The sequence below is a fragment of the Pelodiscus sinensis genome, chromosome 1 (genome assembly GCF_052426305.1).
Source record: "Pelodiscus sinensis isolate ZL-2025 chromosome 1, ASM5242630v1, whole genome shotgun sequence".
Taxonomy (NCBI): domain Eukaryota; kingdom Metazoa; phylum Chordata; order Testudines; family Trionychidae; genus Pelodiscus; species Pelodiscus sinensis.
This window is the reverse complement of record NC_143052.1, coordinates 256895090-257039268: the sequence shown is the minus strand read 5'-3', so window position 1 is coordinate 257039268 and position 144179 is coordinate 256895090. Positions and strand designations below refer to the sequence as shown.

At 43.5% G+C, this 144179-nt stretch overlaps 3 protein-coding genes and 1 non-coding gene across 8 annotated transcripts; 1 reads left to right on the top strand and 3 right to left on the bottom strand.

The window, feature by feature from the left end:
- Positions 1-306: 306 nt before the first annotated feature.
- DCT (dopachrome tautomerase) lies at positions 307-41026 on the bottom strand. Its single transcript, XM_075918823.2, has 8 exons — positions 40478-41026; positions 28547-28846; positions 26120-26220; positions 24067-24233; positions 16758-16937; positions 15833-15968; positions 4524-4725; positions 307-3379 (listed from the first exon to the last, which is right to left on the bottom strand). Exons 1-8 carry the CDS (start codon positions 40788-40790, stop codon positions 3198-3200), a joined length of 1581 nt encoding a protein of 526 aa, XP_075774938.2. The 5' UTR covers positions 40791-41026; the 3' UTR covers positions 307-3197.
- A 26146-nt stretch (positions 41027-67172) lies between these two features.
- Positions 67173-67245, bottom strand: TRNAF-GAA (transfer RNA phenylalanine (anticodon GAA)). Its single transcript has one exon. It is a non-coding gene; the product is annotated as a tRNA-Phe (tRNA).
- Positions 67246-73137: 5892 nt separating this feature from the next.
- Positions 73138-103578, bottom strand: TGDS (TDP-glucose 4,6-dehydratase). Of its 3 annotated transcripts, XR_012900576.2 has the most exons (13): positions 103180-103578; positions 98452-98518; positions 96795-96863; positions 91872-91962; positions 87578-87720; positions 86161-86259; positions 83248-83307; positions 81320-81363; positions 80813-80978; positions 79847-79905; positions 77993-78043; positions 74719-74816; positions 74216-74256 (listed from the first exon to the last, which is right to left on the bottom strand). XR_012900576.2 is itself a non-coding variant. In XM_075918821.2 (12 exons), exons 1-12 carry the CDS (start codon positions 103266-103268, stop codon positions 74150-74152), a joined length of 1092 nt encoding a protein of 363 aa, XP_075774936.1. In that variant the 5' UTR covers positions 103269-103572; the 3' UTR covers positions 73138-74149. The 3 variants fall into 3 exon arrangements, 2 of the variants coding, with proteins under 2 accessions (XP_075774936.1, XP_075774937.1); XM_075918821.2 differs by lacking the exon at positions 77993-78043 and having other exon boundaries at positions 73138-74256; positions 103180-103572; XM_075918822.2 differs by lacking the exons at positions 77993-78043; positions 87578-87720 and having other exon boundaries at positions 73138-74256; positions 91876-91962; positions 103180-103574.
- A 155-nt stretch (positions 103579-103733) lies between these two features.
- On the top strand, positions 103734-138224 carry GPR180 (G protein-coupled receptor 180). Of its 3 annotated transcripts, none has more exons than XM_075918818.2 (9): positions 103734-103898; positions 107650-107808; positions 115825-116025; positions 121502-121649; positions 121865-121914; positions 131429-131586; positions 133157-133348; positions 133698-133775; positions 136840-138224. In XM_075918818.2, exons 1-9 carry the CDS (start codon positions 103757-103759, stop codon positions 136996-136998), a joined length of 1287 nt encoding a protein of 428 aa, XP_075774933.1. In that variant the 5' UTR covers positions 103734-103756; the 3' UTR covers positions 136999-138224. The 3 variants fall into 3 exon arrangements, with proteins under 3 accessions (XP_075774933.1, XP_075774932.1, XP_075774935.1); XM_075918817.2 differs by having other exon boundaries at positions 121469-121649; XM_075918820.2 differs by lacking the exon at positions 133157-133348 and having other exon boundaries at positions 121469-121649.
- Positions 138225-144179: the final 5955 nt, after the last annotated feature.

Genomic DNA, 144179 nt, shown 5'->3' with positions numbered 1-144179 from the left:
GCTGTGTATATAGATCATTGCCAGATCGGGTGTGTGTGTACATAAAACACATTGACCAGCCCATTCACACTTAAGCTGTGCCCCAGAATGTTCCTGTGATAGGCTAGATAGTCTCTTTGCCATATTTCAGAGGCACCACACTAGGGCTATGTCTAGACTGGCATGATTTTCCACAAATGCTTTTAACAGAAAAGTTTTCCGTTAAAAGCATTTGCAGAAAAGAGTGTCTAGATTGCACTTTTTGCGGAAAAGCGTCCGTGCCAATCTAGATGCGCTTTTGCGCAAAAAAGCCCCGATCGCCATTTTTGTGATCGGGGCTTTTTTGCGCAAAACAAATCTGAGCTGTCTACACTGGCCCTTTTGCGCAAAAGGACTTTTGCCCGAATGGGAGCAGCATAGTATTTCCGCAAGAACACTGACAATCTTATATGAGATCGTCAGTGTTCTTGTGGAAATTCAAGTGGCCAGTGTAGACAGCTGGCAAGTTTTTTTGCAAAAGCAGCTGCTTTTGCGGAAAAACTTGCCAGTCTAGACACAGCCTAGAAGTAGCCAGATTCCAAACTGAATTTTTGATGTTAGGTTTTCTGTTGGTGGCTTATGTACAGCACCAGCCAGAATTCAACCCCAAGTATTGAACAGGAAGAAGACAGAAAAAAGTACTTCACCCCAAAAAATGCTTTCGCTGACATGGAAGAAATGTTGTTCTTCATGTTCTCCACTCCTGGGTATTTAGTTTCCACAAAAAGTAGGTTGATTGGTTGCTGGAGTTTTATGTTCACTATTTTTTTGGAGTCCACAGCAGCTAGATTTGTTACTCACATATTTGTGCTAGTACTGATGATTGCATATGGTGTGGAATCCATACTTCAACCCCATTCCATACACCAGGAATTTAAAACCAAAGCAGGAAGAGGTCCTTACAGAGAAATGGAGTGTAAATCTAAGCTACAAGTGGATGATTCACAACTCTCATTTTAGCATCAGTGTACCTTTGCCCTGTTTGTGAAGGTAATTGTACCTCGTGTTAAATGATGAAGAGACAAGTAAGAAATAATCTACTCACAACTTGGTAATTTTTTACTACAGACACTCCTGTGCATTAGAACTTTCAATAAAAATTGGATGAATGCTGTATATACTTATTAAGAAAAGTGTAATAGTAAGCATGAGGTACAGAGCATGGAGAGCTATTGGAGAGCCAAAGAGATATACTTTAAAATATGATTCATTGCATGTAGCAACATATATTTAATGTACCATATACAACATTCCTACATCCTCAAAGCCAGGATTTTCAGAACAAGCTTTGCATCAAGCACAAATTACAATAGGGCCATATGTATGCAAGGAAAACTAAGTGTTTAACAAGATTTCCATACCTCTTCCGTGATGTAGTATGCTTTAAAGTTACAGTTATATCAATATATACTAAATATTTATTCCAATAGTGAAAACAGAGATTAATTCTTCTAGAAATCAACACGTGTGTAGCCTCTGTCTACTGGAATTGGCCTTAAAGGTTTTGTTGAGGACATTTGGGAAGGACCACATGGGGTTCTCCGTATCTATGATTTCATTTCTGCCCTCCATATGCAAATACACATTCACACTTCCTTCTCTGGTACTCAACACACTGCCATCTCCGCACAATTACCAGCACTCCTCAACAACTTCGGCTGTGTCTAACACTACACACACACACACACACCCATCTTTGCTCAGCATAGTCTGAGAAGTTGCCATGTGGAGAATGGCAAGTGCAGAATTCAGTCTCTGCCACAGGCTCCTGATACTGAACTTTCATAGGAGTGTCTGCTTAGGTAAAAATGAATTCCTGCTCATTATTTTTAACTGGACATGGGGAATTTGAATTAGGGAGTTTCCTGGTGCTTATTTAGTTCCTATGCAAAGTTAGTTAAGGGCTTATTCTGTGGCTTATACTGTCCCCACATGTTCCTTACAATATTGCATCCAGTCCCACCCCCAGAAGAGCATCTGCAGAAGCATACATGAAATATTTGAGTCCTTTTTTTTAAAGCAACATCACTTACATGCAATCTTGTTTTGTGCCTGTATACAGGGCCAGCCCTCCCATGAGGCGAACTGAGGCGGCTGCCTCAGGTGCCAGACTGTGGGGGGGTGCCACTAGGACCCAGAGTGTAGAAAACTGTGTCTGCTGCTGGTGCATATGTATTCTCTCTGCTCTAGAAGCACAGCGATGGTGGAGTGCTGTGCTGGAGGAAGGACACAAGAGACCTTTCAAAGTTTTGGCCCAAGCGAGGGAGCATTGGGACATCATTTGAGCTCCCCGCCTCAGGTGCCAAAATGTTGTGAGCTGGCCCTGCCGGTATATACTGAAATCTACCATCCAAAGATATATAGTCAATTAAATTCTGCCTATCACAGGACTATTCGTTCAGAAACACATTTAGGAAACAAAATTGCATTTGTCTTTCTCACAAGATGTTTTTATTTTCTCTGTCCATAGGATTCTCAGATGATGTGATCCAAAGCTGAGTCAAACTGCAATCTCCAGCAACAGGAGAACTCTGGCCTGTCTTAGGCTGTGCATGTGTGTGCATAAACGCACACGTGTAAAGCAAAGTACCTCATGTGTTGTGTCAAAATGTGTCATGATACTGTTGATCCCACATAACAGGAAAAGGCCATTGAGACTGAAGACAATGTAGCTAGTTGTTTAGCAAAGGGCTACATCTACACTGGCATGATTTTCCGAAAATGCTTTTAACGGAAAAGTTTTCCGTTAAAAGCATGTTCGGAAAAGCACGTCTAGATTGGCAGGATGCTTTTCTGCAAAAGCATCGTGGCCAATTTAGACGCGCCATTTTCGCGATCGGGGCTTTTTTGCGGAAAACAGTACTGTGCTGTCTACACTGGCCCTTTTGCGCAAAAGTCTTTCGGAAAAAGCCTTTTGCCCAAACGGGAGCAGCATAGTATTTCCGCAAGAACACTGACAATCTTACATGAGATCGTCAGTGTTCTTGCGGAAATTCAAGTGGCCAGTGTAGACAGCTGGCAAGTTTTTCCGCAAAATCAAATGATTTTGCAGAAAAACTTGCCAGTCTAGACACAGCCAAGGAGTGTGTGTCAAGTTATTAGTTCAGCACTTGGCTAAGAGCTGAACAACTAATCAGGTTAGTTTCCTACAAGTCAATCTGATGAAGCAATGTACAGCACTAGGCCTCTTCTGTATAATTTTTTTTGCTGAACTTTGCATTTATCAACGGTTCAAAACCTTTTCTGTATCTTCTGTGCTGAAAGAGTGCAAGCAGCATAATTAGTACAACTAAAGCTATCAGTGCTCCTCCAATCGTGGATCCAACCATAATAGTCCAAGCACGAGTTTCTTCAAGTGACTCTGTAAATACAGAAACAGTATCTGAGTTATAGATCGGGAATAACTTTGTTACTAAAATCACAAAGGAGGAGGAGCAAATATTAGACTCGGCTTTAACATACATGGGACTATTATTATCACTTTAGCACCCAATGTCCCTAGTCAGGATCAGGGCTCCCTTGTGTAGGCAGTGTGCAGCCATACAGTAAAACACAATCCTGGCTGCAAGAGTTTATAATCTAACTTAATATCAGACTCAAGACACAAGTGTAACAAATGAAGGGAATGAGAAAGGAAGGGCAATGGAAAAAGGGACAGAGTTTAAAAGCCTACCTATGCACAATTTGTAAGTTTCAAGGACAGGATTTTATTTATTTAGGCAGCTGTAAGAAATAAGGAAAAATGACGGATCTCAGCAGTGCTCCCTAGAGTGAAGTGCTAGACCATGCATGGTACATTCTTGACATTCAGCCCATGTCAACCCCACAGGACAGAACATCTGTACTTGGTCTTTTCACTTTCCCTTATTTGGGGTAAAATATTCAAAAGCATCTCAGTTACTAAGAAGCCTGAGAGTATGTCTACACAGCAAAAAGAGATCTGCAGCATCCTCTCAGAACCTGGGTCAAATGACTCAGCCTTGAACGGCTGTGCTGTGGGGTTAAAACTAGCAGGACAGACATTGGCCTTGGGCTGGAGTCCAGCCTCAAAGACCTTCACAACTCCCCAGGATTCAGAATCTGGGCTTCAGCCTAAGCCCAAAGAGCTACCCTGCTAGTTGTATCCTGGTGGGAGCCTGACCCATGCTCTGAAACCTTCTGCTATTGTTTGGGGGGGAGGGGTTGAGGGAAGTTTGAGGTGGGTTTTCACAACACTGACATGCCTAAGTGGCTTTTGAAAATGGGCATTTAGGTTTCTAAGTCTCTTAAGCATTTTTGAAAATGTTACGCCGTATATTGTTGGCGTCAGTTACTGCCATCTTCTCCCGCTGCTGACTTTCAGGGAAACTTGGGCACCTTGGTTCTCTAAGCCCTTTTAGAAAAATGTGATATGGGTGCTTATGAAAATGTTGCTCTGAATACGCAGATATCAAAAGACCTTTATATGAAAACTTGAGTGGCCCAGTCTCTTCCTCTGCAATTCCTTTAGCATGTCTGTTACTTACCTGGTAGGTCAATGGCATAATTGTAGCCGAGCTGTTCTGCAGCTAAGAAGAGTTGAGCATTGGTCACAGGTGGGAAGAAAGGGACCATGTTGTACATCCTGTTGTGCCCAATAGGGGCCAGCTCCAAAGGCCAGGCATTGTCAGAGGGGTTAAATTGTTTCATCCACTCATCAAAGATGGCATCAGTAAAAGTGTGAAGGACCTGTCAGTTCAATTACACACGCACATAAGCACCTTTCTGGTTCCAACAGCATCCAACATTTTTTTTTTAAATCACCAAGATTGGATCAGTTTAGAAGTAGGGAATGCCAGTAAATACACAAACCGGCTGAGTCTACACTGGCCAGTTATTCCAGAAAATCAGCCGCTTTTCTGGAATAACTTGCCAGCTGTCTATACTGGCCACTTGAATTTCCGGAAAAGCACTGACGATCTCACATAAAATCATCAGTGCTTTTCCGGAAAAACTATGCTGCGCCCGTTCGCGCAAAAGTCTTTTTCCGAAAAACTGTTCCGGAAAAGGGCTAGTGTAGACAGCAGAGATTTCTTTTCCGCAAAAAAGCACCGATCGCGAAAATGATGATCTGGGCTTTTTTGCGGAAAAGTGCATCTAGATTGGCATGGACGCTTTTCCGCAAAAAGTGCTTTTCCGGAAAAGCATCCTGCCAATCTAGATGCGCTTTTTCCGAAAATACTTTTAACGGAAAACTTTTCCATTAAAAGCATTTCCGGAAAATCATGCCAGTGTAGATGTAGCCACCATGTGTGTGGGCGCTGTTCCACTGAGAAGTGCTGAACTCCCTAGCAGTTGGATTGTCCCCCTCCAGTCTGCCCTGCACTTAGCTGCACTGCCTCAAGAGCCCAGCAAGGCCCGAGCTCTCACTCACCAACTGTCGCAATCCACAGGGGAAGGAACATTGGTGGTTCCTTCTCCCCAGGCACTTATGTTCCCCAAGGTGATGGGTCAACTCAGTTGTGGACCAGTGTACCGAGGGAGCAGAGCCTTGGTTTTGCTGGCTCCCTGCCCTTGCCAGCCCATGCCCTGCCCACCTGTGCTGGCTGTGGAGTAGCAACCTGGTGGTGACTGTTCACTCTATATTATGTAATCTGCAATGCAAACTCATGCAAGAGAGAAGGGGATGCACAGCCTCTTATCCCCTCTATAGGCTCATAAATCAGTTTAAAATTGAGCCCTAATCTAAGGCAAGACCAAAAAGAAATGAGGCCCAGGCTTTCCAGCCTATTGTGTCAGCTTTCACTGGTAAGGGCAGGGAAGCTAAGCTGATCTAGTTTACATGCCATGGATCCAATTAAGGTATTAAGGCCAGGGTGTAAGCTGAACTAGAATGGGGGCTGTTTTATTATACACAGGGGTAGAACTTGCTACATTCCTCCTGACCCTTGCAGTGTGAGTTACACCAAACCAGACATTCTTAGAGTACACTGGAAAGTGTGATTCTCAGCTCCCACAGATGTATCCATGCTAGCTCTGCCCTCTTGGGTGACAGGTATTGTAGGCAGGGGAAGGCATTGCCTTCCCAAACTCCTTCACATAGCCCCTCCCATACTCCACCTGAGTCCAGGCCCCTCCTGCTGGCTGTTCCCATGGTAGAGGATGGGGCAGGCAGGCTGAAGGTTGCTCTGTGCTGCCTGTCTTCTCAGCACTGGAAACATTCTTGCCACCCAGCACTGGGGCTGGTAGGTTGGCTGCCGGAATGGGGACCTCAAGGTTAGGGGTTGACCCAAAGTGGCTGGGGCTGCACCTCCCAGCTCTCCTCACTCATGCCGTAGGGCTGGGGGAGGCTGCAGCCATGCTGTCCAGCTATCCAGAGCCAGGCAAACTGTAGCCATTCTGTCTGGCTCACCAGAGCTCCAGGACCAAGGAAGACTGGGGTCGCTACCACAGAGGAGGGGCCAGCATCTGCTGCAATGGGAATGGGGTTGGGCTCCAATGAACATGGAAGGAGCAGTGTCTTCGGGCCAGGGGATGAGCCAGCGGTTCACCCGCCATCCATGTCTGTATTTATCTGCAGTGGCACTGGCAGCTGCTCGGCCTAGCCACTCTGGCCACGTCTAGACTACATTTACATTTCGAAATTTTTTTTTCCAAAAAAAGGTTTATGCAGTTTTTCAAAAAAAGGGTGTTTTTTTCTGAAAAAAACGCATCCAGACTACTTTCACTTTCGAAAGACCCGCTTTTGAAAAAGCGATCAGAAGAAGATATGCAAATTCCCACAGAATTTGCATATCCTCTTTCGAAATTAAACGTAGTCTAGATGTGCCCTCTGAGTGTAATCTCACTCTGCCTTCTGCATATATATTCAGGCAACTACCACGCACTACCAGCTATGTTGCCACAAGCACACTGCTACTTTTAGGCACTAACTCAAGCAGCACTAACATGGGTATGGCAACACAAACTGAGTCACACCTTTCAACTCCAATGTAGACATATTTTTAGGCTTTCTGAGACTCATATTCTGAGGACCAAACTATGCACAATGTGTAAGGAGCAGAGAGTTCCAGTTAAACCTCGGTAAGTGGATATGAGTAAAAAAAAAACAAGTGAAGGAGAGTCTATATAAAGTCTAACTGGGTGTAACTTACATGTTTTAGGGGGTCACTGAGGACATATCAGCTTATTCTTTTTCTTGACTTAAACGCATTTCTGAACTTGACTATAGGAGTCCTGACTCCTTTTGCTTTTGTTTTCAGGAATCAGTTTTCCAGATAGCATTAATAACCCTCCCAGAACTCTGATGCAGCAAAGAAACAGAAACAAATTATTCTGCACTTTTAAAAAAATTCTCAGGAAACAGAATGGCCTGATGAACTGGAAAAGAGCTAAGGTAGTCTTTTAGCAGGCCTGGGCATGTTGCAGGAAGGATTGGGCTGGAAAAGGCAGGGACTAGGTAGACAAGAAGAAGTACTGGTAAGTGGTATGCCAAGTGCCAAGTTAGAAGCACTTCAGCCATGATACAAAAGATTTGATAGTTGCCAAGGAAGTGTTGCTCAGAGCTTGTTTAATTTGAGCTATTTTCTCCACATTGCAATTTTTGAAATGCACAGTTTTCCTTCTCTCAAAGGTAAAGTAAGCCGGTGTGCCTCCGCTGTGGTGCGCTGGTAAGAGACTACCTGGCTGGGGGTGGGATTCTGAATACTACTGGTATAATGACAAAAATGGCTTGCATTGCTACACCCTAGGCAGTGTGGCCATAGCACACCCACATTCCGGGCCCGGTGCTTGGGTTGAAGTGTGGCTGGAATTGGGTAGTGTGATCCCTGCCACTCTGGCTAACCCTGGGAATCCAGCGGCCAGGCACTACAATCCCTACTGCCCTGGTCAGTCCCAGGGATCCAGCAGCCAGGCAGTGCAGTGGCCACACTCCTTGCCCCAAGCTCCCCCAATTCCCCCATAATCCTCTGCCCTGAACACCCCCACCCTTTGCCCCGACTCCTGCACCCCCATCCTGATTCTGCACCCCCACATACCCCTCTGACCTAAGTCTCTCACACCCCTCAGCCCCCCTGACCTGAGCTCCCCCACATCCATACACACCCCAACCCTTCTGCCCTGACCCCCCTGTATTCCATCCACACTTCAGTTTCTTACAGGTACTGTTCTATCGCAACCCGCCCCAGCCCTGAGCTCTCCCCACCCCAACGGAGGGTTGTGATAGCACAGTACCTGTAAGACATTTAAGGTATTTGTACTCCTGCCTTCACCTTTCCTGTTTCCCCTCCTCACTAATTTTCTGTTTGAGTGCTCAGCACATTTATCAATCAGACCACTTATCTAGGTGCCTACAAATCTCACTCTCAAAAAGCTTGATTTAGGAATAAGGAGTTTGGGTGAAAAATGGACTCGGCCTTTCAAATGCAAATATTTCTTCAGAAAGTATATTTTAAGTCAGGCACCAGAGGGAGCCCATACACTCCAAATCTGCTTAGAACAAACTTTACAAACACGTATACATCTCCCAATCTTTTTCAATATAACAAAAATTCTCAGTGTCCTTTAGCTGAGCTAGCTGTAGAGAACTACTTTATCTTTGGCTATTCCAGCACAGCTAGTACTAGGACTGCCAGATGGTTTCAGAAAAAATACAGAAAAAAAAAGACTCCAAAAGTTGTTAAACAAAAAAAACCAACCCCCCCAAAAAACAGCACGGCCCTTTAAGAAACGTGTGGTGAAGCTTTGTGGCCCTAACAGGCTGCCGGCAGCCACCTGCCATCTTGCCTCCCTGCGCGGGGCCGGACAGCTCCCTTGCGGAACCAGGTAAGCACTAGAGTTGCCAGGCTTGCCTCCATATTGAGCTGGACAGCTCAGGATTTTTGCCTCCTGACCAGGAAAAAATAAGAAAGTACTGGACATTTTAGGTGTCCGGTATTTTCTGAATTCTTTTACCGGACAGGAAGCAAAAATACCGAACTGTCCAGTTCAATACCAGACACCTGGCACTCCTACTGGTAACAGTAGCAAAACTCTTTGGGCTGGAGCTGCTAAAGGACGTAGGTGTTCAAGAATTAGGCCCCACTAAAATTCATAAAGGCCTGATGCCTCTCTCCCCAAAGTCTGCAAGTACCTATAATTTTTGTAATTTAAGTTCCCTATCAGGCTCAGTGCAAACACACTGCAGCTTCACACCAGGCATGCACACAGTTGGTCTACTAGATTAGGGCACCTTCCCACTGAACTTTTAGCCCAGGGCTGAGGTGTCAGTCTGGATATTCCTCCTTCACCTGATTTGTAGGGGTTGCCAACTTTCTAATTGCACAGAACCAAACACCCTTGCCTTGATTCCTGCCCTGCCCCCTCCCTGAAGCCCTGCCTCTCGCTCACTCCAGCCCAACCCCCATCATTCCTTCTCCCTCCCTCCCTCACTTTCCCTGGGCTGGGACAAAGGGTTGGGTGCAGGAGGCGGGGCAAGCTCTGGGAGGGAATTTGAGTATGGGAGGGGAGCTCAGGTCTGGGTTACATAGTTGGGATGTGCAAGGGGTAGGAACTCCAGGAGGGGGCTTAGGGCTGGGGCATGGGGCTGGGGTTAAGGTGCAGGTTCCGAGCTGGGCATGAAGGATTTGGAGTTCGAGAGGGGGCTCAAACTGGGGCAGAGGATTGGGGGGGTGAAAGAAGCAGAGCCATCCTTTGAATAGGGTGAATCTGGGCAACTGCTCTGGGCCCTGTGCTTTGGGGGACCCTAGAGACAGGTGTAACTAGCCCGCAAGATCTGTCCCCAAGATATAGGTGAGGGAACTAGGGATATGAGAGTATTGCAGCACCCAAGGGCTCCCAGCTGCCACCTCTGTGCACAAGGTCCCAGCTTTCACCGCCCATGCATGAGATCCTAGCTGCTACCCTGCACCTAGGGCCCCAGAGGTTGGCCCCACACCCATGTCTCTGAGGCTGCCCCAGGCCCAGGCATTTGCCTCTAGCCTTAGCTGGGAGCTCCTGCTTCTCTTTCTCCTCTTCTCACCTCTGCTCCTTGCTAAAATGGTGTAGTCACCTAATGTCAAGAAAGGGTTTGCAGCTGAGAATGCTAATCAGATGGAGGAATCATCCTACACCCAAGATTGAACTCAAGGAGAGCTGCCAGCAACTGGCACCCTAGGAGGAATGCGTGATTGGCGCCCCCGCCTCCATAGCCCTCAATGGTGTGATGTCATCATAGGCAACTGCTGAGGTTGCCTACATACACGGACCACCCCAGGAGTTGCCTATCTCTGAGAGAAGGCAGGGCTTAGCTCCTCCCACTATGTGAGGAGCCACTTTCCCTTCAGGTGTCACCATGTAACCGCTGAAATTTTCAGCCATTACACGATTTCTTAAATGCATTTTAACATCTGAGTCCGCAGATCCACGGGGCTCTATTCCCAAGAGCCACAATGACCAACAGAGAGGAATGTGGTCCTGTCATGCTTGGAAGCCAGGACCCTGTGCCAGCAGCTCCTCCTGGCAATGTGGCCACCCCAGACAGAAGACATTGCGTCTGGCACAGGAGCTGGTGGCAGTGCAGCTGTGTTGCGCGGAGGGCACTGGCTCCTGTGTGTGACAGGACCACACTCCTTTCCATGTAGGGTTGCCAGATGACCCAACACAGGCTAAAAATTTTTGTCAAGCAAAAAAAGAAGCACGGGATAATAAGTACTGCCTCTCCCAGCCCCCACTAGGCTTCTGATGCGCCAAGAGCGGCGATTGCGGCCCTGCCTCCCAACCTGGGAGTCCCAACTGGCAGGCTGGGCCACGATCGGCACTGAGAGCCTGTGATTGCACAGAAGCCTGGTGGGGGCAGGAGAGTCCCAGCCACTCTCCCTACCCCCGCCAGGCTTCTGCACAGTCATAGGCTCATAGCGCCAATCATGGCCCTGCCTTCCAGCCGCTTCCCCTGCCCATGCCAGGCTTCCATCCGGTGCGCAGCCGGAAAAATCAGAGAATACCAGACATTGCACATGTCCGGTATTCTCTGATTTTTTTTTTACCAAACAAAGAGCACAAATACCGGACTGTCTGGTAGAATACTGGACACCTGGCAACCCTATGCTGCAGTGGCTCTTGGGAGTAGAGTCCTGCAACTAAGTGGATTCTGATGTCTATCTGCAGATAACCACATCCATGGGTAGACATTTCTATCTGCACAGGGTTCTACTTACAGAGTTGCAAGTTACAGGTTGCTCACAGATTTAGGACAGTGAAGAGTGGTACATTTTCCAATAAGTGGGCCCCAGGAAACTGCAGGCCTTTATTGTTTAAGTTTTCATGGTGGGTTGGATTAAGCAAGATGGGCTGGGAAGCAGTTTATTGATTTTGTGTATTTTTAAATATCTGAAAAAGTGCTTAGAGTCTTGAGATGGTATGAAATACAAAAAAGACGAAAAATACCATTTGAACTGTGGTAAGGCCCAAAATGTAGTCAGTATAGTAGGATTTCCAAACACGGAGGAGCGTAATCCCTGCTGAAAAGAATATCCTTGCTGCTTTTTACTCTTCACCATGTAACAAGCAGTGTAAGGGTACAGGTGGCATTCAGATACCATAATAAGGTTCAACCATTTCTAAACAAATCTCCCTGATAACTAATTAAGTGATGCCATAATAAATAGGATGGCGCCCCTGATTTTGCTTCTCCTCATGATCTCTGATCTTGCACTTGGCTCCGAGAGAGCAAGTGACCTCACATGTAGCTCCCCTGAGGTCATTCAGAATTGCAATATCAGGGTCTAACTCTTGTATATATACACCATTCTCTTCCATCTTCTTATTGCATAAAGCAAAGTACCCCAACTTAGATTCCTTCCCATGAATCTGATCACATTTACATCATGCCGCATCATCTCTGAATTTGGTGCAGTTTGCCAGAATTGTGCTTGTTTGTGCTACAAAGCATCTGCTAGAAAAAGCTGTAGCTAAATCAATTTCAGACAATTGTCCAATACAAACACAGAAAGGCAAATTCATTATTGGGGTATCTATTATCTTCAATATCCATATGAAGGGCATTTCTACACTAGGAAATAATTCCAAAATAACTAAAATTGACATCATAACTCCCAATTTAACAAAATCGAAATAGCGTGTCCCCCACTACATGGGAGCATCGAAATTAGTCAGAATTATTTCGAAACAGCACGTCCACATTAATTGGAACCTGTCTCAGACTTAGAGCTCTGAGAAGCTCTTTTGGGCGGGCACCAGGAAGGCAGAGACTTCCTGTCACTACTTGGTCAGGCGAGCTGTGACGCCTGCTTTCAGGGGTTTCTCTCTACAGCCGCGTCTCACATGCCACTCCCCCACTGCCTCCTCCCTCACAGTGTGCTCTGGTTGTCCTCGCGGATGCCAGAGCACTGGCATCATGGAGCCAGAGCTGCTGCAAAGCAGTGCCAGGCTCCCAGGCCTCATGCTGTGCCTCATGGCGCAATTGGTCCAGACCACCCACATACTGCTCCAGGCACCTAGCAGGGGTATTGGCAGAAAGCCAGGAAAGCCAATGGGAAAGAGGGTTCTAATTTGAATTGTATATAGATACCTAGCTGCTTCTTTCTTTTGGGGAAGTTCTAAGTTAAGGGCTGGAGGGATCAGTGTGCAATAATCAAACTACCATGCCTGCAAGGAATTTGGAGCATGGAAGTGGACTGGACGATGAAGGGATCATGAGTAAATAAGGGGAAAATGTATATTTAGTTGCGATCAGGATATGTTTCTTTGTTTTGTTTGTTTGGCTTAAATGTCTCTATGTGAATTCCATGTATTTTTCCTCCCCCACTCACCATATTTAAGCTACAGACCAAAGAGATTGTTTCTTTGTGTTTTGATCTGTTCTTTTCTCAGTTGCTCTGTAACACCTAGCAACCAAGTATGCTTTATCAAGTATATCTTTTTGTTTTTGTTAATAAAATCACCTTTCTTAAGGGGATGATTTGATTCTTGTGTCCTGGAAGGTAATAGAATCATAGAATACTAGGACTGGAAGGGACCTCGAGAGGTCATCGAGTCCAGTCCCCTGCCCTCATGGCAGGACCAAATACTCTCTAGACCATCCCTGGGAGACATTTTTCTAACCTACTCTTGAATATCTCCAGAGATGGGGAATCCACAACTTCCCTGGGCAATTTATTCCAGTGTTTGACTACCCTGACAGTTAGGAACTTTTTCCTAATGTCCAATCTAAACCTCCCTTGCTGCAGTTTAAGCCCCTTTGCTTCTTGATCTATCCTCAGAGGCCAAGATGAACAAGTTTTCTCCCTCCTCCTTATGACACCCTTTTAGATATCTGAAAATTGCTATCATGTCCTCCCTCAATCTTCTCTTTTCTAAACTAAACAAACCCAATTCCTTCAGCCTTCCCTCATAGGTCATGTTCTCTAGACCTTTAGTCATTCTTGTTGCTCTTCTCTGGACCCTCTCCAATTTCTCCACATCTTTCTTGAAATGTGGTGCCCAGAACTGGACACAATGCTTCAATTGAGGCCTAACCAGTGCAGAGTAGAGCGGAAGAATGACTTCTCATGTCTTGCTCACAACACACCTGTTAATACATCCCAGAATCATGTTTGCTTTCTTTGCAACAGCATCACACTGCTGACTCATATTTAACTTGTGGTCCACTATAACCCCTAGATTCCTTTCTCTCGTACTCCTTCCCAGACCGTCGCTTCCCATTCTGTATGTGTGAAACTGATTGTTCCTTCCTAAGTGGAGCACTTTGCATTTGTCTTTATTAAACTTCATCCTATTTATCTCAGACCATTTCTCCAATTTGTCCAGGTCATTTTGAATTATGAATAGAGGGTCTGTGTGTATGTTTGCCTAGGCTGAGAGGTCAGCTATAAAAGACACAGTGGTTTTTTGGTGGTTTTTTTTTTCTTTTTCAAGCTCTCTTCTGGCAAAAGAGCTTGGGGTACCCCTGGGAAAGAAATTCAAGAATTTCTTCTTGTTTTTTCAGGGTTTAAATCACTTAATGGTGGCAGCCTATTTTCCATGCATCTCTGATTCTGGGGAGGGTGGGTTTTGTTTTTGGTTTTTTTTGTAAGCAGAGCCTGTAGAGGCAAGGTATTTAAGGTATTTTGTGGGCCCCCACCTTCTGCACTCAAGAGCGCTAGAGTGAGGAACAGCCCTGGCACAAGGTATGGCCAGAGCAATCAGAACTACAGCTGTGGGAAGCCTCTGGAGGCCAATTATTTTGAATTAGCAGCAGCAAAGCATCCACAATAATGCTATTTTGAAATTAGTGTTATTCCCTGAGGAAAACAGGAGTACAGATTTTGAAATAAGCAGCCTATTTCAGATAATGGACTTGGTAGTGTGGATGCTCCATTTATTATTTCGAACAAAGGGGGGTTATTTTGAAATAACTCCCTGGTGTAGACCAGGTCCAAAAGACTTTGATATTCAAACTGCCTAGTGAAAAAGTAAAACATTGTTTTACAAAAGTAATACAAGAAAATAATGGTATCATGAAATATTTATCCTGTTTCAATTTTTTTTAATTGTGTGTTTCTTTTATTTCATAACATAGCTACCCAGTAGCAATCTCCTTTCAGCCTGTATGTGAACTAGCAATCACTGCCAACCCTCATTGATTACAAATCTAAATTGTTTTCAAAGGGGGTTAAAGAGTAAGAAGCGAACATCACTGAGGAATATCAAAGCTAGCTTACAATAAAGGCCATAGAAGAAAAGAATTCTGGTGAAATTTCTTTACACGATAATTATGGTTTACTCTACCAAAGGCAACCAGTTCTAGAAACATGTAAAAATAAATAGGTTTTCAATGAATTTGACAAGCATCTGTGTGGAGACCGAAACTGTAACAAGCTCAGCTACTGAAATTACACTTGCTCACTGCTTTATTTTATCTGCTTTATTTTTAGAGTTCTGTGTTCGGAATTGTGATAATAGGTCTACAAATTTACCCTAATTGTACATTTAGCTATAAAATGTGAGTACATATTCATAAGATGTCACCATAACCTGTAACAGTGTTGATGGGACAAGATGCAAAAGTGAGACAGAAAGATTGATTACATCAAAAAGACCTACTGATATAATTCAAGGATGGTGTAAAGACCGTGCTTGGTAAACAAGTGAAGTGTGAGATCAAAAATCAATAAACCAACCATGGTGTGTCAGAAACTAGACCTAACTGGTAGACAAAATAATGAGGGATGGGCTAATCTAGCCACCATTTTCTTTGCAGGTCCTTAAAGAAATAGAGTTAAGAGAGAAAACTTTTGTATTGGAACAAAGCTTCCCCATCATGGTTGTCATCCCCACCATCTCCTGGGACACTTAGCCATTGTCCTCCTGATCCTGAAAGAAGTCCAGGCCAGGCAGGGGGATCTAGATGACACTGCCACCCATGCTAGCTCCAACAGAATCCCAAACAACAACAGAAACAGAACATCTCCAGCTCATTTAATCTAACTTCTCTTTACTAACTAGCCCCAAAAGAACCATTATTATAATCTTTGATACCATCTAAGAGACACTCACAGAGATTTTTCCTTCTCAAAACTCTCTCTAGATAACATACGAGGAAACAAGGGATATTGTTAACATACAAGGGTTATTTAATACTTTATATTTCAAAGGCTATCACTGTTATCCTACTTTTCTGCATCTTTAATAAAAGCTTAGAAGGATTTCTAAGGATGTATTTGCTATTAGTGTGAAGCCGGCTGGCATCTCTGTCAAACCCTGGGCCTTGTTGGACTGCTAGTGACTGAGTTATTGAATACCATTGGCCCATATAGTCTATTTAAGTGAATATAACAGAGGCATATTCAATTGCAATCAGATTAGAAAAGTGACATACCACAAAAATGGGATCATTGGCTGCAGCATGAGAGGAAGTGCCAGTTCCATTCAGGAAAGAGTGAGCCAAGTTATGCAGGCTCACCACTGGGGAGACAAAAGTTCTATCCGCTTTCTCAAACCCTTCTAGACAATTCCTGTGTATGGGATAAGAGAAGATTTAAGTATCCACCTATTGACCAGCACTCCCCCAAATCTTACTATACATTTTAGAAATGTGCATCTCTCTGACAGACTGACTGTGTGCCCATCCATCCATCCATCCATCCATCTATGAGTTCATTTGTTCAAGAACTCCTCCTAAATGGTAAGAGCTAGGACCACTACATTTGGTATGCAGCTTCCTCCTATCCTAACTTAAACCGAGGTCAAGGTTTGGTTGTGCCAGGATAATGGAATGTTCCTGGAATTCTATTGTTTCTCATAAAATGGAAAGGGAGGGGACAGGTAGGAGGGACAATTATACTGTAGAATGACCACGGGGTGGGGCGGGGTGGGGGGCCAGGGCTCAGAGATGGGAACTGGGACAGCAATAACCCCATTGGGCCAGCAGGGGATAGGAATAGAGAAAATGGAACAGCTATCTACTATATATTTCAGAGTTTGTCTGTCTGTTTGTCTGCATGTCCCCCAGGTGGAGAACATGCACCCCTCCTCCAGCTGTGCCCACTGCAGTGGCCATGGACAGGTGCATCTCACCTGGCCCTAAATTGCTGTAGTGAAAGAGGGCTGGGGTCATCCTCTCTACCCGGGACAGCCTGCATTCTGAACCTCCCATCTGCAGTCCCACCCCATCACAATGATTTAAACAAAGAAAAACAAAACTTATTTGAGTTAAGGACCCAAGGAACACTGGGTACATTTTCTCCTGTACATATCAAAGGCTAGCCTTGATTAGAACAAGTGATAGGAGATGGAGCACAAACCTGAAGCTGAAATTAGAATTCCGGAAAAAAGGAGGATTATCAAAGTCTCGAAGTGAAAGGCAGTTCTGGATGTCTTCCATGGTTGGCAGCTGTTCACTAGACTTCCCTTGTGGGTTCCTCCGTAGCATGCCTTCATTAGTCCCATTACACAGTGTAACCAGACGGTTGTAATCATCCAAGCTTAGATTAAAATCAAAGTTGTATTGAAGTGTTAGAACAGGATGTTTGAAGGTAACAATCAATAGATACTATCCATTCAGTCCCCGCCAAAACCACTGAGATTGCTCACATCCCTGATTTAAGCACACGTGAAAGTGTTTGCAACGTCAGAGCCTCAGCTGGCTGCAGAGATTGTGTACTGGAAAAGCACATGGTTGTACTGCTAATCTGAGCTAGAATCATAAATCAGCTTTTAAGTGAATCAGCTACAACTTGAACAAGCTCCAACTTTCACATTTCTGCCTTGAAGAATCTCATGAAGGAGATTGATATGGATGTTAGCACATGGGTGCCACATCTTTCAACAGGCTATTCAGAATGTGGCTAATTTAATGTCAGTGGTTCCACTAATTCACTGTCAATTATGTTTCCTTAGCTGGGATGTAGCATAGCTGCCCAACCAAAAATAATTACTGCTGGGTCATGTCACAGTAGCTCCTCCTGCACTCACACCTGCTATTTGGCAGGGCCGGAGAGCATGGTTCGGCACAAACCAGTCTTTACTGCTGCCTCCCGGCACTTTGAGGGTGCATCTACACTGCACTGTAGGTCAAAATAAGATACACAATTTCAGCTACACAAATTGTGTATTTTATTTCAAATGGCTTATTTTGAAATTTGGCGCTGTCTACTCAGTGCTTATTTTGAAATAAACTGCTATTCCAAAACGTCCCTTACTCCTTGTGGAATAATGTTTCCATGGTCATTGGAATAGCAAGCCTGTTATATTTCGAAATAACAGGCACGCTCAAAAGACGTGGAATAGGCCTGAGTTGGGAAGGAAATTATGCACCCGTTAGAATCATAGAATAATAGGACTGGAAGGGACCTCAAGAGGTCATCGAGTCCAGCCCCCCGCCCTCAAGGCAGGACCAAGCTCCACCTACACCATCCCTGACAGATATCTATCTAACCTGTTCTTAAATATCTCCAGAGAGGGAGATTCCACCACCTCCCTTGGCAATTTATTCCAATATTTGACCACCCTGACAGTTAGGAATTTTTTCCTAATATCCAATCTAAACCTCCTCTGCTGCACTTTAAGCCCATTACTCCTTGTCCTGTCCTCAGAAACCAAGAGGAACAAATTTTCTCCTTCCTCCTTGTGACACCCTTTTAGATATTTGAAAACCGCTATCATGTCCCCCCTTAATCTTCTTTTTTCCAAACTAAACAAGCCCAGTTCATGAAGCCTGGCTTCATAGGTCATGTTCTCTAGACCTTTAATCATTCTTGTCGCTCTTCTCTGTACCCTTTCCAATTTCTCCACATCTTTCTTGAAATGTGGCGCCCAGAACTGGACACAGTACTCCAGCTGAGGCCTAACTAGTGCAGAGTAGAGCGGCAGAATGACTTCACGAGTTTTGCTTACAACACACCTGTTGATACAACCTAGAATCATATTTGCTTTTTTTGCAACAGCATCACACTGTTGACTCATATTCAACTTGTGGTCCACTATGACCCCTAGATCCCTTTCCACCATGCTCCTTCCTAGACAGTCGCTTCCCATCTTGTATGTATGGAACTGATTGTTCCTTCCTAAGTGGAGCACTTTGCATTTCTCTTTATTAAACCTCATCCTGTTTACCTCTGACCATTTCTCTAACTTGCTAAGGTCATTTTGAATTATGTCCCTATCCTCCAAAGAAGTCGCAACCCCACCCAGTTTGGTATCATCTGCAAACTTAATAAGCGTACTACCGTTCTTTCTTTGTTCACTGTTTCATCCCAAGCTCAGGACAGTATTTGTGCTTGTTTTGCCTGCACTTTACCCCAGCTGGTGGCCTCATTAATGTCCCACTGAATATTAGGATACTCCCATGGAAGGCAATGGCAAAAATCCTATTCATTCCAAAGGCAATAGGATTCTGCCTGGGTGGATATCTGCACCCATCACAAAGCCTCAGACACGTTTTCTAAAATTGCAATGGACTCCAGGCAGAGGCAGAGATCTGTCCACATAAAGTCAGGTGCAGGACTGGGTCTTTTGCTAGTATATGACAAAGAATTCTCATAAAAAATTAGAACTATATTACAAGCTGCTACATGGGTGTGTGTTTAAGATTTAGAGGTCTATGCTATTGTATTCTTTGAGGCACGTGTGACCATATAATTAAAGACCATATTATACACAGGGCAATGCAACAGTCACACGTTTAACCTGAGCTTTCTCATTTCCTGTCATGTGACATTTTATTGTACAGCTGTATCATTAAGTGTATGTAAGTTTTGCTTCTTAATTTCCTTGTTTTTGTCCCAAGGAATAAAAAGGAAAATCCAGAGTTTTTAAATTTCAGGCTGTGTTCCCTGTAAACTGTGCACTTGTGCAGCTGCTCAGGAGAGATTCCAGGGCTGCCCAGCTGACTAGCAGAGCGCCCACACCAGGCAGCATGTGTTTCCCCTGGTGGTGCCCATTCACACATGCCATGGTGCACATAACAAAATTTATTGTGCACAGGAATGGAAAAAAATCTGCCCAAGAGGGAAAAGATTAGCGAGAATACTGGTGCCAGTAGATGAGTTTACAAGACTATCTCCCCTTACAGAGTTCACAGACTTGCCATAAGGAGGCTCTGTCTTCCACTGCTATATGGATGTTGAAGTTACAGCAGGACTTTCTTATGGCTTGATTTTCAGTTGCTGAGATATGTAATCAGAACATAAGAATAGCCATACTGGGACAGTCCAGTATCCTATCTACCGACAGTGGCCAATGCCAGGTGCCCCAGAGGGAGTGAACAGAACAGGTAATTATCAAGTGATCCCTCCCCTGTCACCCATTCCCAACCCCTGACAAACAGAGACTAGGGACACCATTCCTACCCATCCTGGCTAATAGCCATTGATGGATCTAACCTCCATGAATTTATCAATTCCCTTCTGGAAACCTGTTTAAGTCCTGATCTTCACAACATCCTTTAGCAAGGAGTCCCGCAGGCTAACTATGCACAGTTTGAAGAAAAGCTTCCTTTTGTTTGTTTTAAACCTGCTACCTGGTTAATTTCATTTGGTGAGCCCTTGCTCTTATGTTATGGGAACAAGTAAATAACTCTTCCTCATTTACCTTCACCATACCAGTTGTGATTTTATAGCCCTCTATCATATCCCCCACTTATTCTCCTCTTTTCTAAGCTGAAAAGTCCAAGTCTTTTTAATCTCTCTTCCCATGGCACCCATTCCAATCCCCTAATCATTTTTGTTGCCCTTTTCTGAACCTTTTCCACTGCCAATACATGTTTGTCTGCAAATTATCTTTGTCTGCCAATATGTCTGTAAATTTCATCGTTTGAGTTGAAATTTTTCATGTTTGCCTCAAGACAGAAGTGTTTTTTTGGAAATCTGAGCACATGTCTATTCAGTCACTTTGCATTTTTTCTTGCACTATTCAAAAACAGCCAAAACTTTCAGACTGGCCAGTCTTCCCTGAGTCTTTGTGAAGAATTTTAAATAAAGAAGACCCTGTCTCTTTTAAGGAAATTCCCAGCAGCCTAACTATATGGGTTAAGTTACACAAGTGTAAACCCCTAATGCAGAAGCAGGGCACTGTGCGAAGCAAGGCTTACGAGAGGAGTGGGCAAGATCTAGCCTGCCATGCCGTTTAATCCAGCCTGTGGCCTATCCTGCCACGACCCCGACCCTAGGCCAATCGGGAGGCAAAGGAGTGCGCAAAGTCTCCCCCTCCAGCCAGGGGTGCATGGCACCAGCGGGAACCACCAACTATTTAAAATGGCTGGAAGTTTCACCTAGGCATCACATGCTCCAGCTGGGTAGGGGTGAGAGACTTCATGTGCTCCCCAGGCCAATCAGGGCCTGAGGGTGGGAAAGCACATGAAGTCTCTTCGCCCCGCCAGGGGCATATGACACCAGAGGGAAACACCAGCTGTTCAGAATGGCCGGGGGTTCCCTATGGGCACCATGCATCTCTGGCAGAGTGGGGCAGGGGCAAGAGATCTCTTGTGCTACTCAGCGGCTCCTCCAATGTCCAGGGACAAGTGGCCACAGCAGCGGCTCCTCCAGCCTCCAGGACTGGCCCAGGACTGCGTGGCCATGGCAGTGGCTTTCTTGGGGCCAGCCTGAGAATGTGTGGCTATGGCAGCAGCTCCTCTTGTGGCCAGGGCCGGCCCACAACTGTGTTGCCGCAGCAGTGACTCCTATGGCGCCTGGGGCCACACCCAGGACAGCTGGGATATCATCACATGACCGTGGCCCCAGCTTCAGGCCTGGGGAAGGGCTGTAGCTAGGTTAGGGCTGCGTGGTCGCTGGGGCAGGCTGTGAGTGGCTGCTGGACCTGGAGCTGCGGTGTGACATGGGAGTGTTGGGAGCTGCTCTGGTGGTGGCTGCGGCTGCGGAAGGAGCTCAAGCTGCTGTTCTTCTACCATCATCATCAACAGAGCAGCGCTGGAGACAGAGGTTTGTGTGCGGCTTAAAGTATCAAACTACGAGCCCGAAATCGGAGAACTCAGCAAGGGAAAGCCAGGCCAAGGATCACACTAAATGGTAAGATCTGCATCTTAATTTATTTATTAGTGAAACTGCTAAAATGTAAGTAATACTACAGTAAAACTCCATTGGTCTGGCATCTGATGGTCCGGCACTCCTGATGGTCTGGCACTATCAGGAACCCGGAAGTGCTCCGGACAGCCGGACCATTAGAGCTGCTCTGCCCCCGGCTTCCCCGATTCAGCCGCTGCTGAAACTGACCAGCGGCTGAATCGGGGAAGCCGGGGGCAGAGCAGCTGGAGTGCTGCCGTTAGGTCCCATAGCACTGCCCCTCGGGGCTGCGGGACCAACCCGGCAACACCCCAGCTGTTCCCAATTCAGCCGCTGCTGAAACTGACCAGCGGCTGACTCCGGGAAGCCTGGGGCAGAGCAGCTCTGCCATGGGCTTCCCAGAGTCAGCCGCTGGTCAGTTTCAGCGGTGGCTGACTTAGGGACGCCTGGGGCAGAGCAGTCGGGGTGCTGCCGAGTTGGTCCGGTATTGCCGCCCCTTGGTCCTGTGGGACCAACCCGGAGGCACCACATCTACTCTGCCGCAGGTGTTCCGATTCAGCCGCTGCTGAAACTGACCAGCAGTGGCTGAATCAGGACGCCTGGGGTAGAGCCAGACTATCGGAAGGGGGGGCTATGAGGGGTCTGGGGTGGCATCCCCCCCACACCACCCTAGACCCCTCATAGCCTCCCCTTCCGATAGTCCGGCATATCTGATAATCTGGCACCTCCTGGGTCCTAAAGATCCCATATTATCGGAAGTTTACTGTATTAAGTATCAATGGCACGCAGACCCATAAATAGAAGTGAATAAGTTAAATCTCGGCTTAAATTTAAAGCCACTTCTAAAAGATTTCCGACCCCTGATCTGATCTGACCTCCTGCAGATTTCAGGCCACAGAACCTGCAATAGATCTCTGGATAAGCAACTAATATCCTCCAATCGTGTTTTAAAAACTTCAGGTTACAGAGAATTCACCATTTACACTAGTTCAAAACTGCAAGCAACCCTTGCCCTATGACAGATGTGACTTGAAGCACAAGAATCATATGAACAGATGCAAAGAATCCAGAAGATTCTAATTTAATTTAAAATTAAAGTGCATTTTCACAAACTACAGACATAAAAAAGCAAAAATCCCTCTCCTGTAACAATGCTGGGAAAAGAGTTTAGAAATGTCAGTAACCAAAAGGAAAACCAACTATTCTTCATGTTACAAAGAGATGTGGGAGGCAGTTATATGATATATAGAAAGAGGCCAAGATTTTGTTTTTAAATCAGTGCCTAAAGTTAGCCTATGGAATAGATATTTAGATATTCATATGAGAGGCCTGATATCTAAAAGTGTTAACCCAGGGTGCCAGGGAAAGGGCATAGTCCTTTCATTTTTTTGCCATCGGCCTCACCCCTGTCCTTCCTTTTCCCCAAGAGGCCCAGACAGCTGTGGGGAGAGGTCGACATTCTACCTGACTAGGGTGGAGGACCTAAGATTGGTCCCCCTTATCCCCACTGCTCAGGCACCCTGCCCAGGGCAGATGGAGCGTTCATAGCTCCCCGCAGTTGTCCAGGCTACTTTCACCATGGCCCAGCTGTGACTCAAGACCCTGCTTCCTGATCAGGCCAGAAGCTGGAGTTCGGTAAGAGTCATAAGGGAAGCTGTAGGCAGGGGGAAGAGCCTGCACTCCCCAGCCTAGCTCAGGCTTTCAGCATGGCCATGGGACAGGATTTCAGGGGGAAATGAAGGAGACGGGAGTAGGACCACAGAGTGGGCGGAACCTTGTGGCAATGCCACTTTTAGGAAGAATCTGTCACAGCTCTGCTGAGCAGCTCCCAGGACCTTCATGCCACACCAGGCTTGGATGAAGTGTGCTAACCATGTGTTATATTTTGCTGTGTTATTGAAATGTCCGTTTGTCATCCTAAGGTCCCAATCCCGAATGTGAATCCTCAGTTGAATCCTGGCACTTACCCAAAGCCCCATTGACTTCAACTGGAAAATGCCCAAGTATAGTCAGTCACAAGCTCAGGGCCTTATTTTGCAAGAAACCCATTCAATCTCATTTAAAAATAAATCTCTTTCTAAATCTGAGCTGACATCCTGGCTTCATTGAAGTCAATGCAAAAAGTTCCACTGGTTGCAATAGGGCTAGGATTTCACCTTTGTATTTTCCAATTCTACTGAAGAGGAACTGATTTTCTAATCTAATGTGAGCTTACTATTAAACACACTGAAAAATTCCGACTGACAAAATTTTCAAGGGCTCTTGGGTAGCAAAATGAGCTACCATACTAGCTTAGCCCCTCGAAATGGCAAACACGTCTAAAACCTCAGTCAGTCTTAAAATTACTATCTTTAAGTAAAGACATGTATCAATTTAAAAATAAATCAGACTAAAAAATGCATGAGGAAAATATCTCTCAGGAAATCTTGACTGACACCTGCCTTTAGCCCATCCAATAAGTTTCACCATTTTCAGAAGGAAATCTGCGTTCTTTTTCTCACCATTTGTACAAGTTGCTAAAGCAATTCATGCTGTTAGTAGCTAATGAAAACAAATGTTAGTTCGAACACTGGTTTCCCCCTGTGCATTTTATTACCTATTGCAGACTATTTCCCAGCGTGAGAACCTGGAATTCTGACTTATTAGGCTTGGATCTTCTGGTCTTGATGCTCCAAAAAGCTGATCTGTACACACATCACACACATTTTTACCTGTGGCAAAATTCCAATAGGGCAATGCAAAGGATTCATTGCCAATCAGTCTCTATAATGAAAAAAGAAACATATTAGGAAGAAATCACCCTATCAGAAAGAGAGAGAGAAAAATTATGTCTAGATTGCAGAGTTTTTCCGAGATACCAGAGGTTCTTTCAGCATCCCTGTATTCCTCTCGATGAGAGGAATAACGGATGTTTCAAAAGAGGAGGGTTTTCTGAAATTTGGCCCCGTGTAGACAGGCCAAATTTCGGAAAAGCCTCTTCCGAAAAAAAAGCAGAAAAAGATACGCAAATTGCATTTTGCAATTTGCGTATCTTTTTCCAAAATAATTCCTGCAGTCTAGACATAGCCAGAGAGAGAAAGAAAGGGTATGTCTACACTACCCCGCTAGTTCGAACTAGCGGGGGTAATGTAGTCATCCACAGTTGCAAATGAAGCCTGGGATTTGAATTTCCCGGGCTTCATTTGCACGAAGCCGGCCGGCGCCATTTTTAAATGCCGGCAGTTCGAACCCCGTGCCACGTGTAGCCACGCGGCACGGAGTAGCTAGTTCGGATTAGGCTTCCTCGTGGAACGAGGAGTACAGCTATTTCGGATTAGGAAGCCTAATCCGAACTAGCTACTCCGTGCCACGTGTAGCCACGCGGCACGGGGTTCGAACTGCCGGCATTTAAAAATGGCGCCGGCCGGCTTCATGCAAATGAAGCCCGGGAAATTCAAATCCCGGGCTTCATTTGCAACTGCGGATGACTACACTACCCCCGCTAGTTCGAACTAGCGGGGTAGTGTAGACATACCTAAAGAGAGAGAGATTACTAATATCTGGCATGTCTATATTTTGATATTTAAAACCCAACTGCCATTTTCTCAGAATATTGTTTCAACTTCCTTCAGGCTATTAGGTCACTGATTCAAATCCAAGCAAGGCTAATAGTCATCTTAACGAAGCACTATACGATTTGATGGACTCATATGTTAAGTGGATCCTACTTTGGATTTGGACTGAAAATGAAGATGGCCCAAAAATGGTGATTCTGACATTCTTGGGAGTCAATAGAGACCAAGTATCAGAGGGGTAGCCGTGTTAGTCTGAATCTGCAAAAGCGACGAGGAGTCCTGTGGCACCTTATAGACTAACTGAAGTGTAGGAGCATAAGCTTTCGTGGGCAAAGACCCACTTCGTCAGATGCATGTAGTGGAAATTTCCAGAGGCAGGAATAAATATGCAGGCCAGGATCAACTGCTGAGCTACAGTTCATCTTTAAGTTTGACACAATCAACTCTGGATTAAACAAAGACTGTGAATGGCTTGCTAACTACAAAAGCAGCTTCTGTTCCCTTGGAATTCACACCTCCAGATCAGCTGCTAGAAGTGGGCCTCATCCTCCTTGATTGGATCACCTCATCATCTCCAGCCTGATCCTGGCCTGCATATTTATTCCTGCCTCTGGAAATTTCCACTACATGCATCTGACGAAGTGGGTCTTTGCCCACGAAAGCTTATGCTCCTACACTTCAGTTAGTCTATAAGGTGCCACAGGACTCCTCGTCGCCTTTAATAGAGACCAAGGGCTCAGAGTGAGCCAGCATGTGAGAAATAATCTGAGTAAACATACAGCTTATGTCAACCTTCTCTCTGCTAGACTCTTCAGACCTCTTGTGTAATACTTGTTGATTATTTTATTTTTTAATGGGAGGGGATAGAAAACCAAAGTCATCTCACCAATAAGCATTTCCTGAACACTCAATTCACTTTGAAAAGAATGAACAATCATTCTTGAGATTTCATTGTGTAGGGATTGACTCTATCTCAGATGTTCAGTTATTCCAGGGAATTCAGAGTTGGCACAACAGAGATTCCAAGTAATATGAGCAGTAGTAAGAGCAATGTGAGCATTTCTGAAATATGCCAGGATTGGGTATGTTGCTTACCTGGAGATCTCTTTCCAGCAGCAGCAAATGGTACCTATGCCAAGTAACAAAGGCAGGTCCTTGGTGGGAGAAATCTATAGCAGTGAATGGGCGGCCAGGTCCTATAAACAGGAAGGCACAGTAGAACTACAGCATCCAGTTGAAGTTAGACAAAAAATACTTTATATAACCTGCACTGTGAATTTAAAGCTTTGTTAAACTGAGCTCATGCTGGAGTGCTATCCATTAGTTAATTCGAACTAAGCTAATTCGAACTAACGCGTCTAGAACTAAAAACTAGTTCGAATTAGCGTTTTGCTAATTCGAACTAGCAAGTCCACATTGAGTGGACTCTGAACAGGGCTTAAGGATGGCCGTAAGCAGTGCCGGCAGGGCATAAGAGGAGGATTTAGAGCGTGGAGATGCTGTCTCAGGCTAGCCAAGGGCTGCGCTTAAAGGGTCCCGACCCCCACCCCGGACACACAGTTCTAAGGGGTGCCCCACTTGCAAAGAAGTTCTGGCTTGGAGTGCCCAGAGTACCCACACTGGGCACATCACACCACTCGGCCATCAGCCCGGCTGCACTTGCCGCAGGCTGCCATCTGGGGAGAGGGGGTAATTGGGGGGCTGCAGGAGAGCTTCCACCCCCAGAAGCCCGCAGAGCCAGCCCAGTCCTCCCCATCGGGGGCTCGTACCCCATTCCTCCCTCACCTCCTTCCACTTACCCTTCCCTAGCCCCCCTTCTTATTGATGTACAAAATAAAGATAACGTTTCTTCCAACATTGACTCTGTCTTTATTGAACAAAACTGGGGGGAGACTGGGAAAAGGAGGTGGGAGAGGGGAAGAGAAAGGCTGGGAGAAGGGAGGGCAACTAACATGATCAGGGGTTGGGAACAGGTCCCAGATGAAGAAAGGCTACAGAGACTGGGACTGTTCAGCTTAGAAAAGAGGAGACGGAGGGGGGACAGGATAGAGGTCTCTAAAAGCAGGGGTTGGGTGGAGACGGTGCATTCAGAAAAGTTCTTCCTGAGTTCCCATAAAGAAGGACTAGAGGACACCAAAGGAAAGGAATGGGTAGCAGGCTTGAAACTAGTAAGAGAAAGTTGTTGTTCTTGACAAAGCAAATAGTTAACCTGCGCAACTCCTTGCTGCAGGAGGCTGTGAAGGCTACAACTAGAACAGAGTTGAAAGGGAAGTGAGATCAAGTCATGGAGGTTGGGTCCATGGAGTGGTCTTAGCCAGGGGGTAAGAGTGGTGTCCCTGCCCAAAGTTTGTGGAAGGCTGGAGAGGGATGGCACGAGACAAATGGCTTGGTCACTGTCTTCGGTCCATCCCCTCCAGGGTTCCTAGGGTTGGCCGCTGTCAGCAGACAGGCTACTGGGCTAGATGGACCTTTGGTCTGACCCAGGACGGCCATTGTAAGCTCAGGGCTCAGGGTCGGGGGTCTCAGTGGACCCCCTTGATTTTCATGCACACCTGCTCCTGGGTGGCTAGGCTGGCAGCTCTCCTGCCCTAGACGGCCACTTTCCTGTGCCTAGTGCGGAGATCGTGGACAAGGTCCACGATCTCCGCACTAGCCCAGGAAGGTGCCCGCCTCTTGCGGTCCAGGGCAAGCTCCCGGGAGCCACCAGCCTGGTCCCGGCAAGAGGGGGTGGGCTGGGGGACATCGGGTGGGTGGCTCTGTGCTGTGCCAGGTGCAGGGTCTGCTGGCTGGGTGCTGGCAGGCTTGCACCTGGCACGGGCACCGTAGCCAGCCCGTGCCCCTTTAAGGGGTCCGGGGCCGGGAGGGGGGCATAGAGTTTCCCTGGTGTTGGCCAGAGTGGCCACCAGGGAAACCTGGGGAGGGCTAGCCTCCCACTAGTTCGAATTAAGGGGCTACACAGCCCTTAATTCGAACTAGCTAGTTCGAACTAGGCTTAATCCTTGTAAAATGAGGTTTACCTAGTTCGAACTAAGCGCTCCGCTAGTTCGATTCAAATTCGAACTAGCGGAGCGCTAGTGTAGCGCCTATGAAAGTTAGTTCGAACTAACGGACGTTAGTTCGAACTAACTTTGTAGTGTAGACATACCCTGAGATAGTTTCAATTTCATTCTGCCATTGCTGTCAAGGTGTCTCTGAGAAAGTGCTGTGCACCAAGGCAGACAGCAAAGGAATGATCTGGGGGAAAAGGTAAATAATTCACATATAAAAGGTACAAGGGTCAAATTTTCAAAAATGCTCAAAACCCAGTAGCCTCCTGCTTAGTCATCTAACAATATGGGCAGAGTTCTCAGAAGATCTCAGCTTCCAATTCAGGTATCTAAAGGCAGTGAACACATTTTCAAAATATTTAACATGCAGTGGCTTCAAATGAAGAAAATGGCTTGATGTTTTTCAACTTACTTATCCTTGTTCAATTATTACATTTTGACCATTCTAGATGCCTTAGTAAAAGAAAGTACTGACCTAGTAGGGTATCCCTGACTGAGTAGTAGTGAAGCCACACAAAGTAGTTATAAATACTACAGTTTGCAACTTGTGGTTCCGTTCCATTGAGCCCAAGGAGACTCAGCCAGTGCTGTGTAGCAATCACATAGTCTGGGTGCGTGGTATTCTTGGCACGGTCTAAAGCATCTAAGAACTGCGCTCTCTCTGCTGCAGTCAAGGCATGGATATTTTTTCGGACAAGAAGTGGTTTTCTTTCATCACAGTTGAGGCCAGTCCAGCCAAACTTGCAGTCACCACAGTTATAGCCAGCAAAGTTTCCTGTGTTAAGAGAGAGAGTGCGGATTTAGGAAATTGTGTCTCTATTAATTAGTACACAAAAGAACAGACTGAAATGCAAAGGAACTGAGTTTGCTAGTTTGTCTTTTCCCTAGAGATTTCTATTCTGCAGCTGAGAATATTGGCAGCTTTGCCAGTTGCTTAACTGAAATGATGGCATACTTCCTAGATTCGTACAAGGCAGGTTATCAAGACAGGCCTACAGGATACTAAGAACTCTGGGCCTCATACAGCATAGCATTTAAATATGACCATAGTCTCGAACTAATGGGATTACTCACCTGCCTAGGTAAAGCAGATAATACAGTGTTTTGCTAGCCTGGGCCCAGATTACTCAGTATTGTACAGGACTGATCCCAAAGATGTCTGACAAGGACTGCTGCTCTTCAAGTGTATTTTAAAAATAACAAAATTCAGGGCTGCTGGTGATGCACTGAAGTATCATTAAATGGTGCAGTGATACTATATAAAAGTGTGAAAAACTGTACTATGTTGGCGGGTCTCTCTTTACCCCACTGCCTTATGGCTAAAACAGACAGGGCATCCTTCTCCTGACAAGTGCTCTCGGCTCAGGTTTCCACAGTGTTTTGAAGAGCTCTGGAATGCATGGTATAGGCCAGGGAAGCACAGTAATCCCATATGGCTCTGTTTTAGCACTGACACATAGAACAAAGCCAAACAGCCTTATCACACAAAGTGCATTTTATTCTACCATCACTTCATAAGGGCATTTAGGAGTGCCACTGGGCCATGCTGTCAGACACTAAGCTTTATTAAATACTTCTGGAATTACTTAGATAATAGGATTTCAATCTTGTTCTCTTTTTCCAGCCTGGTTATCAATTATATTTCCACCGGTTAATGTCAAAATAATTATTTTCACCAAACGAACTAGCTCATCTACTTTTCTTTGAAAAGTGCAATGGTAAAATAATGTGATTGAGCGTTACTGTTTTGTACGCTGGGGTAGCAATTCAGCTCATATTCAAAACACAGAAATGAAATGCAGAAAATTGAAAAAAGGCAAAGTGTAATGAATGCTGCTAACTTCTTATTGCTTTGCAGTGATTCTGAAGTACTTCATATCCAACCACTATCATGACTTGTGCCAGAAACTCCTGCAATAGCTTCATAATAATCCCTCCTAGAGGGTAAACAATCATATACCAGTTTCTGCTGTCACTTATTTCAGCTTTACTCTTGTGTGGCTGAGATCAGAATCTAGCCCACTGGCTCCAAATACAAAACCTTTCTAATCTGCATTCAATAATTCAATTGAAATATTGCCCATAAGTGTAATTAGTGTCAGTTGCCAATTTACAAGGGTCACGTACTAATGCAGCCGTTCTTAACTCATGCTTGCAAAGTGCTTTGTCCAATTCAAAATACACAGCTTATTCAAATAAGAATAGGGAGGAAATGTCTCAAGAATTGTGATCACTACTTTTCATTGTAAGAATTTGCAAAAAGCTGAGTTGCACATTAGATATAGTAAGAGCATTTAAATGAGCTGGAAAAGGCATGCAACAGATTCAGAGATTACAACTGAAAAGAACTAATGTGTGTATGTTATCTTTCAGTAAGGCTTATGCCAAAATGTGCTTTGCATCCACTTTAAAGAGTGGCTATTTTCGCATCTACCAGAATATTAAGTCAATTCTTTATAGAGAGCAAGGTTGTGAAAGCGGCTTTTCAGCGGGTTCTTTGACCACAATTCTCTTTGGAAAGAGAGGAATTGGGTTTCACTGATCACAGTTTACCATAGTAGCACATTAAGCAAAGAAGAACTAGAGCTTAGATCTATAAAGAAAAGTGTAATTAAATAAAGAGGACGATTCAATAAAAAACAAGACTTACCCGGCATTGCCCAGTTCCTTCAGGGTGGGAGGTTGATGGCGTGAGGTGTGCTGAAGTCAGGGCAGGGCCTTGGGAATGTGGGGCAGAGCTCAGGGAAGGAGACTGGGGGCATGGGAGGGTGGAGGAGTCAGAGCAGGGGAGTGAGGAGGGACTGAGGGCAGGGAGTGGGGGTGGCCGCTGGCTTCGCCCCAGGGGAGGCGCAGGGCAGCAGGGACTGTGCACCCCACCTGCGTGCTTGTTCCTGGGGGCCAGCTGGGGCTCCCACTCTCCCCTGGCCTGATAGGGGCCTTTCTCCCTCCCCCTCAACCCATCCTGGCTAGGCCCATGGGGGCTCTCTCCCTCCCCACTGACCTCTCCCATGGGAGGAGGGTTAGCAGGAGATGCCTCCTGGGCAAGGTGCCCCACTTACCTGATCTGCTCGCTGGCAAGCAAAATGGCAGAGCCCCAACCCTGCTGGCCACTCTCCTGGTGGCATGGCTGCCCCTAGTGGCAATTTTGCAGAATAGTTCTTCCCTTCGGGCTTGCTGCCCCCAGTGGACACTCTCATATTGTCTCCCTGGGAACAGCAGCCCCTCTCTTTGCATGTTATGGAAAACTCCTTTTCCCAGGGATTCCAGTTGCCCTGGCACAACCAAACCCTGACCGTGCTTTAAGTTAGGTAAAAGGAAGATGCATATCAAATTTGGTGGTTTTAGCTCTTACGGTTTAGGAGGAGTTCTTGAACAAATGGACTCACAGACACACAAACAGACACATTCTTATATATATATATGTTTCTCAAAAGTGCTCAGCACCCAAAATTGTTTTCTTCCAAAGGAATTCAGCTCCCCAATCAGCAACAAAAAGAAATGGCTAAATTTCCAAAAGTGACCACAGTGGGAGCTATTGGGAACTCAGCAATTAGTAAAATCAAACGATTTATCTGGATACTGTGTAAATGGGGTGTACACTGTACAGTGCTCTAAAATGTTGTATTCTAATTGCTCCATGTAGCCCTCACAGACACACGCTTAAAGGTCCCTATCCCATATTGCTGTAGTTCCCTTTGAAACAGCACCACATTAATATGCAATAAGATTTTTTTAGTCTGAATCATTTGGAGGTTCTACACGAAACAGATAGAGCATAATACTTTACAGAGCTCTATGATTTACACTACCACTATTGCTTACAAATTGTCACTAATGATGTGCTATGCCTAATCTTCTACAATTTCAATCTCGGACACTCAGCAACTGGACCAATTTGCAGAATGAAAGAAAAGCATACACGCCAATAGCCAATAGTTACTATGCAGAAATTATTAAAACCAATCCAACTCCCTTAGTCAGCACAGACCTTTTGACATTCACCTGGAAGAGCCCTACATTCAGTATCAATGTGGTTGCATCAGAATAAAGTCCAGATGACTTCTCTTAAAGTCATTATCCAAATGCTGCTCCTGTTTTGGTGTTTGATCACTGCTACATTTTCAGAATGGAAACTGTAAAGAGGAGAAGGAGTATGAAGGAACACAGCACAAAAGAAGAAAAATCAGTGGAGAGTAATGAATCCACAGAGAAAAGCTGGTTGTAAAGCTGTGAGGAACTAAAACTGCAAAGAAAGAACACAGGACTACACAATGTCAGGATCAAATCAGCTGGCTTAGAACCCAAACCTTCAAACACGTACTCATGAGCTTAATTTTACTTCCATAAGAAGTCCAATATCAATTGGATTTGACTTCACTTGGGTTATTCATAAGAGCACTGTTAAGCATATGAGTGTTTGCAGGATTGGGGACTTGATTCCTTAAACTCTAAAGCAGGGGAGTCCAAACTTTTTTCAAAGAGGTGAAAGTGAAAGAGAGGTGAGTTCACTTGATGAAGTGAACATGCGTGAGGGCCGGCCATTTTGCCTGACATTCTTTGAACCATTAAAATTAAATGCAAATTAACTATTTTATGCAAAGTTTATTGCAAACGGCATACTTTTCATTTCGTCACATGGATGACAAATCTAAACAGGTGTTAAATCACTCTGCCTTTCATATCTGAAGGCCAGATGAAAAAAATCCAGGAAGCTGAAATATATGTCAGGAACATTGTAAAGTACATTACATATTATTGGTAATAAAGGTTGTCTGTCAACTTTTAAGTTCAAAAAATATGAACAGGAACATAACACCAAGTATACATGTTGTGTCCAAATATATTTATAACTGATTTAGACCAACTGACATTAACTGAGATTTTACAATGTATTCATCTCAATACATATGGATTCGTTGGGGGCCTTAAAAGATAGATATTGCCAAATTACCTGTGGGGCCGTATTAAACCGGAACACGGGCCGCAATTGGCCCGCGGGCCGGACTTTGGACATGCCTGCTCTAAAGCATCAGGTTTTAACACTTTAATACTTAAACTTTAGAACTAAAGGTTTCAATCAACTTAGACATTCTACCATAAGTCGGGGGCCATAGTTAGTAAGTGTGAACAATAGGGAGCTTTTTAAGGGGTGTATAATTGCTTATATAGACAAAACCTCTAATATTTGGACATCTGATCACCCTAACCACAGCAGAAAAATCATTATACAGAGAGCTTTTGTATGACATATTAGAAAACAAAATCTTCTCTGTTCTGCAAGCACATTTAAAATCTCATGGTATTTGCAATAAGAGTACAGATTGGTAAAGCTGTTCTTGGACAGAATTCTCTCTCGCATGGACTCATACACACATTGAATATAATTATGTTGTGCACCAGTGCATCCATCCAGGAAAGGCTGCTGGTACAAAAAAGTATTTAAACATTTGCTTAAATTAAAGCATGTGTGTAAGTGATTTCCCAAATCAGGATCCAGATAGCTATCTGTGATACTTGCATTTAATTTGAGAAGCATTTGGAGATCCTTCAAAATAAAAAGCAAGACAGTAATGTAATTTATTATCATTATTATTATTTTATTTGTAAGATGTTTTGAAAAATGCAATGCTGGGTCGCGACTGTCATAGTATCTTATATTAGGGTTGGAAGAGACCTCAGGAGGTCATCTAGTCCAACATCCTGCTCAAATCAGGACCAATCCCAATTAAATCATTCCAGGCAGGGCTTTGTCAAACCTGGCCTAAAAATGTCTAGGGATGGAGATTCCACCACCTCCCTAGGTAACCCATTCCAGTGCTTCACCACCCGCCTAGTGACACCATTTTTCCTGATATCCAACCTAGATTTCCCCCACTGCAACTTGCAACCATTGCTCCTTGTTCTTCCATCCATCAATACTGAGAATATCCTGGCTCCATTCCTTTTTGAAACCCCCTTCAGGTAGTTGAAGGCTGCTATCAAATCCCCCCTCGCTCTTCTCTTCTGCAAACTAAAGCCTCTCCTCATAAGTCATGCACTCCAGCTCTCTAATCATTTTTGGTGCCGTTTGCTGGACTTTCTCCATTGCATCCACATCCTTTCTGTAATGGGGCCTCAGAATTAGACACAATAGTCCAGATGTGGCCTCACCAGTGTCAAATAGAGAGGAATAATCACTTTCCTCAATCTGCTGCCAGTGTTCCTACTAATGCTGCCCAATATGTCATTAGCCTTCTTGGTTACATGGGCACACTGTTGATTCATACCCTGCTTCTCATCTATTGTAACCCACAGGTCCTTTCCTGCAGAACTGCTGCTCACCCAGTGGGTCCCCAGCTTGTAGCAGTGCTTGGGATTCTTCTGTCCTAAGTTTAGAACTCTGCTCATCAGATTTCTTTTGGCCCCATCCTCCAATTTGTCTAGGTCACTGTAGATCCCATTCCTACACTACATAAACTCTTCCCCCAGCTTAGTGTCATCCATGAACTTGCTGAGGGTGCAATCCATCCCATCATCCAGCTTATTAATGAAAATAATGAACAATACCAACCCCAGGCACACCACTTGATATCAACTGCCAGCTAGGCATAGAACCACTGATCACTACTTATTGAGCCCAATGTTCTAGCCAGCTTTCTAGAGCTGGGGTATGCTCATTTATGAGGATTACTCTTATGAGGCAGGGGGAGGTTAAAAGTTCTATCAATGTGCTGCTTGTGTCATTGTAATGAGTTTTACTTCTCCCTTCTGCCAATTACCTCCTAATGGAGCTCTCTAGCTCTGGGGAACTATGATCCCCAGAATTGGGTTCTTCCCATCCTAGAATCAGAGAAGCATATAGACACTCATGTCCACTAACAGAACATGTCTGAGAGGACCAGTTAATCAGCACTCACAAGCTAACCCTTTATATGTCCCTGGACTCAGTAGGCTGGGTTGCACAGTACTGCCACGCTATGGCCCTCATGTGTTCAGACAAGCTGGTTGCCTGTTATATTTGCTGTTCTTTCTTCACATTGGGATAGTTTTTTCCTGCACCGTCAGTAAGGCAACTTTAAAACAGAGCCAGCTTTCCTGGGCTCCTTTCCCCATAATATTAGTTCCACAGGGTGTGGGGCAAGCCTTCCTGAGGGGAAGATGCATAGCAGCACTGCTCAGGCTATATCTACACTATTGGGTTTATTTTCAGAAAAAGGTATGCAAATTGCAAACTGCAATTTACATACCTTTTCCCATTTTCCGATATTTGGCCAGTCTACACAGGGGCCAAATGTTGAAAAACCTCCTCTTTTGGAAGAGCTCTTATTCCTCATAAAATGAGGAATACTGGGCTTTGAATGGAGGGGTGGGCACAGAGGAGATGAGGCAGACTGGGTGCAAGTGTTGTGGTGCAGTGGGGGAAATTAGACAAAGAGACTGAGTTAAGGAGTCAGGAAGCGGGGAGGTAAACACTGAGAACACAGGAGATGTCCCAAAAGCATGTCTGAGACTGGGAGCCAGTTTGGAGTGGGGAGAGAAAGATTGGATGAGGAGCTAGGAAGGAAGAACTGGGACTGGTTAGGCAAAGGAGACAGGGCAGCAGGAGTCAAGCTTAGAGGGAACAGGTGTAAGTGTCTGTGTCTACTAGCAAACTATCCTCTATATAGCCTGGAATGGAACCCAGGATTCCTGAGTTTCACCATTCCTCTGCTGTCAGCAAACATCTGGGAAACCCACTGACCTAGAGTGCATCTACACTGCACCCTTACCTCAAAGTTACACAGATTGTGTAGCTTATTTCGAGGTAATTTCAAAATAGCTTATTTCAAAGGTTCGGTCTACCCAGCACCAAATTTAAAAATTAAGCGCTATTCCAAAATGTCCTTTAACCCTCGTGAAACGAGGTTTACAGGGACGTTAGAACAGCAAGCCCGTTATATTTCAAAATAACAGGCTTGCCCAAAAGACACGAAATAGCTGTTTCAGGATGCATCTGATATCCCAAAATAGCGCCACAGTGCAGATGTAGCCCTAGTGAGTTTCCCATCTCCCTCTGGTATTGTCCACGCACTCTGTCACCTCAAGCGGCAGAGATTAAGCATTGGATCTAAACCCACGTGGGTTTCCACATAATGGAAATTATACACAGAAAACTACATTAAAAGAACATTATTAAGATTGTGACATCAAGCTCTCCAAAGTTAGGCAACGCTAGAGTTAAGGTTGCCTATGCATATGTACAGGCAGTCCCCGGGTTACGTACAAGATAGGGACTGTAGGTTTGTTCTTAAGTTGAATCTGTATGTAAGTCGGAACTGGCGTCCAGATTCAGCCGCTGCTGAAACTGACCAGCGACTGACTACAGGAAGCCCGAGGCAGAGTTGCTCTGCCCCGGGCTTCCTGGAATCAGCCGCTGATCAGTTTCAACAGGCTGAATCTGGATGCCAGTTCTTACATACAGATTCAACTTAAGAACCTCAGGCGTCCCCAAGTCAGCTGCTGCTGAAACTGATCAGAGGCTGATTCCAGGAAGCCCGGGGCAGAGCAACTCTGCCTCGGGCTTCCTGTAGTCAGCACTGGTCAGTTTCAGCAGCGGCTGACGTGGGGACGCCTGGGGCAGAGCAGCTGGGGTGCTGCTGGGTTGCTCCAGTAGCGCCGCTCCTCGGCAGCTGGGGTGCTGCCGGGTTGGTCCAGTAGTGCCCAGAGCGGCGCTACGGGACCAACCGGCAGCGCCCCAGCTGCTCTACCACAGGCGTCCGGAGAAAAGCCTGGTCTGCTGGGGGGGGGCACACTAGCTGCGCCCCCCCCCCCCCACCACAGCAGACCAGGGAGACGCGGGCGGCGGACCAAGACGCACCGCGGTCCCGCCGCCCGCGTCCTCCGGGGCGAGAAAAGCTGCTCCGCGTCTCCCTGGTCTGCTGGTCTCCAAGAGACCAGCAGACCAGGGAGACGCGGAACAAAGCCACGGAGCACGGGGGCAGCAGGACAGCCCAGACGCGACGCGGCTGTCCCGCTGCCCGCATACTCCGCGGCTTTGCTCCCCGTCTCCCTGGTCTGCTGGTCTCCGCCCCCCAGCAGACCAGAGAGACGCAGAGCAGCTTTTCTCGCCCCGGGGGATGCGGGCGGCGGGACCGCAGTGCATCTGGGTGTCCCGCCGCTCCCGTCCTCCTGGGCGAGAAAAACCCCGTTCGTAACTGCGGATCCGACGTAAGTCGGATCAGCGTAACTCGGGGACTGCCTGTATTGTGATCAGTGTTTCTGCTAAGCTGGTCATTTGGGCAGCCACCCAGGAGAGATTCAAATGCTGCTCAGCTGATTAACAGAGTGCACACAGCATCCACAGCCAGCAGCATGTATTTCTACTGGTGGTGCACATCTGAACATGCTTTGCGGCAGATAACAAAATTTATTCCATCTATTGATGGAAAAAAATAGAGGGAACACTGATTGTGATACAAACTTTAAAAACATGATCACACCGTTGTTTCTGTTTGTTTGTTTGTCTGTCCATAGGTCCTTTGCCTGATTCAGGTTATGTTTACACTACAGAGTTTTCCCGAGATACTGGAGGTATCCCAAAAAAACTCTGCCACATCCAGGAAACACGTCTGCTTTTTCAGATCAGTTTCTGAAAAAGTGGGCCCGTTCTTTCAGAAGCCCTGTATTCCTCATTTTATACAGGGGAATAAAATGATCCATTTAATGAGGAATAAGGGATCTTCTGAAAGAGGAGCTTTTTCCCACATTTGGCCCCATGTAGATGGACCATATGTCGGAAAAGCATCTTCTGGGGGAAAAAACAGAAAAAGAACACCGTGTAGACATAGCCTCAGTGTGCAAGATGGACCAGCTCTGGGAAAGAGCAGGGCTGTGACGTGAAGGAGGCTGTTGTTTGTAGGATGTCCAGGTCATTTGTTGCAGAAGGTGGAAGATGTGCAATGAATGAGGCAGGGAACCAAAAGAAAGAGAAAAGCCAATCTCAGGGTTAAGGCAATCCTGGATAACTGGAATCTAGCTCTACCTCTGTCACAGAGTTCCTGGGTGATGCTAGGCAAGCCTGAAACCTGACAAATCACAGCTGGTCACTAACTACGTGTTCCATTTTCTGGATGCCTGAGATGTGATCCTCGGGTATGAGTTGCAGGAGCACTGACAGCTCAAACTAAAGTCACAGGGAGCTCTGCTTTGAAAATATAAAGTGATATATAATAGAAATACTCTTAGTAGTCAGGCCCTGGTATCTCAAACACTGGGCACTCAAACTTAGTGAACTTTTAACTTCAATCTCTCTGGTCTGGTTCCACAAAGGGGCCATAGGAAAAAAAGACTCTGTACGGTTAGGGTACCCACTTGAAAGGGAAGAAACCCAGATGCCAATCATTTTTCTACAGCGAAACAATTTCACCAGGAGATAATGAGAGACTCCCATATCAGAATCTCTCATAGTTCAGTGGTTGAGTACTTTCCTGACAGGTGGGGTACAGAGTACCCCTCTTCAAAGCCTCTCTCCCCACAAAGGGAATTGAACCTAAATCTCCAAGATCCTGGGCAAATGATCTAAAAGTTACATGGTGGGGCACCCTCTTCACCACCTGTAAAATGGACATGATATCTCTCTCACACACACACACACTTCACATCAGTGTTAGGAAGAAATTTAAATTAATGTTTATGACTCACTCAAGATACAACAGTGCAGTACTATAGCTAGCTAGGCCCATGAGGAAAATAACAATTCTGTCTTTAGTGAAGGGTTTGAATAATGCTTAGTGAATTCGGCTGAGGAGCACACACATTGAACAGCAAGAATAAACCAACTTATTCACAAACTGTTAATTCAGTGAGCACTGTCTATCCTGTGTATTGAATGACACAGGGGTCCTGTGGAAAAATTAGCATGTGATCATGTAATTAAAAGCTACATTCTCACACAAGGCGGCCAGAGGTGTGTGTGCAAATTAAGCATACATAGGCAAACTTAATTCTGACATTTTCGTAAGTTTTGAGTGTCTAACTTTTCTATCTTAATAAGGTTCTGTTAATATTCTCCATTGTATATAACAGCATAGAAAAAAGACAAGATCGCTGCCCCACAGAATTTATGATCAAATTCTCCAGTCGTCTAAAAGCTTATACTTGCACTTACAGTTAAGCATGTGCATTTGTGTTTGCAGGCTCAACATTTAAAAATTTCCCACTGAACTCAATGTGCCATAGGCTAGTGAGGGCTTGATGTTTGATAGTGTACCCAGGACTTGAAGTCAATGGGACTGCTTTGGTTATGTCTGCATTGAAAATTCCAACTGTTTTCTCTCCACAAAGTTAAATCATTTTGCAAGACTGACAGGACTCACCTTGTAAGAATTGTACTAAATCCCTGAATGCATCACATTTTAGCACAATTAAAGCACTACTAAGTCCTGTTGGCTTTAGCACAGTATGTAACATTAGGTTCTTTCAGCACTGCAAAGCAGAATTACGTTTACCAGCTGGGATCGCTGACATCAATGAAATTTTCAGGGCAGACAGTGCAAACTACTACTCTGGCAGTAATTAATCCCAGCTCAACATGTGCTGATACAGGTGTACAGCTTCATCTATATACAGTAAAACTCCATTGGTCCGGCATCCAATGCTCCGGCACTCCTGATGGTCCGGCACCATCAGGAACCCAGAAGTGCTCCAGGCAGACGGACAATTGGAGCTGCTCTGCGCCCAGCTTCCCCGATTCAGCTGCTACTGAAACTGACCAGCAGCTGAATCGTGGAAACCGGGGGCAGAGCAGCTGGGGTGCTGCCGGGTTGGTCCTGTTGCGCCGAGGGGCGACGCTACCGGACCAACCCGGCAGCACCCCAGCTGCTCTGCAGCAGGCATCCCCGATTCAGCCGCTGCTGAAACTGACCAGCAGCAGCTGAATCGGGGATGCCTGGGGCAGAGTCGGACTATCGGAAGGGAAGGCTATGAGGGGCCTTGGGTGGCATCCCTCCCCCGACTCCTCGTAGTCCCCCCTTCCAATAGTCCGGCATATCTGATAATCTGGCATCCCCTGGGTCCTAAAGGTGCCGGATTATCGGAAGTTTACTGTACACTTCTAATTGTCACAAACCCTGTCTATGCTACCTAATAAACCAGATTTAAGCATGGGAAATAGAATGCCCTTATGGGCAAACCCTGTAACAATAATGGGGGGGGGGGGTCCTTTCCTGTGAGCACATGTGGAAAAAACAACAGCATTTAAATGTGAGAGAGAACCATCTTCTAATTCTACTGGGTTTCTAGGCTAGCTCAAGCGCCTCTCTCACCAGTAGGGTAGGGGTTGGCTAGATTTGTAGTGCAATTTGGATCAACCCTCCTGATCCTTTGCCACAATCAGGGATTTGCTCTTCTCTAGAGCAGAGTTAGTCTGTGTCAGTTCTCTTCCTCTCACCTGTACACTGGCAGCTCCGATTGAAGAACTTCCGGGGCCATTGTTCCCGGTCATCCACGTTGCGGAGGTTGTACGGGCCGCGCCATGGCATGGTGTCCACCTGCACCTCCTTGCACTGTCCCCTGCCCTGCTGAGAGCCGCACACGTTGCTCGGCTCTTGGCCCAAAGCTGGGCAGCAGCGCTTGGCCAGCAGCGCCTCTACTGTCATGCAGATGCGGGGGAACTGCGCCTCAGCTCGCGGCATGCAGCAGCAGCTCAGGTAGCCCAGGAGAGCGGAGCAGAGCCACCTCACCCGCTGCGGCTGGGAGGTCATTGCTGCAGGAACCACTCTCTGTGCTGGGTTTGGCGTCCGCAATCAAGGACAAGAGCAAGGGTGTTTCGTGAACTGCCTCTGGACAGGATGAGGGCCGCACTTCTTCCAGATTCTCAGCAGACTGAGCTTTGACTAACTGACTGAATGAGATAATTTCCCTCACTGCTTATGATGTTGGCATTTGGGGTGTTTGTTTAATCCTTGACTCTAATTACCCTGAATGTGGTTCAAAAGGCTTTTGCTCTGTGATGCTTGCCAAGATTTGGAGGATTTATATAGAGGGTGGGAGAAGCCCTCATTAGGAGGATTAGCACTGCCTAAATCCTCGTGTTTAGCACATGACATCAAGGGTGAAAAGAGAGTGGGGGAAAGTCCTGAAGGGCTTTGGAACTCTGTGAAGGGAGCACGCTCCTGGGTTTTCTTCTCTGTGTCTTCTCTGTCTCACGTGCTTTGCCAGACTGATGACCTCACATAGTGCCTGGAGTGGTTGGGAATACAGGGCTTTGTTGTTTGTCCATATTTTAAAAATCAAAACCCTTTAAACGTATTAGAAGTGAAACGACCTTCTGTTTTTTCAAATGTTTACTCGCTGGCTCATGGTGGCACCTTCAATGAAGCATGCGTTTGTATATTTGGAAGCAAAGAAAATAAAAGACACACACACCATTCAGTTGCAAAATTAACAAAAAATAACAAAACTGCTCCTAACAGCTAGAGCAAAAGGTTGTATCCTGTTGAAAATGCTGCTTTTCAGAACACTCTTGGGGCACGTTCTCTCTATCTGCATAGAAAGGCGAAAATACACCCCTCCAGATACATTAAGCTCAGTGTAAGTAGCACAAAGTTAAAGTTCTCCTTTTCTCTCTCTAGCCTTTCCCTACAGAAAAGACCAGATGAGTAATTTAACCATCCAAAGCTCATCGCTAGCCAGGTTTACTACCCTGTTTTGGATCACCACTGACAACTGAGGAATACACAACAGTGAGATGAACAAAGGATGGTGATTAGTGATGTCCTTATGAAACTGCCCAGGTTCCCAAAAGTCATGTATTTGTTTCACACTGCCAGATGTTACTTAGACGTAATTAAATAGTCATTCAGGTGTTACATACTTTTTATATTTTATTATCTAGTCCCAAGATATTTATGCCAAAGCTTCTCTCTGGCTCTTTCATAGAAGACCAGCTGTTTTGTTTGGAATAATGGAACAAGATACCTTGAAAGCATTTGTGAAGGGGTTTGAAGCAATTGTAGCAGGAGATGAAATATGAGGGGAAAGTGCTATTCTGTTCCTCAACCCCACTCTCAGCTTATGTTGATAAGGTAGGGTCTGTTACAAAACTTGTATGAGATAGGGATATTAAGAAGCATGTAATTTGTTAATTGTGTCGTTGACAAAAATTTTGTTGACTGCCCAATTAATCACTAAGGGTTAGCACTGCAACCACTCAGTCCCCACGCATGCCAGGTCCCCACCCTTGCTGCGACCATCCCTCCTCTGACTCTGCACTAGAAGCACTTCAAGAGCTGGCACGTAGGAAAGCTGGCTTAGGCCCTACATGCTCCTGGTCCTGGCATCAACACGCACTGCAGGAGCCTGTCTGTGCGCCAGCTCCTAAATTGTGTCCAATGCAGAGCTGCAGTGGGGGTTGATGCTGGGACCCCACCCATGAAAAAATGTACTTGCAGAGTCACAGGGAGAGGGGGCGCTTGCATGTAGCTGATAGCGTTAACCAGTAAGCATCCCCTTATTGGTTAGTTGTTTAATCAACTACACTATTACATGTCTAGTATGAAACACTCTTTCACAAATATTGCATTAAAAAGTAGGATAGCATTTAGTTGTGAATATTTTATATATAAACACTTCTCTGCCTGTTGGAATTGGCAGCAACAAGGCCTGGGCTCAATATCTAGGGGGTTATTTTCAACAATACAACATAAACCCAGCTCGGGCCCCAGCCAGTAACATGGTGGACAATTACACACAACCCCTGGACCCCTGTAGACAGTACTGCACAGCAACCACAGAGTCTGAGTGTAGAAAGAAAACTTTTAATTAAAGAAGGGAAGTGACCTGGCCTTAATTTGGGAAAACACCTCAGACAGGGTTCAGAAACATAAACCAAGAGCACTAGATGTCGGGGAGTGCTCATTCAGACTCTGCTTACATATAGAATATTCAACAGTGACCTTGTGTTATGTGTAATGCATTAAATGTCATTTATATTTGTTAGAGATGAATTCTGTAGGTATTTCTTCTCTCTAATGTTAGGGTAATTTTAAATGTGCAGTTTTAAAAGTTTAAATTAAAATGACTTATCTATTTCCCATGGCTCTGGTCTTTGCAGTTTCCCTTTCCCACCTTCCCCATAATTCATTGATTCCACTCCTATTCTTTCTCTACAATCTTCACTCTCTGATCTTGCTTCCATTAAGACTATCCATTCCTCAATCCACATGCACTGCACAACATTTCACTCTCTTTTCTCCTCTTCCCACCCCCCTCACTCTGTTTTCCTCTCTTTTTAGTCTCCCTGCCTTTTTCTACCCTTTCTTCAACTTCCTTCATTTCTTCCCACTTTTCTTCCCCACTTGGATTAAGCATGTGCCAGGCTTTAGGCACAAGGATGCCTACTAAAAATCCTTGAAGTTAGGCAGTGCTTATGTTCCTGGTTAAATCAAGACCTTAATCCCTGCTTGCTTCTCCTCCAACCTTTTCGTTACTCCATCATTTTCTAGACACCACTCTGATGAATCTGACTCAAAATGTGTTGCCCCAACTAAAGATGGAATGTAATGCCTCCCACCCCACCACTTCTTCAGCCACCTTTGCACTGGCATTTGCCATTCCTCAGAAGAGGCACTGCGAATTATTCAGGAAGTGATTTCTATTTCATTTCAGTGTCTTTCCTTCTCTATCTCCGTATTTCTCTTTCCAGCTTCCATATAGTTTCTCCCACCCTTACTCTGTTTTTTTTCCCTTCTGGATCTCTTTAGGGTTAATGTAACAAGTGACATGAGACACTGAACAACACGCTGCAGAGGAAGCAAACTAAATGTGGATGAAAAGTCAGCCTTTGCTGGCAGTGCAATGGAGTCTTAATGCAATCCCTCCCCATTAGAACTATAGAAAGGGACAATTGATGGAGCTGCACAATATCAGACCTGTGATGACTTTTCAGACTCTCAGAAAGTCAGATTTGTAACTTTTCACTCTCCTGCTCAAACCTCTGATATTTTTAAAATGTATAGTTGAATGTTTGTCTAATTGTTAGGAGTTATCCATCCTGGATGAAAGCACTTTTCAAGTGACAGATTCCAGGATATGAGAAACCCCTGACATCCAACTACCTCCAGGGTTTTAAACAAATCATTTTGCTACCATGTGACAGTCACTCCTTTGGCAGGCATTTGAATCAGGGACCTCCAGAGCTAAAAACATAAGCTACCAACTCATATCCTCTGTAGACCAGACACAGAGGGTTCCCTGTAACATTCATTCACCAGCTTCTAGTAACTGGAGGTAAATTATTTTATCTAGAATTTTATTAAATTAATTAATTCATTTATTTTGACTTCATAGCACCAGTCTCATGTCCAGGGTGCTTTATATGTTTCAAGATCAGATTCAATACAAATATTCTAATATTAACTCTAACTCAGCTGCCAGATAGCATCTGCCTATACCCCAAACCAACCCACTATATCAAGCTTGTTGGTTTGCCCCTTCCTCAACTGTCAGAAAATAAACACATCAGCCCAATATAGCGGTCCATTCATGTATGAAAACTAACTGGCCTGTTTCATGCTCATCACTTGTGACCTCTGCATTTGTGGTACGTTTTGGTTCAATTTTGCAAACTAGTTGAACAGAGACAGGATTTGGGGACAGATTCCCTATAGGGATTAAATGAACTTGTGAGAGTATCAGTTGAGACAAACTCCTTTTACAGCAGTATTGCAATATGCGTGCTACTACTGAATCTGGGTCACAGGGATAAAAGGTGATTTGTTTTAATTACTATGCCATGTAGCTCCATTTTATATCTGCTGCCACATCACAGACCCAGAATGAATTGAAAGGCTGTCGCTCTAAATGTGTGTTTATGACATTGTTTGTTGGATTGTCTCTCCAGTTCTGCCAGTACCACGTCAGTTTCAAACAGAAAGGCCTGGGGTTACCATACACACAGTCTATCATAGGACTTTGAACAGTACAACAAATACTTGTGGTGACATTTTTTAGCCAAAAGAAATGAAAAGAAAAATTACAATATTTTTCTAAGGATGAATGGGAGGAACCCTTTCATCCTCACTGTCAGGAAAACACCGGGATAAAAAAAATAATGTAAATTAAATACATTGGATTACATAACATTTTTGGGAAGCGGGAAAGGCTACAGAATTCTGGCAGAGGCAGGTATAGTATCAGAGATCAGGATTCACAGGGTGAATCATAGAATTCCTACAGCAGAAATCTTCCTGAAGATGTGTTGAGACCAAGAGGACAGCAGAGTCAAGAGGAGTTTCTCAAAGACAATATTGTTTTACATATTCCCACTATCATACTCGAGGACGAATCAATGCTGAGCTGGAAAAGTGGTTGATATGGGATGGACTTAGGTTTTTGGAGAAGTGGAATATACAGACAGGAGGTTCCATGCATACACTTAAGTGGAACTCAATATATAAATACAAGACTGGAGCAGGTAACAGAGCAGAATTGAAAGCAATAAACATGGGTGCAAATAAAAGAAGATGCTCCCATAAGTAAAGAAGAGGGGAGTACATTAGAAACAGAGGTTAAAGCACAAGGAAAACAGACAAGCAGGGAGAACAAAGAACTGTGTGCACTAGAGAAAAAAAGAAAGGCTTTGTAAACATCAAGGCTACGTCTAGACTGCATCCCTCTGTTGACAGAAAGATGTAGATTAGGCACGTCGAAATTGCTAATGAAGTAGGGATTTAAATATCCCGCGCTTCATTAGCATAAATGTGGCTGCCATTTTTTTTCGAAATGGAGCTTTTTCGAAAAAAATGGCAGTCTAGACACAGATCTGTTGAAAATAAACCCTTTTTCGACAGATCCTGTATTCCTCAGAACATGAGGTTTACAGGATCTGTTGAAAAAGGGTTTATTTTTGACAGATCCATGTCTGGACTGCCAGAGGGGGGGGGGCGGGTTTCGAAAAAGCTCCGTTTCGGAAAAAAGCAGCGGCCATGGTTATGCTAATAAAGTGCAGGATATTTAAATCCCTGCTTCATTAACAATTTCGACGTGCTTAATCTACATTTTTCTGTTAACTGAAAGGCATAGTCTACAAACAGCCCAAAAGAAAACAGGAAAAGGAGTTAATTTCATGGGAAAGAAACTTGTCCACTACAATCAGGTTAGAGGTGCCACAAGTTGGGCACTCAGAAATTATGGACCATTTTGGAAATCTGAGCCATTGTCAGCACTTTCTTTAAAATGAACATTAAGTCTGCTTCTTAGTTCTGTTATAATTGTTTAGTACCCCAGGCATCCACTGGCTTGAGTGTCATTATCCCAGGGTAAAGCTGGTCTGAGAGAGTAGACAATCTGGCCTGTGTAGTAGTACCGTAAGGTCACAAGGGACTTATTCATTAATAACAAATGCTAATTGGTGCATTTTTCATGTGTTCAAAAACCTTATATGTTCCCCTTCTATATACATAGCAAGAAATTATCATCGAATCATAGAATCCTAGGGCTGGAAGAGACCTCAGGAGGTCATCAGGTCCAGCCCCTTGCCCAAAGCAGGACCAACCCCAACTAAATCATCTCAGTCAGGACTTTGTCAAGCCAAGATTAAAAACCTCTAAGGATGGAGATTCCACCACCTCCCTAGGTAACCCATTCCGGTGCTTCACCACCTTCCTAGTGAAATAGTTTTTCCTAATATCCAACCTAGACCTCCCCCACTGTAATTTAAGATCATTGCTCCTTCTTTTGCCATCCGTCACTACTGTGAACAGCCTCTCTCCATCCTCTTTGGAACCTCCCTGCAGGAAGTTGAAGGCTGCTATCAAATCCCCCCTCTGTCTTCAATTCTGCAACTAAATAAGCCCAAATCCCTCAGCCTCTCTTCATAGGTCAAGTGGTCCAGCCCCCAAATCATTTTGGTTGCCCTCCGCTGGACCCTCTCTAATTTGTTCACATCCTTTCTGTAGTGGGGGACCCAGGATTGGACACAGTATTCCAGATGTGACCTCACTAGTGCTGAATAAAGGGGAATAATCACTTATCTAGATCTGCTGGCAATGCTCCTCCTAATGCACCCTAGTATGCCATTAGCCTTCTTGGCTACAGGGACACACTGTTGACTCATATCCAGCACTTTAATCCCCAGGTCCTTTTCTGCCAAACTGCTACCTAGCCAGTAGCAGGTCCCCAGCCTGTAACAGTGCTTCAGATTCTTCCATTCCAAATGCAGGATTCTGCACTTGTCCTTGTTGAACCTCATCAGATTTCTTTTGGCCCAGTCTTCTAATCTGTGTGTCACTCTGGACCTTATCCCTGCTCTCCAACATATCTACCTCTCCCTCTAGCTTAGCGTCATCCACTAATTTGCTGAGGGTGCAATCCAGGTCATTAATGAAGAAATTGAATAAAACCGGCCCTAGAACCAATCCTTGGGGCACTCCACGTGAAACTGACCACCAACCAGACATCGAACCATTGATCACTACCCGTTGGGCCTGACAATCTAGCCAGCTTTCTGTCCACCTTACAGTCTATTTATCCAATCCATATTTCCTTAACTTGCTAGCAAGAATATTGTGAGACACTATATCAAAAGCTTTGCTAAAGTCAAGTATATCACATCCACTGACTTCCCCATGTCCACAGAGCCAATTACCTCATCATTGAAGCTAATCAGATTGGTCAGGCATGGCTTGCCCTTGCTTTTCATTATTCATGAGTCAGATGAAAGAGAAACAGTGTAACCTTTCATCCAAAATTCACATAGAACCCACATTTTTACTGAGAAGTGGGCAATAATTCTGTAAGACGGCCACATCACAAATTTCAGAAGTGGCCACAGATTGACCAGGAAGGGGTGGGGCTTTCGGTGGAAGGGGCCAGGTTGAGAACTACCCTTCTGGGTACGGTGACCTTATTTTCTAAATGACCTGCACCTAGTAAGAACAGTTTAATTTAAATTATGAAACAGATTAAGCGTTTTAACTTTCTCATGTTAGTTTATCAAACTTTATTTTAAATAAAGTAAAATATTATGTCCAGCACAAAAGGTTTCAATGTTTTCATTATTTATGGGATGGGTGGGGAACCCTTTTTAGGCGTGGGGTCACTGACCCACAAAACAATCAGTTGGGGATCACACGAGTGAGAAGCAAAAATAAATCCTCCAAACCCCCCCAACGCTCAGTGATGTGGCCCCAACTGAGACTCCTCAGTCCTCTGGTGCCACAACCTCATGGGGTGAGGGGAAAGGAAGAGGGAAACTGAGGTTCAGGGCTTCCCATAGACCAGATTTACTTTTGTGATGTTCTGGAGTCAGTGGATTTCATGGACCTCCTTGGGCTCTAAGATTGAGACAAAAATGAGGAGTGCAGTGCATGAGACAGGGCTGCTAGCAAGTAGGATAGGGATGGGGTGCAGGATCTAGGAGGGAGCTAGGGTGCAGAAGCAGGCTGGGAGTGGGGTGTCTGGCCAGGTGGAGGGAGGAGGAACAAGGGAGGGTGCAGTATGTGGCCAGGAGAGAGTGTGCAAGAGCAAGGAAGGGTGTCAGAGAGAGCTGGGGGTGCTGGGTCTTGGAGGGAGGGAAGTGACGGGATTGGGGTGAGGGTGGGGAATCAGGACATGAGGAGGAAACTTATCTGGCTTCATGCCCCCTTACAGCAATGGCTGCAGCCATGCTGTCTCAGAGGGAAGTCCTGCTGCTGCAGCCACGCAGTCCCGAAAGCTGGAGATACCACTGCTGCGGCCACGCGGCCACATAGTTTGTCCCAAGTCACTGCAGCCACAGGCTTGGGGCAGGCCCCAGGGGTGCTGCAGCCACAGGCCGCCCCGGATGCATCACTGCCACAGCTATGTGGCTTGGGACCAGCCCCAGAGGCTCCGCAGCCATGCAGCCCCAGGACACCCTGGAGGTGCTGCTACCATGGCCACATGGACTGGGGCCAGCCCCAGAGGCGCTGTGGCAGTGGCGCCTGCAGCCGGCCCTAGACAGCATGTCTGCAGTAGTGGTGCCTCTAGGGCTGTCCCTGTTGAGGAGCCTCATTCCCAGTGCTGCCTCCTCTCCAGCAGCAGCAAGGGGGGTGGAGGGTGAGGCTGAGCTCTTCCCCTCCTTCCCTGCATTGGGGCCTGTAATTAGGGCATGAGGTCTGTAATTGCCTCGCAGGCCAGATCAAGGCCCAAGACGAGCTGGATCTAACCTGCTGAGGGGCTTTTGTGCACCCCTGTTCAAAACCATTGGTAAAATTTATATTTTCCTACATTTTGGGGCTTTCTGCTTTCATCTAGGTCAGAAAGTGGAAAACCCCTGAGCGTGGCTTATTCTAAGTCTTCAACCTCTTTGAAAGCAAAACTACTGGAGCTCTCCTAAAAAAGCCTATTGTTGAGGGATGTTCAAAACAAATTGAGTCATATACTGCGTAGTCAGACAAGCAAGAGGTCAGTGGGGATGAACAGAGTGTAACAGGGCGACAGTTGGCTCTATATATTTTGGGACTGGACTGCCTTAAAGACTCGCTGCATTCCATTACACTGCTATAATGACTGTGGTCAGCTACGACACATCTGGCCCTTCTGCTCTGCTGTAGGCTGCAGGCAGATCTAGGGTTGCCAGGTGTCCGGTTTTGAACTGCACAGTCCGGTATTTGAGCTTTCTGTCCAGGAAACAAATAGAGAAAATACCAGACATATAAATGTCCGGTATTTTCTAATTAAGTACGTTTTATTGTTATCATGAGTATCAGTGCGTAGCTGCATACTGAGTGAGCGTGTCTATCAGCCAGGCAGTACGCAGCTATGCAGAAGAGAGAAGGGGGGCGGGGCTGGGATGGGATGGAATCCCCGGGGCTGGACTTGCATGTGCGCCCCGCCAGGACCGTGCGTGGGACAAGCAGCACCCCAAGATCTGCGTGTGCCCCGGCCAGCCCTGCTCCCCAGCAGCCGGTTCCCCCCCAGCCAGCCTCGCTCCCCACTAGCTGATTCCCCCCCCAGCCAGTCCCACTCCTCTGACTCCCTCCTGGCCAGCACTGCTCCCCGCCAGCCGGTCCCCCCCACCCGATCTCCCCTGGCCAGTCCCGCTTCCTCAACCACCTCCCAGCCAGCCCTGCTTCCTGCCAGTCAGTCCCTCCTTTCCCCTGATCAGCCCCGCTCCCCCTGACCCTCTCCCAACCAGCCCTGCTCCCCTCTCAGCCGGTCACCCTCCCCCATTCTGAGATCATGTGTGTCCAGTATTTTTTTGAAAGTCATCTGGTAACCTTAGGCAGAGCGTTTCCAGCATAGGATAACACTGGAACTCATCTCCTAGAATTCAGGGGTCCTGGTGAATTCAACATGCCATCCCATTTGTAGAAGCTTTCTGAGTACACAGCCAGCCTTGCCCTTGTCAGCAAAGGCTTTGCCAAATCAAACCTCGTGTGTTTTTTTCCCTACTTTTTGAGTTTCTACTTTTGATATCTAAATAAGCGCTGTGTGTTTTCTCTGCGTGGCCAGATGCAGCTGCAATTAGCACACTATAGATTATTGGTGAATTCTGAGGGGCAAATTCTCCCTTCAGCTGCGCCCATGAAAGTGAAATCAGTCTGGTTGTGAGGCAGAATTAGACTCAGTGCATTTAAAGAGTTAGTAAGAACACTCTTGAAAAACATAAAAATAGCTCCAGAATTACTTTCAAAAATACATTGTCTCCTTGTTTCTTGGTGCTACCCCTTTCTGCCTGTCCGCATCCACTTGATATCCCTTGTGTCATAGTTGATTCTTAAGTTTCTGGGGCAGGGACCATCTTTTTGTTCTGTGTTTGTACAGGTCCTAGCACAATGCAGCGTTGGGGCATGACTAGGGTGTGTTACACTCTACTGTAATATAAATACAAATAATAATAGATATTACAGCACTAAGGAAGTCTCAGCTTTCACATCCTTAATTTATATATTAGCACCGACTCATGACAGGAATTGTCCTCAAGAGCTTGTAATGCTGTCAGGATGTATATAGCAACTTTTCAAGTATAACTATGGATCACATCCTAGAAATATAAATATGTTCAAGACTTTAATCCAGGAAAATATTTTTCTTTAAGCTATTAAGACAAGGAAAAGACATTTTCTTTCACAGTTTCACAGAATGACCTTTTGACCAAGCCCCTCCCCCTCTTTTTTAATTGGTATGTCTTAATTAACTAGCTCCAGTTCACAATATAGAAGGAATTAAAATGCTGATGCCTGGCTGTCTTGAGAACTGTCACATAATTTATCCTTTTTTTCTAGTCTAAGAAGGAAAATGAAAATCGGTAATGACAAAATTAATCCATTCCCATGGCAATGACTATAATGAAGCTGGAAAACTATATGAGGCCTGGCGTCTAAGAAAGAGAACAGTCTTAAGAGTTTCAGCAAAGCAAGAATCTGTTTTGTGTATGTTTTTGTTTTCATAACAATAAATTAAGGCTTATTATTTGGTTAAATGCCAAATGACTTAATATGGCAAATCAGCCTGCTTTCCTTCCATCGCACATTATTATAATACAACAATACAAAAGAGAAGAGTGGTTTGTTTAAACTGTATTTATAGCATCATGCCCTGAAGGAAAAAGAGATTGTTTTATTTTCTCTGAGTTTGACACTAAATATTTTAATTTAATGAGAAAACTCACAATTGTGCAAAATAAATCACAGAGGCTATGTCTACACTACAAGGTTTATGTGCAAAAATCAGCAGAGCATCCACACCTCAAGCACATTTTTGCACAAAAAAATACAGTAAATTGACAGGACAGAGGGCTTTTGCTGGTAGAGTTCTTCCTCTCCCCATGAGGAATAACTCCTTTTTGAGCTACAGCTCTTGTGCAAAAAGGCAGGTGTGGACACTATGCAGGGGTTTCTTGCACAAAAAGAGCCTATCAGAAAAAGCATAGGTGTTCTGATGGCCATTCATAGAATGGCTATCTGAGCTTTCTTGCACAAGAGCATCCATGCAGTGTTCACTTTTGCAATATGCTTTTGAGGTGTGGACACACTTTTGCGCAAGAAGTTTTTGTGCAAGATCTCTTCCGCAAAAAGCTTCTTGCACAAAAACCCTGCAGTGTAGACAAAGCCAGAAAGATAGGCAATCTTCACAAGGTTCAGTTAGGATCTACTACTCACTCTTCTCTCCTTCCTGAAGTGTAGATGCTTATTGTGACCATATTTTAAAAGGGAAAACTATTACATGGAGGAGTCAAGGGAATGTATTTGGAAGGTTTTTATCAGTGGGACCCCTCCAGAAGCGGGTGGCCATCGCCCTCTGGAAGCTCTCCACGCCAGACAGCTACCGATCCGTCAGGAACCAGTTCGGCGTGGGGAGATCCACCGTCGGGGCGGTGCTCATGCAGGTATGGCACTCGTCGGCCACCACGCCGGGGTGGAAGGGGGGCTGCGAGGAGGGGATGGGCCGCCCCAGGGACAAAAGGGGGGCGGGAGGAGGCAAAAGCGCCCTGCACTGAAGGGGTCGGGCTGTCCCGACCATACTACACGCCGCCAGGGGGGTTGCTTCCGGGAGTGGGGCGTGGGGCACTGCCAGGGCACGAATGCTCCCAGCCACCCGGGCACCCCACTAATTGGCGCTTTGCTGTGTCTCTCTCTGCAGGTGGTCAAGGCCATCAACCGGGTGCTGCTCCGCAGGGTGGTCCGCCTAGCTGACCCGGACGCCGTCATCCGGGGGTTCGGCGCCCTCGGCTTCCCCAACTGCGGGGGGGCCATCGACGGGACGCACATTCCCATCCATGCCCCGGAACACCAGGCGTCCCGGTACGTCAACTGCAAGGGGTACTTCTCCATCCTCCTGCAGGCCGTGTGTGACCACCAGGGCCAGTTCACAGACATTAATGTGGGCTGGTCTGGCAAAGCACACGACGCCCGGGTGTACCGCAACTCCTCCGTGTGCCAGCGGCTGCAGGCCGGGACCTTCTTCCCCGACCGCCACATCAGGGTCGGGGACGTGGACATGCCCGTGTGCCTGGTGGGGGATGCCACTTACCCACTGCAGCCGTGGCTGATGAAGCCCTACACGGGGCACCTCAATCCCTCCCGCCAGGCCTTCAATGCCAGGCTGACCAGGGCCCGCATCGTGGTGGAGGGGGCCTTCAGGCGACTGAAAGCCCGCTTTCGATGCCTCCTCACCCGTCTGGACCTGGCCGAGCACAACATCCCTCCCGTGGTGGCGGCATGTTGTGTGCTCCACAATTTGTGTGAGCGAAAGGGGGAGGCTTTCCTGCCAGCGTGGATGGCTGAGGCTGACCCCATGGCTGGACACTACGGTCAGCCCCGCACCGCCACCATCCGGGAAGCCCAGCGGGGGGCCGTCCGGATCCGGGAAGCCCTGCGGGAGAGCTTCCAGGTGGAGGAGGAGGACTGACCTCTCCCTTGCATGCCCCACTGGGGCCTTCTTCCACCCTATCCCCCTTCCCCTTTCCCCTCCCTACCTATTGTAAAATAAAGACACCTGTTTTTCAAACAAAAACGTATGTTTATTTCACATAACTGGGGTGGGGGAAGGGAGGAATGAGGGTGGGAGAGGGGAGGGGGAAACCTGGGACGAGGGAGCTGGAAGGGGAGGGAAGGAAGGAAGGGAAAGGAAAGCTCAGGGGTGGGAGTCTGGCTGCCTCTCCCGTCTCGCCACACTGCGGGTCCGGGGGCGTCGGTGGGGAATGGTTGTGGGGGGGGGCAGAAGGGACGGGGGGTGTGGAGGAAGCAGGAGCGGGAACAGGAGCGGGAGCAGGAGGGGGAGCAGGGGGAGCAGGAGCAGGAGCAGGAGGAATTGGGAAGCGGTCGAGCAGGTTCTGGAGGTGGCCTCGCAGGGCACGGCCCTGCTCCTCCAGGGCCTCCAAACTCCTCTGGCGCAGCCTCAGGTCCTCCTGGACCCAGTGGTCCTGGGTGCGGAGCTGGTGGTCCAGGAACCGGAGGTACCGCCTCTGGTACTCCTCCTCATTCCTTGCTCTCCTGCTTTCCCGGGCACGGGCAGCTGCTGCAGGTGGGGTGGTGAGCCCTGCAGTCCCAGGTGCTGCGGCTGTGGTGCAACAAGACCAGCGGTCAATTACCCCAGGGGCCCAGGTGTGTGAAACCCAGCTCCCCTCTGCAAGGCCAGGGCCCCTGCAGGATCCCCAGCTGCTGCTCCGTGGTGGGCAAGGCCCAGGCGCAGGGTCCCGGGGCTCCCTCTCACCCCAGCCCCCCATACACATAAGGGGAGCACGATGGTACTCACAGGTGGACGCCTCCCCGGCCTCGGACGACACAGGCGAGCGGCTCTGTGGGGTGCATCAGGGGTCCCGGGTCCTGGGCAGGCTGCAGGCAGGCTCCTGGCTCTCAGAGCCCTCCTCCTCCTCCTCCGTCTCCTGGAGCGGTCCCTCTGCTCCGGGGTCTATCACGTCCCGGGGGGCAGGGACGGCATGAGCCCCCAGGAGGCGGTCCAGGGCGTGGAAGTGGGGGCAGGCCTCCGGGTCGGCCCCTGGCAGGCAGGCCCGGGAGTAGGACTGCCGCAGGTCTTTAATCTTGCAGAGCACCTGCTCCCGGCTGCGCTGGTGGCCCCTGGCGGCCAGGCTGTCAGCCATGCGGCCGTAGACGGCCGCGTTCCTGTGGCTAGTGCGGAGATCATGGACATTGGAGGCTTCCCCCCAAACCTCGATGAGGTCCACGATCTCCGCACTTGACCAAGCGGGTGCCCACCTCTTGCATCCCCGGGCAGGCTCCTGGGAGCCGCCAGGCTGGTCCTGGAGAGCAGTGGAGGGCTGGGTGTCCTCGGGTGGCTGGCTCATGGTGTGGCAGGTGCAGGGTGTGCTGGCACGGGTGCTGGCAGCCTTGCAACTGGCACAAACTGTGTAGCCAGCCCGTGGCCCTTTAAGGGCTCCGGAGCCGGGAGGGGGGCAATAGAGTTTCCCTGGTGTTGGCCAGAGTGGCCACCAGGGCAAGCTGGGAAGGGCTAGCCTCCCACTAGTTCGAATTAAGGGTCTACACAGCCCTTAATTCGAACTAGCTAGTTCGAACTAGGCTTAATCCTCGTAAAATGAGGTTTACCTAGTTCGAACTAAGCACTCCGTTAGTTCGAATTAAGTTCGAACTAACGGAGCGCTAGTGTAGCGCCTATGAAAGTTAGTTCGAATTAACGTCCGTTAGTTCGAACTAACTTTGTTGTGTAGACATACCCTCACAGACAGACACCAATCCCTAAAATATATAGAGAAATTTTTAAAATGTGGGCTTTATCTCCAGTTTTAATGTTTCCAGTTTCAGCTTTCCAGCCATTAAATCTTAGAATCATAGAATGCTAGGGCTGAAAGAGAACTCAGGAGGTCATTGAGTCCAACCTCCTGCTCAAAGCAGGACCACCCCCAAATAAATCATCGCAGCCAGGGCTTTTTCAATCTGGGACTTAAAAACCTCTAGGTAACGAGTTGCCCCCACCTCCCTACGTAACCCATTCTCGTGCTTCGCCACCCTCCTAGTAAAATAATCTTGTTATGCAATTGCCTGCTAGATTAAGAGACATTAAGGGACTACATGGCTCTGTCGATGGAGCCATGTAAATTAGTTTATTTGGCATAGTCAAAGAAGCGGGGATTTAAATAATCCCCACTTCATTAAAATAAACATGGCCGCTGCGCTGTGCTGATGATAAACTGATCCGGCATAGCGCAGCAGTCTAGACGCGGATCTGTCAGCTGGGGAAGTCTTTGTCAACCAATCCTTTATGTTCTGTGAAACGAGGTTTACAGGATCTGTCTGCAAAGGCTTCCCCAGCCGACAGATCTGTGTCTAGACTGCCGTGTTGTGTCAGATCAGCTGATCATTGGCGCAGCGTGGCGGCCATGTTTATTTTAATGAAGCGGGGATTATTTAAATCCCCGCTTCTTTGACTATGCTGAATAAACTAATTTACATGGCTCCGTCGACAGAGCCGTGTAGTCTAGACACACCCCAGGTATCTTCTCCCTGTACTTGTAGAAGATCACGATCAGATTGCCCTTTATGCCCTTTTGACCAAAGATTTCTTATGGTTTGGGACCCCGTGGATGTTCCAACTGGCAGTAGAGATTAGTGGCAGTCAGGTATTTCTTTGATGCCATTTTATTTATTTTCAAAGAATGCACAGTCCTATATCTCACAATGTGGAAACAGGAACCAGATTCTTTAGATCACAGCACCAAGAACACCCTTTCTAGCCTGCACCCCATCAACTCCTCCCCAGATTCCTTCACCAGGGGAACCACCAGTGAGTTAACAGCCTCCCTTCTTATTCCCAAAGCAAAGTCACAAAGCCCAGTACTTACAGCCCAATATAGCTCTGGACAGCAGTGATACTGGGACCAGCTCCAGTTTGTCCTTGTCAGGTGATTCCTCCCTTGCACATTGCTCCTCTTGGCTCTTGTCCTGGGAAGTCCCCAATCAACCGCTTTGTTCCTTCCAGGCTTCAGACAGGTTCCTAGCTGCTTCACTCTGGGAGAGCCTGCTTGCTGCAGCCTTTCTGTCTAGAGTTGCAGACACACACCCTGGCACTTTCCCTTTTCTCACTACAGCACTTCCTTCTTCTGGAACAACCAGCATTCCCTCCTCAGGAAAAAGATGTAAATGGACCATGCTCTCTAAACCCCACAGGGATTACATACATATCTATTCTGCACAACCTGTGATCACTCTACTACCAATATGGCCCTGTTCTTGCAAGAAATCAGCTCATGGATGAAGAGTAGGTGGCTGAAACTGAACACAGGCAAGAAAGTAAACAGAGGAAAGTATTTAGAAGAGTTAACAGCCACAATGCAGGCTCCTTTGGTTGAAGGTACACATCCACAATGGGTCAGCTTGGTCTGTAGGTTATATGTAGTCTTGGAGTTCTTGCTGACACTATAATTACAGATAGCAGCAGTAATGCTTACTAATAAACTCAGGAGGATTGACTGCCATGGTGTCCTCACAGGTCTCTGGCTCCATCGATGATGATAACCAGAAGGCTGCTTGCGTGTGTGCTCAGTGGTGTAGGCCCAATGAACAGCAGACCCCGAGAGGCCCCCCAAAGACCATAAACCAGATAAGGATCGAAGGTGCCCAGACAAGTTTATTGTTAAGCAAAGTACAGAAATAGTTGTCAGTAGACTCTACCAAATCACCACACACATATACTTATAACAAGGGCCTCAGCTCAATCAGTGGGAATCTCCCACTGCCCCCCAGCTGGACAAAGACTGTCCCCCCAAGACACCACTTTATATACAGGTACAAGCAAATCACACATCACTGCTGATGTATCAGGTTGACACCCTCTGACATTGTCAGGTTACCGCCCTCGGACGCTACTTAGATACCACCAATCACCCTGTACTTCGTGGTTTGATTAGATCATTTCTATCCATCATGCTGTCATTTTAGACCCTTTCCTGAACCTGGGTTGGTATCTGTGAGGGGTGGGTACCAAGGTCTTTTTTAATGAGGTAGTGGTACTATGTGCTTTCCATTTATGACCAGTACCAATTACTGTTCTACATCTGGACCTAGTCCCAATTAGTGTTTTGCACTCTCAGCCCTGTTCATGCCAAGTTCTGTGAGCAGGGGCCTGCCTCTCACTCACAGCTTAGTTTTGCTTTATGTTAGCCATGTTTTGTCCATTGTTAGCTAGGTCTCAGGCCTCAGACCAGGCCTGTGCTATACTTATGCTTTAGGCCTTCATCTTATTACAGCTATCATCTTCAATTCGCTGTGATGCCCCTCTGTCACTTCGTGACCGTTAATCAGGCCCCAGTTAATCATACCTTCATCACCTCTTGCCCAAATCAATGCAAAATATGTGGGCATGAAGACTTTAGTGTTTTGGAAACTCCAACTAGTAAAGGACATGGTAGGAAATTTCTCCAGCAACACAAGCTACTGTGATGTTTCGCTCTATATGCTGGTTTCCCATACAATTACAAATCAAGATTAAGGTCTTGGGCATTATCTTCCCAGTTCTGTACCCAGGATATAAAAAAGACTGCCTAAGGCTAAGGCTCTAGGATGAAGACCATGGCATACTCCTCTGGCATAATGGAACACTCTACAAGTACATAATGGAATGCTCTACAAATAAAGCTCATCTATGTGGGAGACAGAACTTTCTCTGTGGCCAGTCCAAGATTGTGGAATAAAATCCCCTAGAAAAGGAGTTGAGGCAGGGATCAGAAACTTTTGGCACACTGCCCATTATGGTAATCTGCTAGTGGGCTACAAGACGTTTTGCTGACGTTGACTGTCTGCAGGCATGTTCCTCCTTCCCCTGCAACTCCTAGTGGTCACTGGTCACCATTCCCAGATAATGGGAGCTGCAGGAAAGCGACAGTCAGCACAACTCTGAAGCTGGTGCCGCTTTCCACAGTACCCATTGGCCAGGAACAGTGAACTGCTGCCACTGGGAGCTATGGGAGGCTGTGTCCGTGGATGTTCAATGTAAACAAACTGTCTCACAGCTCCCCAGTGGGATTACCCTGATGGGTTGTGTGCCGAAGGCTGCTGACCCCTGACTAAGATTTGTCACAAATCTTACCACTTTATCACTGCAAAGAACATTTTGTTCACTTTGCTTTCTTTAATAAAAATACATAGCACATGCTTCTCCCCTTGTGGTGAAGATGAAAGGCCACACATGTGACAGGTACAGTCATACTGCTAAATGTACTATTAGAAGGTGCTCAGATCTGGTGATGTGAGTGTGGAATCCATCTTGTAAAATAGCTGCCATTTCATGTTGGCGAGAAAGTCACATAGTTTGAAAGTGTGAGAAAGTGAAACATTTTATCATAAAAGAAAATGTAATCATGGTGAAAATTTGCCCAGTAACAAACATGCGCAGAATTATAGTTTGTTATGCAGCTCCTACTGTAAGAGGAATTGTATCTGTATCTAAAGGTAGAACACACTTTGGTGGGTTCTCGCTATGCTGCAGCATTTCTAAATAAACTATTCTCCGTACATTTTACTGAGTGTAAGGCTAGTTTCAACGTGAGGTTAAGGAACTATATAGAAAAGAATAGACTGGCTAGACTAAAATATGTCTACAAAATGCTTTACAGATATTCAAGTACATGTGAGATATGGTTATTAAGTGCAAAGCTGTATGTGGGTCAGCTTTCCTATAAACTACATCCTTCAAAGTGGCATTGCTAGCAGGCAAAGTCATATTACTTACAACAAAATAATTCTTTTCACTGTCCCACTTCTATCTGTGAAACAATATAGCATTTATAGCCTTTTCTTTCTGAAACAGATTTCTGCATAAAGATGACTGACTGTGTACTAACTTCATTAATTATAAATTATGGCTTTCTCACCAGACCATCATATGATCATAAAAAAGAGCCCAAATAAATCTTATGAACCCTCCCCCCCCTCCAACTGTTGGCAATTTGCATTTATTTCTTTGTAAGGTGACAACTCTGTGTTCTCCAATATATTACATGGAGGGTAAAATTCTCAAAGTGCCCAAGTGACTTAGGACTAGGTCACATTTTGAAAGTTACATAGGGCTCCACAAAGCCTAAATCTCATTGAAAACATTTTTAAGTGCAATGTGGATATTCTGAGCTTAGGGAGAACCCAGTGCAGCACCACCATTAGTTCCTGCACTCAGCTGGTATAATCAGGCATGGCCGTGTCTATCAATAGTGAAAGATCCCAAATGTCCTGGGAATTAAGAGATATACATAATTATTGAATCAGGGTGGCCTTAATCACCTTACCCATACTAATACCTGGGGGGCTCTCTGCATGTTGTAAATATTGCCTAAGGCAAACAATTTTCAGGTGCTCCAGAGTACTCAGAAGTGGAAACCTTTCCAGGGTAATTTTTAGCAAATGTCTTCATTTAGCATCTTTCCTGAAATTAATGTTCGTGGTGTTGTATTCCTGTATTTAAGACACAGGCATTTGCCTACATCACAGGGGCATTATGAAGATTACTTATATTACATATTAAGCACTGGAGCCATGAGCCCTCCCCACATAGCCAGAGGATTCCCTGGCCAGCTGAAGTATTGAGCTCCCTGGAGCCCAACCCCCAAGCCACATATACATACACACATGCCATGGCTGGAGGAGCCTCACGCCAGCTGGTGCCTCTGCCGCTGGAGAAAGTCCTGTGCTGCCAGTGCCCCCGCAACCTTCCTTGCATCCAGAGCCCTGCTCTCCCCCCCTTACCTGTAGGAGCTCCAAGACTGCAACCGGAGATGCCCCAAGCAAGTTGGACTTCCAAGTTAGTAGGATTTACCACCCCCCTCCCCCCGCTCCCACCTCCACCTCCCCTTGCCTCAAACCCAAACTGCCCTGCAGGGAAAGTCCTTGTTTCTTTTGGAAGAACCTGAGCTTTATATATGCCCCATACAGATTTCTGGGAGGCAGTGTCTGCTACTCAGCTCCCCATGTTCAACAGTAATCTGTAGCAGCACATACCACTTCCTCAGCCCCCTGGAACTTGCATGGGGTATAATAATAAGCAACCTCTCATGCAAACAGCCCAAACCCACAATCAGGCATCCTGTGGCAGCAGTTGCACCAGAGGAGGCTTAGCTTCCTCTGGTCTATTATACCATCGCCTGCATTCAGACCTCAGTGAAAATGCTTTGGCCACAAAGCCCAGCTACTGATTCAACTTGCATAAAGTCTGTGTTTTGGGTGGTAGTTACAGTGGAGTGCATTTACAGAAGTCCTCTTGGGAGGAGGTTGTGAAGACCAGGACTTTACCAGGGTTTGAAAAAAAGAACTAGATACATTCATTGAGGTTAGGTCCATCAATGGCTATTGGTCTATCTTACGAATGGTGTCCCTAGACTCTGTTTGTTAGAGGCTGGAAATGGATGACAGGAGAGGGAACATGTGATGATTACCTGTTGTGTTCCCTTCCTCTAGGACATCTGGCATTGGCCACTGTCAGCGGACAGGATACTGGGCTAGATGGACCTTTGGTCTGACCCAATATGGGTGTTTGTATGTTCTTATGATTGTTCCCTAGTGTGCTGATCATGCCACTGATCTTGCTTTCTGGGGCTCCCCATCATCCTGTCCTGCTACTCCAGATCTTTTGGTCACCCCCAGCCAGGCACAGAGTTGGAGTAATCGCTTCCCTGAAGAGCAATGCAGACACTGAACCACTTCAGCTCTGGAAGAATGCAGTTCTAGGGCTCAGCACCCAGAAACCAACAGCCAAAAAGGCTCAAAACCAGGGATTTAAAATCCTGTTTAAAATGTTAACTGGTTAAACTATATGTTAACTGGCATGCTGGGGAGAGCAACTGCTCCAGCCAGGCTGGGCACCAGGTAAACAGTTAATTGGTTACTCATTTGCATCCCTACTCAAAACCCCAAATTAATCCATCTTTCTCTGTGTAAAAGTTTTACACAAGGAAAGCTCACAAGGTAAGCCTCTTTATCAATGAAAGAGAGATATACACAGAAACAATTATTTACAATGGGCCTGATAATAAACAAAAACAATTAACCAATACCAGGTTAGTAAAATAAAAGAGAAAGAACTTTTATTATCACCACAATATTCCTGTTGCAAGCATAATGACTAGATGGAAAAGTCAGGAATTAAAATACTCATGGGAGAAACCCCACCATGGGCCAAGACTTAATTACAAAGGAGAGCAAAACCCATTAGTAAAAATGCACAGGCATCAGATCCCATTTCCCAAACCATAAAACAATAAAACCTAATGGATTTATCTAACTTTACCCTACTTACAGATAGTGAAAAGTCTATTCTTGGAGGGAGACATTCTGTCTGTTCCCCTCACTAGCTGGAGAGAAACTGCCCAGGGACAAAGGAGAGAAAAAGCCAAAAATTCCTTTGTCCCAGTTTAAAATTCCTATCTACATTCCTATTGGCCGACTCTATGTGGCTTAGGTAGGGAACATAGTTAACCCCTTAGTCCTCAGGCTGCTGACTAACCCTCATGGTCATGACAAGAGGTTTTGAAAGTCATAATTAATTCTGTTACTGTAAAATGATTTTGCTTAATCTGCGGGTGAGTTAAACACATAATTTAAAGGTTAATCTCTGCATAGGAGACTTTTGTATTCCTGTTTTTTCTTATGTGTCTTCGTATGCAGTAACCATATCAGGCTTAGCTGTAAGCTGCCTCTTTGTCCAGTTTTATGTTCACCTTTAAAGGCTTTTTTTGTGATAATAAACTTTCAATTCTAGTTGTTTAATAAACTTTATATCTAATCCAATCACCCCATGTTCATATTCAGCATAACACTCCAGTTATTAGAAAAATTTAATAATGGGTACATGTTAGCAGACGAAGTTTCAAGACTTTGAAATAAGGCTATAAGGGCCATAATAAATAACATCTCCAAACCATTGTTATAGAATATTCATTGTGAAGTATATTCAATTAAAATGTTGTATAACCAATAGCCTTTCACAAATTAATTTATTGTGTGTTATTGTGTTTTAAAAGAACCCCTTTATAAAAATGAAGCGAATATTTGAAAGTGGTGCAAGTAAGAGATGGTGAAAACAATAGAATGAAGCAGCAGTTAAGAGTTTAAAGCCAATAACATCATTTCTCATAGAAAAGATGCCTCGGCCATTAGACGGTAACCGTACTGATAGTGACACTTCTGAAAGTAATGTTCTGATGATGAAAACTTTGTACTCACAAATGACATTTCAACGCCACTGCCTCAAAATGTCATTAATCAAGACACAAAAATGCAACAGTAGTGATTGATGCAGAATCTACACTCGATTTAGAGACTGTGCAGGCAGAAAATGAAGCCCTCGGAGATGCTGTGCAGCAAAAGCAAGAACTTATGACTAGCACAGGATACTGTGTAACAACAGTGGCATCAGAACCTGATTTTGGATTTCTTGATAAGAACAATGTTGCTCAAATGCAGTTGTTTCTCAAAGTTAGTTGGTTTCAAATTCTAAGTAATATGCCAAAAGATGTTGAAAATCATGCTTTTCTCCCTCATCTGCTGACAAAAACTCTTCCAAATGTAGAGATCTACACAAGAGACTGGCTCTGCTAGAGCATGGAAAAGAAGGCTCTGTACTGTGTACCCTGTTTCATTGTTAACAGTAATATTTCAAATTAATCAGTACTGTCTGATCCATGCAGTTGGAGGATCAGCAGAGGTTGAAGGAAGTTGAAAGACTGAATACCTGCACATGAAACTTCAGTATTGCAGAAAGATAACTATGCTACATGGAAACCAGCTAGTAGAGCAGCACTAGCTGACAGTTCAACTGAAAACATACTCCTGAGTGAAAGAAACACAGAAACTGATAACTGGAAAAAAATCCAGTTGAATATCATTCTCTTTTTTTTTTTCTAAACAGGGATTGGCTTTGTTTGGTTCCAGTCAATGTATCGGTGACCTTATAAAGAAAAAGGCAAACTTTCTTGATATACTTGAACTTCTTAGCAAGTACAACCCACTTTTATCAGGCCATGTTAAGCATGTTTGTGAATCATAAGAGAGAGAAAAACACATGCAAGTCCACTATCTATCTACCAGAATACAAAATGAGTTTATTGAGCTGTGCAAATGTGGGACATTTGTGCAAATAATTCTTGAAGAGACACGACATGCAAAGTACTTTTCAACTATTATGGATGCAACTCAAGACTCTTCTTATGAAGGACAAACACCCTTAGTTGTTCAACATGTTAAAATTGGAGGAAGTTAAAAGGTTTCAATTGAAGAATGATTCATTTTGTTCAATAATTTCATGAAAAAAACTGGAAATTACCGCTCATGTATTAGAAATTCTGGAAGGCTTCAAATTAAATTTTGAAGTCTGCATTGGCCATCCCTATAGCAATGGATCCAATATGGCTGGAAGTATAACGGAGTACAAGCAATCCTTCTTTAGCAAAATCTAAACTGTATTTTCTCCAGTTGTGGCAACCACATACTAAATCTTGTTGGCGTTGATTGTGCTGAATCATGCAAGGAAGCAATCACATACTTTGGAACAATCCAGCAATTGTACAACCACTTCGGTAGTCCTCGAAAGTGGGAAATTCTGAAGCAGCATCTGCCTGTTTCACTTCACGGCACATTGACAACAAGATGATCATCACAAATTGATAGTGTTAAACCAATTGCACAGCATTTGGACTCTGTGAGAAAGGCTTTAAGTGAATTTTAATCTTTTACTCTCAAATCACAGGCTTGCACTGAGCTTAAATCAATTTAGAAGTATACTTCCAAATTTGAATGATTTTAATGTCATCCATGTGGATGAAGCTGCTAAAAATTATCCAGAAAACTAATCGTATCTAATGTAGCATTTCATGCTTCAATTACATTTGGAGGGATAACACTGAATGACTTCTTAAAGACATCTAAAAGATTTGTGATCAATGGGACACAATCCTTTCTGAGTCCAAATGAGTAGGACATGGTATTGACATTTCATCTGAGGGTACAACTAGACTGTGGGAGGGATCCCTAAAAAACTCCACTGTGTCCAAGGAACAAGTTTGCTCTTCCACTTTTTTTTTTTTTGCAGAAGAGCAAAAGAGTGCTCTTTCGGAAGCCCCTGTGTTCCTCATTCTACAAGGAAGACGGGGGCTTCCGAAAGAGGGTTTTTTCCCGACATTTGGCCCAATCTAGACTGCCTCTTCCGACAAAAGATTCAGAAAAAGGTATGCAAAATGTGGAGCACATTTTGAGTATCTTTTTCCAACAAAAACTTGTAGTCTAGCCGTACCCTGTGTTTTTCACCAATTGCTGCCTAGCATCTCAATCTGATGCAGAAAGGCACTATCAAATCAATGGGTTTTTTTTTTTTTTTTTGATTCCATCAAAGCTGGTCTTACACATCAATTTGAGTCACTGCAACAAATTAGTTCTCTGAACTCCCAAAGCAATCCAAAAAGGATACAAAGTGATGAAGATCTATATTCAGCAGCTGAACAGTTTCAACAAAGGTACAACATCGAAACTTCAAGAGATTGTCTGTGACCAGATCATCTTTCTGAAACGTGTACATTGTATCAACTTTAAATCAGACTGCAAGCCAAAAGAACTGCTTCAAGAAATATTCAGGCTTGGCTTGTCGACTATATTTCCTAACATCATAATTGCATTGCATATTTTTGTCAGTCTCCCTGCCTCAGTGGATTCAGGTGAATGCACATTCAAAGTGTGAAAACAGGGGAAGAGCATTTACATTGATGTTGCATGTAAATCAGATTTTTCTTCAATTATAAACAAGTTTGCACACAACAAAGCCAGAAAATCATTCCTAAAATGAAGAGTTTTGCTTGCAGTGGAAACTCACAATTAAAGTTACATTTTTTAATATACATGCTATTGGTATAATGACTTAATTGTTAATAAATAAATAAGTAAATGACTCAAGTGTTGATTTTCATATATTCTTTTGGTTTTAGTATAACCCTGTGGATAAGAAGTTAGACACATAGGGAGCTTGGGATTGAGACTGGGCTGGGGCCTCTAAACTCAAAGTGGCCCAGGCCTCAGTCAGTCTCTGAGAGGACCTGCTTGTACCTGTTGTACAGGAAATCCTCCCCATTCATGGTGGATGTGGTCCCGGCACCACTACAAGTAACGAAATTTGCGAATACTGAGAGCCATGTAAGTTTCCCACAGCTCTCAAACTCACCAGGGAGCTGGGAATCATGGGAAACTCACTGTGGGGGCTGAGATCTAACTGGAACTCACTGCGAGGAACTCACCGCAGCTGCCGGGAGTCACGAGGAACTCACTGCAGCTCCTGGCCCACATGCAGCCCTCCCTAGGCTGGGACAGGAGACCCCTGCAAACAGACAGAACCGTGAATAGCGAGTCGGCATATCATGAGGGTCTCCTGTATTCAGTGGTGTGGAAACAGAACATTTTAAAGAGTGAGGGTGCAGAAATCAAGCTCCTTTGCCCCTGTCCACTTCTACCACCAACCCTCTGCATAGAACCCCAGTTTGGGGGACCTCTGAGTTATTAGCATCAATTAATATTTTCAGGGCGTGCTTGCTATTAAAAATGTAAATGGACTAGCACAACCTGCTCAATGCAGGGTAACTGTTAGTGTGCACAGAACAATAAGAATCAAGATTTTTTTTTAAAAAGGAAAGACCACTTACAGCACATTATACAAAAAGGAAGCCAAGTGCAGCACTCAGAAGACAAGACAACTGTGTGCCATCCTGCTATATGGCTCTATGTAGATGAGTTACACACCTAGGGAAACTAGCTGACAAACACAGTTTTGAAGAACTAAAAAACCTTTGACCGGTATGAATTTGGCGGTTGGGATGTGTGCAACTGAGTGTGAAATACTTTGAGGAACGAGCCTGTGGAGACTCCAGTCAGCAAACGCAGTGAGACTGCAAATTTGGGTTCACGAATGCAATGGAAATTAGGCACCTAAATACCGTGGAGGCTGGGGTTGTGAGGCTCTGCTGGGCCTTTAAACCAGCAGCCATGGGCAGTGGAGCTGACAGTCTCTGCAGACTCCCAGGCAAAGGAGGGAGGGGTTCTACGCTCCCAGACATGGCATGGGCAAGGGCAGAAAGCAGCCGGCCCTCGGCATAGCCTGGAGTGTGGCATTATCTCCCTCTTCAGCCCTTGGAGCTGCCTGGAATGCATGGCATGATGCTCCAACAGTGATTCATAGGGCCTGGGACACTGGCCACTGGCCCCTTTGAATTGCCAGGCCCTGGGGTAATTGCCCCCTTTGCTGCTCACTGCCCCGTCAGTGGGCCTATGCAGGAGCATTGGTATTGGCCCCACCAGCAAGAAACATGCCCCCCCCCCACACACACACACTGCCACCCACATGGTGCAATGGCAACCACTGCAGGTCCTTCCCCCCCCCTCCGCCCGCCTGTTTCAAGACACTTTTCTCCCCTCTGCTCCCCCAAAGGCCTAGTAGTGCCCTTCCCCCTTCCAGTTGGCACTATCTGTCCCACCCAGAGCAGACTCAAGGCAGCACCTGGCTGACCCACAGTTGGTGCCTGCCTAGGGGGTGCATCCCCCTTCTCCAGAGCATGGAGCACCTGGTGCAGGAAAATGGCCGATCATCTCCCTCCCTCTCTCTGCCCCACATGCGAGCCCCAGGGGGAGGCAGGGAGAAAACTGCGCAGAAAGTCACTTCAAATTAAACACATAAAAGAAAAATGTATCTGCCGAAACCCGGGATCGAACCAGGGACCTTTAGATCTTCAGTCTAACGCTCTCCCAACTGAGCTATTTCGGCTCATGCTCAGTCAGTGGCCCAGACTCTATCAAAAGTCATTTCTCTGCCGTCAGTGTTTTATAGTGGTAGTTGATTATTTTCTGATTGTTAAACTGATGAGTGTGGAGTAACAGATCGTGATGCCTCCTCTGCCCTTCAGCAGCTCTTAAACTAGTGTTTCCCAATATGCTTTTATTAAATTACAAAATGAAACGTTTATACAGGCATGGCTCTCTCCACTAACAGTCTGACACAGGCTTATTGTTTTTCAGATAGATACACTACGTGTAAATAGAACAAATGAACACGTGAAATAAAACGCCAGTTGCTGCTAAACACGCGCATTACCTACTATAGAGACTATCCCCAAGACAGCATAGCTCTGCAAATACTTTTTTTGCGCCTTGTGACTCCTGGACGTACAATTATGATCAACAAAAGTCCTTTCATGATCCCCCTCTATGTCCCAATCACTTTCTGCAGAGGAGGAGATGTGTAGCACTTCAATGTCTTATATTGCTCCTGAGTCCCAGCGTGCTCGGTTTGTTTGCTGATGTCGCCTAAAGGCTGATCTGGTCGGTATCGCCATTCTGGAGCGATCAGATCATGAATGAAGTGTGAGGCTTCGCCATAGCGCAGCACTTTCAATGCCTGCGTTTTGCTCTTGGTAAGTCAAAAACAGGAGCAAGGGAAACGAGTCGGCCAGCTTGACAGTGGCTACCCCCCATCAGCCCCCACAGCTGGCAGGAACACGTGGAGTAGGGCCTTCCTCCCGGGGCGGGGATATCAGTGCGTGTTCCGTATGCGGAGCGCTGCACAAATTCCTGGGTTTCACTCAGTGTCTGACAACACAGACTTGCAAAGCCATCGCTTAGCCTCCGCGTATACATTGACATCAGTACACAATCGTGTCAAAAATACAGGGCCACACGGGGCTTTATCTAAGCGCGTGTGAGAGCTGGAGTGATTCACAATTGGATCTGACCTCTGTGTGCGGGGGTTGTCTTTGGGGGGGAGGAGGAGTTGGTTGGGTTTTTGCATCTCACACGCTCTCCGGAAGGCCCAGCCTAGGGAGGAGGCTGCCTTGTTTATATTTCCATTCGTGTTGGGCAGGGGGGATAGACTGGTGGGGAGTGGGGCATCACCCGCTCCTCCCGCTCCCTCTTCTGTTTGGCTGCTAGGGTTCTGTATGATCACGTCGCTTTCTTCTTTCCAGCGGCGGGTGGAGCAAAAGAGAGCACCCCCGCCCCACTGTGCCATCTCTGGCTGTCCTGGGATCAGGGAAGACTGTAAGCGTAAGTAAGATCCTGCATTGAAAATTAGGGCTACGTCTAGACTAGCATGATTTTCCGGAAATGCTTTTAACGGAAAACTTTTCCATTAAAAGTGTTTTTGGAAAAGAGCATCTAGATTGGCAGGACGCTTTTCTGCAAAAGCACTTTGTGCAGAAAAGCGGCCGTGGCCAATCTAGACGCACTTTTCCGCAAAAAAGCCCCGATCGCCATTTTCATAATCCAGGCTTTTTTGTGGAAAAGAAATCTCTGCTGTCTACACTGGCCCTTTTGCACAAAAGTCTTTCGGAAAAAGACTTTTGCCCGAACAGGAGCAGCATAGTATTTCCGCAAAAAGCACTGATTTCTTAAAGTAGGAAGTCAGTGCTTTTGCAGAAATTCAAGCGGCCAGTGTAGATAGCTGGCAAGTTTTTCCAGAAAAGCAGCTGATTTTCCAGAAAAAATGGCCAGCCTAGACGCAGCCTGGCTGTTTCGTCGGTGCCGGGTTGAAAAGTGGAACTGAACATGGGAGAAAGTTGTTGTACTGATATTTTTTTTTTAAATAGCTTTGTTCCATCAGTCTGAGCTACAGGCAGCACTAAGCAACCTCCTCATTCTTTTGAGAGGTTGCACTGTTCTCTGCTGCCATATTCATCATCATTGCCCTATTGCTTCCCTCACTGTATCTGCAGTTAGCTCCAGGTTTGATATAGTAGCACTTCCTTACGATCATACCAATAAGCAAGTTTCACCTGTAGCACATTCCTATAAAATAGGAGCTTTCGACATTTCACTGGCACCAGAAGCAGCAGGGTAGCTGCAGAGTGCCATAGCTGGGAGCACAATCTGGCTGCTGTGGAGCTCAGACCAGTCCCACCAGGCTGTACTCCTGGCTCCACAGCCATCCTGCCTCTTCCCTCAAGCACACCCTTCCCCCAGGCCTCACTTGGTTAATGCCAGCCCCTCTGCTGCCACTAAAGAAGAGCCTAGCACCCAAGGGCAGCAGAGGAACTGACACAGACTTCTGCTCTGGGCAAGTTTCCTGGCTCAGGATCAATCAGGTACCAAAGGAGTCAGACCAGAGAGGTTCAATTTATAGACATCAGTACCCTAGGCTTGGATAGATGACCTAACTTCCAATCTTCTCTCTGCTGTTAGGCTGCCAGGAGACTTTAGAAGTCACTTCACTTCTCTGCGCCTCAGTTTTCCTTTGTCAAAAATGATACTGACATCCTCAGTACAAAGTGCTTTGAGGTCTACTGCTGAACAGCAGTATGACAAACTAGGTATTATTAGTATTATTACTACTGGAGTGTGTGGAGCATATTGTTGAAGCATCCATGAAATAATGAAAAAGAATTGGTAAGACAAATACTAAGGGAGGAGATGCATTACATTTAGGGATTGCTCTCACACAGTAGAAAAGTCTCAGAGTGATAGCCATGAGTCTCTAAGGTGCCACAGGACTTCTCACATAGCAACTAATTGTGCATCAGGAAGTGTACCCATTAGCGAACAGTTGTTTACTGAGTGAGTAGCACTTGGTGAAGGTGCCTAAGATTTTTCTCTTTATGAGAGCTAGCCATCAAAACTTTACCATCATGATCCTGATGTCTGTTGCAGGATAAGTAAGGAGGAGTCCTAATAGCACCTGTTGCAGGATAGAGGAAGCAATATCTCTCAGCCTCCCCCCAGGAAGCCTCTGGAGAAAAAGGTGGTGGCATATAGCACCATCTTTCCTTTTTCAGCTTTAGAGTAAGCATCAGCTTCCTCAATTTGTCCCACTATCTATTGGGAGCTCTTTTGCTACTCCCTACTTTCCCTAGCATGCTACATGTAGCGGCATTGGATGTGACATATGCTTTCAAAACCAGAAATGCTGAGGACACTATCCATCATTGCTTAAGAAAACAACAAGAAAAACACAAAACAAAACCAACAGATGGAAGATTTCAACTGGGGATAGGCAGAAAAACCCTCACTTTGTTTAGTGGAAAAGTGCTCCAAAGCAACAGTAAGTTATGACATTACAAATCTTGGTGTCGTCACATTCTTTTCATGGTTGTTATTACCTAACAATGACTGGCTTATTCAAAATTGATGCACATCTTCCAGTTACCCAACCAGTATAATATTGTAATCTTTAGAACAGTTAAACTCTAAAGCATGTGTGACTATATGCATACAGTTTGAAACACTATTTATATTTAATGAGTCCAGAAGAACAAGGGCCTATACACTGGCCCATATCTCTCTAAAATGTACATATTAGTTAAATTTGATGGAGGTTGCTGAACTTGGGTGGTGTATATGCAGAACAGACATGGGAAGGTAAGCTCAGTCAGTTTATGCTATAATTGTGATGGGTACCCAGGACCAAGTAGCTCTGAGTACTCCAAAACTCTGCGAAAGAGAGTCTTACTTGTGCTTAACAGGGTATCAGCTTCCTATAGAACCAGCCTGTTAGCCACACAAGCACTCTCCTTTGAGCTATCCCAGTCCTTACTTTGTCTTGCAGCGTGCACCTGCATCCCTTTGAAGCCTTCCCCTGTAGCAACCAGTGCCTTCGCCACTGAACACTAAGGCTACGTCTACACTGGCACCCTTTTCCGGAAATGCTTAAAACGGAACAGTTTTCCGTTAAAAGTATTTCCGGAAAAAGCATGTCTACATTGGCAGGATGCTTTTCCGGAAAAGCACTTTTTCCGGAAAAGCGTCCGTGCCAATGTAGACGCGCTTTTCTGCAAAAAAGCCCCGATCGTCATTTTCACTGTCTACACTGGCCCTTTTCTGGAACAGTTTTCTGGAAAAGGACTTTTGCCCGAACGGGAGCAGCATAGTTTTTCCGGAAAAGCACTGATGATTTTACAGTAGATTGTCAGTGCTTTTCCGGAAATTCAAGGGGCCAGTGTAGACAGCTGGCAAGTTATTCCGGAAAAGCGGTTGATTTTCCAGAATAAGTGGCCAGTGTAGATACAGCCTAAGGGTATGTCTACACTACAGGCTTTTGTTGACAGTGGCTTTGTCGACAGATACTGTCGACAAAGCTTCTGTTGACAAAGAGTGTCTAGACTACATCCAGTTCTGTCGACAAAGTAAGCCGCTTTGTCGACATGGCAGTGCAGACGCAAAGGACAGTTTAGATGCAATAATGCCTTCTGTCGACAGAACTCTGTCAATAAAAGGTGTTATTCCTCGTAGAATGAGGTTTACCGCCGTCGACAAAACTGCCGAGTTCTGTCGACGTTATGTCGACAGAACTTGGTGGTAGTGTAGATGCAGGTATAGTTTTGTCGACAAAACCCTGTAGTCTAGACATACCCTTACAGGAAAACTCACTTTTTGGCAATTTAGCTCTTAGAATCTATTTAGCTTATGAAAGGGAAATTTCTAGGGGTGACTTGATTACAGTTTATAAGTAACTATGAATTTATTAAGCTTAATATTTTTGTTCCTTGCAGACTGGAAATAAGGCAAATAATTTTGACAGGGTAATTAATCCTAATTTACTCAGGGATGTGGTGAGATTTCTATCACTAGCATTTTTTTTCCAATCAAGATTGGATATTTTTCTAAAAGGTATGCTGAGTTAGTTCTAGTTCAAACAGAAATTAAGTCCTTCCACCAATGCAAAATCAGCAGGTCATCACATTTTTTAGCTCAGGACCCCTTTGTAAATCTTGTGGCCGGTTAGGACTGAGAGGGCCCCCAAAATCTAATGCATCCCTCTCTAGTGAGGATCTAGCCAGGGTTCAAAGCTAGGATTCCAGATGCTTTCTGAATAGCTTGGGAACCCCTGCATCAGAACTGTGGGAGGAACAGTGGGCCAAGACCACCCCACCCCCAAAATACTCACCTCATGAAGGGCAAAGGTAAGGGGGAGGTCGGGAGACTAGAGACAAAGTGGAGAAATCAGGGTGCACTGATGGAGCTGGGGAGTCTGGGGGAAGGACATGGAGGCAGAGGAGTCCAGGGAGACACTAGCTCTGCTAGACACTAAAAATCATGGACTTAAAGACGCTATTTTTATAGCTCAGTACAACACACTGTACTGCTTGTTGTTAACCCTCCATTGTGATTTTTCATTGCCTATTCAATTTTAAGTGCTCTCTTATAACATGTGTAAACCCTTATAATTAACAATGTTCCATCTTGAATTTAGATCGGACACTGTGGTTACCTTTTCTAGACCACAGGAAGAGCACTGCAAAGTTCAAAAGCTTATCCCTTCCACCAACAGCAGTTGGTCCAATAAAATATTACCTCACCTTTCTCGTTCTCGTGGCTTTTCCCATTGTGTTTAGGGTTACAAGCATGCGTGTGTATTAAAATGGCTTATGAAACAATCTCTTATTCATGCCATTATCTTTTCCAAGAATGGGTAACGTCTTGCAGGGTTACACTTCAAGACCCCTCGAAGATTCAGTTAACGTAGAAGGCCATCATTTAACTTTTTACACAAGACACACACTGAATCAACTCATGCATAAGAGAAGATAATCAAGTTAGACAAGATAAACTGAAAAAAAAAAAAAAACCAAGCAGTTTTTCCATAATTTAGTTTTCTACTCAATTTTATGTGAAAAAAAAAAATCAGACTATTTCTCCCTTCATTTTAAAAAAAACAACAACACTTTACAGGAAAGTTTACTAACACGCAATGTTTAATTGATAAGATGATCTAAACTCTGATCATGAAAACCACCACACAATTCAGTTAAACAAAACTGTTTAGCTTTCTTCCCCCCCATGGCAAAAAATATTCTTCATATCACAGAACATTATAACATTTGAAATACTGTAACAATGCAATGTTCAAGTTTTTTCCAAACTTTTCAACTGTAAACATTAAAGAGAATGAAATTCTTTAGGGTAATACAAAAGGGTAATAACTGGATAATGACCACTGTGCCAAAATCATTTGAAAATAATCTAGACAGATAATGGAATGAAATTAAATACAAGCTTCATGAAAAAAAATCTATTAGGGTAAAAACGATTTCCCAGGCAAGTGATACCTGCTATTTAAGACATTTAAAGTTAGAGCAGACAATGTTCTAGAACAATGATCTATAGAGAATAATACTGCAATGGCAAGGAAATTTACTGTAACTCATCTTTGCCTTTTGTGATTCTGTACCTTTTGTAGGGTATAGAACACTTGCTCCTTAATAATTAAATGCCTAACCAGAAAATGTAATTTTGTAGCTAATGAGATGGAACGAGTATAAGAGATGACCAATCTGGTATGCATGAAACATTTCTGAACTTAAAAAAACCACTAACTAATTTTTATCAAAAATACCAGTTGGACTGAAAATGTTTCTTAATCAAGGTGAACAAATGTAATATCAAGTGTATCTATGTATAGTGTTATAAAAATCCTTCATATAGTTTAATTATTTAAAATATTTTTTTATAAAAAATTAAGAATATTGCACTGGAAATAGAAGTTAACAGATTTACATCTATAAAATCAAATATTAAAAAGCTCTGAGCATCTTTCCTCTTTTGTTCCTTATTTACAGCTGCAAATTCATAATTGTCCATGTATTGTGAAATATGTGAAAACTTCAGCTTGGTCATTTGACTTCAAGTTTCTAGGAAGAAGAAATAGTCACAAGGAGAGAGAATGATTTCCTCTATGTTCTTTCTTACATCCTACAGTTCATCAAGCTGTGTGAATGGCCCGTCACAGGAAAGGGATCCAAAGCTTTCTCTACATTCTTCCAGTTGCGAAAATTGTCTCTGTACCATTCAACTAGCATAAACGAGAAGGTTGAATTAAGATATATATATAAAATTCAACAGAGAAACAGATAAGCAGGAGTATGTCTACACCTTTTCTAGATACCACAGGGAAGCTAACACTAGATATACATAATTTGCATTCTTTGAAATGTATAGGTAATAATATTTGGAATCTTTAACGAAGCCCTTAAACCAAGAGACTCTGATATGGTACAGTAATGTCTACTTTATTTTTGCCCCTGCAAAAAGTTATACTAAAAATGGCAAAGTGACTTAGTATTTTTTTAAAAATAATACTAACAGATACATAAGCTATTTAAAAAGGAATCAGTTCTAACTGGCTAGTTTGAAAGAGTAAGTTCAACAGCATTCTAACTTTAGCTACTCAATTTTCAAAACCAAAATATTCACTACGTCTTTACACACAAATAACTTTCCCCCAAGATAGCTATAGATATTAAATGTAGCATACTTGTTTTCTTTATTCCTTCCTTCCATGGAACTTTAGGTCTCCATCCTAAATTGTGCATTTTTTCTGAATTCATTGGATATCTTAGGTCATTGATAGGTCTGAAAAACAAATACAAAAATAAAGTTTAAAGGAAAACACAGTTAAAGCACGTATACTATTTCTGAAAACATTCAGTGTGCAGACTCTGCTCTTCAGTTCCGTCAAGCACTTGGGTGTTTTTAAGTTAAAAAAATATTTTCCCCATTCACACAAGTCTTCAAAACATTTCTATCATGCATGTAATCATGCACAAAACTCATGTTCAGCTGCTCAGGGGGAAAAATAAGGCATTTGGGCCTCACGGTAATTTAAATCTCACTGTGCTAGCATGTCTGTCTCTGTCTCTCTCTTCCCCACCCCCCCAACCCATCTGGCCCTGTACGGAGGAGCTACCAGAGACTTCAGCTGACAGGGCCAGAAGCAGCCAAAGGTGGGACCTTTGGACACTGTACATTTTTGACTGGACTGTCTTTGTCCTGTGCTGGTTTGTTGTTTGATCCTGTACTCCCCCTCCTGAAGTCTTCTCACCTCAGTTTCACGCCACATCTGTCCTATTACCCTTTTTTTCCTATCTTGTCTTTCTCCTTTAATTGATTCCCTCCCTTTTCTTTCCATTTAAAATGATTCCCGCCTAATTTTTAACCAGCCCTCCACACCTCCAAGAGAGTTATGGAACTAACTTGATCATAGAAATGCAAGTGCAGAAGGAACCTCAAGAGTTCAACAGTCCATTTACTAGTGCTGAAGCAAGAGATTAAATGAATCTCTGAGGGTATGTCAACACAGCCACCCTAGTTCGAACTAGAGTGGCTAATGCAGGCATTCAAACTTGCAAATGAAGCCCGGGATTTAAATAGTTCGAACTACCTGCCCGCGGCTACACGCAGCACGGACTAGGTAGTTTGAATTAAAGCTCCTAATTCGAACAACCGTTATTCCTCCTGCAAGGAGGTTTAACGGTAGTTCAAATTAGGAGCTTTAATTCGAACTACCTAGTCCGTGCCGTGTGTAGCCGCGGGCAGGTAGTTCAAACTACGGGGCATTTAAAAATGGCGGCGCCCAGGAACATGCAAATGAAGCCCAGGATATTTAAATCCCGGGCTTCATTTGCAAGTTCGAATGCCTACATTAGCCACCCTAGTTCGAACTAGGATGGTAGTGTAGACATACCAAGATCCATTGATGAAAAGTGAGTGGGGAGAATCCAACTTATGTATTTCACCTTTTATCTAAAGTTCTGCTTACCGGAGGAAAAAAGATATTGCATCTCTACATCTAGGAACTCAGGCACCTAGGCAATATGCCATACCTACGTTCCAGAAACTGACAAAAGATGTAGATGCTGCTGAACTAATGCTGAACCCAGTTTTGCTGCCAGTGGAAACAAAGACAATGTTCAGCACTGTCCCAGTAACCGCAGTGCTTCCTGTCACACAAACAAGACTTGTGTCTGTTAATCTCGTCAACCAAGAATCTTTCAGATTTAAACAAAATGAAATATAAAGTGTCTTGTGCTATATTTTAAGATGTTATACTACTGCCACAAAAATTATTTTCCAAGATATAGCCTGCAGGGTTAGTCTTTCCAATTTCCCGTCTTTATCTTTGTTCATGGCAAGAGAGGCAGAGTTCATATTTTATAGAAAACTTAGTTTTCATAGAACAATGTCCTATTTTTCTTCAAACACTTCAGGGCTCATATGTTCCCATCTCTAAAGTTTATCTGTTTCTCAATCTTATCAGGAATACAAGGACAGTGTTTGTATTTTATGTTCTAGGAATTATTATGGGGAAATTCTATGGCTTGTGTTATATAGGCCACACTAGATGATCATGATGGTCTCCTCTGGCCTTGAACACATCAATGATAATACACAGCCAAAGGGGCTTCATTTGGCCGCCCCTGATGCTTTTATGCAGCCAAGGTAATTATACTCAGAGGGTATGTCTACACTACCACCCTAGTTCGAACTAGGGTGGTTAATGTAGGCAACCGAAGTTGCAAATGAAGCCCGGGATTTAAATATCCCGGGCTTCATTTGCATCTTGCTGGGCGCCACTATTTTTAAAGCCCCGGTAGTTCGGACTCCATGCCCACGGCTACACGCGGCACGGAGTAGGTAGTTCGGATTAGGCTCTCTAATCCGAACTACCAGTACACCTCGTGGGCACGGAGTCCGAACTACCGGGGCTTTAAAAATGGCGGCGCCCAGCAAGATGCAAATGAAGCCCGGGATATTTAAATCCCGGGCTTCATTTGCAACTTCGGTTGCCTACATTAACCACCCAAGTTCGAACTAGGGTGGTAGTGTAGAAATACCCAGAGTGTCCAGAATATAAGCTTTATTTTTTTTCAAGTTAATAATTTTAAAGTCCTCCTGGCTGCCAAGATATTCTGTTCATATTGGGAAGACTAACTAATAGTTAAAGATAAGATTCTATCATGGTGTTCCTGGATTCTGTTAAAGAAACAGGCAACCCAGAAGCGGATGGGGTAAACGGAACTGCTTTATTGCCCCCGCACGTTAACCTCAAACCCCCAACACATTGTTCCGAGTGGCAAGGATACTCCCTAGCTCTCATTGGGAGGTTTGCACCTGCACCTGCACCCTCCTATCCCTGTGCTGAGCTTGCTGGCTTCTGCCCCCTACCCCCTTTCCCCCTCGCTGAATGGTCCCTTTCCATGGACACAGGCTTACTCTACTAATTTAACAAGGAGAGCGGTATTTTTAACTAGCCCCCATTCTTAAAAATTTCAAATGTTCTACGTCTGCGTACCTCTCTTTGAAGAGAAGGGATGAGAGAAAAAGGAATTTTGCTTCAAAGAGGGGCAGAGGGGGTAAAAGAAGCAGAAGGAGAAGGAAGGTGATGAGAGCTTGCTTTAAGACATCTGCTTGATCCTTCAGGGCCAGATTCTTTGACTTAAGATGATTAAAAATCGTTCATGCGGTTTTGAGCCATCCTGGCTGCCAACACACTAATGATTAACAGTGTGCTGCTCCTCAGCAATCTGCTGCAGAGTTTCTACTTTAGTTCTAAGGTTAGTGACTTCCTCCCACAAATGTGACAGACCCTCATACAGAGCCTGAATCAGCACAACCCTGGAAACTCCTGGATGGCAGACCAATCATGACCACTCCCGGAAGGATCCACATAAGGACTCCCTCCCATTTTCTCACCAACTTGTTAATAAAATCCCTAACTGTTGTTGCAGTAAAGAGCCCGTCACACTTACCCATGCGATCCATCAAGACGTGATGATCAGGCATGACTCTCCCCTGGGATCCTGTTTGTGACGCCAGAGGTTAGAGAAGAAACAGACAACCCAACAGCAGATGGGGTAAACGGAATTGCTTTATTGGCCATACAAGATAACCTCTGACCCCCACCGCAACATTCTGAGTGGCCTGTTTCTTCTCTAACAGATTCTATGACTTTCCAGGACCTCCATGACTTTTTTGGGTCAAGGCTGAAGCAGAGGCCAAAAGTGGCAGCTTGTCTTAGCTTCATCTCCCTGGAGCAACAGAGGCCAGTCCCTGCTGCAGGACCACTGGGGTCGGAGCAGCTGCAAGTCCCCAGCAGCACCTCCACCAATGAATTGTTCTTCCTGCCCCCAAAGTATTTTTACTAAAAAGTCAGGGACAGGTCAGTCTTCCATGAATTTTTGTTCATTGCCCATGGTCTGTCCCTAGCTTTTATTAAAAATACCCGTGATAGAATCTTAACCTTACTGATAAATCTTTCTGAGCCTGTTGATCACCAAAACGACGACTCAGATGTGTGACCTCTCCTGCACCATATTAACCACACTGGGGAGTGTCAATTCTACAGCTTATTGATGACATGTTAATGGTGATATTAACTTTTGCATTACTAATCATTTCACAATAGAGAATTGGGTGAAAATGAAGTATACAAGAAGGTGGGAAACTTGAAGGAAGGAAATGCAAATGGAGAACAGAGAGGACACACAAAAACAGAAAGATAAACAAAGGGCAGACATCAGAGTGATACAAGTTGAACCGTCTTGGTCCAGCATCCTGGGGACCTGAGCGGTCCCAAAGAAGGGATTTTGCCGGACCAGGGGAGATCATTTCTACCCCCCTGCAATTAGCCCCTCAGCCCAGCTATGCTCCTGGTCTGGCCTCCCAGAGGGCTTCCCACATGCGAGCAGCCCTGCCACAGCAGCCCATGCTCCCGCAGCTTGGGCTTTCAGTTTCACCGCGGCAAACCACTGCCCCGCCACTGGTGCTCCCAGACCTGCCACAGCAGCACCGGCCCTGCCAACCCAAAGTCCCACTGCTGGGACTCCCCCTCAACCCTACCCTCTCTTCCCCCCCATAGCAGACTGCTACTTAGCAGCCAGGGTTCCCAACCCTAACAGCCTGACCGGGGCAGCACCGACTCTATTGCCTGGGCTCCTGGCTCAACCAGCCCTGCTGCAGCAGCCCCATGGTCCCGCTGATGGGGCTCCTGGCCCCACCACAGCAGACCACTGTCCCACCAAAGCTTGCTGGCATTCCGGCTGCCCTGCCACCAGCTCAGCTGGACTCCTGCAGCAGGGATGCCAGCCACTGGCTCACTGCAGCCAGCCTGGCAGGGTTCCAGGCCCCGCACAGGACTCCTGCCTCTGGCCCTCCACCAAGTGTCTCTGGTCCAGCAACAGCCATGGTCCTGCTGGACCAGGGAGGTCCCAGATGACAGAGGTTCAACCTGTAGTAAAGGTCCTGAGTGATGGTGAATGCCACAAGGTACTGAACAAACTAAGATAATTTAGTTTTTACATAAAGGCTATTCTACATTTTATATTTGTGCAAATCTACTTACTGATGGTAGGCATTCCTCTATGGAATAAGTGGAAGAAGTACTGCTGAATACCAACACACACACTGGTCTAGGACTAGAAATGGAATATGCCCTCTGTCAGCGTGAGACTGATATTACTGATATATGCAGGAACACACTAGTATCATAAAAGGATATAATCAGAACTTAGTTTTGTGCTTTCTTTGTGCCACTGCAAACCAAAAAAGATGGAATGCATCTTTAAGATAAAAATCTCCTAATAGACGCTCAGCCAATTCCTCACCTGTCTTTAACGTAATCCACCCAATATTCCATTTCAGATTCTGAACTGGTCTTTTTTATCTGTCAAGAAGAAACAAATAAATCATTTTCTATATCATGAACCTGGTTACAAGACAGAATTAAATCAACATTAAAGTTCAAATTTAAACACTGGATTATAAAACCCACCATTTTTTATGTATTTTTAGTTTAAATGTTATGAGTTGTGGTTGGCAAAGCTGTTACAAGGTAATTAGTTTTGACTATTTATAGTGGCAACTCGATATTTAACTGGATTTTTGTATAATTTTAAATTATATCAAGTGTTCACTTTTGGCAATTCCACATTCCCTGACCGATATACAATATCAAGAAATAGCTGCCAACTGATGACTGGTCATTAGTCTGTATTAAAAGCAGGTGGTGAGATCTCAATGCTGACTCCTTTAAAAAAAGTATTTGCTTCAGTGACACACAAATAATAATTAATACCCTGTTTCTTATACAGCATTTTTCATCAGTACCTCCCAAAATACTATATAGTCTTTACACCATCCATTTTACAGATGAAGGCCTGAACCATCCAGAGGGTAAGTGACATGCTCATGGGCCACACGGGAAGTTTATAGCAGAGCAGGGAATTGATCCCAGGTCTTCCAAAATCTAGGAAGATTGCATTTATATGGAGACTGAAATACCCTCAAACTTGCACACAATTTCTTCCTAGTCAGGATCTAGGACTAACAAAATACTGTAGTGGGATATAGCTTGCACAGCTGTTTTGTGTACTATACTTGTGCTTCCTGCTTTGTGGATCCAAGGCACTTCTGTCTCTAAGGGATTGCTGAACTTCATCTTTCTCACCCTTTGAACATTAAACTCACATAAGCCCCAAGTAATTCAAATCCTCTGCAGTTCAACTGCAGATGTACGATCATAAATAAGAAAAGAAAACCCAAATACACAATGGTACACATTGTTTACTTACTAGATGGATTAGTTCTTTAGCAAGCTGTAAAATGGACATTTCAAAACTGGATCCAATGTTATAAATTTCACCTGGCTTCCCCTTCTTTAGAATTGTAAGGAATGCTTCTACTACATCAGTGGTGTAAATAAAATTCCTTCTTTGAAGCCCAGAACCATGAATGCAGCTAAACAAAGAAGAGAGAGATATTGTGTGGTATAACTTTACACAGAAGTATCCATTTATTCTGTTAACATACTGGTGTGTGTTAAGTGGATACAACTATTAAAAATTACTTGAAAGAAGTTTGTTTCAGTTAATTTTAAAATAGCCTTTTTTGGTTCCTGACTGCAATGCAACTAAAATGCAAGTAAATCATGGGCATACTCAGATTACTATTTTTAAAAAATGTTAATTTATGAAGAATACTGCATTTATTACAACTATAATTAAGGTTTTTCCATCACATACTCCCTGCCACAACATATTTAAAATGTTTTTTAAATGTAGAAAACTCGAGTTACGTACCATTTTCTATTTTGATGCAACAAAGATATAAACTTTGGAATAACCTAAACAGAAGAAAAAATACAGTATATTCATTTTCTGAAAACCTGAAGCTCTTCAGGAGACATACAAAATGAAATCCTGGCCTCACTGAAGCCAATGAACCCAGAATTTCACGCATAAAGAATATTTATTTAAAAACAAAGCGACACAATCAAAAAGTTAGTGAGAAAAACTGACATAATATATCGGTTTGAATGTTAGAAAACCATTTAGAATAGCTTTAAAGAGCATTTGTGAGCATGCATGCCTTCCAACATTCATCCTAACAACCAAGTTAAAAGCTCCTTGGGCATGAAAGTCACAGGCATATTTATTTTCTTGTTCAACGTGAACATTTTTATAGAGAGCTCAGCACTCTGTTCAAATGATTTAACTCAAGACAGGAAAAAAGACCGCTATGATTCTGTGAAACAAGCCCGCTATGATTCTGTGAAACAAGCCAGCTTAATAGCAGATATACAAAACAGGGAAATAGGATTTGTGATCTTCTATTCTAAAAGCACAGGCATCTGTCACTGAAGATCTCGGGATCAATAGTTTTAAATCCTACCCTCTTTAGGGAACCACTTTGGCCCTGATCGTATGAACACAGCATATACTTAACTTTATGCATATGAGCCTCAGAGATATCAATGGGGTTAATTAAGTGCATAAAGTTAAGCACATGTGAAAGCATTTGCAGGAACAAGACAAACGGAGTTAAACACTTGCGGAAGTATGATCCTACTGTAAAGGACAGTCATACCCAAACATCCTCACATAGGCAAAAAAAATTACTCAAACATCCGGGAGCATGAGTTAAAATCTGGTGGCCTGGTATCTACCAACTAATCCATGGCTACAAACAAGCTACAGTTGCCAGCTAAACACCACAAATGTGGCACAAAGAAAGATCTTGAGATACTAATTTTTGAGCAAGAATTCCAGGCTGCCTTAAAATACATAAATTGGCAAATCACAGTATCCAGCTGTGGACAAGGATTTATCAAAAACACAAAGCTTCCCACAAAACTTTGAAATGGTTGTTCCAGGTGTTATTTTGTTTCTAACTACAGAAAGCTATACATTTTAGTTTATTTTGACTCTTCATTAATCAGTCCATTCAGCCCCTAAATGTTTGTTAACCTCCAGCTGATTTAAATCCCCCCCCCCCCAGATGGTCAGACCTAAAAGAAGTTCAGAGAGGCACAACCTCACCAAATAGTACACATGTGCCTTTGCAAAATACCACATTTCATCAAAATATGAATTAACTTGCATTGCCATTTTCCCACTATCACCCCATGTTTAGATAGTAGCAATGCAAAACACAACTCCTCCCATCCTGCATTTAATATCCATTTTGAATTATTCCTCTCTACAAGATAAACCTAGGCAAATACAACCACTAAAATTCATTTTATTTCTGACCACATTTCTGACTTTCAGATTTGTCTATTGATGCAATTCCACTCCCTTTCATGTGAGACAGATTTTTTTTTAAACTTATTGTTGCCTGCTTTTCATGTAATCAGTGGAGTTACTAATTAAGACTTGAATTAACACCAATCCCTGTGGTACTCTGATAGCCTCTGTAAATCTAGAATCACTCTTAAAAATTCTGACAGTGCTCAACAGGAATTTGAGACACTCTGCCAAATGCTTTACGTCATGAAACGTATTTTTTGTTTTCTGTTACACCCACCAACATAAGTCATCTAGGAGGGTTAGAATGGTAGGTTATTAATATCAGACTAAAACAGGTGATGATAACCGAGCATGACCAACATTGCCTGTGATACAAATTATTTTCTTTGGAAAACACTGTTAGTTTATTCTGACCCAATAGTAAAGTAATTTTTTGTTTCAGATTATAGAGTTTAGACAAACACATACATCTAACTTACTTTTTCTGGATACTGATGTGGTCCATAAACATTGCTGCTTCGTGTGATAACAACTGGAAACTTTAAAATATTAAGCAAGAGAGATATAGTATCCGTCAAGAAATGTACACCCAAACTGTCTTAGCTTTTTTCCCCACTGACTCATTAATAGTAGCAATTTGCAATTTTGTAGTGCCTATGTTAAGCTCTGGAAGCACTTTATGAATAAATGAGCCTCAGGACACAGCTGCAAGTAGATAAGTGCCTCCAGTTTAGAGATGGAGAAACGGAGTCAGCAACAGAAGTTCCTGATCCCGATTCACATTTGCAGTCCCTTTTAAAGGACACTACAAACATGTATACATTAGACTCTGTAAAAAAAAAAAGCTTATATGACATATCTTATTAGAAAGTAATGTTTTATTGTCACTAATAGACACCTACTCCTGAGTTCTCCCCATGCCCAAGGCAACACACTTATGAACAGCATTCAAAGGCCCCCTCAAAATAAGATGAAGAAGGAAGCAAGACAGTTTATAATTTAAATGTTTAAGCAAACACACCCCTACTTTGGAATATATAATTTCTTTTATGTTTAGCCTTAACTTATAAACCATGGAATTCAGAGGGGTTTTTTATAGACTGGTAGAAGAAAGATGAAAATTTAGAAGTTTACCATTATGATTAAAAAAGGGACACTATGTTCACAAATATCTGCTTGTTTTGCAATGTCTTTAATAATAGGATAGGCAAGTATCCTTTTGATCTAATTTAAATAGAAATGTGAATCACATAGTAGTGTGTCCGAAATAATTTCTCTAATCAGTTTATTAAGATTTACCATGACTGAGTTTCCACATAAACATTATTAGTCCAAAGATCTCTCACATTCAAAATACCAATTTAACTGTAGTAATCATAGTAACCAAATAATCATACCAGTAAAAGAATATGATTCCTTATATGCACTATACCCCTAACAATAATACAATTATAAATAGCCCCTACATATACATGGTCCATTTTGATCAATTTCACAATCATATGATTTAAAAAATAGTAAATGTCATTATTTCAGCTGTTTAAATCTGAAATGTCAGTATTGTAATTGTAGTGATCCTGGCCCAAAAAGAAATTAGGGGTTGAGGAAGCATGCAAGGTTATTGTCAGGGGGCTGCAGTATTGCCACACATATTTCTGCATTGCTGCCTACAGAACTGGGCCCTGAGTCAGCAGCCACTACTTTCTGGCCACCCAGCTCTGAATGTAGAGGCACAGAAGTAAGGGCAGCATGGTGCGGAAGTGCTTGGCTAACAGCCGCCACCTGCCATGCGCTGGCCACACAGCTCTATATTCAACATCGAAGTAAAGGTGGCAATACCGTCGTCCCTCTATAATAACCTTATGATGCCCCTGCAATGCCATTTTGGGTCAGGTAAAGATGTAAATGGTTAACTGATAAGTCTCACCTTTGAAGGGTGAGGCTTATTGCTTGCGGTTAACTGGTAGGGGCTGGAGCAGCTCCCCACCTACCTTGACAGGTGGCTGCTCTAGCTCCACAGGGCCCACTGCAGGCAGGGACGCTCAGCTAGATAGTAAGAGAGCCCATGTCTATGGTGGGCCCACCTGGCCCCCCGCTACAGGTTACACACTGGCTCTCTGGGAGAGCCTGCAACAAAGCCTCCCCAGGAGCATGGCCGACAGCCCATGTTGGTCCTTTTCCGGGGGAGGTTGATTCGCTGCAGCCAGCAAAACCTCCTCCCCAGGAGCAGGGCTAGCAGCTTTATACTGCAGAGCCTGCAGTGAGCTAAACTGGTAGGATTTTTAGTGGCTGCATTTTTAAATGCCTTTTTACATCCCTACATTCAGGGGCCCCAATTTGAGAAATAACGGTCTCCCCTATGAAATCTGTATAGTATAAAGTATACAGAAGACCAGATTTCACTGTCAGGAGCCTTTTTTCATAGCCTTGAATTTGGTAGGGTCCTAGTTATAAGCAATAGATAAAACATAACATTCAGGCCTAAAAGGTGCTTTTCCAGCATAGCATACCAAAGGGGTATGAAAACGCACTGATCAAAAATACCTAAAAACGCTGGTTATTTTATTACGTTTGTTATAAGTACATAATTACTGGTTACTGGACCTTAGAGTCAGGTGACACAGGTTGGGGCTGCACTTTCCTCTCTTCAGGGTTTACTTATCTTATTTTGCTGTATTTTCCCCCTACCTACTAGACTTTATGTCTTTCTACACTAACTTATTTAATTTACTGCATCCAAACTATCATGTTTTCTTTATTTCTAATATTCAGCCAAACCATAAATATTTCCAGGGTTGCTACAAGTTTACCATAAAGAATCTCTCAATCTCATTTTTGGCTGCATGCGTCACACCTATCACTTATGTCAAAATCAACACTCAATTTATAATTATAATTCAGATCTAATGGGTGCTTGCACACTGTATTTACATATTGTGGTAGATTTTCCTTTGATACATATGGAAGGGACGGAACTGCAATAAACCTTTTAGCAGTAGTAGATAACGTGCAGTCCATTGGGGTTCTACAAATGGCCCACAAGACATTTTGTGTACCATTGCCCATGTGCAAGGTTGCCAGATTCTGCTGGGTTCTGTCCATATTGTTTTTTCTTGCACAGTGAGTTGTGGCTGATTATTGCACACAGTATTGACTGTAAGAGCTGTGCACTCCCTCTGCATCTAATCAAACCACTGTTACAGTTCAAATAGCACACCCTGCAAATTCTAGCTATGCAAGCACAGTTAACAAAACTACTGTAACCCGGGAGACCATCTTCGTTATGACAATTTTGCAGCCCACTGAGATAAGAAGGGCCACTCATGCAGCCCTTTCTCTAGATAAAGTTGCCCACCACTGCCTTATTGCTTCAGAAACCTACATAAGCTTACCTGATACCTTTCCCAGTAAGACTGAACAAAGCATTCTGCAGCTGCTTTAGATGAAGCATAAGGATTTGTTGGTCGTTTGGGTGAAGCTTCATCAAATTCCTGAAATAAAAAGAATGGTAACTTGCATAATACAACTGCTTTTATCTGAAAGAATACTAGAATGTTTTTAAAGCTTCATATTGAAGTTATTGTCACAATAACATTTCCACTATAATTGGGTAAAATACAACAGGTGTTTGATAATACTGAAGTGAATAATATATAATTCTGCTGAAAACAAAAGGAAATATTTAAGGCAGAGTATAAATGCCTATACTGGAAATTGACCAGAACACAAGGGCTAAACATCCTTACACTTTCAGGAAAACCTCACCTCGATGAAAGAGCTTCAAAGGATAAAGGTCTCTGTTTCCATCTTGTGTAAACCAGTATCTCTAGAGATTAGAGTTAAATGGAAATAAATGCAAAGTAGACCTCATATAGATTAATCCCTATACTAAGAAATTTGTGAGGATTAATATTCCTTTTCTCTTTCTTTGAATCAAAGAGGGATGCAGTTGTACACTGCTCCCTGCTGATTAAAAAAGAAGTTGTGAATGGGTAGCAAGCAGTAAAATTTCCCTCAACAGAGAGAAATAACAAGTAGTCTTTAAGATGCCAGAAGACTAACAGTTTTACTTGGATGTAAGCTATCGTGGGTAAAAAAGGGGACTAGAGCTGAAGAAGCACTGCTCTAGGTAATCTGTAAAAGTCATTGACAATCTACAATCTATCCTGGAAAATGATCCCTCACTCACAGACCTTGTTTAATTAGTTAATGGGTTGAACATTATGTTTAATTGGTTAACTGACTAAATGGGGTCAAGTGGGGAGGCCACCATGCTGGGGCTGCAGTAGCCCTGCACCATCAGGCAGAGCCCTGGCTTTGCCTCAAAGTAACTTTACCATCTACAGAAGCCCTTAATATATAGTAAAACAAGTTTCCTGCCACATAAAGCTTATAATGTAAGTAGACAATGCGCAAAATGGTAGAAAGAACAAGACATTTTTTAAATAAAGAGGCTCAAAAGAGCCCTGATAAAAATTTAATAACTTTCTTCCCAAACTTACATTTTATTTCTTCACATACATTTTTTTAAACTGTCTACCCATTTATCTAGGCATTTTGTATTAAATTTAATATACAAATGAGAAAAGATTATGAATAAGAGACTGTTACTAAACTATATTTTAGTTCAATCAGTATTTGTTTATAAGTTCAGCATCCTTAGGAACAGCCCATGCAGTATAAGATTCTCCAGTCACAGACGCCATAGGAAAAGTTATTAAAATTTTCAACAGAATAAAATAAGATTTTAAAAATATACATAAAACAAGCACTCGAGTGCAAAAAATACAACTATGTTTTCAAGCCCACCTCATCAATGCTACCTCCATATACTTCATCTGTGCTGACATAAATGAACTTCTCCACACAGGCTTCATATGCAGCTGTGACCAAAACATGAGTGCCATAAACATTCACATAGGTGAATTCCAGAGTACGCCAAAATGAAAGATCTGTAACAGAACGAGTGGCTTAGAATGTAATCTCTCTAGGATAGAGAATGGAAAAAAGTTTTCCATTCAGGCACTGAAGACCTTAAAAAGATTATCTGACATAAAAATGAGCAGGGGCTCATGAGGCACTGTGGTGATGAGAGTATTCAATGGGGTTTTAACTTGAGTTACTTGACTGTCAATTAACATGACCATAAAGGCAAATATAGAAATTCCCCGTATTTGCGCCAAGACAAATTTTGTACCTGCTATTGAACCATAACCAATTTGAGGGTGAACTACAACCAGGAATGAATGTTTGCGGAGTACTTATATTTGCCTTTATAGAAGAGTTAACTAAGTTAAATGGTAACTCAAGTGAATTTACTTTAACACAGCCAGGCCTAACAAAAGGCCTAACTCAAGTATGCTATAAGTATAGATTGAAATAAACTATCCAAACATTAATTTATTATTACTGAAACATTAGTTTTAACAACTCATTACATAAGACACTAAAACTAACTGAAAGAAGTCACATTAAAACCTTGATGCTTGCAAGTTTTACTTCCCAACTTTGTACTATGTGCATATGTAACTATTTTCTGGAGCATTTTTCAGGAAAAAATTGTTATTGATGTGCATGAACACCTAAAAAAACCCAGCATTAACACACTACAATAGAAAAATTAAGTATTTAAGCATGAAAACAGAGTTAGGTTGAACACTCAACCTTAACTGCATCCTCTTTTCAATTAGCCTTTTATGGTATTCATATTTGCTAGCCTAGTAAACACAAGTTGGAAATCTCTTAGTAGCCCTTGTGTGTGTTGGTTCTCTTTTGTTTTCTCGCTCATATATGATAGCCAGACAGATGAATAGTGTTAAAGACTACTTCAAACCTGGCATTATAACAATGTTACAATTTTTTAGATTTGTAATGCTCCACCATTTACACTTTTATCTATTACAAATTATTGTATCAATAGTCCCATCTGGTGTGCAGGGTTCAAGAACAACTGTTCCCTATAGAAGAGGAAGAAATGACAAAGGAATATTCTTAAAATTGTTTCTCCAAGAAAGAAGCTAACAAAAGTTAAAATTTCATGTAGGAGCCCTGGATTACCAGTTTTCACATCTGAGTTCAGGGCAAAAAGGATATCACCCAACCTGAAGTTCCATGAATGACTTTACACTAAATCTGATATTTTCAGACAGTGAAATGCAATCTAAATGTTGTGGGAAAAAAAGTTCAGAATCAAAAAAGCCAGGCTTTTGTAATAAAGATGTACAATGTATTGTACATGGGGGGGGGGGTGGAGTGAGGCGGAGGAGAAAGAAGCATTGATGCAACCTTTTAACGGCCTAGTCTGAAAAACTGGCAGTGCAAGAAACAACATTTGAATGAAAATTTCAGTCTAATGATACAAAGCTTTCCTTCTAGTCATTAAGGTCCTGTGATTCTTAACTTTAAATCTATTATGGACAAAAAATGAACTGTGCCCTGAACTTAATACCTGCACAATTTCTTTTGGGGAAATGAGGAGGGATCGGGGGGCTTGGGGAGTAAGAAAAAGGGTAAAGAAATATTTTTTTCTACCTGGCAGCTTTTAAGAAAATAGACGATGTCTGAAATTGCTTCACTTGGAATTATAGTAGCAGTACCAATGAAGATGAATTATTGTGCGGCATGAAGGTAATGGCAGTTTAAAAAGTCCTTTGAATAATGGAATTTATCATATTGATGCCCTCTGTTGACAATTCCATTGAATAATGTTAGTTTATATTTAGGCACTTAAAGGTAAATTTAAAAAAAAATCTTTTAGAGTTTAGCACTTTCCTGGATGTTAACATTATTCATTGATTTCCATGGTAATTGCACATCTGCTTCAGACAACAATCAGGGTGAGTCTAGACTACACCCCTCTTTCGACAGAGGGATGTAAATTAGGCACTTCGAAATTACAAATGAAGCCGGGATTTGAATTTCCCATGCTTCATTTGCATAATCGCGTCATGGCACTCTTTCAAAAAAGTGCTGTTTCGAAAATAAAACTGCAGTCTAGACACGGTTTGTCGAAAAGGGAAGGCTTTTTTGAGGAACAGCTAGCCAAAAACTCAAAAAGAAATATCAAAATATTTTTTAAGTACATTAGAAGCAGAAAGCCCACTAAAAAACCTGTGGGTCCCCATGACAACTGAGATATAAAAGGAGCAATCAAGAATGATAAAACCATTGAGGAGAAACTAAATGATTTCTTTGCTTCAGTCTTCATGGCTGAGGACATTAGGGAGATTCCCAAATCTGCACCATCCTTTGTGGGGAATGAGTCTGAGGAACTGTCCCAGATTGAAGAGTCATTAGAGTAGGTTTTGGAACAAATAGGAAAAACTTAATGTCAACAAATCTCCGGGACCAGATGGCATTCATCCAAGGGTTCTAAAAGAACTCAAATGGGAAATTGCTGAACTATTATCTGTGGTTTGTAACCTATCCTTTAAATCGGCTTCCGTACCTAATGACTGGAAGGTAGCCAACGTGACACCAATATTTAAAAAGGGCTCTAGTGGCGATCCTGGCAATTACAGACTGGTAAGTCTAACTTCAGTACCGGGCAAATTAGTCGAAACAATAGTAAGGAATAAAATTGTGAGGCACGTAGAAGAACATAATTTGTTAGACAAAAGTCGACAAAAGTAAAGGGAAATCCTGTCTTACTAATCTATTAGAGTTCTTTGAAGGGGTTAAACATGCAGATAAGGGGGATCCAGTAGATATAGTATACTTAGATTTTCAGAAAGTCTTTGACAAGGTCCCTCACCAAAGGCTCTTGTGTAAATTACATGGCCATGGGATAAGAGGGAAGGTCTTTTCTTGGATTGAGAACTGGTTAAAAGACAGGAAACAAAGGGTAGGAATAAATGGTAAATTTTCAGATTGGAGAGGGATAACTAGTGGTGTCCCCCAAAGGTCAGTCCTGGGATCAATCCTTTTCAACTTACTGATAAATGATCTGGAGAAAGGTAAGCAGTGAGGTGGTAAAGTTTGTGGATGATACCAAACTGTTTAGGATAGTCAAGACAGAAGCAGACTGTGAGGGACTCCAAAAAGATCTCACCAAAAGTGATTGGACAACAAAATGGCAAATGAAATTTAATGTGGATAAGTGTAAAGTAATGCACATCGGGGAAAATGATAAGAGGTATATAAAAATCAAGAGTGGTGTGGAGATGGCGGATAAAGAAAAGTTATTTATTAGTTCCCATAATAGAAGAACTTGAGGACACCAAATGAAATTAATGGGTAGCAGGTTTAAAACTAATAAAAGAAAGTTCTTCTTCACACAGCGTGTAGTCAACCTGTGGTACTCCTTACCAGAGGAGGCTGTGAAAGCTAGGACTATAACAGAGTTTAAAGAGAAGCTAGATAATTTCATGGAGGTTTGGTCCATAAAAGGCTATTAGCCAGGGGATAAAATGGTGTCCTTGGCCTCTGTTTGTCAGAAGCTGGAGAAGAATGGCAGGAAACAAATCACTTGATCATTGTCTTCGGTCCACCCTCTCTGGGGTACCTGGTGTTGGCCACCGTCGGCAGACAGGCTACTGGGCTAGATGGACCTTTGATCTGACCCAGTATGGCTGTTCTTATGAAAGATCCTGTAAACCTCAAAAAATGAGGGATGTAATCTAGACACACCCTGTTGAAAGAGGGATGTAGTCTAGACACACCCTTAGAACCTAAGAAGAAAAGAAGTGTAATGGCATACTACTCATTAAGGTTCAGAGGGATGCAAAAAAAAAACCCACACAACCCACTAACAATGAGCATCATGAGATGGTAGTTAGCTATATTTTGCAGGTCTTTAGCTTATGGATAAAATTTGTTTTTAAAACTACTCCCTAGCTGGGACTTCTCAACACCTAGTTTCTGCCTTGGGGCGCCTTTTTTTTGGGGGGGGGGACACTAAACTGTAAATCCCTGAAAAGAGATTTATAATGGAAATGTTGACAAACCCCAATTCTTAACCATGCTACTTTTTGTTGATACAGACAATTTTGGTTGTTCAGTAGTATGAAGGCAACAGGAATGAAAACAGCAACAACAGGAATAGATTACTTGTTTAAATAAATCTAGTAGATGTATTACAATTACAACATGCAACAGTGCTCACCTACATGGGTTTGTGCTGCAAAATGTAGAACTATATCAATTTTCTCAGTTTCAAAAAGTAGTTTTATAAAATGGGGTTCACAAATGTCACCCTAAAGAGAAAAAACAATTAGATTAAAACATAGCAATCCATCAGTTTTTGATAATGGAGTCATGATTCTTAATTGTACCACATTTTATCTATAATGTAAAAACAGCATAGAGCAGTGGTCTCCAACCTTTTTAAGCACAAGATCACTTTTTCAATTTAAGTGCAATGTAAGATCTACCTCAAACCCAAATAACCTTGCCCCACTTCCTTCCTGCCCCTTCTTTGATGCCCCATCCCTGCTCCATACCTTCTCTGCAGCCTCACCCTGCTCATTCCATCTCCCTTCCTCTCCCCATCCTTACTCACTTTCACCAGGGTGGGTAAGGGGTTTGGGTGCAGGCTCTGGTCTTGGGCCACATGGTTTGGCGTGTGAGAGGAGCTCCGGGCTTAGCCCAGGGTGGAGGCCTGGGGTCCAGGAGAAGTTTCAGAGTGCAAGCTCTGGGAAGGAATTTGGGACTCACGTCTGGGACAGGAGGTTGCATGCTGGAGGACATTCAGAGATGGAACAGGGGTTCAGGAAGCAGGCTCTGGTTGGACACCATTTGACTAAGATGGCTTCTGGGTGGTGAAGCAGTGGAGTTAAGGCAGGCTTACTCCTTCCCTGGTCCTGCACCACTCCTGAAAGCAGTGGGCATGTACAGCAATGGCTCCATGGCACCATGTACTGCCCCTCAGCTACAGGGACTGAGCCCACAGCTTCTAGTGGTCACTGTTCCCCATTATTGATCAAAGGGAGCTGCAGAAGTGAGGTCTGCAGGCAAAAGACCCCGTGCTCTGCCTCTCTCAGGGGCTGCAGGGATATGCCTGCTGCTTCCAGGAGCAGCAATTACCACAGGGGTAGTGACTCCAGCCACAACAAGTTAGGCATTTTAGAACTCACTACTCAAGGAATTACATTTAAACATGACAGAGAAATGAAAATTATGAAATGCACAGGCCAGTCAAAAACCAAAACTAACCCACTTTGCAAGCAGTAAAAAAAGTAACAATAACCCCCCACATGTGTGTTGGATCAGGAAATGAGAGTAAATGACAGTGTGTGTTTGTGAGAATGACAGACACACAACCCAGACAGTGTGAGACAATCACAGAGATCTGCATTGCCAAGCTCCCTCCATCCCCTTCTCTCTGTGTGGGACTCCCTGACATCAGCACCCCCTCTTCTCCCTCCCACACCCTGTACAGCAAGCAGGAGGCTCCCGGGGGGGGGGGGGGGGGAGGAAGCTCCAAGGCAGAGGGCAGGAGCAGCATGACAGTGGGTGAAGGGGCAACTGAAGTGCCAGCGCTTGATAGCTTCCTGGCCAAAGCAATCACAATAACCTGTCAGAGGCTCCAAGATCTACTAGTACATCCTGATCTACTGGTTGGTGACCACTAGCATAGAGTCTGTTTTGTTCATTTTATCTGTGACTATATGCAAGACTGCATTCCTGTTGATTACTTGTATACTACCATGTTAGTCTAGGTTTATTGAATAGCTTATATAAAAATATATTGCAAGGTAATCAAAAGAGCTAAGTTATGTAGCACTTATATAAAAGTAGTGCCACCTCAATGACTCATCAGCATGAATAAGGGCTTTACAATTTGGCTCAGAATTATGAAGAATGCACTATTTCGCATTGCCACCTATCTTGTAAAAATACACTCTAAATTAGGGATGTAAATGAGTAATCAAATAGTAACCTGGCAAGCATCACTGTGGCTGGCGAGAGGGCTGCTCCAACCTGCTCCCATTTAACCAGTTAACGAATTAAACAAGATTTTACATCCCTACTCTAAATCTTCTACCACACTCTCTGGCTATCCTGAATTAAAGGTCTTAAATTATAGTTGGGAATTTTTTAACTGGAAACTTACATATCTCATGAAAAAGTATTTTTCTGAATAGGTTTAAGGGAATGGAGAGCAGGATGATGAAAGATTCCATTTCCGTTAATACAGTTCCTCTTTCTCCTCACACCAAATTTTAATTCTGGATGTAAACACATGACCTTGACAGCTGCACTCCCATCCACCAATATATGCCTAACTCGCTCTTCAAATAACAAGGCACTTGTTCTCCAACCAAAAGCTGTGTCGGTTGCCTAATTAGGTCATGCACTGTTCAATTTGTAATACCATATAACACAACTCCTATGATTTTATGGTTAAAAATTAATGAGGGAAGATTGCATAGAAACTGATTCTACTGTTGATACTTACAATAAACTGATAAAATAAACTCCCAAATAATGTTCAAAAGTCATTCAGTTCCCTGATCACATTTTAAGGCTAAAAGCACAAAACACTGGATAATCTTCACACTTACAGATCAAACTAGCCATGTAGCAGAAATGTAACTTTAAACAGCAGAGGACCATTAATTGAATAAAATGCATATTAAAAAGTAAATCTCAGGTTATTTCCCTCACTGCCCCAAACCAAAAGCTTCCTTGTCAGAACAAGCTGCTGTCAATAAATAATTTTTAAATTATACAGAATAAATATTAAATGAGCAAAAGCAAGAGCAACTGTCAGTCTATTAGAAAATACTGCAGAAATTACATCTTTGCAATTACCTAATTAATGTACTTCAGCACTTACATTACTACATTCCTAAATTAATATGCATTTTCATTAATTGGAATGTGAACTATCAGAGAAACAGCAAGTAAAAAAACTCCCCCATGAAACAATCTATGTGAAGTCATAATTTGTGAACTAAGTCACGGGGTCAAAAGTTCTGTTATTTGAAAGAATATGAAAAAGTTAATTAAACAAATTAAGACAATCCATGTGAAAAAGAAAATGCAATCTTCAATGAACAAGCAAAAACGCTGTTAAAAATAAAGAAAAGAACACACTCACTTTTTAAAAATTATTCAAAAACCTATGCTTTTCTGTAGTTTAGACATTAAGATTCTGATTTTCCTCTGTGATTAAGTTTTAGATAGAGTACATCTACCCCTAAAAATAAGGAAATATAAATGTACTTCATGCTTTTCAAGCAAGGCTCTCTAATGTATTAAGAATAATTTTTTTGTTTGTTTTTAGGTTTTGGATTATTTATTTATACTATCCATTCAATATGGAACTAAATTATCTTCAATAAAAAATTAATAAATATCTCCAAATATCTTTGGACCTCCCAAATCTGGGACACCCTGGTCCGGCAACATCTGTGGGCCAGCAGGGCCATGGACGTTGCTTCACCAAAGAGCCTGGGAGATGGGAGTTGGAGCCAGCTGAGAGAACCCCAGAGGCTGGACCAGCAGCAGCTGGACCAGGCAGCGGCCGGGAGAACTTCCACCCCAGCGAGGTACCTCAGCTGCACCAGGTAACTAGGGAATCCCAGCCCCAGCTGGGGAACCCCCAACTACAGTGAGGTTTCTGGTGGCAGGCGCAGCCCCAGACAGAAACCCCTGATAGCAGCAGGGCCCCGGTTGGTAAACCCCAGCGGAGCAAAGTGTGGCCGGATGGTCCCAGCCATGAAAATCCCAGTGGCAGTGGGGCTGGTGGCAGCGGAGACCCCAGGGAACACTGTGTGGCAATGCGGCTGGCAATGGCCAGGCTGTCCTGGCCATGGCCAGGCTGTCCTGGCCAGAAACCCAGGGGGAACATGGGGCAGCGTGTGGGCAGCAGGGTGGGGAGCCCAGGCCAGGGCTGGGGTTCTCTAGCATTAGTGGAGCCAAGGGCAGGAAGCCCCAAGGAGAGGAGCTGTCCGGCAAACTCCCTGATTCAGGACAACTCGGTTCCCAAGGATACCGAACCAGAAAGGTCCAATCTGTATTAGCATCCAAGCTATTTAAAAGTTTTAGCTATACTATATATAAAAACCACGAATTGTTATGAATAATATGTGACTGAACAGTGACACCTAGTGTAAAAATGGAAGATTATCTGAAGAGAATTCTAGGATCTAGTGAGTCCACAGTTTTGGGTAACCGACTGGTTGGCAATAGTTCCAATAATGTAACTATTCTGTATTTATCTTTGCACTGAGAAAAAAAACACACACACACACACACACACACACACACAAAGGAAGAACTAGGTTAACATCTTCCCACCTTAAAGCTAAAACACATTCTTTAAATGCTCTTTAAAGTGCATGAGTATTACAGTAGACTTCCGATAATCCGGAACCTATGGGACCTAGATGGTGCTTGATTATCAGATATGCCGGACTATCAGGAGGTACTATAAACTGGTTTTATTTATATAATTATATACTGTATACATTATATACTGTAAATGAAGTGTTCTTAACCCTTTTTATTGTACATACTGTATACAGTATACCGTAATGTTTTAGTTTTTTTAAGCCTTTTTTTACCCTTTTTGCTCAGTTCAGCTGCTGCTGCTGCTGCTACCTTGTGACTCATTTTTTGCCGAAGCTCACTCACTAGGCTGGACTATTGGATGCCGGACTATTGGATGCCGGACTATTGGAGTTTTACTGTACTCAGTCTTTGTTACCAAAGGTTCCTGGATTTTTGATAACTCTATTGTAGATTGTTGAGTTCCTATTTTTTACACAAACCCGTGCATTTGCAAAAACAGGTAAAAGATTTAAAATAATGTGTTCCTTATTGTGCCAAGAAATACACCCGCTATTCATGAAGTTACCCCAAAAGTTACAAGAGTAAAACAAAGATAATTCATCATGATTCAGAGGCTTGATTATAGACTAAAAGTTAGAATTTAATTATGTATTACAGTTTTTGAGGAGTTACCCCATGAGTCGGTGGCACTAAAAGCAGAAGAGAAAGAGAGAACCCCCAAATCTGGTCTCAGTTCTGGAGAACCCTAGATGTAAAAGCTGTTAGTTTGCTTCTAAAAAGTCCATACCTGAATAAACTTGTAGTTTTGCTTCTCTGAAATGGTTTCAAGATTCTTCAAGCTTGCACAATAGTCCAGCTTAAAGGGGAAAAAACCAGAATATTAGTACATAGGATGAGTTTTCTTGAAAGATTCTTATTAGATCCTACTTATTTACTGAGAAAGTCTCTAACAATCTTGAGGAAATGGTGCTAAGATTATTATTTAAAATTGATCTGCTCTGATTAAAAGGTGCATTGTGTCATTATCTAGTAACTGAAAAAAAAATCTAGCAATAAGTCAGTTAAACAACATTTTAGAGTCCTAGTCCCGCAGAATTGATCCATTTGCTCAAACTCACTTTGTTGATAAAATAGTTCTCTGATATCCTTTGGCAGCCAAAACAGATGATTGTGAGATGGGCAAATAAAAATGAGAAATGATTGAAATCTACCAAAACAGACATTTTCAGACAAAATAGAGAAGGGGAAAAAAAGGAAGTTGTCAGCTGAGCTATCTTTAAATGAAATTTTCTCTTAATCTTTCAGATATCATCTGATTTCAAAAAGTAGCTGAAAACTAGATTATCCAAAGATTTCAAAAGAGCTTGTTATTATTCAATGGATACATCCCTGGCAAGTCACAGGTTACATACTCAAATTTGTACAAAAATTCCCAGAGGTATCTAAATAAGTTTAGAGCATAATTGGTTAATATTGTAACTCCAAGGCCTATTAGTGACTTCAAGTATTTTTAGGCAAAGGAGCACAGAAAGTTAAATGTTTTGACTAGTCACAATATTATTTCTGCTTCCCTAATAATGGAAGTGCAAAAGAACTTGCGGGGATGAAGATTCTGTAAAAATTTTGCTCTGAGGATTACCTTAGTAATCCTGCAGGTTTTAGTAATTATGTTTGATGAGACCTGCAACTGAGCAACTTTTATTCTAGCCCAGTGGCTCTCAGACTTTCCAGACTACTGTACCCCTTTCAGGAGTCTGTTTTGTCTTGTATATCCCCAATTTACACATAACGTAAAACTACTTGCTTATAAAAATCAGATATAAAAATACAAGTGTCTCAAGCACACTGTTACTGACAAATTACTTACTTTCTTATTTTTACTATAAAATACATTGAAATGTAAATACTGTACTTACATTTCAGTGCATAGTATATATAGCAATATACACAAGTTGTTTGTATAAAATTTTAGTTTGTATTAACTCGGCTAGTTCTTTTTATGTAGCCTGTTACAAAACTAGACAAATAGCTAGATAAGCTGATGTATCCCAAGGGAAACATGTTCCCCCTGGTTGAGAACCACTGTCTAACCAATCAAGTTGGCTGGAGTAGGTGTTTCAAACTCACTGACAAAAGCATGACATGGCTGGGAAGCAGATTTGAAACTCATGGCTACTCCAAATAAAAACACTTTGTTTCATTAGCATTAAGGTATGAAAAATAAAGAACATGTTAACGGAACTGAGGTGGGCTTCAAGAACTGGGCTTTGGATCTGGCTCTAAATTAGTACATAAAACATACCAACAAACCAATTTTGATTTTACAAAATTAAAAATCCAATGTAAAGTTTTCCACATCAAGCAAACTCTCAACATACCGTATGTTAACTGATTCGGATTTTTTTTTCTCTCTAAAGAAATGTGAAATAAACACAAAAACTTACCTTATCTAGATTTATAATAAGATAGTTGGGATAGTTTTCTACAAGAGACACAACCACATGTGATGCACTGCAGGTTTAAAAAAAAAGAATAATTTTGTTATAAATTATATAGGCAACTTTAGGATACCAGATGCTTACAGACAAAACACTAGTTGACACAAAAGAACCTGATTTTTTAAATTTGAAAATGTTGCTTTTTGTTGTCCTTTTCATAAGCACGTAATATTAGTGAATTAATAAATAGAGAAATAAATTTATTCTATACAGTTTTGCTGTGCTAGTCACCTTACTAATCAATAAGATCATCTCTGGTGTTAAAATTCCATAGTTTTCTAAGATAAGCATATCTTTGGCCTGAATTCTGCAAATATTTATATATGGCCTTAAAATTTACAGGTATATGGTTCTACTACATCAAATTAACCACATGACTCTTGGCAAGTTTGGCATCTGTGTATAAAAAGTGTTTTAACTGGTTTAAGGTAGAGAGTTGATCCATCCACTGCTACACCAGTAGAATCTCAGTGATCTGTGCTTCAACACTCAACTGTAAACCCCCACCTGTTTTCACTTACTATGGTTTTGTTCACACATTACATTAGTTGCTACACCAAAGCACATTTCAGAATTTATTTTTGTGCATTTTTCTCTGTATCTGAATTGGTCAATTATGGCAAAAAGAGAAATGCATAACACATGGAGCCCCATGCATCTGGTTAGTAAATCTAGCAGCTTCAGATGCTCCTGCGCAGAAGGGAGAATATCTGGGCACACAGAGCCCCAATATGAAGAGAAAGGAGAAAACTGGAACCTTGCATATAATTCCCACATATCCTCAAGCTTCCTGTGGACCATCCTCACATCCCTTGTTTCAGAGACTCATCAACTCTGCTCACTCACCCCTCATTAAGGGGCTCCTTGTGTCACCCCCATATTTCCCTCCACAAGGATGTTAAAATGTGGTTATTTTCCTGAGTAGTTGTTAGATTTTTTTATTGATTATTGTACTTGAATGGTCAATGGGAGTAGGCAGTTCCAGCACGCAGTCTGGCTCGAGCTGATCCCAGCATAACTTCTGCCACTGCTGCTCCGCATTGCAAGGGACAGGTGAGCCAGTGCGCAAAGACACTGGCTCAGTTCCTATTCCTGCAGGTCTCTGAAGTTTGATCAGAAACTGTGGGAACAGGGACTGAACCAGCAACTTCGCACACCAGCTCCCCTGTCCCTTAATATTGCAGAGCCACCGTGAGGGGAGGCGATGCGACTAGTCAATAGTGCTAACCGATAAGCTCCTGCTTATTGGTAAGCCGACTAGTCACTTACATGCCTACTCCACCATACTTCTATTATTTCTCTAAGTCAGGGGTCCGGTATGCCCCTCCTTGTCTTCTCCTACTACAGTTCTCCATTCTTTCCCCCCAGTCTCTTTTATCAATTTCCATGTGCTGAGGTCAATGTGCCTCCCATTCAAGGGTCCGCTATTCTCTTTGCCATGCCCTTCTTTCCCCATGTCTCCAAATAATTCTTATTTTTGTTTCTGTCTTGAAAATAAGTCATCAGGTTGTCAATCCTTTCCAATTATTAGGACGAACAGAACTGAGATGGGAGGTATTATGCTGGAAGCTTTTATTTACAAGGGATGTTAGATGTCGTTTAATAGTCATGTGACCACATCAAATCTTAATTGTTACACGATTATTCAATGGTACCGGAGGGGCCGAACCGGTAGCCAGTGCACTAACAGCCCCACTCCCAGGAGCCTCCTGCCATCCCATGCTGCTGCCTCTGGATCGGAGGCAGCAGCACAGGATGGCATCAGCCCCTACCTGTGGGGGGTTCAAGCTCTCCACAGACTGACGCTGTGCCGGCATCCCACGGAGGGGCCTCTGTTCGCAGTGAGCCCGGGCCATGGCAGACAGAGGCTGCTCTGGCATCCCACCGGCCATCTCCTGCGCTCAATACCCCCCTCCCCTCACCCCCGGCAGGGGCAGCTCCGCAAAGCTGGTGGTTGTGGGGAGCCAGCAGCTCTGGCTGGTGTCTGATACTCCTCCTTTGGCATATAAAATGAATAGTACCAAGAAAATTAATAAGGAAGTGTTATCAGTATCGGATTAAAGGATAAACTAACAAAGCTACATCTTAGAGCCTCACAATAGAAGGGACCTCTAAAGAAAAAAACTGACTTCATTTCAAATGTTATCAAAATTGGTTGTTAAGAAGATATTGGTTGTTAAGAAGATATGGGAGAAACAAGATTATCTCTAAATACATACATTTTCATTCAAATATGACAAAGATATACACATCTGGCTACACCAGTACCTTTACCCTTCAGCTGAGGACTGAGAAAAAAAGATAATTGAACTTATAAAATTAGGGTAAGTTTGCTAAGACTACAAGACTCCTAAGGCAGAGATTTGTTGGTCAGCTGTTACTGGTAAACTCTGACCATGCCTTCATAACTTCACTGATGATAAAATTGTGAAAATTTGAGATCGGAGAGGGCAGTATCGTGAAGCAATATTGGCAAGCTTATAATCATCTTTTAGTGTGTTCTTTTTTCTTTTGACCTGTACATATGTGCAACTGTGTATTTTAGTGTTCGTGCTGCTTTCTGTGAAAGAAATATTAAATTTATGAGGTAATTAGTATAAACCCATTGTCCCTTCAACTTGGTAAAGAAAGCAGAATGGAGCTTTTGTAATAAAGGGCCACTAAACTGAACAGGTAACTACTTCTATTTAGGGATGCAAAAGTGTAAATGCTTAAACGGGTATTTGATTAACAACAGCTTATTGGTTTCCATTACAGTTACACACTGGCTGCTGACTCCACACCCAGGGAGCCGGCTTTGCTGCTGCCTCTTCAGTATAACGGTTATGCTGCAGAGCCCTCAGTGCAATCAGCTCCCTAGGAGTGGGGCTGGGAGCTAGTTTATAAGCCAGCTCCTGGTGCACACAGACTCCCCGCACCACTCCCATGGAAGTCTGCAGTGCATGTAACCACTAGGAGTTTTAGTGGTTACATGGTTACATTTTTAAAACTATTTTTACATACTTACTTCTGTCTAAAACTGTTTGCTTACTGCTGATATCTACGACTAAGAGAATGTCAGTTAGGATTGCAGAAGTCACGGATTTCATGACTTCCAGAGACCTGTCTGACATTTTCCATAGCAGTCCTGAGCAGCTGTGGACAGCAGGTGCTGCCTTGCACCTCTCATGCAAGGCTTGGGCAAGCATCCCCCTATCAGTTCCACTGTATCAGTTATTTGTATTACATTCTGAACCAAGTCACAAATTTTTAGAATCATAGAATACTAGGACTGGAAGGGACCTTGAGAGGTCATTGAGTCCAGTCCCCTTCCCTCATAGCAGGACCAAATACTGTCTATCCCTGATAGACATTTATCTAACCTACTCTTAAATATCTCCAGAGACGGAGATTCCACAACCTCCCTGGGCAATTTATTTCAGTGTCTGACTACCCTGACAATTAGGAACTTTTTCCTAATGTCCAACCTAAACCTCCCTTGCTGCAGTTTAAGCCCACTGCTTCTTGTTCTATCCTCAGAGGCCAAGATGAACAAGTTTTCTCCCTCCTCCTTATGACACCCTTTTAGATATCTGAAAATTGCTATCATGTCCCCCCTCAATCTTCTCTTTTCTAAACTAAACAAACCCAATTCCTTCAGTCTTCCCTCATAGGTCATGTTCTCTAAACCTTTAATCATTCTCGTTGCTCTTCTCTGGATTCTCTCCAATTTCTCCACATCTTTCTTGAAATGCAGAGCCCAGAAATGGACACAATACTCCAACTGAGACCTAACCAGCGCAGAGTAGAGCGGAAGAATGACTTCTCGTGTCTTGCTCACATCTGTTAATGCATCCCAGAATCATGTTTGCTTTCTTTGCAACAGCATCACACTGTTGACTCATATTCAACTTGTGGTCCACTATAACCCCTAGATCCCTTTCTGCCGTACTCCTTCCCAGACTGTCTCTTCCCATTCAGTATGCGTGAAACTGATTGTTCCTTCCTAAGTGGAGCACTTTGCATTTGTCTTTATTAAACTTCATCCTATTTACCTCAGACCATTTCTCCAATGTGTCCAGATCATTTTGAATTATGACCCTATCCTCCAGATTAGTTGCAATCCCTCCCAGCTTGGTATCATCTGCAAACTTAATAAGCATACTTTCTATACCAATATCTAAATCATTGATAAAGATATTGAACAGAACTGGCCCCAAAACAGACCCCTGCGGAACCCCACTTGTTATGCCTTTCCAGCGGGATTGTGAACCATTTTATGAAGTTTTGGTTTCTCTCCGACTTCCACTAAAATAATGGTGACAAAAATCTAAGCCTGACTTACGACAACATCAGGAAGGCTGATCAGAAAAAGAAACCTAAAGTTTCAAACCTGCCATTTCCTAGCTCACCTGACGTGCAGCCAGGCGGCCTCCTGCAGAGCCCCCGCCGGCCCTGACCGTGTGCAGGGTCTGTCGGCAGCTGCGCCTTCCCCCGGCCAAGAGAACGGCACCTCGGAGCAGGGAAAGTGCGGGGCCGCGGAGGCGGCCCAGCCCCGGGAGACGGAGCCCGGACGGCGGGTGGCAGCAGCCTCCGCTCCGAGCGCCGGTGCCACGTACGATGCCGCCCCGGCAAGCGCAGTCCCCCCCCCCCCCCGGGGAGGTGACGCGCCACTGAACCCGCCCCGCCACTCACATGAATCCGGCGCCGCCCGTCACCAGCAGCCGCTTGGCAAAGCGCGAAGGCTCCACGGCAGGCTCAGGACCGGCTGCCTCCGACATCATCCGCACTTTACGGCACCACCGGCATTCGCCCCCCCGTATAGAGGAGATGGTTAGCTTTCCTTGCGCATGCGCAGTGAAGTCCTGAGCGGCTCCCTTCTTCCGCCTTCATCAAGAGCGGGTGTGTGGGGAGGGGTGCGCTAGTCCGTGGATTTGGCAGGGGTAGCCCCTCCCTTTCCCCCTCCGCAGAGAGCGCGCAAGCGCTGGGGGAGATCCCCCGAAAAAACATACCCACCCCCTTCCATGGGATGCCGTAAAATAGTTTCACGACACTCGTGCCTTGTGGCCAAGCTAAGCAACGGACACGTAGGAGTCTGGCTACAGGCCCGAGTTCCGGGCTCTCTCTGCGGGAGACGAGGCAGGCGCTAGCTCCGCCCTCCTGGCTCGGAGTCGGTTCCTATTGGTTCTCCCTCCGCCGGTTCCAGCTGTGGAGGGGCGGGGCGGAGCTGTCACGTGCCGCAGGTGTGGGGGGGGGCGCGCCGCTGCCGGGCATGGGGCGGCTGCTGTGGCTGCTCTGCCTGGCCGTGGGCAGCAGCCGCTGGTGGCTGCGCGGCGCCCAGGGGAAGACGCTGCGGGGCCGCTTCTCCGGCGCGGGGGGCGAGGCCCAGCCGGCCGCGCGGTTCCAGTTCCACGGTAGGTGCCCGCCGCGGGCCGGGTCCCTCTGCAGCGCGCCTGGCCCCGCCTGCAGCCCCCGGGCCACTCCCCGCAGCCGGGAAGGGGGGGTCCTCGCCCCGGGGAATCCGCACCCTTTGGGGGGCAGCCGTAACCAGTGGGGGTTACGTCCCCGTAACCGTGTGGTACGCTGCCCATTATCGCTGCATGATCAACCTCAATTGTAGAGACCGCAGGGAAACCACTCAGGGCATGTCTACACCGCTCCGGCTTGGCCCCAGGCAGCAAGCACCGGCTGAGGAACTGTTTCATTGCAGTATAGATGCTTGGGCGTCGCTTATAGCCTGAGCTCTCGGATCCTCCCACCTCGCAGGTTCCTAGAAAACGTGGATTGTAGCCTGAGGCCAAACATTTGCACCGTAATTAAACAGTCCTGCAAGCCGTCAGCTGACACGGGCTGGCCACCTGAGGAAGCCTTTCCGCAATCCCACGTTATTTAATTTGCTTCTGCTAGTGTACAAATACCCTAATGGATTGTAAAGTAATGAAAGTATATTAAGAACTAAATATAGTTATCAGTCTGTCTCAAAGACTTTGCACAGGAGATCACTATCTCCATTTTACAGACCAGGAAAGCATAGCACAAGGAAGGATAGTGATTTGTCCACAGCTTGCCAGTGGCAGAGCTCAGAGTTGTATGAGCTTTAGCTACAAAAGATTTGCCATATAATTAAACTGTTTTGAGCATATTTTGCATTATGCTCACTCAATTTTAAAAAATAACTGAGATTATATAGGAAGTCACTAAATAGTACTTCGAATGACTGTTAATACTCTACATTCTTCAATCAGAAAGTTTCTTGGACCCTGGTAGCTTTCTCCACTTACAATGTCAGGATGTTTCCCAGAAAATGCTGCTTCTGCAAACACTCTTGCACAGGTTATCAGTTAATAACAATGTGCTAAAACCAGTTTTTGTGTCTTTTATTGGGACATATTTATTAAAGGTCTCATGCAGTAAAACACAGGCAGAGTGCTTTATGGATATTTAAGACACTATCTTGGTCCCCAAGTTCTTATCATCTAAGACCACTATTCTGAAATGGGCTGTACATGGCAGACCACTGCTCTTGTAGACAGCCACACTTCAGTCAATGGGAGTCCACTTGCTTGGAGCCAGTTGCAGAATTAGTGCCTGAATGAGATATGAGTGTAGTGTAAGAGATAATACATAAGGGTGTGGAAAAGAGGTGGGTGACTTTACAAGCCAAACGATACCCACATAAGTTTGAAGACATTTGTATTTTTGCCATTTGCATTGACTTTCGCTGACTAGAATTCTCGATTCTCAGAATTATTTCTCTTACGGACAATATATGAAGAGCACATTATTATGTAGAATAAATGGATTTATTGGGATAAATTGGGAATAGCTGACTTGTTCCCAAGTGATGAAATATTGAGCAACACAAGTCCCTTTCACCATGCCATATATTTGCCACGTATATTTACTCACACCCCATGTTACTGACTAACTTCTAAAGTTTTTTTTAAATGGTGGTGTTTTGTATTTCTCCAGATTACATTTCAATGTCTTAGTTCTCATTAGTCTGTTACTCTGTAGCACAGTGGTTCCCAAACTTTTCAGCATCACGCCCCCTTTTTGTTTTTTGAGGACACTCTCACCCCTCCCTCCCCAAAATAGCAGCAAAACTTGTTGAGCAAAAAAAAAAAAGCCCTTTTAAGAGCAGAGCAGGCATTGCCCTTTTAAGATGGCCCTTTTGAAGTCTGCCCCAGCCAGCTTGAGCTGGGCGTGTTCCGGCGGACGCCTGAGCAGACGGACGGACGGACCGACCAGGCTCTTACTTAATCTCCCCCTAACGGGGGAATGGGAGGCTGGGTAACCTCATGTACCCCAGTTTGGGAACCCATGTTGTAGTAGCAGATCATAAAAGGTATGTCTACCCAGCAGCATTATTTCGGAATAAAGTGTGCGTCTATACAGCAAGCCATTATTTGAAAATAATGGCAAGCTGGAAGACTTCTTACTCCAACTCCTGTAACCCTTATTTCCTTTAACTTACCTTATTTGTTGTGAAGTGTTCTTCCTTTGGCTTCCTGCTGTGTAGACAGCGCCTAAAACCGAATTTCGACACAGCTGAAGTTGTGTAGCTTAATTTGACTTTTGTCCTGCTGTGTAGACATGCCCAAAATAATCATGATTTTTAAGTTTAGTTTCTCAAGCCTTTCCAGTATTACAATCAAATACTATGTTCCATTTGGTAGACTGGAATCTTCCCCCCCCCCCCCCCCCAGACAAGAGGATCACATAATATCACATCTTTAACCAGTCACTACTTGTTCAAACCTGAATAGAACATTTCCTGGACCTTGTGCAGATGTAAATTGTGAGGAAAGGGAGAGAGAGTTATCTGGAAGGTGTTTTTTGGTTTCATTTTTTTTAGTTTAAAGTATAACTGAGGCCCGAATTAGGATTTTGTGCAAATTGAGATCATCATGAGAATGGTATTCATGAACACATGTATATTATACTGTACTACTTTATATGTTGAATAGGTATGGTACTTCTTTATTGGGCATAAAATATGTCCATGACAGTGGTGAATGTGATGCATGGGCATTAAAGTATCATATATGTGAAGGGTTTTGTGTATATGTATAATTTGTACTTTGAGAACTAGTTACAGTAAAGATGATACAGAACTGAGTTGATGATAATGACTGAACTTGGAATAAAGTGAACTTTTGGTGGAGTGAGATTGTGATGGTTTGGGAGCCAGACTCTCTAGATTGGGAATTCTGATTCATATTATGAAGGTTTTCTTAATGAAAACTATGTCATGCAACACCTTGATGCTTACACAGGATTGCTAATGGGTCTAAGTGCATCTTTGCCAGTCCAGGTACAATGGCTGGGCTTGCAAAGGTTCTGTATTCAATCTGACAATCTTTCTCTGTCTATAATATAATAATTTTCAAATACCACATAAAATCTGTTCCAAAATTTCAGGAAATGTTAAAAGCATCACTGGTTGTTACTCCCTCCAATTCCCGCTCTTTAGCACAGCCACAACCTCTGCAATTGTCAGTAGAGCAAACAGGTCGATGACACCTTTTAATTCAGGCATGGAGAACCCTCAGCCTGTGGGCTGCTGATTTGTCAGTGTTAGCTGCTGGTGGGTCAACAGACTGTTTGTTTACCTGAGTGTTTGCAAGCATGGAGCTCTGCAGTTCTGCAGTGGTTGCTATTTGCTGTTCCCAGCCAATGGAAGCTGCAGGAAGCAGCATGAGCCAATGGGAACTGGGGGAAGTGAACAGTCAACCATGACCACTGGGAGCTGCGAACAGCTGAGCCCCCAGACCCTTAGGTAAACAAAGCATCCAACAGCCTATCAGTAGCTAACCCTGATGTATCTCGTGGCCACATGCTAGCCCTATTTTTAACTAGGAATGTAAAGGGTTAACCTGGTCCTAGGGACTGTGAAGTTGGACTGTGAAGTCTTCCTTCTCCAGAGAGAGTGTGATATAGGAGCTGCATCTCTTATTACTGGGGATTTCAAACCAGGGGCAGTGTCTGGATTGTATTTATGCCTTGGTAGCTTAAAGTACCCAGTGTCCAATTAAATGAACCCCCTCATGTTGGTCTGGAGAGTGATCGAGATTGGTTTATTTAGATCTGTAACTTGGTTCCAGTTTTGTTTGTGTCTTCCACATAAGACAAGTAGTTTGATTATATTTTTTAAATATCAAGGTGACCATGCTGTTCTGTATATCAGAATCAACAATGTAGCAGCAGCTGTTGTAAAAGAGGCCAGACTTCACCTTTTTCAAGCACAGGAGTGGCTAAAGCTGCAGGACAGCACTGAGGATCATAGCTGCGAAGAGAAACTATCCAAAGCTCAGCTGATAAGTGAGTGAGTTTTATTTTGAAGTAAAGGTTCTTTTAACTGTATGTATTTCAGACCATTGATGTCCTTGAAATCAGTAAAATATATTATCAACTTAAGTGAAACCAGAATGGTCCGTTCAGTATTTTTTTAATGATAAAGAAACATAGTTGATTTGCTCTTGTGATTTTCTTTTTTTATTTTACAACTGTGATATATTTTTATTTTTTTCAACTGTGATAAATTCCTTGAGAAACCAATTAGTGAAACATTTAAGACAGGTAATTGTATATCAAATCTTATTATAGCCCAATGCTTTCATTTGCTTTGAATTTTGAAAAATACTAGCATTTGGCTGACATTTACTATATGTGGGCTCAGCCTGGAAACTATTCCCATTTTACAACTAATATTATTATATAATGTGCAGAAAGTCTTTTAACAGAAGACCTTAAAGTGCAGTCTCCAAGCCAGTTTGCAGAATAAAATCACTATGTTGTAGGGTTCCCAGGTGTCTGGTTCTGAACCGGACAGTCCAGTACTTGAGCTTTCTCTTCGGGGAAACAAATAGAGAAAATATAAATGAGAAAATATAAATGTCCAGTATTTTCTAAATAAGATGTAATGTGGATTGTGATGTAATGTCAAGTGTGTCCGGTATTTTTGTTGAAACCATCTGGCAACCCTACTACGGTGTATAAATGGTTGGTTGGGGGTGAAGGTCAGGAATTAGTTCCCCAAATGCACATGTGGGAAAAGGGGTTGATTCTTTTTGTTAGAACAGGAGAAAACAGGTTTTATAAACAAATTATTACAATACAATTCACTAATTTATGAAATGTTAAGTCTCAGATGGAGAAGTACATGTTTGTAAGGGGAGTATAATGTGGTATTAGAGAGGAAGGAATCCGTAATGATCGCTTTTTATCTGAACCTTCCCCCTCTTCATGTTTCCTTTGTACCACCTCTGATGATAATTTTAGTATTTCTCATTTACTTTTGTTAGTTTCATCTCTCTCTAAAAATTAATTCAAGACTGAATTGTGCTGTCTCATTCCACAAAGTTTGTTAATATTAATTTTATCACTTAATTCTGTAGTTAGCTATTCAATATCGAATCTGACACAAGTGTTGTTAATATTTGAGTCAATAATTATACCAGCATAGAATATGCATGCTGTGTTGTCGTCTTTTGTTTCTAGAAGAATAATTCGGTTTTGTCAAGAAGCTCTTTCTGCCATCCTTATAGAAAATGCATTGTTCAAAGACAGGGGGAGAAATAGAAGGCCAGTATCACTTTTATAGAAACATAAATCAGCCTTTGTACAAAATTCTAAAGACTCTTAAAATTCAGTTTCAAAGAGGTGTTAATCAAGATAATGCTTAATTTGTTACTGATCTAAGTAAAAAAGAGTGCAAATATGGTAGTCAAACAAGGAAATGCTCGGTAGCTCTGATGAATTATGTAATTGAAAGATACAGATACTAAAACCATTATTTGTGCCATTTATTGAGTATAAGATTAATTGAAGCAAGCATGATGTTTCTTTTTCAAATTAAACAGGTATTAGGAATTTAAGTATCTTATATGAATGTGTCTCTGTTTGTATGTGTTTCTCTTATGCAGCCAAATCTATGTTTCTTGTATTCAACCAGTAGTCCACAATCTATACAGTAACTAAGTGACCTCTTAGCGCAGGGATGGGGAACCTCAGGCCTGGGGACTGGATGTGGCCCCTGGCTTGCCTGGATCCTGCCCTCAAGTCTCAAGTCCTACTCAGCACTGGGGGCCCGTGCTGGTGCTCCAGTCCCCCCCCCCCCCACACACACACGGGATGTTAGTGTTTAGTTGAATAGTTGACTAATCAAAAAGCAGGATCTCATGGATTAGCACTATCGACTAATTGCTTCCCCCCCCAACATCCCCCCTTCTGCTGCGGCTCTGCAGGATAAAGCCCAGGGAAGCTGGCACACAAAGTTGCTAGCTCAGCCCCTGCTCCATGAACATCTTCTCATTCATCTCATATAGCTGCAGCTCTGCATTGTGAAGCCCAGGGAAGCCTTCACCGCAGCTGTGTGTGTCTGGTGTGATAAATGAAAAGACATCCACAGAGCAGGGGCCGAGCTAGCAACTTCCTGCACCAGCTTCTGGGCTTTACAATACAGGGCCGTGACTGGGGAGGTTTTACTGTGAATCGGAGTGAGCCAAACTGAGCACCACAACTTCTTACCAGTGTCAACTGTTCAATTAGTTGACAGAAAATCTGTTGACTATTCAATTAGAGAAGTGATCATATTTTAACATCCCTGCCCCCCACTGCTCCACCAGGGAAAATCTACTAGGCTGAACCTCCCTAGGCTCTGGTGTGGGAGGAGATTGTGGAATGTCTTTCTCCTTCTCAGTTGGGGGCCACATCACTTGTGCGTAGCCCCTGACTGATTTTTCTGTGGATCAGTGGCCACCGACCCCAAAAAGGTCCTCCACCCCCGTCTTAGCGTATTGTCAGAATGACACTTTAACACAATCTGTCTATGGTCCTGCTTTTAAGGCTACCATGTTCTGAAAACTGTTGCCTTTTATGTTGATAGACTGTGGATAACACTAAAATAATAAATACTTCTTTTAAAAGAAGAGCTACTTGATATAATTTTATTATATGTGGTGATGTTAGTTCAGTTACAGTCCCCAGTGGTACACCATGCTGGTTGCTTCAAGGGAACATGGAAAGTGTTTCTTTCTGAATCCAGCTGTTGATCAATTTAAGCCTTGAAGGATAAGGGGAAATAGCTCTTTAAACTTGATCCTAGGTACAGTAATTTAATTTTAGCTATTCATGGTGGATTTCATTAAGGGAATTAGACTTTCTGAGTTGTTTCTCAACTATCCCAGGGCAATGTGTTCTACAGATTTTTGTATGAAATTTTCAGATTTTATTTTTAATTCACGTGTTTGCTTGTCTTCCAACTCAGTGCTCTTTGTATTTTCTAAAAGGGTAGCAAGATACTCAAATGACCACTATATTATTCATTAGTTAGTGGCTACGTCTACACTGGCCCCTTTTCCGAAAGGGGCATGTTAATTTTACAGGTCGTAATAGGGAAATCCGCGGGGGATTTACATATCCCCCGCGGCATTTAAATAAAAATGTCCGCCGCTTTTTTCCGGCTTTTAGAAAAGCCGGAAAAGAGCGTCTACACTGGCCCCGATCCTCCGGAAAAAAAGCCCTTTTCCGGAGGATCTTATTCCTACTTCAAGTAGGAGAATAAGATCCTCCGGAAAAGGGCTTTTTTTCCGGAGGATCGGGGCCAGTGTAGACGCTCTTTTCCGGCTTTTCTAAAAGCCGGAAAAAAGCGGCGGACATTTTTATTTAAATGCCGCGGGGGATATGTAAATCCCCCGCGGATTTCCCTATTACGACCTGTAAAATTAACATGCCCCTTTCGGAAAAGGGGCCAGTGTAGACGAGCCCTATAAGTTTGTCACTTCTTTCGTGTCTCCTTTTCCATCTAGTTATTGTCTTTTTAATCTGTAATTGGAATTTCACCTCATATTACTAGTTGTTTAGCCATCTTTTCATTGCTCGTTTATCTCCAAAATAGCTCCGGGGAACAAATACTAATTGCTTTGTAGTACTGAAGCCTTAAAAAAGATCCCACAAAAATAATTTGAGTGGAACAAGAACCTTGTGTTTCAACAATAAACTGGAATTCTGTCAGAGACCAGGGAAACTTTCAACACAAGCGATTTTTTCCTCCCCCCTTGTATTCAGTTGCACTATTCCTGTTAAGAAAAGAAATATACGTGCAATGATTTTTATTCTAACACAGAGACGCTGTTTCGGAGCAGTTAATGAAAATATTTCTTCTATGTGGCTATGATTAATAACTGAAACATTAGCTACATATGGTAAATCCCTTTTAGAGGACTTTGTCAGCTTTAGGCACCTGATTTTTTCATTCATGACTTAAGTAACTCAGTAATGCTCTAGTTGCTCCTGTTTCCACTCTTCTCTGTTCCCTTTTAGTCTTGCTTCTCCAGCCCATCAACAAGTTGCATTCAGTATAATGTACAGGAAACCCACAAAGATGAATACCAAGTATACATATATATATATATATTTTTTCTCAAGAGGCATATTGTATAGTCCTTCTAAATAAATTAGGAATACCAGAAAACTGCCAAGCTGCTCACTGGCCTCACAACATGATTGTATATACCGTATTTTCTGGCGTATAAGATGACTTTTTATACTAAAAAACATCCCCCAAAAATCGGGAGTCGTCTTATACGCTGGGTATAAACATACAGGCAGTCCCCGACTTGCAGGTACGAACGGGGCTTTTCTCGCCCCGGAGGACACGGACTGTGGGACCTCGTGGTCCCGCCGCCTGTGTACTCTGGGGCGAGAAAAGCTGCTCCGTGTCTCCCTGGTCTGCAGACCAGGAAGATGCGGAGCAAAGCTGCGGAGGGGCTCCAGCAGCGGGGCAGCCCAGGCGCGCCTGGGCTGCCCCGCTGCCCGAGCCCCTCCGCGGCTTTTCAAAGCCTCGGGGGAAGCCGGCAGCGGGACAGCCCAGACGCGCCGCGGCTGTCCCGCAGCCGGCGTCCTCAGAGGCTTTGCTCCCGGTGTCCCTGGTCTGCCGGAGACGGTCCCCAGCAGACCAGGGGCACCGGAAGCAAAGCCGGGGCGGCGGAGGGGTCCCGCGCCTCTGAGGCTTTGCTCCCTGTGTCCCTGGTCTGCTGGGCGGGGGGGGGGACGCAGCTAGTGCGCCCTCCCCCCCCCAAGCAGACCAGGCTTTTGTTGTGGACCCTGGGGCAGAGCAGCTGGGGCGCTGCCAGTTGGCCTCTTAAAGGGGGGGGTAGTCTTATACAGCGAGTATAGGCGAAAACATATGTTTTAACTAGAAAATTAGGGGGTCGTCTTATACGCCCAGTCGCCTTATACGCCGGAAAATACGGTAGTAGGGATATGAAGGACTAGTCGATTATGCAAATAGAGGCGGTGGGGGGTTAAGAGGAGGGAGTACTTCAAAGCAGCAGCACCACTTGAAGCAGGGCCAGATCCCAGGCTCCACCCAATGTTGCCATTTTGAAATGCTGCATGCAGCCCTGCGCCAGCAGGGGTGTCCCCAGGCTGCACACAGCGTTTCAAAGAAGCAGCACTACATGGAGCCTGGGATTAGCTGGGTACTCTCCTGCTGACAGTGGGCTGCGTGCAGCGCTGCCTCTTTGCAATGCTACAGGAGTCTGGCATCAGGCTCCTCCTGGCGTTTCAAAGCGGCAGCGCCACATGGAGCCCAGGATCAGTGGGGGTCCCCAGCTGATCCTGGGCTCCATGCTGCACTTTCACCTTTGAAGTGTAGCAATAGTTTTAGGGCTAGCTACACTTCATAGGTGGAATTGCCCTATTGACTCATTGAATAGTTGATGCAAAATACATTGATTATTCGATTAGTCAGTTAGTCGATATTTAACATCTTTAGTATATAGTGCACTAATCTAAAGATGTAAATGTTTGTGACTTAGAAATTTCCAGTAATCACTGATGTGGCTGCCACTTCTCTTTTTTGATGTAATCGTTCAGGGCCAAATAGAGGTGTAGGGCAGTTGAAAGCAGGCACATTTTTAGAGAAAATGGTTTAATTTCTCTACCCCAGTTCCATCTGCTGATTGAAACCTACTCCACCCTTAGCATAGGATACAGGAAAGGAGGTACGAAAGTAGACAGTACTGCACTAGATCTGTAGCATTTATAACCACTGACTGTGGATTGAGTGATATCAAGGGCTTTTTTTCATCCCCAGCCTGCCCAAGATTAGAGATGCAAAAAATGGGGGGTACGTGCGCGTGCATGCGTGCGTGCTCCAAACATTTCCCAAATTGCAGCAAGTTTAAACTGGCTTCTTATGCCCCTTGTCCCCCAAGAGCTACATGGACATACTGGCTACTTCTGGGGAACCCTTCTGAAGTAAGCACTGCCGCAACTAGGGTTACCAGGTAGCTTCAGAAAAAATACCGGACACACTTGATTGGGAGGAGAGCAGGGCTGGCTGGTAAGAGGGGGAGGGAAGCAGGGTTGGCGGAGGGTGGTCGGGAGCAGCGGGGCTGGCTAGGGGAGATTGGGGGGGCAGTGGGAAGCAGGGCTGATCGGGGGCGGGGGGTCCGGGCAATAGGGCTGGCCGGGGGAGATTGGGGACGGAGGGAGCGGAGCTGGGCGGGGAGATCAGGAGGAGGAGAAGTGGCTGGCAGGAAGCAGGGCTGGCCTGGGAAAGAACAGAGGGGGAGAGAATCGGCCAGTGGGGAGCAGGACTGATTTGGGCACATGCAGATCCTAGGGCGCTGCCTGTCCCACGCACGGTCCCAGCGAAGCACGAGCAAATCCAGGTACCGCTCCACAATGCGCTTGAACAGTGCTTAGGAGCACAGACAGGGCTTCTCCTCCCCAAGGCATCACTCCTACGTCAGACGCAACCAGAGGCTCCCAGCATCGACGCAACCGGAGGCTCCCAGCGCCAGTTGCACCCCACCTCCAAGCCACTCCTCCCGCTCCCTCCAGGCTTCTGTCAGATGCCCAGCCAGAAAACCAGAAAGTACTTGACATTGCACATGTCTGGTATTTTCTGAATTTTTTTTTTTTTTTACTGGGCTGAAGGCCCAAAAACCGGACTGTCAGGTTGAATACTGGACACCTGGCAACCCTAGCCGCAACCCTGAGTCCTCGCCCACACCCAAATTGTCCCAGCAGTGGTGGCCCAGGAACTGCCTGATCTGCTCAGGCAGCCCTGAAGCTAGCTGCACCGGCCACTGCAGAGTTCCAGAATCTGAGTTCTGTGAGGCCTGTCGTGAGACAGACACAGAGTCTTAGATATAGTGTAGAAATTATGATTGATTGCTCAAAAGTTAAATAGCTGCATGATCGAATGGCAAAGGGAACAAAGTGCTTAGAGCTATACAGGGATCCTCTGCATAATACTTCACTGAAGAGTGGCATGTGAGGTCTGTACTAGGAGACAGCTGCTACCTGGTTATAATAGTAATTGCAACATATATGTACAGAATGTTTAAATATCTTTGTATCTATGCTGAAGATTATGTCCTTCAGATCTTGGAGTTAAGGTAAGTCACAAGAAGATGATGTCTTTTAGAAATGTTCATTTCAGACAGGATAACAAATACTTATCTCCTTAACTGACCATTTATGTATTTTTACACAAAGATAGGTGCAAATTAATAGACTGTGAAATCTGAGAGAGAGAAAATAAAAAGAAGTTATAGAGGAAGAAAAACAGAAGGGGAGTGTCCTGTTTGAGTAAACACAAAGGATTGGTCTGGTATTTCTGGGAAGGTTAAGAGACTCACTGAATTCTTCAGCTAGGAAGCAAACTGACATCGTGTCTATCTCATGAAATAAGAGTAATGCACTGGAAGGATTTTGGGCAAGCAATACTATGCAAGAAATGAATGTATCTTGTATTGTAAAGCCTAGATTTAATTAACATGTTTATTTTATTTGATATATAACCATTTTTTTCCCATAACGATTATTGCTAGTACTTGAATTTCCAAGCTTTGTTAAATAAACTTTATCCTTAATTTCATATAAATATAACTTACTTCTGTGTGTGAAGCAAAGCAGTGACCTGAGGTGGAATTCGTGATGCATTGTTTCTTTGGAAACAGTAACTCTCTGAACGCTGCGAGTGTCAGTGGACTTGAGGTTGAGTACTCCAGGGATTTGCTCAGAGGGTCCAAGTGCTGGGATGTGCAAATTGCTGGAGAATGACTGCAGAACCTGCAAAACCTAGAGGGGAGTGCCTATGTTGTTTACTGGCAGTGGAGGTGGGAAGCTGAGCCTTGGCAGGCACAGAGAAGGCTTCCTTACGCAATAGTAAGGTGCCTCTCAACCCTGGGTTTGCCTGGGAATCATCACAATGTACTATATCTCAGAAGACTTCATAGTTTTCAGAAGTTAGTTTGTAGTACGCTAAATGCTTACTTCACTCTTTTTTTTTGTTTGTTTTTTGTTTGTTTGTTTTTCAAGTGCCTTTGAACAACACAGAGCAAAATCTGACAGTCACCCAGATTCCATATCCAGAAACGTGGTATGTGTTTTATGTAGACAAGTTTACCTGCAAGGAGAATTATGAAAATTCTGAATCCGAGGATATTCGGTATGAAATGATGTTACTAAACCCAGATGCAGAAGGGAATCCTATAGATCACTTTAGCGCAGGGGAATCGGGTAAGATGTTTTTTCTTGAAATTAGATCAATAAGATAAGGATCTGATCATCAAACAAATAGTTGCTCACAGAAGTGTGTATTTGGAGAAATGGATGACTTAGGTTGCAGATAGAAGTCTTTCACTTTTAAGACAGTATTTCTCAAAGTAGGTAATCCTGTTTAACCTAATTATCCAACTCGAGTCTAATCAGAGAAACAGATGAATTAAAAAGGGTAACATTGAAGATTCAATTTTTAGTGTTTATCCTGAAACAACTGGGATCTGCTACTGCATATTGAAGTTCTATGTTGCTGCAATACAAAGTAGTCTTATTGTAATTCAATGTTTATTTAGAAGTGATAGAAAATGTGATTTATTTAATGTTTGTTTTCAAAATGCTTTACATACATGAATTCTCAATTCACGGGCTTGACCTTGGTGAATTGTACACTTTGAAGAGAGAAATTAATTTTGGGGTTGTCAGTCATTGCATATTTAAGAGTTCTAATAATCTTCTACTTCATCATATACTTCATTCATTTGACAAGGTTAATTCTTTAGGTGTATTTATGGGTTTTATCTCTTAATGTCCAAGATAGACCTGTCCTAGAACCGAGGTTCACAATATAGGTTAGAGCTTTTTGAAAATTTTGGAGAGCCTTTATTGCTTGTTTAGTTTTGAATTTTTCACCAACAGTATAGACTGCAGGAATAAGTGAAAGATTTGGCTAGCTAAAATCAGTGGTGTATTGCATTGTTTTCTATAATGGGTGCCTCTGGGCTTGAACTCAAAATTATTCTATATGCATTTCTTTCATTGTACCTTCTTAATATTTTCATAATACAAAGATGATATGGAAGAATAGTGTTTTAAATGTGTTGTGGTGTTTGTCATTTTGTTGGCTGTCTTGTGGGAAGCCATCGTGGTGGTTCTGCTGTCAACTTGATCTCATTTCTCTCCATACACACAGACTCAAAACCTCATTATCTTTGACTCCTCCTTTTCTCCTGATATTACTTCTCCATATCAGGACAGTTACCAGATCATGTCAGTTCTTCCTGTATAATGTCACTTCAAAAATGCATCCTTTCTGTCTCTAGAATGCACTTATGCAAACCTTATCCTCTTCTCCTCCCTACTTCTTGTTTTTTATCATCTTGTTTGTCCAAAGACTGCTGCTAAAATCCGTATTTCACAGATCTCTCTGTGATATTCCCCTCTTCATATCCAATTCTAGGCTTATTCTTGCCTTTCACATTAAGTATTGTTGAAGTTGCCTGAGTGGGATTTGAGCATGGAATTCACTTGGACTTCTTCTGTGTCTGCAAACTTATATCCTTTAAATATATCCCATTACCATTCTCATTCTGTGTGCTTATAAACCCTCATTCGTGTCTCTTGTTTTTGTATTCTTTATCCACTTTGTCTTCATGCCTTATTCCATGCCATTCATCCTTAATGCTTGGAATTTGCTCCCTCCTCCCTGTGTGTTGTACACCTTGTCCACATCCTGGTTTTGTACTGGTATAACATTTGAGTTAGTCACGTCCTTAATCAAAGAAGTTGTATCAGTACATCCCCGCTAGTGTGGATGCGGTTATATTGGTACACGGGTGCCCTGTATCCCTTACTCCCCTTCCTGTACAGCAGGTATGGGCAATAATTTTTGCCCGGGAGCCACCCTGGGGCCTAAACAGGAAGGGATGGTACTACCCTACCCCCAGACAATGATTGGCCCTTTGCCTCTCCTTCTCACTAGGCACCCATGCCCTGGAAGAGGCTTGGCATGCTTCCTCACCCCCAAGCCAATCAGGGTCTGGGGGCGGGGATGCCTCCTCCAGCTCTTCGAGGAGCACGTGGCATTTTGAAGTGCCGTGGGTTCCTCGCAAGGCCGGGGCAGGGCGAAGGAAGCTTCACGCAGCTCTCCTGCCCCCAGACCCTGATTGGCCATGATTGGTGAAGCCGCCTCCTCCTCTCCCCCCCGTGCTCCTGGCAGAGTGGGAAAAGGTTTCGTGTGCTTCCTCACTCCCAGGCCAATCAGGGACTGGGGGCAGAGGAACTGCATGAAGCTTCTCCCCTCTGCCTCCGCCCTGTGAGCACTTTGAAGTGCCACATGCTGCTTGCAGGGCAGGGGCAGAGGGGAGAAGGCTTCGGGCACTCCTCTGCCCCCAGGCCCTAATTGGCCTGGGGTGGGGGAGCAGCAGGGCCTCTGCAGGTGGAGGAGCAACAGGGCCTCTGTGGGCTAGATCCACCCACTTGGCGGGCCAGCTCGCGGAGGCCCTTTTGCCCACCCCTGCTATACAGCAATATCTAGAAGCTGTATTGGTTAAGGCACTGACCATTGGTTAAGGGTAGCTCGAGTTCCGGTGCTGCAGAGCAGGCCCAGCCCCACCCCTACCCGTTCCCAAAGCAGGAAGCAGAGCCAAAGGTGCACACGCATGCAGGAAGCCAAAGCTGGTATTCCAGCCTTTAGTTGTGCAGCTGATGCTGGAGCCGCAGCATGGGCTCCCCACCACATGGTGGTGAGGGGTGGGGCTGAGCTTCCTGCCTCGCATGCCAGTAAAAATTGGCCTCTGTGCCACTTGTGGCATACATGCCAAAGGTGGCTGGCCCCTGGTTTAAACTTTAACCTATTGTAGATGTTCCTGACTGCCCACTCACCTATGCTATTGTTTATTTTTAGTGACACTGAGGCTTACCAACATTTGCCAGGATAGACCCGCATGACAAAAAAAGCTTCCAGCAATGATAGAAATTTACAGATAGGCAAAGATGCTTGAGTATTTATTAGCATTTGATTTAAAGATATAATAAAAACTTTTATCGATCATCAACCAGCAAACTCTATAAACCATCATTTCTGATCTGCACTGAAAGTCTATTTTAAAGTGCATGCAGTTGGGGCTGGGGTGTGGAAGGGGCTGCAGGACTCGTTCTAGGAGGGAGCTATGGTCTGGAAGGGGATTTGGAGTGCCTCCCATGCTACAACCCCTCTGCTCCAAGTGCTGGATGTAGGTGTAGTCTCTTCCAGCAGCTCCGCACAAGCAGCTCCCCATCCCTGCTGTTGCTGCAGAGGTGTGATCAGACGGTTCTGCATGCATGCTGCCTCCCCCCATCGGCTGGGAACCACAGCAGTGGCTGGGGGCAGCGCCTGTGGACAGACGCAGCATGCTTGCTTACTGAATCACCTGGCCTCACCTCTGCCAGGAGCAGCAGAGTGGGGAAGCTGCTGGAAGTGAGCACTTCCACCATCTGGCATCCTCGCATGCCTCAGCCCTAGGGTTGCCAGATGGTTTAACCAAAGATACCAAACAACCCTCCCACCCCCCAAAAAAAACACTCGGGGGAGGGGGAAAACCAAAGTTGTTGAGCAAAAACTAAATACATAAAACCGCATGACCCCTTTAAGTGTGAGCAGGGAGAGGTTGAGCACTAAGAGGTTGAGCATTGCTTCCCCTTGCTTCAGGTCTTGTTGCCAGCAGCCATCTTCTTTTCTTGATCGAGCCCTCTCCCCTCCCTCCCCCAAGTAAGCAGAGGGGCTGGGGACTTACGCGGGGGGGGGGGGGGCGGGAGGGGGCGGGTGTCCAGGTGCTGGACCCAGTTGCCGAGTGTGTCATAGGGTTGCCAGGTGTTGGGTATTTTCGCCTCCTGGCAGGGAAAGAAAACAGAAAATACCGGACATTTCGGGTGTCCGGTAAAAAATTCAGAAAATACCGGACAGGAGACGAAAATACTGGACACCTGACAACCCTACTCAGCCCCCTGTCCTAACCTCCTTCCAAACCGAAACTTCCTCCTGCTCCGTACGTACCCTTCCCCCCTGCACACGCACACGCACACATGCCAAACCTCGTCCTCTGAGCTAACCAGCCTTTTTTATTTACCTGTAACCCCTATCCTCCCTGCATGCGAGTTAAAGCTTTTACTGCATTTACTTGTATGTTGTAACACGTGCTGATGACAGTTTGTGGCTGAATGGTTGTAATGCTCAACTTTTTGCGATCCCACCCATAAATGTAAATTTTTTAATCTTGTAAAAAATATGTAAAACTCATAATTTTGCGCAACTGTGAAGTTGATAAAAACTGTAAGTTGATAAAAAATGTTTAAAGGTTAATATCAATGCTACCTCTCAAAGTTAGAAAAAAACAAATTCTGTCAAACCTATTTATCGGAAACTATTTACCATTATGATTTACCAATCATTCTTAAAAATGTTTTAATGGTTTTAAGGTAAATTGTTTACAGAATGACTCCTTTTTATATTTAGGATTGTTATGTTTTAATGAATGAAGACTTGACAGGTCCAGTAATGACCAACAACCTGAAAAAACTAAACTGATACATGAAGAATTTTTTTTTTCCATTACTGTGTGGGAAGGATAAGAGAAAGTAATTGAATGCAAATGCATCTATACGATCATTTTTACATTACTATGTAGTAACTACATAACTTAATACTAAAACAACAAATGGTCTGGTAGCACTTTATAGACTAACAAAACGTGTAGATGGGATCATGAGCTTTCGTGGGCACAGCCCACTTCTTCAGATGACCGGAGTTATGAGTAGGGGATATGAAAACTTGAAATAAATAGGAGAGGGGGGAGAAAAAGAAAAAAAGGAAGGGGGGGTGTAAGACAGGACATCATTAAGAATCTGGAGAATGGGTACTTGAACCTAAGCAGATCAAAGTAAATAGATAGATGCTAGGGCAGGAAGGATTCCACTCTCAGAGCTGTTAGCATCTTCAGTGGTTATGAAATAGGTAGTGTCCTAGCCAGCCCATATCTTGATTGAGTCCATTAGCATGTAAATTGAATTTGTGGATGAAGTGAGATTCCAATGCTTCCTTATGTATTTGGTTTGTGGAGCTGGCCTGTGACAAGACAGCCACCTGCAGGTCTGTTAAAGTATGGTTAGGTAAGCAGAAATGTTCAACAGATTTTTGTGTTTCCTTTTTTTTATAGATATAGATATAGATCTATATCTATATATATCTGATTTGTGTCCATTGGTTCTTTCCTGCTGAGACTGTCCAGTTTGTCTTTATATAGCGAGAGCGCGCGCGCAGTGGGGCACTGCTGGCATAGATCAAATTATTAGATGTGCAGTAAAATGACCCTTTGATTCTGTGGCTTATGTTGTTTTCTCCAGTGATTAATTCATCAGTGTAGATATGTGAGCAGAGTTGGCATCTTTTTTGGTTGCAGGGCTGGATTCCTGGAGGCTTATAACTCTGGTCATCTGAAGAAGTGGGCTGTGCCCACGAAAGTTCATGACTAACAAAACATGTAGATGGTATCTATAAAGTGCTACCAGACCATTTCTTGTTTTTTTCTGTAACAGACTAACTCGGCTATCCCCTGATAATTTAATATTGTTTGTCTTGAAGTAAGAGCATCTTAGGTAGTACTTATGTGCTATAATTCACTTTATTAAACTGCATTTCTTTTCACAGGATTACACGAATTTTTTTTTCTGCTTGTCCTAGCATACTTCATAGTTGCTTGCATATGTGCTCAATCACTGTGGCAAACTCTTAAGAAAGGTGGACCTATGCATACTGTCTTGAAGGTGCTGTCAACAGCATTACTGTTTCAGGCTGGCTCAGCATTTGCCAACTACCTGCATTTCTCAAGGTAATTTTATTTATCTTTCCCTTTGTTATTCCTTGAAATAAGAAAGGTAGACAGCTGTAGAGATCATTACGGCTAAATATAATGAGCATGACAATTTGTAGGGTTGACTTGTTGCAACTATGTAGTTACTTAACTTTTTTGTCATTCTTAGAGACACAGCTATTAGTGAATAATTTAGACCATTATCTCCTGGCTTTTTTTTTTTTTTTTACTAGTTACGCTAAAGATGGAATAGGGGCACCTTTTATGGGAAGTCTGGCAGAATGTGAGTATGCTTAAGAAAATGTACTTTGCTCAACATATTTATGCAGAGTAATGTAGAGAAATAATCTGTTAAAGCTGTGGCTTCTCAAGCTGGTGTCTGTGGGAGGAATCTCCAAGGGTTCCATCAGTTCTTCCCCCTTTAAGACTAAAGCAGGCTCCGTACTTTTCCTGGTTCTATGCAGCTCCCAGAAGTGACTGCTTGTCCCTGTGAATCTAGTGCTTAGGCAGCCAAAGGAGTCTCTGCACACTGCCTCCACCTGAATGCTTGTTTTGCAGTTCCTAGTGACTGGACCTGTAACCAGTAAGAACCAAAGAAGCAGCACCTATAGGCGCAAGGTCAGCATGTAGAGCAATGTTTCTTAAACTGTGTTCTGTGGTATATTGGTGTGCCGCGAGGCAGTCGGAGGTGTGCTGCGGAGAACAACAGTTCAAAAATGGCTTCCCTTAAAGGGGCAGGTGACTTTTTTCTTTTTTTGCTCAACAAAAAAATCGTTGGTTTTCCTCGTTTAAAAAAAATTGTTTGGTGTTCCTCAGTCTTAAAAAGTTTAAGAAACACTGATGTAGAGTCTCTTTGGCTGACCATTTGTCTAGGGGCTACAGAAACCTGGCAGTCACTTCCAGGAGCCACAGTAAATGCTTCCAGCATATGTGCCCCAACCCAAGTCCCCTCCCACACGCAATCTTCCTCCTGAAGCCTGAACCCCACAATCACTCCAAATCTGAGCCACCTCCTGCGCTCCAGATTCCTCATGCATGGCTCCGTTATACAAAGTAATGTGAATGTATTAATTTAAAATGCCAATTAGCCTAATTAAAACTACGAAGATTACAAAGGCGACTCCAAATACGTATCTCTCACCGTTTGAGTGCTCTTTACCTCTGGACGTGGCACGTCAATGAAAACTTAACACGTTAGATAGATTTTAAGACCACAAGACTATATTATCTTATCTCAAATAATCAACAAAAATTAATCACCACAAACAATAGGGGGTTTACCAGAGTCCTCGGCGCTAGGGACGATTGATGTGATGCTGGTGACCTCAATCTATTGGCTCTTTCGAGCCTCAGGAGAGGAACAGCCAGGAGTCCCTCGTTGGTAGACAGCGCCGACGCTGGCGACCTCGATCCTCTGGCTCTTCTGGGCCTTTGGAGAGGAACAACCAGGAGTCCCACGAAGAACCGGAATAGAGAGCGACGATCGCCTTCCATGGTGTTCGCCTCTTTCTGCTCTTCAGGGCAGCTGGAGCAGATGATGGAAGCTAAACTCTGACTACTGTGCCTTTAAACTTATCCTAAAATAAAACCCTAAACTACTTCCCGACGCGCCCGTCTTACAGACTCGACGACGGATGATAAGCGGTTACTGACGTGGCCTGACGGACAAACTCGACGATGATCACTAATCTAACAAACACTAAACTAAACTAAACCTAAAAAGAGAGAGACACAAGCCTTCCGCTTGGTCTACTCCTTAACTTAACTTTACTCATCCAAGCTAAGCTCTCATCACGGGACAAGTAACCAATCACACCTCTCATGCAACCTAGTCTATCCTAAGCCTATCCCGACGCCAACGGGTGTGTCAGGCTTTTATAGACTAGCCTCATACATATGCATGAGGGCTTTACTTTAAATTGATTGGTTGGTACAAGATGCGCATTAGCATAGGTTTAAAACAATTGGTTCTTAAATATATTAATTACTTATTCATGACAAAGTTCTCCTTATGAATATTCATTGAGCCAACAGACTAGATTCATGAATATTCATTTACAGCTGAAATTTGAAATGTACACCAGTCAGTTGACAGTCATGATGACTCAGCAATGTCTATGATGACGTATACCTATCTTATCTTATACAGGCACATTATCAATTAATATTAATTACAGGTGTTCATTAAGATGTTATCACAAGCACTCATTAAATATACAATTCTGTTAACCTAACATATCCCAGAGCCTGTACCTCCAGCTAGAGCCCTCACCCAACCCGTACACAATCTCCCTGACCCTGCCTGGTGAAAGTTGGAGAAAGCAAGCAGGTGCAAGGGCCTTAGAGAAGGGGCATGGCTGCAGGGAAAGGGTAGGGTAGAGGGCCCCAAAAAAGTTTTAAATCAAAATGGGGGGGGTCAAGTTGATAAAGTTTGAGAACTGCTATGTTAAAGCATATTAACCAATGCTAGCCTCTGCAGCCAGATTCTAATCTGTTATATATCTCTACTTCATTTTAAATAGATGAAATGCAGCTTTTTCTTTGAAAATAATGACTTTTTTCCTTGAGTTTTTTAATAGTGTTATAATTAAGTTGTGATTTAAGATTGCCTTAAAACCAAATCTTACAAATATTTATGCACATACCTTTTACTCATGCAAATAATCCCAGTTAAATTTAGAGGGCTGTCATATGGGTAAGGTTACCCTTGTGCGAAATCATTTTGCTGGATCAGATTAATAGGCATTCTCTTGAGTATTGAAGCATTTTAAAAATCTGTATCCATTTTATGGAAGCTGTACATCTATCTAATTAAATATAATTGGTTTTCATGGAAAATTTATGTCTTTTTATGGCACAAGCATTTTAAGATTCGAGCTGTGCCAAAAATTACCCTAACACCAATATTAGCACAAAGTAGCTTTCTTGATTTCATCCAGCTTTGCTGAATGTTGAATTGGAAGCAAAACACCCTGAAGCATCATGTCCTAACATGTACTGGTTATGTATAATCTTGGCTGGCTTCTTCACAGGCTGCCGCTGTTTTGATTGTTGTGAAGCTCTGGATAGGAATATAGAGGGGGGGTTTTCTGAGATAATACATTGCCTTTCCATTTTACTGAAACTTTCCAAGAAACTGGCATTTAGATGAAACATATTTTACTATTCAGATTCTTAAAGTGCCTCCTCACAGGTCATCACACATCCTATCCTGCTGTTCTGGACTTCCACAGACCTCTGGCAGCCAAATTGGAAGTCCTTTGGAATCTTTTGGGGGGCTCTAGTGCAGCCTGCATGGTCTAGTATTCAATTTGCTCAGTGACCATTAAGTCACTTGTTTGTGTGATCTTCTATCTTAAAAAAGAGGGCTTGAAAAAAATTGCCAGACACCTACAAGTTAGCTGGATGAATAAACCTAGCTATCCACAGGTAGATACAACAGATAAAAGAGAACTCCACCAGTGAGATTCCATGGCAAAAGCTAGATAAGAAGTCCGAACATCCCGTCTACTGCCCATTTGTTTAGGTGTTGAGATTTATATTAATAGTCGAGTCCAGTGACAGTTTGCTCAAAACTTGAATAAAGGATTTGAAGATCAGTGATGAAATTATGCAAATATAACTTAGCCTACTGTCACCTTCATAGAATATTTACACTAAATATACACCTGATGAAGTAGAGCCCATAGTTTGGTTGACATGGATCTGTAATAAGATTTTTTTTTTTTAATCTGGCTATAAACTGGCTGAAGAGTTAGGACCTGTGCAGGTTTTATGCTGGCCCCCAATTTCTGATCCATTCAGTGAGCAAAAATCTGACCACTGTTGATCATGTTGTTACTAAGTTGTGGAGATTCTAATAGAATAAAATTCCATTTAATTAAAGAGCAAGGATTCAATTTCTGTGCAAAATAAAGGGCTCTCTTAATTATTGCACTTCTTTGATAATTGTGATTGAATTGTAAAACCATGATTGTAGGAGTGTTTGTTTTAGCCATAAGGATGGCAGATATTTTCTTTCCTTGCCACTGTAACATGGCATATAATTTTGCATGCTGTCTCTCATTGGCCAACAACAAATAGTATCCAGTCTGTAATACTTGCAGTTGGAATTAACAGCCTCTTGGTGGCAGCTGCTCCCACAGTAGCTTACATTTAATCCTTAGTTTTGAATAGTTAAACCAGTGAATCCATGCTGACTGTGCATCAGCCATGTGATTAAACATTTTCTTTGGTCACTAGAGATGAGCTTAGATAGAGTATATGAGCCTGTTCATAACTTCTTTGCTAGGCCACTGCTATGCTCTTTCCTGTACATTATGGGTTGCTATGTACTGTGATTTTAGATTCTTTCCTTGGGTTAGTATTAGGGATGTAAGAGTTTAACGAGTTAACTGATACTCTGATGCTTCTTGGTTTCTGTTAATGGCTAAATTCCACTAGGGTCATAAAAGAGGGATTGGCAGCTGGAACCCCATGCATGCCAGGATGCTGCCAGCAGCAGAGCCCGTGGTGCAGACCTGGCAGCCAGGACCTTAGGAGAGGGGCCAGTAATTGCAACCCCACCAGTAGCAGAGCCTGCAAAGTGGGGCCAGCAGCTGAGACTCCAAGCATGGGGGCACCCTGTCCTCCCTACCCCTACATCTCTGGGTAAAACATCTAACCATGTAACTGATAAAATTTTGATCGGTTACACAGTTACTATTTTTGTACATTCTTTACATCCCTATTAGTATTTACAAGTGGCTCCCCCTCTCCTTGACTGTCATATCCTCTTAATTCAAGATAATAGTTTATTCTTTGTGCCATCATCTTTGCTTTTAAGAAACATTTAATTTGAAAGGTGTTTGGCTCCAAGAGATTTCCTCTCTACACCTTTCTTTTTATGATCATAGATTCCAAAAGAAGTAGGAGGGAAGAAAGGAAAGAAATACTGAAGATTTCTTACTGCAGCAATCACAGCTCTGATGAATAGATAATATCAAGTGCAGGTTGCAAAAGTGCAATAATCTCTTCTAGCTGTTACTGCTCTCAAAGCAGATTTTTTTTTTTCATGTAAAGGCAGAAATCCTGGCTACACTGTAATTGTGAAAAAACTCACATTGACTTCAGTGCAGGCAGGATATCGCTCCTGATACCTGCTTCAGACCTTATCCCAATATCATGTACAGCCTATGGGCCTGCTTCTACAACACTTTAAGCATGTAACTTCACTCACATGAATTGACATCAAACACTGTGTGCAGTAGGGATGTACTATCACATTTAATTGTTCAACTGATATACGTAACACCCCCTCCCTACGGGAAGGGGCTGCTCCCGCCAGTCTGGGGTGCACCTAGACTGGGCTGGCTGCGGACGGGGGCTGCTCCGGCTAGGCTAGAGCATCCCCCACCCACAGCAGGTGGGGAGCTGCTACAGCCTCCATTGGGTAACCAGAATTGGTAGGTAAGCATCAGCCATTGCGGGTGATGCTTACCAGTTAACCATTTGCATCCCTAGTGTGCAGTCAGCAGATCCTTTTAAGTTTAAGCAGCTTCTGAATGTGAGACTCCAACAGTGATTTTTCTGGCTATTGGACAGCCTGATGAGAGAAATGGATGATGAAGAAAGCAGTGTGATGAAGACTCTGGAAAGAGTGTTTCAGGTCGTGCTGGTGGGGGAGTGGCACTATACGTGAAAGAAAATGTAGAATCAAATGAAGTAAAAATCTTAAGAGTCACAGTGTTCCATAGAATCTCCATGGATAGTAATTCCATGCTCCCATAGTAAGAATAAATCAGTAGGGATATATTATCGACCATCTGACCAGGATAGTGATAGTGACTATGAAATACAAAGGCAGATTAGAGAGGCTATCAAAATAAAAAACTCAATAATAGTGGGGGATTTCAACTATCCCCATATTTACTGAGCACACGTTGCCTCAGGATGGGATGCAGAGATAAAATTTCTTAATACCTTAAATGACTGATTCTTGGAGTAGCTGGTTCTGGAACCCAGAAGGGGAGAGGCAATTCTTGATTTAGTCCTAACTGGAGTACAGAATCTGAGAGGTAAATATAACTGGATTGCTTGGAAATAGTGACCATAATGTAATAAAATTTAATATCCCTGTGGTGGGAAAAACATTTACAGTGCAACACTGTGGCATTTAATTTCAAAAAGGGGAACTACATGAAAATGAGGAGGTTAGTTGAACAGAAATTAAAAGATACAGTGACAAAAGTAAAAACTCTGCATGGAAACTTTTCAAAGACACTGTAATAGAGGCCCAACTTAAATGTATACCCCAAATTAAAAAACACAGTAAGAGAACAAGAAAAATGCCACCATAGCTTAACAACCAAGTAGAAGAGCAGTGAGAGAGACATTTTTTTAAAGTGGAAGTCAAATCCTAGTGAGGAAAATAGAAAGGGGCATAAATGTTGTCAAATTAAGTGTAAAATATAATAAGAAAAGCCAAAAAGGAGTGTGAAGAGCAGCTAGCACAAAACTCAAAAAGTAATAGTAAAATGTTTTTAAGTACATCAAGAGCAGGAAGCCTGCTAAGCAACCATTGGGTCCTTGGATGATCTAGATGCTAAAGGAGCACTCAAAGATGATAGTCATTGCAGAGAAGCTAAATGAATTCTTTGCTTCATCTTCATGGCTGAGGATATTGGGGAGATCCCCAAACCTGAGCCAATTTTTTAGGTTACAGATCTGAGGAATTGTCCCAGATTGAGTTATTAGAGGAGGTTTGGGAACAAATTGATAACAGTAATAATTCACCAGCACCAGATGGCATTCACCCAAGAGTTCTGAAAACTCAAATGTGAAATTGTGGAACTATTTACTATGGTTTGTAACCTATCCTTTAAATCAGCTTCTGTACCTAATGACTGGAAGATAGCTAACGTGATACCAATATTTTAAAAAGGCTCTAGAGGTGATCCTGCAATTACAGACCATTAAGTCTAACGTCAGTACCAGATAAATTAATTGAAACTGTAGTACAGAATAAAATTGTCAGACACACAGATGAACATAATTTGTTGGGGGAAAGTCAACATGGTTTCTGTAAAGGGAAATCATGCCTTACTATCTGCTGAGTTCTTTGAGGGAGTTAACAAACATGTGGACGAGAGCAGACCAGTAGCTATAGTGTACTTAGCCTTCCAAAAAGTTCCCTTGCTAAAGGCTCTTAAGTTAAGTAAGTTGTCATGGGATAAGAGGGAAGGTCCTTTCATAGACTGATCACTGGTTGAAAGACAGGAAACAAAGGGTAGGAATAAATGGTAAGTTTTCAGAGTGGGGTCCCCCAAGGGTCTGTCCTAGGACCAATCCTATTCAATTTATTTATAAATGATCTAGAGGAAGGGGTAAACAGTGATGTGGCAAAATTTACAGATGATACCTAATTGCTCAAGATGGTTAAGACCAAAACAGACTGTGAGGAGCTTCAAAAAGATCTCACCAAACTAAGTGATTGGGCAGCAAAATGGCAAATAAAATTTAATGTTGATAAATGTAAAGTAATACACATGAAGAGAGAGAAAAAAGGCTTGGACTTTTCAGCTTTGAAAAGAGGAGACTAAGGGGGGATATGATAGAGGTCTATAAAATCATGATTGGTGTGGAGAAAGTGAATAAGGAAAAATTATTTACTTATTCCCACAATATAAGAACTAGGGGTCACCAAACGAAATTAATAGGCAGCAGGTTTAAAACAAACAAAAGGACATTTTTCTTTACTCAGCACACAGTCAACTTGTGGAACTCCTTGCCAGAGGATGTTGTATGTTGTGAAGACTAGGACTTTAACGGGGTTCAAAGAAGAGCTAGATAGATTTGTGGAGGTTAGGTCCATCAATGGCTATTAGCCAGGGTGGGTAGGAATGGTGTCCCTCTGTTTTTCTAGAAGTGGATGACAAAAGAGGGATCATGTGATGATTCCCTGTTGTGTTCTCTCCCTCAGGGGCATCTGGTATTGGCCGCTGTCGGCAGACAGGATATTGAGCTAGATGGACCTTTGGTCTGACCGTTGGCCGTTCTTATGATAGCACACAAACCCACACAGGGGTCAGAGCTTCTGCTTAAGATACTTGTACATGTAGATGGGGCCCAGCAGAAGTACAAAAATGGACAACTTCCCATAGAGAAATTGGAGGAGTGACTTTATTTTAATTCAAAAGTTTAGCAAGGACTAACACTCCACATTAATTGTTGGTCAGGGTCAGCTAGGTTAGGAGTCTTCAGTTATTCTGTAAACAGCTCAGAAACAAACAAACAAAAAACTAAAGTTTTTCCTCAGGTTTTCTCTTACCTCATTGAGGCCTGGACACATCTTTCCCATTCACCAGCTGATCAAGCTACTTTTAAAATGAGCCATTTCACCACCCAGTAGAAGACCTCAGACCTTGCAAATCCAGTGTCCTCCGACTTGGGAAGGAGTGTTTTCTGTTTAATAGAGAAGTCCCTTCTGGAATCGTTACTGCACCACATTTTGTAATCATCTTGATTACTTACCACAGATGGAGTGCTCTCCCCATCCTTCTTCAAATTTGACCATGGGAGTAGGTGCCTCAGCCACAGAATAGGGTTCTTTTCTTTTCCTATCTCCATGGCCAATCAGTCAATTCTTTCTGCCCTTGCCCAGTATGGGGTTGGTAAACATCACAGTGCCATTGAATATAGTAATTTTTCCAACTATGCCTGCATTTAAAATATGAATGTCTTCACTTCCACCATTTAATTAGTCAGTATTTAGATAGTAGAATTTGCCCTGACCATATTTTTCTGTTCAGGTTGCTGTATTGTTGCTTTAAAAAGCTACAGTTTAAATTATATAAACTACACTGTAAGAATCTGATCTTGAAAATGAAAATCATGCTGAGTAAATAAGATAACCCATTCTAATATATTTTAAGTTTGCAGGGTAAAAAATTCTTGATTGATATATTGACTTCAGTTTTAGTTCCCTGACCTTAGAAACAGATTTGTGCAAGTGGACTTGAAGCCCATGCTTAGTTTAGGTATGTTAGCTATCATATAATTGAGTAGTCGTGTGACCACACAAAATATTATCAGTTACACAACTATTCAATAGTCCCTGGGGGTGGGGCTGGCATGTAGCTCCCAGGGATGCGGAGCAGCCTTGGTCTGCAAGGAGCTCAGACCCTCCTCTCCCTCCCTCCGCTCCCCGGACATTGGTTTCTGCTGTGAAGCAGTCTTAGTCCACAAGGAGCTCGGACCTCTGCATGGTGGACCTGGGCCTGCCACAGGGACAGAGGCTGCCTTGTGGCAGCCTCCCCTGTGCCCTACTCCAACCCCCTGCTGCTGCCTCTGATAGGGAGCACTGTGGAGCCAGTGCTGGGGGAACTGGCTTTTAAACTGGCTTCCCCCAGCACTGGCTCCTGCTGCCTCCCTCCCATAGCTAACTCTAATGCAGCGCAGGGGGTGGGGAATGCAGGTAGTCAACAAGCTTTGGCTTATCAGTTAATCTGATAGTCAACTACTCGTTGACACCCCTTCTTTGTCTCTGTCTTCAGTGGGTTTCTGTGTTTGTGCGTAATAATCATCTGCCTGCATTGAGCCCTTCACAAGTGATTAAATAAAATTTCTCATAGATAATTATCCACAGCATGAAAATCATAGTCAGTCTCAAAGTCTATACAGTGTTCAGTATATTTTTCACTCTTAATTAAGTGTCCTGGTGTACCATACAGTTGCCACTTGACAGTTTTTTTTTCTGCTAGAGAAAGGATTTGCTACTATGTTTTGTGACTATATTAACTTTCTTTCCTTCCCATTAGTGTGTGACATAGTCTGTCAGATACAAATGCTGTACCTGTTGCTGAGTTTGTGTATGGGCTGGACAATAGGCAGAATGAAGAAATCTCAAAGCAGACCCCTTCAGTGGGATTCCACCCCAGCATCCACGGGCATTGCTGTGGTGGTAGTTGTAACCCAGGTTTGTATTTCTGATTATTTTTGCTGTACTGTAGCCAAGCTGTAGGAGCAGCTGCTATTGATATTTTTGGCAGAAGTGTATTGATAAGTATGACAGAACTGGGAACATCCTATTTCTATATTTTATGCTTGGTGAACATCAAGAACTTCAATGTTGTTTAAACACTTGAGCAGAGAAAATAATAAAGCAATAGTATGTAACAGGCAATAATACATCCACTATCCTTTACTATTTAGTGCCTTCAATTTAGGCTCCTGAGATTAGACCTGTGAATTATCTACTAGTCTTTCAGATCCATTTGGAGAATTCCTGAGCTTTATGGATGCAGAATTGGTCCTGCAAATATAAAAGTTATCTAGAACAGATACTGAAATGAGTTGAATTAATGTAATTAAATAGTCAATTTAGAATAGCGAATAAATCTTTGATATAGTAAATCTTAGTGGAGGAAACATCCATCCTTGCTGATCCTTTGCAGTGCCTTAAAGTAATTAAAAATCGAGAAGAGAAGCACAGAGAAGTGAAGGAGTAGAGAGAAAAAAGAAACAGTGATGAAAGTAATGTTGTAGGCATACGGCTGCTACTATTGGAAAGAAGCAAGAAGTGGACTGGCACAAGATTTTTGGTCATCTTTGTAACTAGTACTAGTCCCGAACAGAAATTTAATGGTGTCTTGGAACTCTCTTAATAGTAGCTGGTGGTGTCCCCTGCCAAGTATGAGCCTGAGCCCAAACCTTACAGAACTCAGTTGGGAGTTTTCCCATTGGTTTCAGTGGACTGTGATTCAGAAAAAGTCTCAGAAAAAGGTTCGGGATGTCAGTGTTTTGAGAGCTAGTTCTTATGAGCCTAATTTTGCTCCTGTTAAAGTCAATTGTCAAATCTCCTTCAGTGGACATAAGATTGTGGTTCTCCATCAGGTTCACTGAAGGAGAATATGAAGTTAAACCATAGTTTTGCAGCTGTAGGTGTCTGCATTATTTGAAATTGTAAATCAGTGACTTACAAAAAATTAAGGAAGGTAAAGACTTGGTGCGTCTACACTACAGGACTTAACTCAGCTCAACTTGCGTAGCTTATTTCATGTCAATTGCGTATCTTATTTTGAAATAGGGAGCACCTACACAGCGCTTATTTTGAAAGAGCACTTCCTCTGACTTCCTTTATTTCTCTTACAATGATGGTTACAGGAGTTGGAGTAAGAAGTCCTCCAGCTTGACAGTATTTTGACACTCTTTCGAAATAAAACTGCCTGCTGTGTCGACACGGACTAAGTTATTTCGGAATAGTGCTAGTTATTTCAAAATAGTGCTACAGTGTAGACATACCCTCAAACTCCTTCCCTTCTAACAGAAGCAGCAGTTGCACTTAATGTGTTAATCGGTGGTCCCCAAGGAACAGTTCTAGCTTTGTTGCTTTTGGTATCGTGAGTACGTTCAGGCAAGAAGACAGAATCGTGGCACTTGTGTTGATAGCTGGCATCACAATCAAATAGATAACTGTTTATTATAGGAAGAAATATAACCTGTAGGTACAATATTTACTCTAAGTGTACTTTGTTCTTGTTTTGCAGAGTATTTTACTAATTTGGGAACAGTTTGAAGATACTAATCACCACAGCTACCATTCACACCACAGTTTAGCAAGTGGACTTCTTATTAGTCTAAGAGTTTTCCTATCTCTCTCATTGGCCTGTGGTCTTTACCAGATCATCACAGTGGAGAGAAGTACACTCAAAAGGGAGTTTTATATTACCTTTACCAAAGTAAGGGTCACATCTGGAAAACTAATCTCTTTCTTTGTAAATGTGTATGTGTTATACTATTGACTGGATCATGCTTTTGCCCCCATGGGAGTGTTCATGATTAAGTGTTTCATTTGATTAAATAAATTATATTATTTTGGTATACACTGAATGGTTAAATTTGATGTGATTAGCATAAGCATAAACTGTGATTTTTTTTTTAAATCTGCTTGATTGCAGAACAATGAGTATTCAGGATGTAAAGTAAAGATGGAATCATGTAAATGTAACTCCCCTTCCCCCATTGTCATATCTATTTTCTGTACTGAAATTAGAGTAAATTATATCAAATGCCATTATTCTCTTTCAGGGCTGTATTCTGTGGTTTTTGTGCCACCCAGGTCTTGCAACCATTTCTATGCTATTTAGAGACTATCAAAGAGAGAAGGTATGTATGGGCAAGATAAAAATGTAGAATTTGATTAGAAATTTTGCATAAAATATACAGGAGGTGTTCCTTCTGTTGAGTGTTCTTTTATTAGAAAACTCTTTCTCCGAGGTCTTTAACCTTTACATTCCCATAGTAACCTGTGAACTTTTACCCCTACTGCTCTCCCTAACGCAAATGAGAGCCATGTGGTTGAAACTTCGTATGCCCTATAAAATGTAAAGGTAATCATTTGTAGGAAGAAGCAGGAAATGCTTGCTAATGTAAAGCAAAAATGGATCCAGTAAAAACAAATTTTTGTCTCTTTGCCAACTTCGTTTAAATAAGTAATAAAATCTCTGGGGAGACTTTTAGGGTAATTCCTTAAAAAAATTAAAATAAAAAAAAGTGTGGCTAGGGGGATCAGGAAAGCCACCACTGAACTGTGTTCTTTGCATAAAAAGATTTTCTCCAAATTTGAAATTCGGCTTGTAAACTCTTAAAAAATATAGATGGATTTACTTGGCTTTCTTGTTGCTTTAACCTGCTGTGAGCAAGGGTGCTAGTATGTAGAGCTTGACACACTCAGGGTACGTCTACACTGCAACACTATTTCGAAATATCTAGCACTATTCCAAAAGAACTTAGTCTGCATCTACACAGCAGACGGTTATTTCATAATAATGTCAAAATACTGCCAAGCTGGAGGACTTCTTACTCAGACTCCTGTAACCCTCATTGTACGAGGAATAAGGGAAGTCGGAGGAAGAGTGCTGTATTTTGAAATAAATGCTGTGTAGACACTCCAAATTTCTAAATAAGCTATTTCAAAATAAGATACACAATTGACATAACTTGAAATAAGCTACGCAAATTGAGCTAAGCCCTGCTGTGTAGACGCACTCTCAGATAATGTACACCATCATTCTCAGGTAGGTGAGTATATCATTCCAGAGCAGAGTTTTCTCATTGCTTATGGTTAATGCAGCATGTATATGAATGTGCAAAAATTTTCTGACACCTAATAATTGTTGGGAGGATAATGGATACTATGCTATTATAATATAGAAGAAATTTAGCCCTTCTCGCTGCCTTGGTTAGGACATTAGTTTTTCAGCCAGCAAAAGAAACCTTCGTGCTGGTGGGGAGGGGTTGATCAACTTTCTTGAGATGGGATTCAGTTCTTCTCTCTGATAGAGGCAGCGAGGGGGGGGGGGCTAATGGAGTCACTAGTTGACTACATACCTGCTAAGATAGATTAACAAGGGGACATTAGGCATGATAGTGCTCTGTTAGTTTGTAGTTATTCACCCATTCTCTCTCGGCGAATGACTACGTTCAGCTTCATCTTTAGAGATTTAGGGAGATGCACCCCGGAGAACCCTTCTTTGACCAAGTGGTTAGGGCATGCATCTGGGAGGAAGCAGAACAGGATTCAAATTCCTGCTCTGGATTGAGCAGAGGAGGGATTCGAACCCAGGCCTCCCACATTTTGGGTGAGTGCTCTGACTATTGGCCTGCAGAACATAAGGCAGCATGCCACTTGCTAAAATGCAAGACTTGGCCCTGCCTCCTGAAAATCCCAACAAGCTTTGTGTGAGATCATAGAATCATAGAATAATAGGACTGGAAGGGACCTCAAGAGGTCATCGAGTCCAGCCCCCCGCCCTCAAGGCAGGACCAAGCTCCGTCTACACCATCCCTGACAGATGTCTATCTGACCTGCTCTTAAATATCTCGAGAGAGGGAGATTCCACCACCTCCCTTGGCAATTTATTCCAATATTTGATCACCCTGACAGTTAGGAATTTTTTCCTAATGTCCAATCTAAACCTCCCCTGCTGCACTTTAAGCCCATTACTCCTTGTCCTGTCCTCAGAAACCAAGAGGAACAAATTTTCTCCTTCCTCCTTGTGACACCCTTTTAGATATTTGAAAACTGCTATCATGTCCCCCCTTAATCTTCTTTTTTCCAAACTAAACAAGCCCAGTTCATGAAGCCTGGCTTCATAGGTCATGTTCTCTAAACCTTTAATCATTCTTGTCGCTCTTCTCTGTACCCTTTCCAATTTCTCCACATCTTTCTTGAAATGTGGCGCCCAGAACTGGACACAGTACTCCAGCTGAGGCCTAACTAGTGCAGAGTAGAGCGGCAGAATGACTTCACGAGTTTTGCTTACAACACACCTGTTGATACAACCTAGAATCATATTTGCTTTTTTTGCAACAGCATCACACTGTTGACTCATATTCAACTTGTGGTCCACTATGACCCCTAGATCCCTTTCTGCCATGCTCCTTCCTAGACAGTCGCTTCCCATCTATGTATGGAACTGATTGTTCCTTCCTAAGTGGAGCACTTTGCATTTCTCTTTATTAAACCTCATCCTGTTTACCTCTGACCATTTCTCTAACTTGCTAAGGTCATTTTGAATTATGTCCCTATCCTCCAAAGAAGTTGCAACCCCACCCAGTTTGGTATCATCTGCAAACTTAATAAGCATACTCTCTATCCCAATATCTACATCATTGATGAAGATATTGAACAGTACTGGTCCCAAAACAGACCCTTGAGGAACTCCACTTGTTATCCCTTTCCAGCAGGATTTAGATGTGCTCCAACTAGCTCAGTGGTCTCAGGAGTTAAGTGGTTTTGAGGATGACCACTGGCAGAATTTGAGATGCCTTGTGGACTTTAACAGTGGAAATATTGCCAAATATGTGATTAAATAGCAATTGAGCAATGGTTTTGTGAATGCCAATAGTGCCTAAATGTCAAATGCAGGCACCTACGTTCCTCTTGTGAATCTAAACCTTCGTGGTGGTGAACTACAAAGCTGAGCTTTCAAAGGCCAGTCACAGACAGAAAGATTGAGACTTGTCCAGGGCTACCCACTGAATTAGTGAAGATCCAGGACTACTAGTAAAGAGTCACTGGATCCCAGACCTGTGTTCCCTTTTTGCAACCGTTGCAGTAGCAAAAGGTGTGCAGTAAGCTTCATTGTGCTTATAAAAACAAAGTTATTTTATTCTTTTGTTGAAACCATTCACTTTTTTCTTTTTCCACTCCCTTTTTTTTCTTTAGGTTATTACCATAGGTGTTATCCTCTGCCAGTCTATCTCTATGGTTATCCTCTACAGACTTTTTCTGTCTCATAGTCTATATTGGGAAGTGTCTTCTCTGTCATCTGTGACATTGCCATTGACCGTGGCATCTGGACATAAAAGTCGACATTACTTCTGAGGAATATTTAGGAAAGAGTACAGTGAAATAATGACCCAAATTCAGCTGCTTTCATCAGGTGAAAACTGAATCATTAAGACAGAGCATATCACTGACATTGGATCTGAACAAGCCTCCAAATTAGGTACATTCCTGTACCAACAAAAAAAAGTATAAAAATATTGGATTTTGTTGTATGACAACAAAAGAGAACAAACCTAATGTTTCCCGTTCTGACACGGCATTTTTACTCTCAAGAACTTCCTGATTTTGTACCCATATTAAGATTGAAGGCCCAATAAAATCCTTTAAATGGCTACAAGCTCAAACAAATCTGAATTAGGCTGGTTCTGATAACTTTTATTCAGTATATTATGCTAACTTTTTTTTATTCTGTAAAGAATATGCATTTTGTGTTAAGTGAAAAAGACTTGAAAAACAAGATTGCTCCAGGAAACCATTGTAAAATGTTTACAGCTAACTTCAGTAAGAGAGAGCACTTTTGGGGAGGTGGAGGAGCACCAGTATTGTTAACTTGAACAGTATGTTAACTTAAGCAGTAATGAGGTTTTGTCTAACACTTTTGAGAGGAATGCTACTAAAAATATAACAGTCAAAATGCTATCTCATTTATTTTTGAGGCTTTACAGAGGTGGCAACACTAAAGTAATAAACACAGCAGGCTTGGCTTTTTTAGGAAAGGATGTGTGATGTGGTACTAGAATTTTAATCCTGATATAATTCATTTCTCTTACACTGAGGGTTCAATCATAATTAAGCCATATACACAGATTAAATTAACAGAAGCATTTCAAATAAATGTTGGTTTCAGTCATCAACTACTCATGAATTCCTGCCCAAGGATACTTAATCAGGATTAAATTTTCTATGAATAATTGAAAAACAAAATACTCACTGGATTTGTTATAATCCATGTTGGCACTGGGTTCTAAGTAGTTGCCATCTTCTATCCATTATAATAAAGCCATACATCTTTGTGATGCCCTAGCATTCAGAATGACAGTGTAAATGTGTACTTTATTGAAGTGCCTATTTATTATGAGTTAAATCATTTTGACAATTTATTCTGTATCATGTGGACATTCCTATGTAGTCATTGTTTGAAATCTTCTTGTTTGTACTTGATTTGGTATATGCCAAATAGTTTAGGCCTTTTATTGTCACATTTTGTTTCTTCACAGCATTTATTTTATTTACGAGTAAATGTATTCACATTTTAAAATGAATTCATATTTGTAATGTGTATTTTTGTGAAAATACGAAGTTAATAGATTTTAGTTTCAATATATTGATGATTTTGTTCATGTTTATTTGAAACTAACCATATTCCCTTTTAATGTAAAGATAGTCAAGAGCAAATATTTCATCTAAGGCAAAATGGCAACATGACAAAGTTACTCATTAAATCATCTCCTTGCTTAGTTCTCTGTAATTCAGATCAAGAATGGCAGGTTGAGGCTGGAAAACTTGAGATGTTATAACTTCACGTGATCTGCAGCATAATTGCAAGATGAATTATCACATTCCTCTGATAACCACATCAAAATGCTGTTGCTTACATCTATTTTCCACTTCCAGAAGAGAAAGCATTCTGTTTCGGTGCAAGTCTCAAGTAATGGAGTAGAAATAATTTGGGTACAAGACAAAAGCCTAATTAGAAATGTACAATTTTGGAATACAGATAGGAAATATATCTTGTGGTCTGACATAAGGATTTTAATTTATGCAGAAAAACTGTAACTCTTCAGGAGCACTAAGTGTTTTCTTCACTAGGATATGCTTTAATTTATATTAAATAAAGGTAGGTTCCACAGATTCTTCATTAATATAAAGGTAAACAATTCCTTTGCATCATAGTACAGTTTGCACCTCCTTTAACTGGGACTCTCTGGTCCAGCTACATCCATGGTCCGGCATGACCACAGATGTCCCTGGACTGTAGAGCCCAGGAACAGGGTGGTCTGGTGGGGGATCCGGTGACTCAGCCAGGAGCCCAGTATCGGGGTGGTGGTGAGAGAGCATGGCATGGTGGGGAGCTCCGGCCCCAATGGCCAGGGAGCTCCAGGGCCCAGCTGCAGAGCCAAGGACCTCTCATGGTTTGACAGCTGATTAAAAGACAAGAAACAGGGTAGGAATAAATTATCAGTTTTCAGAATGGAGAGAGAGGTAACTAGTGGTGTCCCCCAAAGATCTGTCCTGGGACCAATCCTATCTGACTTATTTATAAATTATCTTGAGAAAGGGATAAACAGTGAGGTGGCAAAATTTGCAGATGATACTAAACTTCTCAAGATAGTTAAGACCAAAGCAGAGTGTGACGAGCTTCAAAAGGATCTCACAAAATTAGGTGATTGGGCAACAAAATGGCAAATTAATTTTAATGTTGATAAATTCAAAGTAATGTACTTTGGAAAAAACAATCCCAACTATACTTACAATATGATGGGAACTAATTTAGCTATAACTACTCGAGAGAGATCTTGGAGTCATTGTGGCTAGTTCTATGGGAACATGCACTCAGTGTGAAACAGCAGTCAAAAAAGTAAACAATGTTAGGAATCATTTAAAAAAGGGATAAAGAATAAGACCGAGAATATCTTATGGGCATACTACGGATTTATAGAGGCAATATCTTGAATACTGTTTACAAATGTGGTCACTTCATCTCAAATATATTGGCATTGGAAAATGTTCAGAAAAGAGCAACAAAAATTATTAGGCGTTTAGAACAGGTACCATATGAAGAGATTAAAAAGACTGGGTCTTTTCAGTTTAGAAAAGAGGAGACTTAAAGGGGGATATGGTAGAGGTCTATAAAATCATGACAGTTATGGAGAAAGTGAATAAGGTAAAGTTATTTACTTGTTCCCATAACATAAGAACTAGGGCTCACCAAATGATGTTTAATAGGTAGTAGATCTAAAACAAACAAAAGGACGTTTTTCTTCATGGAGCTCACAGTCAACCTGTAGAACTACTTGCCAGAGGATGTTGTGGAGAGCAGTCCTTTACCTGAGTCCAAAAAGATCTAGATAAATTCATGGAGGTTAGGTCCATCAATGGCGACACTACCCTCTTGTTTGTCAGAGGCTGGAAATAGATGACAGGAGAGGGATCACTTGATTCCCTGTTCTGTTCACTTCCTTAGGGGGCACCTACCATTGGCCAGGCTACTGGGCGAGATCGACCTTTGGTTTGATCCAGTATGACGGTTCTTATGTTCTTTTGGCTGCAGAGTTCCTGCCCCAGCCATGGAGCCATGTGGCTGTGGAGCTCCAGCTGTGCCACTTGAGCCCCAGCAACAGCAGGGCTGGCAGCAGCTAGAGAGCCCCAAGAGGCTGAACCAAACAGCAGGGCCAGACTGAAGCCCTAGCTGGGTGGCAGAGGGACACCATGGGCCATGAGGAGAGGGACATCCCCTGGTCTGGCAACTCCCCTCAAAGGTCCAACTTGTATAAATGCAGTAAATACAGAAACCTAAATCAGAATTAATAGTTCACCTGAAGAAGTGGGTTTTGACCACGAAAGCTCATGATACTATATACATGTTTTTGTTAATCTTTAAGGTGTTAAATCTTTAAGGCTTTTTGTTGTTTAAGTTCTTCCATAAATATATCGTATAACATTCAGTCTTTTCATCTTGTTGAACACATCTATTGATCACTTCATCCTGTTAGTTCGTATCATACCAAATTATATAAGAACATTACATTAATCTGTCTTTTAATGTAGCTATAGCTGGTCAATTTCACTCACCTGGCAGTAAGGTGGGCCACATCAAGAATCTTTTTCTCCTGTCCTCTAGCATCCAACAATCATATGTACCAACTCACAAATGTGTGTTTTACATAACTACCCATTTTCTAAATTATTTTAAAACAACAGAGGCGAATAGCTTTTACATTCTTTGGTTAATGCATTATGACCTGAAAACTTAGGGCCATTTTATCTCAACTTGGAATAGGAAGGAGCATCCTATTCCTCCACCCCAGTTCTCAGGTTGCAGCTGCTTTGACCCCCTTGCTTTCATAAATTACAGCAGCTGTTCTAATTCACCCTAAAGAACCATAAGCTAGCAGAAAACATGCTGAGAGCCGCTGTACTTTGCTCCTTTCCCAACATTCCCCTGACATACCCAGTAACCTAGTGTAATGGTGGATACAGGAGTCAACTCACCTGGCTTTGTACCAGCTGAAAAAGGATTCTTAAGCTCAGCATCTTCTACAACTCTGATCTGTATGGGTTGTCCTCTTCTCCAGGACCAGTCCCAGGACTGGTCACTTTGCTTCCTTTCCTTTGCTTTCCTTTAATTGTATCTGTTTTTTTCAGACAGCAGTGAGCAGCCTTTCTTCTCCCTCTCCTCTCAAGCATCGAGTGGGGTGTTTTCAGCACAGCACTGCAGCACTGTCCAGCTAGACTCCTCAGCTCTCTCTGAAATAGCAGAGCTATCACATGAACAGTGAGCTAATGCCAGATGCTGCTCTCTTTATGAGAGCGCTTTCCATGCTCTTCAGAAGGTGAACTGTGCCCTTTCTGTTCTCAGCCCACCTTTGCACTTAGGGTGTGGGGCTGAGAGTCAGGCAGGGATGTTTTTCTCTCACCCTACATTTGCCCTGAGAAGCCATGTCTCCCACAGCGAAAAGCCTGATCTGGAGATGCAGTGCAGGAAGAGATTCCAAGGACAAAGAAAGGCTTCGTCCTGCCAATCCAGAGGCTAAGTCATAGGGCACAACAGAGCTGGAATGCAAAAACCTCTAAGGGGGTTCAGGTCCCTCTGCCCAAGTCCTAAAGTGGGTCTTAAGTTCTCTGGGGAGAAAAGCAGCATCTGTTCTCCTAGCTCAAAGCCCCAGGCAGGGGTACAAACTTATGTAGCATATGGTACTCTTTGTGATTCCACAGTACAAGTACTACACATCTCCTCCTAGCTCAGGTATAAATAGTGTGGATGGTGAAGTGCTGTTTTGGAGAGTAAGGATACCCCAGAACCCTGTGTGTGTGTGTGTGTGTGTGTACCTTATCTGGCTTACTACATAACTAAGGGTATGTCTATACTACAGAGTTTTTTTGGGGAAAAACAGCTGTTTTTCTGGAAAAATTACACTTACATCCACACTGCAATTGCATTGTTTTGACAAAGTAGAAAGAATTTGGGTTTTTCTTACAAGGCATGAGTGGACAGGGAAGAAGGGTTTGTTTTGTTTTTTGTTTTTATTCAAAAGAAGAGGCCTCCAGGAAAAAGCACAGGTGCCCTGGTAGCTACTCCATTCATAGTAATCACCACTTATATGCAAGATAGCGCCCACATTGCTTGGCCAATATCTTTCAAAAAAGCAGATCCTTTTTTCGATGCACTTTTGCAGTATGGATGCGTTCTTTCAAAAGGAGTTTTTCCGGAATATCTCTTCCAGAAAAACTTCTTCTGAAAGAAGCCTGCAATCTAGACGTAACCTAAGCAATGTTTCCCCTGTCTAAGTTGCTGTTTTTAGCAGAGTGGTTTTCTTTGCTGCCTGCTCCTGCCAACTGGCTACCATTCGTGGATGCCAACCACTTTTCAGTGTGGTATTTTGCTGCACATACCCTTTGTACCCATGTTGCTGCCAGTGATATGCAGTGTACACTTGGCCTGAGGGAAGTGAAGGGTCAAGGACTGGCATTGGTTACAGCAAAGTAACAACACAAGAAAAGCACGCCAAAAGGCTAAAATGCTCAAAAAGAGAAAAAAGGGGAAAATAATATATTTTAAGCACTTCAGGTATTTGTCCTTTGATTCAGAAAGCTTTATCCTCTATAGAGGAAGGAGAGCTTTCAAATTCAGGCTCTGAGCACCAAGTGAAAAAAAATGCAACAGACTCCCTCACTTCCTGACATGCAAAAAGGTTGCAGTCACGATCCTGATCCAAGGTGAAAAGGAGCTAGAGGACAAACCAAAAGGCGAATACCTACCCTCTAAGGGTACGTCTAGACTAAAGGCGTTTGTCGACAGAGGCTTTGTCAACAGATACTGTTGACAAAGAGCATCTAGACTACAGCCACTTCTGTTGACAAAGCAAACCACTTTTTCAACAGAGAGTCTAGACGGGCTCTTTTGAAAAAGCACAGTGTGGATGCAATAGCGCCTTTTGTCGACAGAACTCTGTTGACAAAAGGCGTTATTCCTTGTAGAATGAGGTTTACCGCCGTCAACAAAACTGCCGCGTACTGTCGACTTACTGTTGACAGAATTCAGCATAGTGTAGACGTAGGTATAGTTTTGTCGACAAAAGTCCACTTTTGTTGACAAAACCCTGGAGTTTAGACACGCCCTAAATCAGTGGTGGGCAGCCCACAGGTGTCATGAGGCCTATTGGGGTCCTCTATGTGGTCTGCAAGACATTTGGTTTACCTTTTCCCACAATGTTGCCAGATTCCACTAGTTTCTCTTGGCATAGTTCTTTTTCTACTAGTATTACTAAAGTGATATGCATTTAAAGCAAGGGGATGTGAAGTGAGGTGAATCCTGATTGCACACATTGAGGCTACGTCTAGACTGGCATGATTTTCCGGAAATGCTTTTAATGGAAAAGTTTTCTGTTAAAAGCATTTTCGGAAAAGCGCGTCTAGGTTGGCAGAACGCTTTTCCGAAAAGCACTTTTTGCGGAAAAGCGTCCGTGGCCAATCTAGACATGCTTTTCTGCAAAAAAGCCCCGATCGCCATTTTCGCGATCGGGGCTTTTTTGCGGAAAACAAATCTCTGCTGTCTACACTGGCCCTTTTGTGGAAAAGTTTTTTGGAAAAAGACTTTTGCCCGAACGGGAGCAGCATAGTAAATCTTACATGAGATCGTCAGTGCTTTTGCAGAAATTCAAGCAGCCAGTGTAGACAGCTGGCGAGTTTTTCCACAAAAGCAGATGATTTTGTGGAAAAACTTGCCAGTCTAGACACAGCCTGATTGTGAGAACTGTGCGCTCCCTCTGCATCCAATTAATGCTGCTGTGATTCAGTCAAATTGAACTGCAAATTCTAGGTACACAAACACAGCTAGCAAAATTCCCCTATCGGGGGAGGCCATATTGGTTATGATAATCTTGCAGCCCATTGAGATGGAGGGCTACTCATGAGGCCCACTCACTAGCCTGGAGTGCACATTGCTGTTCTAAATCTTTGCCTGAAACAGTAATTATGATGCTCCCATCCTTTGAGGA

What these genes read in the sequence shown, in the direction of transcription:
- DCT (XM_075918823.2), bottom strand. Translation starts at nt 40,790, where the DNA reads ATGACCTCCCAGCCGCAGCGGGTGAGGTGGCTCTGCTCCGCTCTCCTG. An exon ending in TGCTGGAAAGAGATCTCCAG is followed by an intron (nt 24,234 to 26,119) that starts GTAAGCAACATA and finishes TTTTCATTATAG; the next exon opens with AGACTGATTGGCAATGAATC. An exon ending in TTATGCCATTGACCTACCAG is followed by an intron (nt 3,380 to 4,523) that starts GTAAGTAACAGA and finishes CTGTATTTACAG; the next exon opens with AGTCACTTGAAGAAACTCGT.
- TGDS (XM_075918821.2), bottom strand. Translation starts at nt 103,268, where the DNA reads ATGATGTCGGAGGCAGCCGGTCCTGAGCCTGCCGTGGAGCCTTCGCGC. An exon ending in AAAACTACAAGTTTATTCAG is followed by an intron (nt 91,963 to 96,794) that starts GTATGGACTTTT and finishes TTTTCTCTTTAG; the next exon opens with GGTGACATTTGTGAACCCCA. An exon ending in TTGCATCAAAATAGAAAATG is followed by an intron (nt 80,979 to 81,319) that starts GTACGTAACTCG and finishes TTCTTTGTTTAG; the next exon opens with CTGCATTCATGGTTCTGGGC.
- GPR180 (XM_075918817.2), top strand. Translation starts at nt 103,757, where the DNA reads ATGGGGCGGCTGCTGTGGCTGCTCTGCCTGGCCGTGGGCAGCAGCCGC. An exon ending in CGCGCGGTTCCAGTTCCACG is followed by an intron (nt 103,899 to 107,649) that starts GTAGGTGCCCGC and finishes TTAAATATCAAG; the next exon opens with GTGACCATGCTGTTCTGTAT. An exon ending in TGGTGGTAGTTGTAACCCAG is followed by an intron (nt 131,587 to 133,156) that starts GTTTGTATTTCT and finishes CTTGTTTTGCAG; the next exon opens with AGTATTTTACTAATTTGGGA.